Source organism: Dipodomys spectabilis, unplaced genomic scaffold (assembly GCF_019054845.1).
Source record: "Dipodomys spectabilis isolate Male_0828 unplaced genomic scaffold, ASM1905484v1 ptg000181l, whole genome shotgun sequence".
Classification (NCBI taxonomy): domain Eukaryota; kingdom Metazoa; phylum Chordata; class Mammalia; order Rodentia; family Heteromyidae; genus Dipodomys; species Dipodomys spectabilis.
In genome coordinates, this window is record NW_024870858.1 from 591,748 (window position 1) to 735,926 (window position 144,179).

Genomic DNA, 144,179 nt, shown 5'->3' on the forward strand with positions numbered 1-144,179 from the left:
TTGGTTCTATATCTTAGTTATTGTGAATATTGCTGCAATAAATATAGTTGTGCTGGTAGCTTTCCAAAGGCCCTGTTAGTGATCATATAGTTAAATGTCCAAATTAGGATTGCTGAATCATATGAGAGCTCTATGCATAATCTTTTAAGGAACATGTATACTGATTTCAGAATGTTTGAACAAATTTACTCTCTCACAAACAGTGTGGTAGGGTTCCTTTGGAGCCACATCACCAGCCCAAGCATCTGTCGTTACTAGACTATTCATTATAGCCATTCTAATTTGTAAAAAGTGGAATATTAACACTGTTTTGATTTACAGTTCTTTTATGGCCAGAGAAGTTGAGCATATCTTCAAATGTCTATTGACTATTCTCATTTGCTCTTCCCAGAAGTAATTTCGTTTTATCATTAAAGTAATTAAGAAGACCAATTGTGTGACTCCCTGAAAATAAGAAATATACCCATTCAGAGAATTGTTCATATTTATTACTTAATAAATATAAAACTTTTCTGATCGTACTCATCATCTATTTATATATTAAAACTTAGTTTTCCAATGAGAAATATTTCAAATCAACAGAACCTTTTGGAGTGGAGCATCTTTTCCAAAGGAATATGACAAAACAATATTCATATATTTTCTGTGAAAAATAACACACAATCTGTAATCTGGAAATAATTAACAAGGTTAATCATAGGGGTTTCTATGGATACCAGAATTTGTAAATAGCACTTGACTAATTACACTAAAATTCTTTTCTGACAGGTTGTCATTTTGTGGTCTAGACATTCTATTTAAAAAATGTGATCAATAAAAAGAGATTATCACCTCATGTATGATTTTTATGCAAGTATTTAGTCACAGTTCAATCCAAATTATTGCTTGTGTTTAGGAAGGAAGAAGCTAGCTTTTTAGTCATTGTATATTTTCTTTTTCATTTCAAATAATTAAAGGAGTTCCAAATGAAAGCATTATTTCCGTTCCCTGTTCTGACAGTACTTGATTGTGTCCACAAATTTTGGGGCTAATATATTCTCAATCATAATTACTAGGAGAGATACAGATATTTATTTCAGGTCCAAGGTGAGATTTGAATTCAGGCTCTAGGTCAGCATATTTTACTTTGAGCCAGGTATAAGGAAGTATATTGAAGACACTAATCTATTTCCATAAAATGATTAGCTAATTAGAAAAAAATACATCCATGGTTGTGCAGCCTCAAGGACAAAGTAATTATGCCAGTTTTTGACATGTTTTGTTCACTTCAGTTCAATTGTCATAATTCATGTAAAAGGATATATAGGACTTTAAAGATTTGCACTTAGAAGGAAGAAAGGATTGACCAAATTACTTGGTGTATAAACATGACAAAAAAGTATCATCATTGAAGATAGATTTATGCCTGATAGAATGCAAAACTCAAGGAGCTCTATTTACTAAACTAAGTCATTCTAAGAGAAAAGAAAATGCCATGTTACCAAGAAATATTGAATACACCATCAGAGAGATAATACATCTAGCATAGTAAATGACATTATTTTAGGACTTGTGCTACAAATGAAGCTTACCTACAACTTCCTAATTAGACTTGGTTCCATCATAATTAGTATATGCTTATTGGTTTGATTCCATGGGACACATTCATGAATATTTTGAGGACATACAGCTAAATTGACAGAAAGATCAGGTTGATTCTATGCAACCAATGTCTCATACAGAAAAAAAAATATTTGAGCATTTTATATTCTGATGAATGAACCTTGTAGAATATTTCTAGATTATGGATAATAGCATTAAATAATTGAAAATTACCACAAAGTTATCAATAACACACTGTGGCCCAGTAGACCTATAAACCATAAAGATTCATTTACCAGTTTCATGTCATTTAATGAAAATATAACATGGTCTTGCAACTTGGTTAACAGCTAGTAAATATGACTTAACAAGTCCTTATGAAAGATTTAAAATAAAAATATGAGGAAAGTGAGGAAATATTGAGGCTCATATTGCAAGATTTCAACTTCAGTTGCATAGGTAGAAAATATCTTATCAAGTATGTAGTTGCTAATGTAGTTGCTTGCAGTTATAATAAATACAGTAACGTTTAGGACAATTAATTTGTCAAAAGCCAAACCACTAAATTTTAGAGAAATGAAGGAAAATGTATGCTATTTAGAGCTAAGAGAGAAGTGAAGAAAATAAACTAGTACATGTTACAAGACTGAAAATAAACTGAACCTATCATACAAGTGACAATTTAAACCAGTTTCACCAAGGAGAGAAAACACCTTACCCTCTGAAGAAAGAAGACTACATTAAGAAAGTATGTCAACTGCTGTTGTCCCTTGCTTCCAGTGTGCCTTCGCGATGGGGATCTATGTATTCTATTATTTATATAACCATAATTTCTTTTTTTTATTTTGAAAATACCCGACGGAGGGGTTACAATTACATTGGCAAGTTAATGAGTACATTTCTTATCAAGCACTGTTCCGTCCTTTCTTTCCCATTCCCATCCCTTCCAATCTCTGCCCCCATAACCATAATTTCTTTGTCAAGGTGACTCAGTTTATTGAACACCACCCCACATTATGGCATGTGAATGGCTCCCAGAAAGAATTAATTTCGAAAGGGAAAATACCACAGCACCCCCTGACTTTGCCCTTTCAGACTTCCTGAGAATTGTGCTGTGGTTCAGTATAATTGAACTCTGGGTAGAATTCTTACCCTTTTTAACTCACATGTAAAAATATCCTACTGCTTATATTTATTTGCCCTTGCCTACCCATCATCTAGGTTCGATTGGTACACTCATTTCATGTGAACTTTTCATTCTTTTTGATACCAGTGTTTATATAAATTGAAATCATAAATCTGGACATTATATATTAGGTTTCAATCAGGGTGATTCTAGGGCAGTAGAAGAACCTTCCTCAAATGACCTTTCAATATTCACAACTGCCTATTGAAGAAATGCTCTCATATGAAGAAGTCTTTACCACTATCATGTCATTTATCCAAATCCTACCATACCAACAGGCATTACTTCAGAGTTTGTTAAGGAGGTTTACATGGATGAATGTGGAGATATTGAGAGATAATAAAACTTGTGAATTAGTAAGTTTTTCCAGACCCCGTGAGTAAAAGTACATGCTTACAAGAAATTATCTTCTAAAACACAATGTTAGTTCAGAAATATTTTACTGTGTACAAAGGAAAATGTACACAGTAGAAAGTGTGTTTAACCTAATAAAGAAGAGGCAAATGATACCATACTTTTAAAGGTAAATATTTGTTCTTTTAATGCAATCACTAAAAAAGAAAATCACTGGCTTCAAAAACAATCATACTTCCATGAATGAATCCGATTCAATACAAAGGAAGAATTTTCTACATGATTTTTTGCTCTATGGATTTCTGAAAATTTTCATTTCCCTTCCTAACTGATATCTGGGTTTGCTCTTCAGGTGGAAGCAACATGAAAGTTGGAAGGAAAACTTCCATGAAAGTCTTCTCTTTGGAAATGATGCAAAATTACTTCTATGTTACTTAAATACTTCATCATGATTTAAAATTTTCTATTTAGTATTATATTTTCAAAGTAAGAAGAGCCAAGTGTTGGTGGCTGGTGGCGTTTGCGTGTAATCCTAGCTACTCAGGAGGCTGAAATCTGAGGATTGTGATTCAAAGCCAGCCTGAGCAGGAAAGTACATGGAAGACTTATGTCCAAATGACCCCCAAAACCAAATAACTGAGATTGGCCCTGTGACTCAACTGGCAAAGCTCAGGTTTTGACCTGAGGAGGAAAGGGAAAGCATCCAAACCCAGAATACAAACCCTTTGACAGGCATGTTACGAATAAAAATAGCAAGAACAAAGCATTCACCATATTTCTCTGTAACACTGAAAGTCTACAAACCTTGTATTAGGCATAAATGCTTCAACATACTCACTGGCTTATGATGAGAAGCCATTTCTTGACAGCATTATATAGTTATGCCCAGTTAGAGTTCAAAATCAATCAATTCAAAATTTTCCCTCAAAAATTTCCAAAGACACATCACAGATTTGTTTCCCCATGAAGGAGAAGGTGTGAGATCAATGTCCTTTGCCTACATATGCCTAGATTCTTACCAGTTTGCTATATATTATCAAGAGTCTTCCATGAATGACTTACTGACAAAAGATATTTACTATAGCACAAAGAAATCTTTGTGAATATTGAGACTCGCAGATGAACTAGGAAAAACTCTCTCTTCTGAAAATACCAAGTACCTATTACTTAGCAGTCCTAGGTTGCTCAAAGAAAAAAGAAAACTGAGGAAAAGGCTATTTCTAAGTGTAAGTGGACCCATCGAAAAAGGTACATTTGACTGGGAATAATATCTTCCTTATTATTTATTATTTTTGCCGAACATAATAAAATATGAGAAAAATATAGTGATGTTTTATCCCTCATGTAAATTTCCTATCAACTTCTATGGTCCAAACAGAAGAAAAGTTGGGAAAATTTTGTGGGTTGTGTAAATGAAATAATTTTGCAACCTATTTTTCAAACTAGAAGAGGCTAATATATCTCAATAATTTTCATGTGTTATCTAATTTGCAGAAGGGTTCTGTGACTTTTTCACAAGGCCTGTGGCATGGCAAAAAATAGTCTCTTTCATGTATCCCTCAAATATCAACCGATATTTATTAGTTTGGCAGGTAAATATACACATTAGGAAGACACCATACTTTTGGACAGAGAATCTGCCATTTATAAGGCAAGAACACATGTATCATTTCAGAATTCCCGTTATATTTCTGAAATGTTGAAAGAAGATTAAGCTGTAATTTTTGACTATAGTTTATGACACTTCATGAAACCATATCCAATGAAGATAATGTTGTTTTCAAATTGTGTGTAATGTTCCACGCATATTTAATTCACGAAATGTCATTGTATAGCTGATTTTACATTCCTTGTCTACAACATCACTACTCTAAGTAAAATAGTTTTTGTAGGATATTTTACAAATATATACTTTGCAAAAACTACATTAGAGGTCTGGATTCCAATTTAATCAGTAGATTTGAAGTATTTGACCACAGAAAAGGAAGTTTCACAAGTGAGAATCTTGCTCATATTTAGGATAGGTGTGGAAAGCTGAGGGTTTCTAATTTTGGACATTATTTGGTCACCAAGATTTCTCCTATTTTATAATTTCATTCATTGTAAAGAATTCGACATAAATATCTGAATAAAATTATTTCAATATTGACTTATAAATGATGGCTTGGAACCTGGAGACTGAGGAAAACCTGTGTCTTTCGATTGATGTAGGGATGTAAAGAAAAGAGAATTATATCCACATGTCAGTATACATACTACAAACCCATGAACATAATATCATTGTGCAAAACATACTTTCAGAGAGTGTATTTATGAATAGTCTTCTTATTAATAGATTCTTATTATCAATGTGATGCATAGAGGGATTAGTTACATATGAACGTCCTTGAGTACATTTCTGGTTATATGTTCTTACCCACTCTTCATTTCCTCATATTTTTTTCTTCTGCCTCAAATGTCCATCTGCTCCATAAGGTATAAATTTTATTACAAGAGGTTGTTTTGTGAGGATTGCAGTTGCATTGGTTGAATCTTGGTCCTTTGTCTGAGATATTGTTATTCCCTCCCTTCCCTTCCCTAACTTAGATTAGTGTACATGTAATATACCAGAGAAGAAAATCAAATACAGTGACAACCCTGGATATGCCATGGGAAAATAAAGGAAAAACACAAGGAAGAGGTCCATGTAGTATACTTTAAAAAGAAGCAAAAAGGAGATACCTATTGTTTCTATATCTTTGAGTTCTTTTTGCTTAGCCTAATCTTCCCTATATCTATCTATATCTATCTATATATATATATATGTTCACACACACATATATATGTATATATATACACATATATACGTGTGTGTATATATATATAGATATAGATATAGATATAGATATGTATACATATATATTGCGGTATTGTGATCCTTTGCAATGTCTAAATAGAACAAATACCAAGTTTTACAAATAAGGGAAACCTTGGAGTCTATGTTTGTTTGGGTCTGAGGCACTTTATTTCACACGATTTTTTCCAAGTCTTTTCATTTCCTTATCAATTAAATGATGTCATTCCCCCCCACCCCCATGGAAACCTGTAATTCCATTGTGCATTTATCCCACATTTTCTTGATCCATTAATCTACTCTCAAGTATCTGGGGGGTTTCCATATTTTCCTGTGGTATATAATACTGCAATGAACATTACTTTGCATTCTAATATAATGTGGTGGAATTTCAGTGTTGACTTTATATGCATTGATTTTATTGTCAGAGATGTTGATCATTTCTTCATAGGTCCTTTGGCTCTTCTCAGTTCCACATCAGTGAAGTCTCTCTTTATATATTTAGCCTTCTTATAGGGTTATATATTGTTTGGAATTGGGGGATGGAATTTAACTTCTTAAATTTTCATTGTATTTCAGCTCTATGACTCTTTTCTGTTTCATGGTTAGTGAAAGTATTTTTTCCAGTCTGTTGGATTACTATTTACCTGCTTAGCTATATCTTCTATCATGGAGAAGCCATTCAGATTCACAAAGCCCCATTTATTTGAATTACATTCATGCGTCTATAATAACAAAGTATCATCCTGTTTCAAGGAACCATAGAATTCCTCCTATTATTTCCACTAATAAGCTCAGCCTTTCTTCCTTTACCCCCGGGACCTTGATTTATTTGGTATTCATTATGGTACATGGTGATATATAATTATCTATCTTATTTTTAATTGGTGTTTCACCAATTTTGTCAGCACTCTTAATTGAATATTGCTTCTTCACCTGTCTGCACTTTTTCTGTTTATTTTCAGCTGATCTAGGTACCATGGTTTTCCTTATTGTAATAATTGGTATATATCCAGTTTCACCCTGAAAGAGGACTGCAATAGCTTACGGCTGCAATAGTTTAATAGCTATGGATATATGTGCATAGAAGATTAGGCTAAACAAAACTATCTCCAAGATAAACAAAGAAAAGTATTATCCATGTGGGATGTTTTCCTTACAATACTATGAAAAGCTGTTTGTTGTTTTCTTGCTTTCTTCCTTTATTTTCCTATGGTCTCTCCCTTTATAACAATGTATTTGATTTTATTAGCCTGTGGATTGTATACACGTTAATCTAATATTGGCAGGGAACAGGAACAAAATGCCTTGAGACAGAGGACATTGAGTGAACCAATACCACAACATTCCTAACAAGACAATATATAGGAAATTAAATTGACGTCTGAGCGGGGATTTGAGGCAGAAAAATGAGGAATAGTATAACTTGTGACAAAAAAATCAATTCACTGCGTTATATACATAATAATAGTCATTTGGTACATCAACTTAAAAATAAGTTTAAACTATAAAGGAGAGTATTGATACTTACCCTCCTATGCTTTTTAAGTTTACAAATGGATATGTAGGTAAATTGATTTTTCCACCTTACATCCCTACATGATTAGAAAAGAGAGTTTCGATGAGTCTACTTGTTCCCAAACATCCTTTACAAGTTAACATTGATTTGAATCCTGCAGGAAATCCAAAACTATTTGAAATTACCAACTATGATGAACCTCCTGCACTAATATATCCATAATCAGAAAATCTCCTATTTTAACACTATTAATAAATACGAGTAACATTCTCACATCCTTAACTTCCTCACCTGTACCCAAATAATTCAAAACATTTCATTGCTTAGGAATTTTACCAATAATTTTGGATATGTTGGATTTATTTAAAATATGCTTCAAAGTCTATTCCAATTTTCATTAGGATTATTGTGGACCACAGTGCCAAATCAAGTATTAATATGTGGCGGCATTTATATGTGAAGCAAATTACACACAACAGTAAACAAAGATAGAATCATCTAATATAGTTTCCTGAAAGTGTCTTTTGTTACACTTGACAGGTACAGTACACTCTTCTTTCAACATTACAGAATACATACTGAGAAGTTATTAAACGATGCGTATCCTCTTATTCTACAAATATCAGATTCTCAGCAGAAAACTATGCTATCTTCACAAAGTGCATGCTTTCCAAAAATAGTTTTTGATAATATTTTGTTTCTACATACAAAACCTGCTTTTTCCCTGCCAGCAGTGTAGCAAAGAAGTCAGTGTCCTTCGACAGATGAGTTTACACATAAAAACTATTGAGATGGGTGAGAAACTTGCTTAGTCTGAAATATATTTCAGAATCCTTTGTTGAAACAAACCATCAAAATTTGCATGGCCATTCTTTATGGAACAAATAAGTTGATGAAAAATTTGTTAGGAATCCAATATCATTGCACTTTTGTTACACATTTATTACACGCTACAAATATAAGAAGAAATGAAATGGAATATGATATTCACAGGAAGACTAGTACAATGATATATGTAGTGTGATTTGTTCTCTATAAGGAAACATACGCACGTTTCGATTTGATGATTGAAGTTACTATACTCCAAACTTACTGCATGTATATGGAAAAGGACATGATGAATTCCAATAAAGATATAAAACATGAGTTTATTTCTGCATTCAAAGAAAACCATGTATAACCTAATAAAATCAGATAGGGTCATTTGGCAGTAGAAATAAAAAATAAATTCATTTGTTTTAGCCAATGTCACAATGTATTTATTAATGTAAGATATAATTGAAATGATGACAAATACTTTGAACTCATGTTGTGTCGCCTGAATGGTTCCTGTAAAGAAATAAGAGGAAACAATAGTATATATGTGTATATTTTGTGGAATATATCTGGAATTATATTCCTGAATTCTGCCTATGATCAACAAGAAACTTTACTGGTTGTCCAAGAGATAATCAAAAATTAATAATAACTATTGGAAGTAATTTTGAAGAAATTTCATTCCTGCTTCGACTTTCTCCTCAATTGAACATTGCTGATTGTCTACACACCTTCTCACAAATCATTCTTGGACACTCTCACTACATTAAATACATTGAACATTTAAAATCTTACCCTAGTCACTCTATTAATTTAAGGATAATGGCCCAATTATTCAAACCTTAATGCCTTACACAATATTCATGGATATCTATCTATCTATCTGTATCTATATATATATATGTATATATATATAGATACAGATATATATACATATATATATATACCTATATATAGGTATATCTATGTACACATAAATATACACATATAACTATAGCTATACCTATATACAGGTATATAGATATACAGCTATATATATCCAGGAAAATAAAAAAGATATTTTTACGTGGTTATTTAGAAAGAAAAACTATAACGGATTTACTACATGTTATTGTTATTAACTTAAAACAACATACTTTTAATCTCCATTTCAGTTTGTGAATGGATGCATCAAAGCAAGGCACAATGATTGATTATGTCATGAGAGGTATCCTACTAAAGGATACATGCATAATATAATGCATGAAAAAGCCTTGAAAGGATAGGTACAATTAAGAGGAATGTGCCATGGCCCTTTATGTGCATAAGCTCCAACATAAAAACTGCTTATCCATTCTTAAGTGTGGATAAAACAAATGCCATAATGAAGTGACAATTACATTATGAAGTGATATCTAGTCAATATGTTCAGGGATCAGGAAATAAAATTAACATTTAAGATACATGCATGTCACTGTGTATAAACACTGAAATATGGGATTTTGATAGCAACATTGAAAAGATTACCATTAACGTAGGTAGCATTTCTTTGTTAATACTACTTTCACAAATATACATGCCTTGGAGAATTCTGTTCAATAGACACACCAACATTGATAATACATGACTGAGATCAAGCCCAGCATAAGAGGCTTGGATACGAATGGCACCATCATGGTATCAATCCTCCTGACCAAGGAAAAAAAATCTAAGAAATAAAATCCTGAAAAACCTGTGATAAAAAAAAATTATAAAAATTGAATTAAATCAGGAATTTAAGAAAGGCAAAAATTCACCTCAATTTTGAATCGAAAAACATAGTAATGTGCCCTGAGGCACTGTGTGTATGTTGAAAAAGAGTAGGGAAAAATTGTAACATAATTTCAGTTTGTTCACACACACACAAACAATTATTGCCTGTACAAACGGACCGATAACAGAAATACATGATTAGACATACAAAACTGCTCACATAAGTATAATGATAAAGATACGGTTTGCAAAATATTAACCAACTATAAGAAACATATCAGGAAAGAATAGCATGTGTCCTAAATTGTCATAATTATCTAATCAATTCACAAGTTCTCTAGTACCATCCTCTTCTTAGAAGACAGAATATTATGATTCCATAAGTAAAACATATTAGCAAAAGAGAACAGGATTCATATCACCATGAGGTTATATTAAGTGATTTAACAACTTTTGGAATTAGGGAAATATCACATATCACATTACTCTGTAGTTGTCAAAGAGAAAATGCAAGAAGTTCCATATAGGGAGTGAATAACATCTTAAAGGCTCTTACGTGGGCAGAAATAATTGAGACACTTTTTCTAAAGTAAGTATACCATTGAGTATTGTGCGTTGTTGACGAATATTACATTACTTTTGTGTCTATTTTCCCAGTTGTTTTGGTCATTGGCCTAAATCTCAGAAGTTGGTGCAGTCCCTGAGTTCTTCAGCTCAAGGATAATTCTCTACCACTTGACCAACAGGGCTACTTTGAATTTTCAGGTACTTAATTGGCCATGAGGGACTCATAGAGACTCCTGCTAGGCTTCCTTGAAACGGGATCCTCAGATCTCAGCCTCCTGAGTTGGTAGGATTGCAGGTTTCTAAGCCACCCGCATTAGGCTTTTTTTTCTGTTTTTCCTTGGTGTGTTTGTTGTTTAGGACTTTCATCCACACCGCAGTTCTATGATGTATCTATGTTTTTTCTAAAGGATAAGACTCTATAGTGTTGAATTTTGTGGGATTAATTCTAGAAATGAATTTCAGAGAAAAAAACCCCTCCAGTTTATGAATCTGTATGGAGATCCTCATAGGTTAAATCCCTGAGATACTAGGATTACCATCAAGATCATCTGGTCTGGCTCAAGTGGGGTTTCCAAACTCAAAAATCCCATGTACTATTCATTTTCTTCTGCATGGAGGTTGAGAAACTCCCAACCACAAGTATAAACATATAATATTGCTTGAATTTTGTATTGACCTTACACTTTGAGAACAGTATGAGTTTTAGTCTTCCCTATAATCTTCATGAATGAGAAAATTAGCTATAGGATGGAAAGATGAAGTTCCCATTCCCATTAGTCTCCTCAGTAAGCACATTCTTCATTATATAAATGACAAATTCATCACTCACATAGCATTGAAATACTTTTGACAGGAAACAGAGAATTGAATTCAATTTTTCAGTATTTATATTGCTTTTCAGGGACAGTACATGAAGCCCATTGCAGCGACAGGCTAACATAAGTACATCATAATCTGAAGTAGAAAAAGCTTGTGGTTTTCAGCATTGATCTGAAAAGAAAATAATTGAATGAATAATAAATAAATCTAGAATGGTTTGTCTTGCTCAGAAGAGAGTTGAGGGCCAATATTGACAAGCAACACAAGTTTCATGATTACAAATGGTGTAAATTTTTACAAGAAATTCCTAGGAAGTCCAATTTGCTGTTCATTTTTGTTGTATTTGCCATCTTCCTATTTCAGTAAGAGACACTTTTGTTTGGTCATTCCATTAACTAAAAAGTACAATTAATTTTGTGAGCCTAGATGGACAAGTTCATTATTGCAATTAAAATCCTTTGAATAATTTCCTAAGTACTCTAATTCAGATGCAGTAACTTTTGCAGTTGTATATCTTCTTTTGATTTTTCTATCTTCATCTAATTAAATGCATTTCATATTTCATTCAGAAATGTGTAATTTGAAATCTATTATGTATAGCTGGTTAAAAATAAACTGTAAATGCATTTCACTAATAGAGATATTCAAGGATTTATTTCACCAAATATTTCGTTTTTTGTCGGTGTAGGGCTTGAATTCTGGCCTTGGGCACTGTCCCTATTCTCTTCAACGCAAGGCGAGCACTGTATAACTTGATCCATAGCACCACTTCCGCTTCTCTAGTGTTAATTGGAGATCAGAATCTCACAGATATTCCTGCCCAAGCTGTCTTTGAACCGTGATCCTCAGTTCTCAGAGTCCTGAATAGGTAGTATTACAGGCAGGAGCCAATAGCGCCTGGCTTCATCAAATATTTTTATAAAAATGCCATGATAGAATTCAGCCAACTAGTTATATATGCAGTATTTCATTAATCACTTTGAGAATGATGGTACCCATCGCAAGTGTATATATTGATCAATTACCAGGAAAAGATTCTTCAATTCACATTTCACTATTTATGAGATGAGTGAATGTGAAATGATGAAATGGGCATAAACATTTTTATCCAAAATAACAGTGTCATTTATTCCTTCCTAGAATTGAAATTGAGAATAAGAGAATGAGAACATTCAGATAAGATAATTGTAATTTGATATATTTTGAGTGAGAAAGTTTCTTATTTTTTCCTAGTGAAGCCACACCAATAAGAATGTTGCTAGGTCAGAAAGCAATTCCAAACCTCCTTTGTAGTGGGCAAAACATATGGGTATGTAGACCAGAAAGTTGGTTGTTCTTTTATCCTCTTTCTTTACTTTCAATTTTGAAAGATAATAGCATGACATTGGAAAACAGCATTTTCTTTACATGTTAACAGAGGATTTGATTGTGTCCCAAACTAAACTTGGGATAGGATGTTCCAAAGATTTTGACAAAGGGAGAAATACATGCTTGGTTGAGTTGCTAGATTAGAGTGGCACTAACCTTATACAGGGATTTAAAAAAAAAACAGGAAGATTGTCCAATGTAAGAGTGATACAGGAGTTTGTGTTCAGTGCTTGTGCATAGTTTTTCAGTGGGCTAGTCTTCTAAGAATTTGGCCCTACCACCTCTTATATCTTTTTATTTGATAATGGAGGTAAGAGTCTCTGTAACTCTTATGCCCTAGCTGGTGACAAAATCTCTTACTCAGATCTTAAACTCTTGCATTGATACAATATCTTACATGAAGAACAAGTGCTAGGCTCTATAAACGTATTTTATCAAAGTTTAAAAACTTGCATGTATTCGAAAATTTGGCCTCCTTTTACTAAAATATTGAATCCTCATACACAATTGATCAATGTATACAAAGGATAATTGAAAGGATATTTGAATCATACGGGATGTCAGGTCATCATATCTGTCTTCTTCACAAAATATAAAAGCAGAACTATATGTCCTACAGCACTAAAACTTACATTGGATTAAATTAGGAGACATTTAATTTTCTACCCACAATTCAGTTCATCTTCAAATATTGTGAAGTTTTCTATCAAACTAAGAGGAAAAATTTTGTTATCAGTACCCTGTATATAGAAAAGGGACACAATTGAATCTCTTCATATTATCAGTTTATTACCACTGCAAGAATGTTAAAAGGTTCAAGCTGCATTCCAGGTCACATAATAATACTGTGGATTTCTTAAGATATTAATTTAACATTTAAGAATACAAATAATTTACATTTTGGCCGTTAGGTAATAGTGAGTAAAAAGAAGCCACGTCTAGTGGTTGGGAAATATGAAACACACAGTGTGACATAATTACCCATACAAAACATCTTGCCTATGCTCTTCTTGGAATAAAACTCCAGAAATTCACTAGTTGGAATTCAACTGCCATGTTTTCCAATACATACTTCTGAGATTCCAAAAGAAATACAAAAATCTTCCATGACTTTTCTCCCCACATCACTGTCACATCATTTGAATATATTTGGAAAAATTTACCTTAGCAACAATACAGAAATTAATCATGAATAACAGAAGTTTTGTACTGCCAACATTTCTAAGGAAACAAATTTTTCTGTATTTCACCACAGGTATGGCAACTTGCACTATATGATCTTGTGATTTTTATCATAGAGACAATGCATAACCTCTCAGGATCCATAGAATTCCCAAAAAAATACCTCTGGAACAAGCAATATACTTGGGAATATATAAATCTTTACTGTTCTTCCTTTATGATCTATACATTACCTTATGATCCCTCTTGGGAGAATGAAGACAATAAATGTGAGAGTATTACTGTGGAAAATACCTTCTGAAATATTCCCTATTCTCATTAGATAGTTCTTTTTAGTATTATGAAAAAAAAGTGTATTCTAGTTAAAGAATTTCTTATTTTCTCCCACAGTTATCTTCAATACATCTATTGAAGTTCTGCTTTCTTACATTTCAATCTAGAAAGCGTCCATAATTTTCTTGCTTGCTTACATCTCAATCTAGCATATCTAAACTCAGAGGCTGGGAAGGTAGCTCAGTAGAAGAGGGATTAACTAACTTGCATGAGGCTCTGAGTTCTATTCCTCAGCAACCCATGTAAAATTTCGGAAGTGCCAGCAAGGCTCAAGTGGTTCAGCATGAGCTATGAGGTGTCGAGCAGAGAGAGAGCACCAGTCCCAAATTTGAGGACCGAAAAACATACACCACCACCACCACCAGAACAACAGCAACAAGTACTCCTGTCAATATGAAATAAGACCAGTTGAAATAATTTCTCAAAACAAAGATGGAAGGTGTGTATTTCTTTTCGTTGTGACAGGCAGGTAAATGTCAGCATTCCTGTTTGGAGGAAAACTTTCTTAGAGAAAAGATCATTAAGCATTTCAAAATTAGACATCTTAAATGTTGTGATTTTTCCAATGAAAGGAAAAGCAATCATGTAGAACATATTAATCTCTAGACACACTGAATTGAAATACATTGACTTCTCTAATTCACAGGTTAGGGTAATTTATAGAAACTTATAGAAGCATTTTTGGTTGTTTGGAGATTTCAATATTGACATTGGATTTGTGTAATATTCAGTGTAAGTTGCTTTGTTGAAATATCTCATGCATATGAACAAAGTACAGGATTTCACATTAATAAGGATATATCGCATTCATAAGGAGAGGGAAGGGTGGGTTCTCAAATTTCCCTTATTAGTATTACTGAGGAGTTGAAGCACACAATAATGCTCTGGGTAGAAAACACAGACATGTTTTGAGACAATTTTAACAAGACCAACATGGGAGTGAAGAATTAGAAGGCCATGAATTGTCTATAAATGGAAAAACTGACATCTAAGTCTTATAAAGAGCTTGGACACTTAGGTTCTGAGAAAAAGAGAGGAAGTAATGGGAGTGTTTGATGTCTCAAGAGGTTAATCAGACACACCAAAGCAGAGCTGGAACCCTGTCTGAAGTGTATAGAAATGATGGCCATCAGAAGGCTTCTCAGAAGCAATGATCAGGTCTTGTGTGGGAGTGATCATCATTTCTTTGATTGCAAAAATAGAGCTCTTGTAACAATCATGATCTTAGGACTTTCACCCCAACTTTTGCTTCTCTCAATTAAGTCAAACTGGAGGACATTATTCAACTACCTAAATTTAAATGAACTATATTTCATTTCAATTTTAATAAAATTCAGTACATTTGATCCCTAGAAGGTATTCCCTGTTACTGAACAACATGCAACTTAATCCTTACTCACATCCTTCCTGATAAACCACTGGTATTTTCTATTTCTTGCATTGTTTTCCAGTATTCTAGGACATGCAAATGACTTTTGTTAACAACATTTTTCAATATGACTAATAGAGATAAATATAGATACCAGGTTTGAATGAATTAAGCACATTGGCCAGATGAAGAATACTTCAATTGCTTTTCTTCATAGTTGCTGCCTAATGATAACAACAACTACAAATAGTGCACATTGTATGCATTGGAAAATTAGATATAACAAAGCAACTTCCACTGAATTTTACACAAATCCAATGTCAATATTGAAATCTCCAAACACCCAAAAATGCTTCTCTAAGTTTCTATAAATTACCCTAACCTGTGAATTAGAGAAGTCAATGTATTCCAATTCAGTGAGTCATGAAGAAACAGAAAAAAATCACTGAGTTGTATTCTAGACAGTGACCTTCAAAGATTTATGAACATTTAAAATATGTGCTAAGAAAAATTAAGCAAAATGTGCACTCAGGCTTAGTGACAGAATAAGTGATTTAATGAACCTTTGCTTTTGTGTAAATGATAGAGTCAAAAGGAAAGGAAACTACCTGAATATGTCTGAACATGGATTCTCACCAATCAGTTTTCTGAAGTAAGTATCGATTGGCAATCGAAATTCATGATCCCTTAAAAATCTATTATATTTCTCAGGAATTATAATGACTTTCGTTGTCTTGTCCATTAGTTTGTTCCTGGAAAAAAGCCTAGCATAGTGAGAAAATGTTATTTATAATTGTTCTTCTCAGCACATCCAAGATTCTATTTTCCAGACATGAACACTTAGGGAAAAATTTAAAATTGAAACCAAAGATATGTTCCTTTGTGTTGGTCGCTGTCTGGAAGGTAGAAATAATCAATCTCTTTATATAGTCACATATTTCCATTTTAATGTGCCATGTGACAGGTTTCTCCTTTCATTGTTTCCTTAATGCTCCTATAAACTCTACATAATCCAGCAGGTATAGAAAATGCTTAGGACTACTCCTAGTTTCTTCGTGTCTAGGATTTAATGTAAATATTAGTGTTGACTTAAATTCAAGAATTGAACTCTTGAGTTCAAATATTTCTGCAAAATTGCACCCATTATTTTATAAAATTCAACAGGAAAAATACACTTTCTATATATGCACATCATCATAAACAACGTGATTTCAAAATGACCATATCTGGTGGTCAAATTCTGAATTCAAAAGTCTAACTTACATTCAAATTATAGTTCCCAACTTTCTTTCACACGTTAGATCTTCATAAATTTTACTTATTAACCAGTATATCTAGCAGCCTGAATGTTTACAGTGTATTATTCCTTCATGTGCAATACAGGCTAGAAATGAATTATATTTTCAGAAAAAAGATATGTATAACACTGGCATGTATTAGCAATGAAAGACTTTATGGGAAATACACAAGTATTGATGATTTCCCTCATTTGTAAAATCGATTAATTGGAAATGGATTGGGACTTGCTTATGGCACATCAGTACTTTCAAAATGTGCAGGAATAGAGTTCTTAGCATTTATCCTAATTGTAATTAGATGATTGTAATTTGTCTTTGACACAGGGTAGAAAGATCAAAAACATAATTCTAAAATTATCATGAAGACGCATTTTTAAAGAACTATCATTACACTGATCTTAAACCTACATCAAATATTTATGGTTCACTTTGCTGTATGAGAGAATTAGAAAGTTACAGAGCCTTCCTTTATGCCCTTTCTTCTGCATATTTCGTGTATTTGGTTTGTTGGCCCTTACCATTCATTCTTCATCCTTTCATTATTATGAGTGGAAATCTCAAAATATTGGTCATGATAATTTTCATCTGAAATTAAGCATAACAAAGAATATTTGAAGGAAGAGTTTGAACTATTATAAATATCTTTCAATTCAAATTCATGCCTGTTTCTACAGGCATGAATGCATGTAGAATGCATTACCTCAAACTGCTATCAATCAGTCAAGCAATATTTGTGTCCTTTAATCAATTGGTTTTGAATCAAACATATTTAAGTGAAATTTCATGTCTTCAATATTATTCATCCAACAGACAGGAAAGAAATTATATAAAAATACATGAAAATATATCAAAATGAGTGATTTACTATCTTCAAGAGAATTGCATGACGGTTGTATTTGGGCAGGTTATGCCTCAGCAGGATCTACTGAACATGATTCTTGAAGCAAGTTTTAACCCTTCGAGTGTAACTCAAGTGGGAAATTATAAAAGCATGTCCCTTTCTCCTCTAATTTGTATGTGATTGCTCCTTTTTAGAAAATGATCAATAAAAACTGACAATTGTGTACAAATATCTGATAACTCTGTATATGCTAGAGATAGTTTTATCATATAATAACAATTTTTACATTAAAATTATTTGCTGCCTTAAGTACTAAAATGAGAGCAGGATGTAAGAGTCGATATACAGAATATGCCATTGGACATTAGCCAGTGGTACTTCCTAAATGCTAAATCAAACACACTGTGTTAAATAATTTTCACCATTTTTCTTGTGTGAAGGTAGGAGTTGCATTGATTCATGCAGAAACCTGAACAGCAATTAAACTGAAATAAAATTTTAATGTTTACCACTTGTTAATTGATATCTACAATGTCTAGTTGGTGTCAAAAAATTCTTTTCAAATACATTCTAGTTTGAAAAGTGAGGAGAAAAATCATGAAATTACAGGTCTGGAAGAAGATGGTGGATGATCAGCTGGGGATTAACAAGTTCTCGCATAGAAAGTAGGTGAAGGTTTCTGGCGAAAAGTCCAAGTCTACACAGTCACACCAAGTGTGCCATCATAGTAGACAGACATTGTCCAGAAATGAAATATCCAAGTGCTCATATCCAGATTTGAGTAGTTGCAGTGTCGTGGTGGTGGTAGCTCCTACCACTGCCAACATATCAATTGAGAGAGGCCAGGTAAATGGTGCCAGAAGTGACCTAGGATTGGACTCTACACATTGTCATAAAGAACCAACAAGAAGTGAAAATCTTCATCCTACTGACCACAGACAGTAGCCAATTGAGGACAACTCTGAAACCAAGAGAAAGATGTGTGTACCCCCACAACTTCCTAACATCTCACGGAGTAGTGGTGGGAAAATAGACCTGCACGCATCAATGGAGAAGATCTCAATCTTTGATACTGACAAAGACCTGACCGGAGTAGCAAGCACATAACTCAGCTTTTTGCAAGAAGACAATAGGAGCCATTCAACAGGTCAAAGTAACTTCAATTACATGGCTCAGCTTGCCCCAGACAGAGGGAGATCAGCCCATGGAAGAGTGACTTTCTTTACTGGGTAAACAAAGTCAGAGGATGACATTATGCCTTGCAGCATAGGCAACAGATTCGGTAGCAGAATTCATAAAAGAAAGGTAATTGAAACTCAGGAAATAAAAATCCTGAGAATTGCTCCAACCTGGGTTGTGTGAGTGTCTCAGTAGCTAGACCCTTAGGGAAAAGCTACTGACTGTGGAAAGGTCTCATCCCTACCCACAACTTAGCCCCACCAGAGCAACTCCAAGATAGAGGAAACAGGAATCTCCCTCTTTTGTGATGATCAAAGCAGACTTACCTCCTATTGAACATTCTCGAAGGAGGGTCATAAAGTCTCTGAGAAGGCAGAGCTTCTTTGTGTACGCTCAAAGTGATTTAAGAAACCAGTCAAGCCATGAGACTTTCAAACAGAACAGGAAAACAGAGGCTCCAACAAGATACTGGTTCCAAACACAAGGTACACACATTTACCCCGTACACTGAACAAATCCAGTAACTGCTTTCTACCTAATTAAAAAAAAAAGTTTTTTTTTATTCTCATCATTTTTATTTTAGGTGTCTGCTCTAAAAATTATTTCTATATTTTTCTCTTTTGGTCTTTTTGTGTTTTTTTTACAGCACTTAGTTGCTTTTGTATTCATCCACAAGTATATATGCAACTTCTATTATTAGGTCTTATGCTTTATTGTGTTCATCCCTAATTTAGGTATAAATCCCTCAATTCACAAACTCTCATTTAACTTCTTCCATTTTGCTAAGATTACTTTATACTTATATACTTTTTAGCAGTTCCATTTTTATTTATTTTTATTTTTCGTTTCCTTTTTTTCTTTTACTCTTCCTTTCCTTATATGCTTTCTGCTCTCTGAATCCCTCACTCCGTTTCCCTCCCACATTCCTCTAATCTTACTTTCTCACCACAATTCTCCCTACACCTATTAATTTCTGATCTGCTGATTCCTTCTTTTACTTGCTTCTTGACTTAGGTAATTTATTCAGGTTTATTTGTTTGTTTGTTGCTTTTTGTTGAACTATATTGTATGTGTTGAACTAGATTATATGTGTACTTACATTGACTGCATCCAAAAATCTGGGCAACTACAGGTCTATGGTTTATACTTGCCTTAAAATAGTGTACTAGCACCGAATTGATTTTCTTTTCATACCCAGAGTTGAAGAATGAGTCAGAGGAACACAAGAAAACTATCATCAAGGAACTCAACTCCCCTCATGATAATCAGCAACAGGAGTGTAAATGAGTAATCCAGACAAGAGTTCCAAAAATTCTCTACAAACACTACTGGTAAACATGCTGAATGAAAGGAATGAAAGCTTGGACAGGGTCTGAGCATAATCGGCTTACCCATAGATTATTATGGGAATTATGGGAGCAAGATGTCTACCTAAATGTTAATAAATGAATTTCAGATAAATACAAGAATTCTATGAGAAGGATGAGAATAAGGAAAGATTAATAGAGGCATTCCTGGAATCCACAAACAGAAGGCAAGGGAAATCCATAGAGGCCAAAAGGGAATGCTGAATGATATCCAATAGAAGGAAAGGAAGTCCAATGAAACTATAAGAACTGAACTAAGGAATTGGAGAATGAACATTCAAACTCAAATAAAGGAATTTAAAAAAGCTTAAACAATGCTCCAGCAAAAAAATCAAATGACAGAATCTGAACATTTACAAGGAAAGAAAATTAAAAAATAAATTAAAAAAAGGAAAAAGCCTTTTCAGTAGGTTAGCTAATGCAAAAGACCGGATTTCCGGGATTGAAAGAGCCTAGCCATTACAAAGAAACGACAACTATTCAAGACAAACCAGAAAAGTGATACATCTATTTCATATTGAGAAGTCAGCATCAAAAAGTCTTATTTATGGCTTATGTGTGTAAAGAAATGTTTATAAACAGAAGTGAAAGGTCTAGGGACTTTATTTAACAGGACTTTTACAGTGAACTTCCCAAATTTGCTAAAAGATAGGGCCATTCTAATACAAGAAGCTTTTAAAACCACAACTAGAGACTGGCCCAGAACAGGACATCTTCATAGCACATTTTAATATGCACAGGATCAAATGAGACCCAGGAAAGGATCATTAAAGCTGTTACAGAATAAAGATCAATCACTATAAAAGGAAAACAATCAGAATAATTTCAGATTTCTAGCCAGAGTTAATTAAAGCAAGAAGAGTCTGGAATGATATATGGAATGTCCTACAAAAAAAAAAAAAAAAAAAAAAAAAAACAACTGTGAACCAGGAATACTGGATCCAACTAAGTCTCCTTCAAAGAAAGGTCAAATAAACTATCTTCCACTGCAAAGAAACATTCAAACAATATATCTCTACCAATCCAGCCCTACAAACGATAATTGAAATATCCCACATCTAGAAATCCAATAAGAACATGATAAAGGCAATGAAATAGCTTCAAAAGAGAGAATCTAAAAATCATAAGAAGATCCCAGTTGGCACAGGTCAGAAGACAATGAATGATATAACAGGAATTACCAAAAACCTCCCAGTTCTAATTCTCAATATTACTGGACTGAACTGTCCAACTAAGCAACACTGAATGTCTAGTTAGATCAAAAAACAAGATGCTTCTATCTGCTGCCTTCAAGAGACACTCCCTTTCACAAAAACAAACGTATTCAGAAAGTAAAGACTGGAATAAAAAGGACAGAGTTACAATACTAAATAGCAGATAAAATAGATTTCAAATTAAAATAAGCAAGAAGTGACAAAGAATTATTGCAACAACCCTTCAGAGGGATACTACAATTCTTAATATCTCTTAACTAAAAAAAACAAAACAGAGCACCCAAATTCATCTGAAAAACTCTGCTTTCCCTCACGTGTCATACAGATCCAAAGACATTAATTCCTGGAGAATTTAACACATCACAATCCCTACTGGATAGATCATCCCAGCAAAAAGTCAACAGAGATACCTCATATCTACCCAAATGCATAGATCAAATAGACAATACTTATCTACCACATAATTCACCCAGAAGTACCAGAATGCACATTCTTCACAGCAGCACATGGAACATGCTCAATAATAGCCCACATTTTAGGTCACAAAGCAAATTTGTTCAAATTCAGAAACATTGAATTTATGGCCTGCATTCTCTTAGACCACAAGGGAACAAAATTAGAATTCAACACCAAATACCTCCAAAGAAAATACTGTAACACGTGGATGCAGAACAACACACTGTTGAACCACAAATGGGTCATGGTAGAGATAAGAAAGGAAATTCAAATATTCAGGATATTTAACAAAAATGAACACAAAAATCATAAGGTCCTCTGGGTACCTCAAAGGCATTAATCAAAAGCAAGTTTATAGCTGTGAGTTTCTCTATCAACATACAGTAGAGACCTGAAATCAACAATTTAACGAGGCACGTAAAACTTTTTGAAAAAGAGCAACAAGCTATACTCCACTCCACTAGATGGAAAGAAATTATTAAAATTTAATTCGAATTAAATGAATTCAAATCCAAAAATACCCTAGAGAGAATCAAGATAGCAAAGAGTTGGTTCTTTGAAAAAATTAACAAAATTGAGACGGGTAGCAAATCTTATCAGAAACAGAAGAGAATAGAGTCATATAAACAAATTCAAAGATGAAAATGGAAACATCAACACCTAAAGAACCAAGATTCAGAACATTATAAGGAAATACTTCTTATAACTTTATGCTAATAAGTTTGGGAATCTGGAAGAAATGAACACATTTGTACCTAATATTGACCTGACCCAACTCAACAAGTTTATTTAAACCAACATAATCGACTCATAACAAGCATTGAAATAGAAAGAGCAATAACAGTCCTCCCACCCAAGGAAAGCACTCGACCAGATGAATTTGCAATGCCTTCAAAGTAGACCTCCCATGAATACTCCAATTGTTCAATGAAATTTAAAGTGAAAGTTCAGTGCCAAACTCTATGAAACCATCTAAACCCTCATCCCCAAAGTAGGCAAAAACTCATCAAAGAAAGAGAAATATAGAACCATTACTTTGATGTCTATCAGTGACAAATTCCTCAACAAAATTTTGGACAATCGGATTCTACAATTCACCAAAGAATGATACACCACTATCAACAGGATTAATTTCAGGAATGCAAAGCTGGTTCTATATATGCAAAATAATTAATGTAATACATCACAATAACAAGAGAAAAGATAAGAACAACTGGATTATGTCAATGGATGCAGAAAAGCATTTGACACAGTCCAACACTTCTTTATGATGAATTTCTGGAAAAACTATGAATTCATTGACCATTCCTCAATATAATAAAGCCTGTGTATGATTACCTACAGTGATGATTATACTTAATAGCAAAAAGATAATCATTTCCTGTACACTCAGAAATGAGAGAAGGATGTCCTCCCCTTCTCTTTAATTACAAGGCATAGAAAGATGCAAATATAAAAAGGATCTATGCAGGGAAAAATGAGGAAACACTCTCATTCTTTACAGATGACATGATCTTGTATTTAAAGAATTCTCAAGTATCTACTCAGAAATTACTTGAGCTGATCAGAAATTTTGGTAAAGTAGCCGAATTCAAAATTATCCCTCAAAAGCAATGAACTTTCCATATTCAAACAATTAGAAGAGTCCAGCTGAAATCAAGGTATAAAAACTCCTTTTGAGTAGCCCCATAAAAATAAAGTCCCTAGGTATTGATTTAAATGAAGAAGTGAAGGACCTCTACGATGAAAACTGTAAAAACTGAAAAAAAAATTAAACAGAAGTAAGGAAGTGGAAAAAAGCCTCCCATGCCCCAGGTTGGTGAAAGTTCATGTGAAATAATACACTCAAAGGCTAGCTACAAGTTAAATGCAATACTGTCAATGTTCCAACGTCACTTCATTCTTCAATGAAATAGAAGAACCAACCCAAAAATTCATATGGAATAATAAAAGACTCTGAATACAAAAACACTCCTAGCCTGTTAAGGGATGTGAAGGGTAAACCAAAGGAAGAGGCTGCAATGCTTGGTAAGAAATGTACGCATTATCCTGCCCATGTAATTGTAACCAACCCCAAAATGCATATGGAATAATAAAAGTCTCTGAATAGCAAAAACATTCCTTAGAAGAAACAACAGTGCTAGAGGAATAATAACACCAAATTTCAAACTTTACCACAATGCCATAGTAATGAAAACAGCGTGGTACTGGCACAAGAACCAACCTCAGGCAAATACAATAGACCTAAAGGCCCAGAATTGAACTCACAGATCTATAGTCAACTAAATTTCCCTAAGGGAGAAAAAAATAGAATGGAAGAAAGACAGTCTCTTCTGTAAATGATGCTGACAAAGTTGATTAATAACCTGTAGAAAGCTAAAGATAGATGCCCATATATCACCCTGTAATAGAAACAACTGCAAACGGTCAAAGACCTCGAAGTCGAAGCAAACACTCTGAAAATATTGGAGTAAGAACTAGGAGAAACTCTAGGTCTCATTGGCACAGGCCGAAATGTTTTTTAATAAAAGCCCAGTAACTCAAAACTTCAAAGGATGTTTGGACATGAAACTACAGAGCTTCTGCAACGCCAAGGACATAGAAAGACCAATAGAAAGCCCCCTAACTGGAAGATCTTCACTAGCTATACAACTGACCGGGGTCTAAAAGCCAGGCATCGGTGACTCAGCCTTTAATCCTAGCTACTTAGGAGGCTGTGATTTTAGGATCACAGCTCAAAGCCAACCTGGACAGGAAAGTCTGTGAGATTCTCATCTCAAAAAACAATATAAAAATCGGCAGTGGCCCTTTGGCTCATGTAGCCCACCTTGAGCCGAAAATAGTAGAGATAGAGTCCAAGCTCAGAGATTAAGCCTCTTGAAGACAAATGAAAAATACAGAAATAAATGAAATATATTAGCATTCAAAAAATTAAAACCCCAACAGAAGATACTCAAAGAAACAATTGCCCACTAAATAAGTGGAGTAACGTCTGAAAGAGAAGAATCTCTTAAACAGAAATAAGAATGTGCAATAGATAGAGGAATAAATGCTCAACTTCTCTAACTATAAAAGAAATACAAATCAAGACAAAATTAAGAATCCACCTCATCCTACATAGACTTTCTTTTTTTTATTGTAAAAATACTGTACATAGGGGTTACAATTACATGGGGAAGATAGTGAGTATATTTCTTATCAAGCATTGTAGCCTCCTCCTTTTTTTATCCTTCCCATCCCTTCCCATCTTCCCTCCCGGCCCACCCAATCCTCCCCCCGCCCCAAGTTGTCTATAACCAAGAAATGTATGGAACCTTCCTCAATACAGTAAAGGGTGTATATGAAAAAACTATAGCCAGCATTATACTCAATGGTGAAAAATTAAAGCCATTCCATCTTAACTCAGTAATGGGACAAGGATACCCAACCTCGACACAGCTGTTCAATGTAGTATTAGAATGCCTAGCTACAGCAATAACGCAATATACAAACATAAAGCAATCCAAATAGGGAAAGAAGAATTAAATCTCTCCCTCTTTGCAGATGAGATGATCTTGTATTTAAAGAATCCCATGGACTCAGCTCCCAAATTACTCAATTTGATTCAAAACTTTGACAAAGTATCAGGGTATAAAATGAAGCCTCAAAAATCAATGGCTTAGAAAAGCCGACAATGAGAAAAGAGTGATTGAAATTAGGAAAGCAACTCCATTCCTAATAGCCTCACAAAAATTAAAATACCTAGGAATAAACTTAACTAAAGAAGTGAAGGACCTCTATGATGAAAACTTTAAAAACGTGAAAAAAGATATCAAAACATAACTTAGAAATTGGAGAAAACTCCCATGCTCCTGGGTTGGAAAGATTAACATCGTGAAAATGGCAATACTTCCCAAGGCTATCTACAAATTCATTGTGATCCTATCAATATTCCAACCTCATTTTTCAAGGATATAGAAGAGGCAATACAAAACTTCACATGAAAAAAAAAAAAGACCCCGAATAGCAAAAGAGTTCCTTAACAGAAAGAACAGTGCTGGAGGAATATCACTATCAAATTTCAAACTCTAATATAAAGTCATAGAAATCGATACAGCTAGGTATTGGCACAAGAACAAACCTTGGGACCAATGGAATAGAACACAAACATGAACCTACAAACTTATACAGACATGAACCTACAAACTTATAGCCATCTAATCTTCAACAAGGGAGCTAAAAGAATAGAATCGAAGAAAGACAACCTCTTCAGTAAATGGTGCTGGCAAAATGGGTTAACTACTTGTAGAAAACTAAAGCTAGAACTTTATATATCACCCTGCACCAGAATCAACTCCAAATGGATCAGAGACCTCAGGGTCAAAGCAGTCACTCTGAAAACATTACAGGATGGAATAGAAGAAACGCTAGGTCTCCTTGACACAGGCTGAAATTTTCTTAATAGAGACCCAGAAATACAACAAATCAAACAAAGTTTGGACAAATGCGATTGCATGAAATTGCATGGGATTGCAAGATCAATAGAAAGCCCACGGATTGGGAGAAGATCTTCACTAGCCATTCAACAGATAAGGGTCTCATATCTAAAGTATAATGGAACTTAAAAAAAAAAATAAATCCCCCCAAAACAAACCTTCAAAAAACAACTGCCCAATAAAAACGTGGGCTAAAGACATAAAGAGAAAATTCTCTGAAGAGGAAAGAAGGATGGCAAGTAGACACATGAAGATATGCTCAACCTCTCTAGCCATAAATGAAATGCAAAACAAAACAACATTGAGATACCACCTTACATCAATTAGAATGGCTATAATCAAGAACTCAAATAACAACAGATGCTGGAGGGAATGTGGCCAGAAGGGAACCTTACTATATTTTTGGTGGGAGTGTAAACTTGTTCAACCATTTTGGAAAGCTATATGGAGGTTTTTCAAAAGACTCCACATATAGCTCCCCTATGATCCAGCAATCCCACTTTTGGGCCTTTATCCAAATGATCACAAACAAGACCATACTAAAGCTACTAACACAACTATGTTTATTGCAGCATTATTTACCATAGCTAATATATGGAACCAACCAGATGCCCCTCAGTAGATGAATGGATCAAAAAAATGTAATATATATACACAATGGAATTTTATGCTTCCATCAGAATAATGCCATTTCCCCTTTTGTTAGGAAATGGAAAGTCATTAAAAAATTTTATTAAGTGAAATAAGCCAGGCCCAAAGAAAACATAGGTCCCTAGATATTATAGAGAAAGAACATACAACCATCCAAGACAAGGCCAAGAAATATGATAGATCTATCCAACACTTGGAAGACTCCATCAGAAGGCCTAATCTAAGGATAATGTGTGTAGGGGAGCACCTAGAAACAGAAATTAATGGTCTGGGAAATTGGTTTAACAGGATCCTAGCAGAGAACTTTCCAAATATGCAAAAAGATAGGCCTATTCAGATACAAGAAGCTTTTAGAACTCCAAAATAGACCAGACCAGAATAGGGTATCCCTCCATCACATTATAATCCACACAGGATCAACTCAGACCAAGGAAAAGATCCTTAAGCTGTAAAGGAAAAAGATTAATCACCTATAAAGGGAAACCAGTTAGAATCACCTCAGATTTCTCAGCAGAGACAATCAAAGCAAGAAGAGCCTGGAATGATATATGCCATGCCCTAAAAACAAACAACTATCAACCAAGAATACTGTACCCAGCTTAACTCTCCTTCATAACTGAAGACCAAATAAAAACCTTCCAAAGCTAAGAAAAAATGAAACAATACATCTCCACCAAACCAGTCCTACAAAAGATTCTTAGAGATATCCTACACATGGAAAACCAACAAGACCACAATAAAGGCCAAGAAACCAACCAAAATGAAAATCCAAGAACCATAGGAAGAACAAAATTTTCGCATCCCCCAAGAAGGTGGATAACATGACAGGAACGCCCAAATACTGCTCAGTCCTATTTCTTAACGTTAACGAATTTAATTCTCCAATTAAGAGACATAGACTGTCTAGTACTATTAAAAAACAAGACCCTTCTATCTGCTGCCTGCAGGAGTCACATCTTGCCCATAAAAACAAACACATTTTCAATGTTCAAAGCTGGAACAAAATCTGCCAAGCAAAAGGCCCGCATAAACAGGCGGGAGTTGCAATCCTAATATCAGATAAAATAGACTTCAAATTAAAATTTGTGAGAAGAGATAAAGAAGGTTGCCACATAGTAATTAAGGGATCTCTCCTTCAGGAGGATATTACAATTCTAAATATCTATTCGCCAGACAATGGAGCACCCAAATTTATCCAAGAAACACTACTTTCCCTCAAATCCCACATAGATCCAAAGACATTAATTGTTTGGGATTTTAACACACTACTCTCCCCACTAGATAGATCAACTCGGCAAAAACGCAGTAGAGAAACCACAGGTCTCAACCGCTGCATAGATCAACTAGATTTAACAGACATCTACCGAACATTTCACCCAGCAGCATCAGAATACACGTTTTTCTCAGCAGCACATGGAACATTTTCTAAAATAGACCACATTTTAGGCCACAAAGCAAACTTGTCTAAATTCAGAAACATTGAAGTCATACCTTGCATTCTCTCTGACCACAAGGGAATAAAATTAGACCTCAACACCAAAAGCCACCAAAAAGTCTGGTAAAACTTGGAGGCTGAACAACACACTGCTTAATCACGAGTGGGTCATGGAAGAGATTGCAAAGGAAATTCAATTGTTCATGCTATTCAACAAAAATGAACACACAAATTACCAGCTCCTCTGGGACACAGCAAAGGCAGTACTCAGAGGTAAGTTTATAGCTCTGAACTCCTACATCAACAAATTGGAGAGATCTGAAACCGACTCTTTAATGACACATCCAAACCTCCTTGAAAAAGAGCAGAAAGATAAAACCCAATCCAGTAGACGGAAAGAACTAATTAAAATTAAATCAGAATTAAATTAATTAGAATCCAAAAAAACTATAGAAAGAAGCAACAAAACAAAGAGTTGGTTCTTCAAAAAAATTAACAAAATTGACAGACCCTTAGCAAATATTATCAGAAAAAGAAGAGAACACAGCCAAATAATTAAACTCAGAGATGAGAATGGAAACATCACCACAGAAACAACCAAAATTCAGAACATTATAAGGGAATACTTCTCAAAACATTATGCTAATAAGTTTGAGAACTTGACAGAAATATATCTTTTCCTAGCAAATATTGACATGCCAAAACTAAACCAAGATGAGTTAAACCATTTTGAAAGGGCCCATATCAAGCATTCAAATAGAAACAGCAATAAGAGACTTCCCAACAAAGAAAAGTCCAGGACCAGATCGTTTTACAGCGGAATTTTACAATGCCTTCAAAGCAGAACTCACACCAATACTCCTCCAAGTCTTCAATGAAATTGAAAGAGAAAGTACACTACTGAACATATTCTATGAAGCCATCATAACCCTCATCCCAAAACCAGGCAGGGACTCATCAAAGAAAGAGAACTATAGACCCATTTCTTTGATGAACATTTATGCATATCTTCTTAACAAAATTTTGGCCAATAGACTTCAACAATTCATCTAAAAAAACATACACCACGATCAAACAGGATTCATTTCAGGGATGCAAAACTGGTTCAATATACGCAAATCAATTAATATTATTCATCACATCAACAGGAGCAAGGATAAGAACCACATGGTTATCTCAATAGATGCAGAAAGAGCATTCAACAAGATCCAACACCCATTTATGATGAAGGTTTTGGAAAAATTAGGAATCCATGGAACATTCCTAAATACAATGAAGGCTGTATATGACAAACCTACAGCCAGCATTATACTCAATGGTGAAAAACTAAAGCCATTTCCTCTTAACTCAGGAAAAGACAAGGATGTCCACCGTCTTCACTTCTCTTCAACCTAGTATTAGAATGCCTAGCTACAGCAATAAGACAAGATGCAGACATAAAAGGGATCCAAATCGAGAAAGAAGAAATAAAACTCTCCCTCTTTGCAGATGACATGATTTTGTATTTAAAGAATCCCATAGACTCCATTCCCAAATTACTCAAGCTGATTCAAAGTAGCAGGGTATAAAATTAACCCTAAAAATCAAAGGCTTTTCTGTATGCCAACAATGAGAAAAGTGGGGCAGAAATTATGAAAGCAACTCCATTTGTAATAGCCCCACAGAAAATGAAATACTTAGGAATTAACTTAACCAAAGATGATGAAAACTTTAAAATCTTGAAAAAGGAAATCAAAACATAACTTAGAAAATGGGAAAAACTCCCATGCTCCTGGATTGGAAAGATTAACGTTGTGAAAATGGCAATATTTCCCAAGACTCTCTACGAATTCAAGGCAATACCTATCAATATCCCAACCTCGTTTTTCAGGGAAATAGAAGAGGCAATCCAAAAATTCATATGGAACGATAAAAGACCCCGAATAGCAAAAACACTCCTCAACGGAAAGAACACTGCTGGAGGAATATCAATACCAAATTTCAAATTGTACTCTAAAGCTGTAGTAATCAAAACAGCTTGGTAATGGCACAAGAACAGACCTCAGGACCAATGGAATAGAATTGAAACCCCAGAAATGAATCTACAGACCTATAGCTAGAAAAATAGAAAGTAAGAATGACAGACTTTTCACTAAATGGTGCTGGCAAAATTGGTTAACTACTTGTAGAAAAGTAAAGCTAGATCCTAATATATCACCCTACACCAGAATCAACTCCAAATGGATCAAAGACCTCGGAGTCAAAGCAGACATTCTGAAAACATTTAAAGATGGAATAGGAGAAACCTTAGGTCTCCTTGGCTCAGGCCGAAATTTTCTTAATAGAGACCCGGAAACACAACAAATCAAAGAAAGTTTGGACAAATGGGATTGCATGAAGTTGCAGAGCTTCTGCATGGCAAAGGACATAGCTAGCAAAGTCCATAGAAAGCACATGGATTGGGAGAAGATCTTCACTAGCCATACAACGGACAAGGGTCTCATATCTAAAATATACCTGGAACTCAAAAAATTAAATACCCCAACAACAAATTCTTAAAGAAACAACTGCCCAATAAATAAGTGGGCTAATGACTTAAAGAGAAACTTCTCTGAAGGAGAAAGAAGGATGGCCAATAGACACATGAAGAAACCCTCAACCTTCCTGGCCATAAAAGAAATGCAAATCAAAACAACATTGAGAAACCACCTCACCCCACTTAGAATAGCAAAAATCAAGGACTCTAATAACAACAGATGCTGGAGGGGATGTGAACATAAGGAAACCTTACTTCATTGTTGGTGGGAGTGTAAACTTGTTAACCACTTTGGAAAGCAGTATGGAGTTTCCTCAAAAGACTCCACTTAGAGCTCCTCTATGACTGAGCAATCTCACTTTTGGGCATTTACCCAAATGTTTACAAACAAGACCACACTAAAACTACCAGCACAACTATGTTTATTGCAGCATTATTTACCATAGCTAAGATATGGAACCAACCCAGCTGCCCCTCAGTAGATGTATAGATCAAGAAAATGTGGTATATATACACAATGGAATTCTATGCCTCCATCAGAAAGAATGACATTGCCCCATTTGTTAGGAAATCGAATGCCTTGGAAAAAATTATATTAAATGAAGTAAGCCAAGCCCAAAGAAACATAGGTCCCATGGTTTCCCTTATGTATATGTATATGTATGAGTCAAGCAGATAAGGTCAGACAATGTGATGTTAGGAAAATAAGCCCTTTAGATATGTATTTAAATGTTTTTTTTTCTTTCATGCATTTGTTTCTAACGCATTTATAAGATTATTTCTTTGTTGCTTGTATGTCCCTCCCCCACTGTATAACCCATGCTTTCACTATATTTTTTTTGTTTCAGCTATTCAAGATCCTTTTTAATTCCATATCAAATTTAGAATCAGAATTCCAACTTCCATACAAAGCATGGTGAGATTTTGAAAGGGAAGGGAATATTAATATTTCTGTAGATCTAATCTGTGGGTATTAACTATGTTAAAAATATCAAATCTTGAGTATTTATTTTTTTAAAAAAGTTATCTTTAAGTCTTAGCCCACTTATTTATTGGGCAGTTGTTTCTTTTTTTAATTTTTTTAATTTAATTTAATTTTTTTGTGAACATACTATATTTGATGTCGGTATAATTTGTTGAGGAGAAGGGAAAAAAAAGTCGTTTAAGGATACAGGTGGATCCATTGCAACAATGAGAAGTACAAGTTGTCATGTCGAAAACGAATTTTACAACTTTGGTATGGGGGGAGGAATGGGAGGGGGCAGGGGGAGATTGGGAAGGGATGTGAAGGGTAAACAAAGGAGGAGGCTGCAATGCTTGATAAGAAATGTACTCGTTATCTTGCCCATGTAATTGTAACCCCTCTGTACAGTAGGTTAACAACAAAAATAAAAAAATTAAAATTAAAAAAATAAAAATAAAAAACACACAAAGATAAAAGAAAATGAGTTATACTCAAGTCTTCAAGAATAATAGAATAAGTAACGGAATATCCTGTTTTAGGTATCTCATACTAAAAATCACTGTTCTTATAAAATACATGAAATTCAGTTTTCCTCTGTAATGACTTGGTACTCAAACCTCAGAAATACATGACCCATAATTAAGAATTCTGTATAATCAAAAAACGTATGAATCTACATTTGTAATGTCAAAATTTTAGATTAAAAAGAAGATAAAATCACATAACTGAAGTAGACAATACTTAAAGTTAATGAAAAATTGCTTCATTCAGTCTGACAGAGACTATTGATTTTAGCCTACATGAGAAATTTAATTAATGATTGAGAATTTCTATTTGTCCAAAGAGTCTGTCATCTAAAACCTTTTAGTATATTTTTTTTCCTAAAAATGAAGACTATTTCTTTCCCACATGGAAGATTCTTGCTTCATAACTAAATAAATATCTAAATGTTAATGTGTTATATTTTTAAATAAATTTTATATTGTGAAAAAACTGTACAGAGTGGTTACAATCACATGAGCATGGTAATGAGTACATTTCTTATCAAACATAGTTGTCTCCTTCTTTGTTATATTTTGTCTCTAGAATTCAAATAACAAGAAATTTACGGTATTCTTAGATGTATTATATCTGTGCTGAATAAGGGTGTCTCTACTCTGGATGCTCAAAGCCAGCCTTGGCAAGAAAGTTGATATTTCCAATTAATCTCTCTCTCTCTCTCTCTCTCTCTCTCTCTCTCTCTCTCTCTCTCTCTCTCACACACACACACACACACACACACATACACACACTCACACACACACACACACACACACAGGCAAAAGTGGAGTTGTGTCTGAAATGTTAGACCACTATCTTTATGTGAAAAAACTAAGGGACCGGTATCTTTTAGATATGAGACCCTTGTCTGTTGTATGGCTAGTGAAGATCTTCCCCGAATTCGTGTACTTTCTATTGATCTTGCTACCTATGTTCTTTGCCATGGAGAAGCTCTGCAATTTCATGCAATCCCATTTGTCTAACATTTCTTTGATTTGTTGTGTTTCTGAGTCTCTATTAAGATAATTTCGGCCTGTGCCAAGGAGACCTAGGGTTTCTCCTATTCCATCCTATAGTGTTTTCAGAGTGTGCTTTGACTCCAAGGTCTTTGATCCATTTGGAGTCTACATACATACATACATACATACATATATATATATGTACACACACACACACACACACACATATATAATTTCATTGATCCTTTTTTACATTGAGAGTCATCTAGGCTGATTCCACATGTTGGCTATGGCAAATAGTGTAACAATGAACATGATTGTGCTGGTAGTTTCAGTGTGTCTTTGTTTCTGCTTTATGGGATAGCCCTTGAGTGGAATTCTTGTCTGTATTCATTTTTTTTTAGCAAATTCCATAATGTGGTCTGAACTCATTGAACAAGATTACATTCCCATCAAGAGTGTAATAGATTTTCCTTGAAGCCAAATCCCTATCAGTATCTGCCATTGTTAGTTTTCTTCATATGGACATTATAACTGGTGTGAGATGAATCTCAGTGTTCTTTTGACTTGCATTTATTTTATGGAGAGAGATGTGTCTATTGATCATTCTAACTTCTTCTTCTAAGGACTCTCTCTTTAAGTCTTTAGCCCATTTATTAATTGGTTTCTTGTTTATTTGAGTGTTTATTTTTGTTGGGTTTAATTTTTTGATCTCTAAATATAGGTTAGTGTGAAACCCCTGTCGGATGCTTAGCAAGTAAAAACCTTCTTCCATTCTGTTCTCTTTCTGTATATCTTGCTAACTTTTTCCTTTGCCATGAAGAAACTCTTCAGTTTGATGCAATTCTATTTATCCAGAAAGAATGATACCGCACCATTCTTAAGGAAATGGAAAGACTTTGAAAAATATTATATTATTTGAAGAACGCCAGACTCAAAGAAATATAGTTTGCATTATTCCTCTCATTTGTTGTATTAGACAGTGCCTATAATTCTACAAGTAATAATACTGGGATGGGGAAAGAAATTATTACACTTGGACATGATAAATTATATAGGATTATAAACTTTTACACAGGGAGATCAAAGAAGAATAACCTTGGAGAGGATCAGAAGGGCTCAATAGGTAAATGAATATGATCATATAAAATAATGCTCATCAAAATGATCTCCAAGAAATGGAAATGGGGGGGGTTTATTTTGTTTTTTCCTCTTCTACTGTTGGTTTTTTTATTAAGTTTCTGAACCTTTTGTCTTATATGTAAGTTTGGAAAGGACAAGTGTGAACACAGAAACAGTGAGACAAAGTGCAACTCACTAGATGGTACATTGAAAATGAACTATACAACTATTGGGGGAGAAAGGTTGGGAGAGAAAATGGGGAGAACATAAGGGAAGAGGTGACACTCTTCAAAAAAGAAATGTACTTATTAACTGACAGGTAATTGGAACCCTTCTGTACATCACCTTTATAAATTTAAAATGGACCTCATAAACATGCCAGAGCAGCTATACTAATCTTAGATAAAATAGATTTTAAATCAAATTGGATTAAATATAAAAAGAGACAAAGAAGGCCATTATATATTGATAAAGAAAAATGTTCAACAGGGGGATATAACAATGAAAAATATCAATATCGTAGACTTGGGGAAGACGGTGGAGCTTTTACAGGTAGCCCAATTTTGGGTCCCTTACCCAAAGAAGATCTAGGGGCACAGCCACACCTTACCTCAAAAGATCCACAGCAAGCAAACTCTAAATACATTAAGACTTTTTTCTACTACAAGAGGACTATCCCAGCAGGCAAATAGGGAAAGGGAAAAGTGAAAGAGTGAATGGGAACCTGTGGAGCAGCTGCACCATGCGGTTCAGAGGAGCACCCAGAAACAGAGGAAGGTACACAACACTAGACCCACAGAACATTAGGAGGGAATCTGGTGAAGAACTGGGAGCTGCCAAAGGTTCTCCCCCAACATATGTCTCCTCGTCCAGTGGGGCTACAGCAAAGGAGCAAACTCAACAATATTGCTATTAAAATTGCCAGAAATTGGCACCACAGGGTAAGACCCCAAAGTCAGCCCATGACTTCAGTGCTAGCGGGATCCCCGTGATCTCCCACCGAGCACACAAAAGGCTACCAAGAAACAACAGACATAGCCAAATTATCCCTTAAGCTCTATGGGCCATCTGCCAAGCACTCTGCTGGGACCTGTTCCCTCCCCACTGCTACCAAGCACAGACCCAAGGCTCTCACAGCCATGGCACCACCAAGCTGCTACAGGTATCTGCACAGATGCTCTACCAGCCAAAAGCAACCACCCCCAAGGCTGTCCACCACCAGCTGGCCATCTCCTACCACCTCTGTTTCAGATGAGCATGGCATTCTGCAGCCCACACTACCCTGTTGTACCAACTTCCACCTCCCCAGTGCCAGGATTCCCCATGCTGCCACAGAGGAGACTCTTCAGCATCTGCAGAGCCAACCCTCCAACTGTACATGATAACACCCAGACCCTCTGACTGAGAACCTGCCAACTCCAACTCACCCTGCACAGCACAGGCTCCTTGGTCCAGTACACCACAAGCTACAGACCTCATGAGTAAACCAACTGGGCCCAGTCCCTTGAGGCCAAATCCCCGTGGAATCCCAAAGCCCTCAGATCCAAGCCCTCTTCCAAAAGTGAGGGGTCATGCAGAATATGGACATAAACTCTATTCCTAAGGCTATGCTGGCTACCTTGAAAAGCCTGGGAACACAGTTTCAGGCCTATGACAGCAGTTTACAATTCTGAAAGATCCACAACTACATCACACCAGGCCTGAGACTGGGCTATAGAAAGAACGCCACCCCCCCATCAAAAATTTCCCCATCAAAAGGCCCTCTGCTCCCAATCAAGCCACAAGGAAAATGGACCACAGAAAAGCATACAAAGTTCTATCAGGAATCTATCAGGACTATGAGGAGAATAAAGCTCCCCCAAAGAACTCGAAAAAAACTATTCTTCAGTTTTTTTCATTCTTGTTTTTGTTTTGTTAGTTTCTGTTTGATCGGGTGTTGTTTTAATTTCTATTACTTACATGTATTACTTACATGTATTCTGATTTTAATTTGCTTTTCTACATAAGGCTTCTATTTATCATTAGTTTTTTCTCCCACTTTCCAGTGTCTTAATTTGTAAAGTTTTTCTCCTCTTCTTTATTTTCCTCTCACTCTCCCTCTTTCCTTTCTCTCCACATGATACTACTACTTCATTTGAGCTACACAGCCTAGATCTATATGCAAAGTAAGGCCTCCTTCCATGTGTGTAAACAATAATTACAGGAGTTAACATAGATTAATAGATTTTCCAAAAATATCTGAATCATCTTTCTCCAATTTGGGAAAGTCTACCAAATACACTTACATATAAATTGTTTTTTTACCTACATCTACATCTCTAAGCTACTCCCTATATAAAATTTCTTAGAATTTTTTTCCACCTCTTACACTCAGTAATAAGATTTATTCTCCTCCTACTACATATACCCCTCCCTTAAGCTGTTCCTACCCCTCTATTATCATTATACCCAAGTTCTCTTCTGAACGTAAATTTATATCTCTCTAATCCTAACCCTTCACTTCTCCATCTGCGCCAGCCCTTTGGTCCCTAACAGTTTATAGCTGACCCAACTTACAGTTGGTTTTGTATGTGACCTCAGAATTAGTTCCATTTGACTATTTTGAGTACAAGTGGCCCATCTTATCAATGCTAAGAAGCAGATTACTTATCAGCCAAACCCAGGTTATTTTAAAACTTAAAACAAAACTGTACAAAATCAACCCCGAAGCCACAGTATCCCTCTCCAAGCAAAGAAAAAGAAAGCGATATAGGAAAATGCCTACACATAACCTTGAAACACCACACTGGGTTGGCTCCAGTACAAAAAAGCAAACAAACAACAACACCATCTCCACATAAACAAGTGACAGAGCAGTTCCAGAAAGACCTAGAGGATCATGCTTAAAAAAGATTAAAAAGCATGATTGGTAAACCTGCTGAATGAAAGTTTGGACACCCTACATAGGGTTATGAGAGAACACAATGAGGCCAACCAGAAACTAATAGATGACTTCATGGCCTCCACAAATAAAATGATAAAGAACTCCAGCAGAGGAGAAAAAAGCCAAAAAAAAGTTAGGAACACAGAGTAAGGAGGGGAAAGAAAAGTCTGATATCCAATTCCAGGAGGTAAGGCAATCTATTCAAGACTTAAAAGAAAACATTAATAAGGAGCTGGCCACCATCAAGAAAGACCAGCAAGAAGCAAAGGTGATAGACACCGAAGTAAAAAGCCTTCAACGTAGAATGGAGGAGGCTAAAGAAAGAATATTGGAGGCTGAAGACATTTTGACTCCCTACAGAAAGAGCACACAACTATTCATAACAAAACTTAGAAGCATGACAGATCACTGAAAGAAATACAGCATATATAAAGAAAGCCAAATGTGAGAATAATAGGTATGCAAGTGGGCCTGGAGACTGAAGCCAATAGATAAGGAAATATATTCAATAGAAACCTAGCACAGATCTTCCCAAACATACAAAAGGACAGGCCTATCCAGACACAAGATCCATTTAGAACCCAAAATAGACGAGACCCCAACTGCCATATTATAATCTGTACAGGCTCAATAGCCACTACATAAATAATTCTTAAAGCTGTCAGGGAGAAGAGAACAATCACATATAAATGTAACACAATCAGAATTACCTCATACTCTCCGCAGACACTATGAAAAAATGGATGGCCTTGAATGCTATATCCTTAAGTTAAATAACTACCAGCTAAGCTCTCATTCATAGCAGGACAAATAAAAACCTACCACAGGAAGGAAAATCTGAAGCAATATATCTCTAACAAACCAGCTCTCCAAAAATCCTCAACAAAGTTCAACATATAAGGAAACCAACAAGAACAACATGAAGCAGTCCAGAAACATAGAAATACACAACCACACCAAGAACAGCCAAGGCACAGTTTACCCGCGAAATATCAAAAAATCGTAGGGGCAGAAAAATATCTCTCAGTCCTCACCTTTAATATTAATGGACTTACCTCTCCAATTAAGTGACATAGGTTGTCCAGATGGATCAAAATGCAAGATCATTCTGTCTGCTGTCTTCAGTAGACACACCTTACCCACAAAAAATATTCTGAAATTGGAAGTATAGAATAAAATATATCCAGCAAGTGGCACCCATAAAGAGGTAGAAGTTGCAATCCTTATATCAGAAAACATAGACTTCAAATTAAAATAACTGAGAACAGATAAAGAAGGTCACTACACTAAGGGAACACTCTTTCAGGAAGATATTATGATTCTAAACATCTATTCGCCAAATAAGAGAGCACAAAATTTATCCAAGACACAGTACTTTCCCTCACATCTCACGTAGATACAACAACATTAATGGTGTGTGACTTTAACACACCGATATTCCCACTAGATAGATCAACCTGGCAAAAACTCAACGATAAACTTAGACCATAAACTCTGCATATATCAAATAGACTTAATGGACTTCTACCTAATGTTTCACCCAACATGATCAGATTAGACCTTCTTCTCAGCAACACATGCTCCAAAACAGACCACATTCTAGGCCACAATGCAAATCTTTCCAAATTCAGAGATGTCAAAATTATACCCTGCATTCCCTCAGATCACAAAGGAATTAAGTTAGAACTCTACACCAAAAGTCACCAAAGGAAACCCTGTAATACTTGGAGGATGAACAACACCCTGTTGGACCACCAGTGGGTCATGGAAGAGATTAGAAAAGAAATTCAAATGTTCATGATATTCAACAAAAGTGTTTACATAAATTACCAGCTCATCTGGGACACAGCAAAGGCAATAATGAGGCAAGTGTATAGCTCTGAGTTCCTACATCAAGGAATTGGAAAGATCTGAAACTAACAATTTAATGAGACATCTGACCCTCCTTCAAAATGAGAAGCAAGGAGAACCACAGTCCATTAAATGGAAACAAATAAAATTAAATCCGAATTAAATGAATTAGAATGTAAAAAACTATAGAAAGAATTAATAAAACAAAGAGTTGGTTCTTCGAAAGAAAACAATAAACACAACATACCCTTAACAGACCCTTATGAGATGAAAAGAGAACATTACAAATTCCAGATTGCTTCCTTCTCCCTTGCTGCTGGGAATGCTTTGAAGAACAGTTTTGCAGTCTGTAGTTAGAACTCCAAGGCTGGCACCTGGCCTCTCTTCAGTGGACTTTCAGAGCTGTAAGTGAAAAAGATCTTATGCTGCAGTAAGGATATTAACCATGCTTCCAGAAACTTCTGTTCATTGTCAACAGCCGTACATAATGAAAGAATCACTGAAATTGGTGTCCTTTGATGAGGTGGCTGTGGACTTCAGCTTGGAGGAATGGCAAGACCTGGATATTTCTCAGAGGACCCTGGATAGAGAATTAATGCTAGAGACCTACAGAAACCTCGTGTCCTTAGGTCACTGTGTTCCTATACCTAAATTGTATGTCAAGATAGGGCAAGGTGCAGAAACATGGATAGGAAAAGGCTCAGTCAAGAATTTCACACATGTCCAGCAAATGGAGGATGTGATTAAGATGTTCCAGGAAGGTCCAGATGAACATCTGTGTGAAGTAGCAGTCACAAATAGTAACACAGTGGAAGAAAGAGTGAGATTGATAACAACGTTTAACGAGCTCAACTCAAAGCTTGAGCTGATGAAGAATAATGGGAACACTTTAGGGATGAGAATTGAGGAGTTCATTGAGTGTTAGGAAATGCTTCTCTATAGTGAGCCTGATGAGATGCATGCTGCATATACTCCTGGTGTGTCTCCTGTAATTGAACAATCCTTCAGATATTCTGAGTATTTTAGCCAAAATCATGCAAGTCCAAATGAGCTGCAATATTTTGAATTTGGTGGAGAAGGTAAGGTATTAAACTTAGAGACTATATACTTTAGACATAATTGGGTCTGTATGGGAGAGTCCTCCCATCTCATAGTGAATATAGAGAAGACTATGATAAGTCTACTCTCCTTGACCTAGAGATACTTCAAGGAGTCAGCAAAACATCTGAATGTACGATATGTGGAAAAACATTCTACTTAAGACCTGTAGTCACTACAGAAAAAAAACTGTACAAAGGAAAGAATCCTTGTAATGTAATGAATGTGAGAAGTCTTTCAATAAGGAAATACATATTAGGAAACCTGAGAGGAAATCTCCAAGGAAGTTCGATGAGTATAAGCAATGTACAAAATCTATCTCTCAGAAGTCAGTTGTTTTTCCACCCTCAAACACCCATAATGTTAAACCCTTTGTATATGAGAAATGAAGGAAATTTTCGACCCAGAAGTCAGGACTCAGCAGGCAGCAGAAAATACCCAAGGATGACAGACCTCATGAATGCAACAAATATGGAAAGTCTTTCATACAGAAGTCATGCCTCACTTTGCTTCAGAGAACACACACAGGAGGGAAAATTTATGAATGCAACACATGTGGAAATTCTTTTGCCCCGAAGACACATCTTACTGTCCATCAGAGATCACACATAGGAGAGAAACCTTATGAATGTCAGACATGTGAAAAGTCCTTCATCCAGAAGACAAACGTCCAGAGAAACACAAGAATTCACACAGGTGGAGGGGAAGGGAGGGGTGGAGGATTGGGTGGGGGGGAAGGAGGCTGGGAAAGGATGTGAAGGGTTAACAAAGGAGGAGCCTCCAATGCTTGATAAGAAATGTACGCATTATCTTGCCCATGTAATTGTAACCACTCTGTACAGTATGTTCACAAAAAATTAAAATTAAAAAAAAGAATTCACACAGGTGAGAAATCTTTTGATTGTAACACATGTGAAAAGAGTTTCAGATGGAAGTCAGAGCTCACTTTGCATGAGAGATATCACAGTGGAGAGAAACCTTATGAATGCAACACCATATTACTTGAAGCCTGGCAATTCTAACCAAATTAACAAAGCATGTTTAAAAGAGGCATTTTTATATTTTCATCTTGAAGCTTTACAACTATTTGTAAATACTGAATCGCTGTTTCATGGTAATAGTTTAGTTTCTTCAATACACCTGTCTATATCTTGCGGAAAGTAAATTAAGACTGCAAAGTGCCTAAAATCAGACCTCATCTAGCACCTAAAATCAATATCTGTATCTTAAACAGTAACTATGTTTGGGTATACCTTAGCCCCAAAATTTGGGAACATAATGAAATACTGCTACAATAGGCAATGAAAATGCATTTTTCATCTGGATCTCATGCACCTGGGTGAGAAGAAAATAAACAAACAAAAAAATGACTAACAAGTTTAATATTCTCAATAAACTTCTTCTTTCCTAACAATCACCACCTTTTTGGAATGAATGCTGATTCTCTAATTAAAAAAAAAATCTATGTGGGGTGATGATCACTAAAACCAGAAGATTTTAAAGGCAATGAGTATTCTTGGTTGAACAATTTCTATTTTCATGAGGGAATATCTACATATTCCTACATTTTAAACTCTTTACACTTTTCAAATTTACCCATCAACTCAATGATAATATCCAAGTAAATATGGAAATATTTTTCTGGATTTCTCTGCTCAATCCTCTTATCCAAATAGAATCAATGAAATATTGTTCATATATTTTTGAAAAATATTACTGTGTATTTATAATAAATGTCTATGCTTTACTATATAAAAGATAAAAGAATTGTATTGAATGAGAACTATTAACATGAACATGAGTACCTTACAGGAGTATAGTATTTTAAATTTTGAAATGTGATAAAAAAAATTCAAAGGGGAACTATATCATAGAAACCCTGGGGACTTGTTGAGGAACACAATGTCTGAAGATTACTCTTCATTTTCTCCTTTGGCAATTATCAACTTTTCATGGATTAATAATTTGAATAGAGCGCATAATTATTTGAGTATATTTGCCAGTGTCATTTTCTAATTTCATGTACCTTTAGATCAATCCATGAATAGCCAGGTTATTTATTTCCAAACTAGAGAAATACATATGACATTATTTTATTTTAAGAAAAAAAACCATGTAAGTAGGCCTTAATTGAATTCCTTTGTCAAAATGCCTCCATTTGAAAACTTTACCCATAATTTAACCTGATTTTTATTGACTCAAATGTAATTTAAATAACTGTATGCTGAATGGAATCATAAGAATCATTTTTTATTTTCTCTATCCAATTTGCTATGAATATATATGATTTTATAGGTAATTATGTAGATAATTATACTTTAATAGTTGTTGAAGATACAAACACCTGCAGATATTTCTGACTTGGTTAAATTCATATATGCACTTTGCAAAAATATTTACTATGTTAGGAATTGTTAAGAAAATCATCAAAATGCATTCATGATTGCTTTATTGTAAACAATATTCCATTTATTTTATTGTTTTGCCTGTGAAGAGGATGCTTCATTTTCTGTAATACATGTTACATTATAAAATACTAAATTAGGATATGTGATAACAATGGAATTTCACATATTCCATACAGAGAGATGCACAGTAGCTATAGTATAATAATTTTATTTTTTTTTAATTTTTATTTTTTTATTGTGAAAATACTGTACAGAGGGGTTACAATTACATGGGCAAGATAATGAGTACATTTTTTATTAAGCATTGTAGTCTCCTCCTTTGTTTCCCCTTCCCATTCCTTCCCATCCTGCCCCCGTCCCTCAACACAATCCTCCCTGTTATACGCCCTCCCCCCCACCAAAGTTTTAAAGTTCATTTTTAGACATAACGACTTATACATCTCATTGTTGCAATGGATCCACCTGTATCCCTATTTAAACGATTTGTTTTTTCCCTTACACCCCACAAATTATACTGACATCAAATACAGTGAAAGCAGGGTTTATACTGTGGGAGAGGGACATACACAGCAACAAATAAATAATCTTATAAATGTGTTACAAACAATCGCATGAAAGAAAAAAAAACAACATTGGAATACATATCTTAGGGTTCATTTCCCTAACATCACCTTATCTGATCTTTTCTGCTTGACTCAGACATATACTAGATATTGCAAATAAGGGAAAGCATGGAACCTATGTTTCTTTGGGACTGGCTTACTTCACTTAATATAATTTTTTCCTGGTCTTTCCATTTCCTAACAACTGGGGCAATGCCATTCTCCCTGATTTAGGCATAGAATTCCATTGTGTATACATACCACATTTTCTTGATCCAATCATCTACTGAGGGATATTTGGGTTGCTTCCATATCTTAGCTATAGGAAATAGTGCTGCAATTAACATAGTCGTGCTGGTAGCTTTAGTGTGGCCTTGTTTGTAAACATTTGGGTAAATGCGCAAAAGTGGGACTGTTGGGTCATAGGGGAGCTCTACGTGAAGTGTTTTGAGGAACCTCCATACTACTTTTCAAAGTGGTTGAACAAGTTTACATTCCCACCTACAATGAAGTAAGGTTCCTTTCTGTCCACATCCCCTCCAGCATCTGTTGTTATTAGAGTTGTTATTAGAGTTCTTGATTATATCCATTCTAACTGGGGTGAGGTGGTATCTCAATGTTATTTTGATTTGCATTTCTTTTATGGCTAGGAGGTTGAGCATTTCTTCATGTGTCTATTGGTCATCCTTTATTCTTCTTCAGAGAAGTTTCTCTTTAATTCATTAGCACACTTATTTATTGGGTAGTTGTTTCTTTGAGTATTTGTTGTTGGAGGATTTAATTTTTTGAGTTACAAGTATATTATAGATATGAGAGCCTTGTCTGTGGTATGGCTAGTGAAGATCTTCTCCCAATCTGTGGGCTTTCTATTGATCTTGCTAGCTATGTCCTTTGCCATGCAGAAGCTCTGCAACTTCATGCAATCCCATTTGTCCAACCTTTCTTTTATTTGTTGTGTTTCTGAGACTCCATTAAGAAAATTTCGGTCAGTGCCAAGAGACCTATGGTTTCTCCTATTCCATCCAGTAAAGTTTTCAATGTATGCTTTGACTCCGAGGTCTTTGATCCATTTGGAGTTGATTCTGGTGCAGGGTGATATATAATGATGTAGCTTTAGTTTTCTACAAGGAGTTAACCAATTTTGCCAGACCATTTACTGAAGAGGCTGTCTTTCTTCCATTCTATTTTTTTAGCCCCCTTATCAAAGATTAGATGGCTATAGGTCTGTAGGTTCATTTCTGGGTTTTCAATTCTATTCCATTGGTCCTGAGGTCAGTTCTTGTGCCAGTAATAAGCTATTTTGATTACTATGGCTTTGTAGTAGAGTTTGAAATTTGGTATTGATATTCCTCCACCAGTGTTCTTTCTGTTGAGGAGTGTTTTTGCTATTCGGGGTCTTTTATTGTTCTATATGAATTTTTGGATTTCCTCTTCTATTTCCTAGAAAAATGACGTTGGAATATTGATAGATACCACAATGAATTTGTAGATAGCTTTGGGATGTATTGCCATTTTCACGATATTAATCTTTCCAATTCAGGAGCATGGGAGTTTTTCCCATTTTCTAAGTTCTGTTTTGATTTCCTTCTTCAAGTTATTACAGTTTTCATCATAGACGTCCTTCACATCTTTGGTTAAGTTAATTCCTAAGTATTTCATTTTCTGGAGGGCTATTACAAATGGAGTTGCTTTCATAATTTCTGCCCCACTTTTTTCATTGTTGGCATACAGAAAAGCCTTTGATTGTTAAGGTTAATTTTATACCCTGCTACTTTGCCAAAGTTTTGAATCAGCATAAGTAATTTGGGACTGGAGTCTATGGGATTTTTTAAATGCAAGATCATGTCATCTTCAAAGAGGGAGAGTTTTACTTCTTTCACTATTTGGATCCCCTTTATGTCTGCATCTTGTCTTTTTGCTGTAACTAGGCATTCTAATACTAGGTTGTAGAGAAGTGAAGAGGGTGGACATGCTTGTCTTTTCCTGAGTTAAGAGGAAATGGCTTTAGTTTTTCACCATTAAGTATAATGCTGGCTGTAGGTTTGTCATATACAGCTTTATTGTATAGAGGAATGTTCCATGGATTCCTAATTTTTCCAAAACCATGATCATAAATGTGTGTTGGATCTTGTCGAATGCTTTTCCTTCATCTATTGAGATAATCATGTGGTTCTTATCCTTGCTCCTGTTGTTGTGATGAATAATATTAATTGATTTTCGTATATTGAATCTCCTTTGAATCCCTGAAATGAATCCTGTTTGATTATGGTGTATGATTTTTTGGATGAATTGTTGAAGACGATTGGCCAAAATTTTGTTGAGAAGTTTTGCATCAATGTTCATCAAAGAAATGGGTCTATATTTCTCTTTTTTAGATGAGTCCCTGCGTGGTTTTGGGATGAGGGTTATGCTGGCTTCATAGAATATGTTCGGTAGTGCACTTTCTCTTTGAATTTCATTGAAGAGTTGGAGGAGTATTGGTGTGAGGTCTGCTTTGAAGGCCTTGTAGAATTCTGCTGTAAAACCATCTGGTCCTGGACTTTTCTTAGCTTGGAGGTCTCTTATTGCTGTTTCTATTTCAATGCTTGATATGGGCCTGTTAAGATGGTTTCACTCATCTTGGCTTAGTTTTGGCATGTCAATATTTGCTAGAAAAAGGTCTATTTCTGTCAAGTTCTCAAACTTATTAGCATAAAGTTTTGAGAAGTATTCTCTTAAAATGTTCTGAATCTTGGTTGTTTCCGTGGTGATGTTTCCATTCTCATCTCTGAGTTTATTTATTTGGCTGGGTTCTCTTCTTTTTCTGACAAGATTTGCTACGGGTCTGTCAAATTTTTAATTTTTTCGAAGAATCAGCTCTTGTTTTTGTTGATTTTTTCTATAGTTTTTTTGGATTCTAATTCATTTAATTCTGATTTAATTTTAATTATTTCTTTCCATCTACTGGATTGAGGTTTATCTTACTGCTTTTTTTCAAGGAGGTTTGGATGTCTCATTAAATTGTTGGGTCAGATATTTCCAATTTGTTGATATAGGAACTCAGAGCTATAAACTTGCCTCTAAGTACTGCCTTTGTCCTATTTTGAAAATGACCTTCACCACTTCCGTTTGGGGAATAGTTGGGGAGTTGGGGAAGGAAGCAATAGTAGGAGAAAAACAAAGGAGGAGGCAATAGTGCTCAATAAAAATGTAGTAATTACCTTACTCATGTAAATGTCTCTCCTTTGTATAGTATTTTTACAGAATTCATGCTAATGATAAGCACAGCACTTTTGATGTACACTGTAATTATTTGTTTTTCGATTTTGGCCAGAGATATTAAATTTTTCCACATGCATCTATTTGTCATTTTTATTTCATACCCATAATAATCTCTTGGATAATTTAGGTGGTTGTTTCTTAATGAATTTTTTTAAGATTTTTTTTTTATTTTAAAAATACTGTACAGAGTGGTTTCAGTTACATGAGGAAGTTAATGAATACATTTCCTATCAAGCATTGTTCCCTCCTGCTGTGTTTTTCCCCTACCATTCCTTCCTCCCAAATCCACAAGTAAACACCTCCCTCTCCAGCCTAAACTGTACAAATTATTTTTCAACAGTCTTGTACATCTCATTCATACAATGGGCCAGCTTTTTTTTCCTTTCCCTTCCCAAGTTGGAGCAGATGCAGGGCACTGACATCAAATACAGTGAAAACATGGATAATAATGTGGGCAGGACCATGAAAAGCAACAAAAAAATCACATGTTACCTGATCAATGTGTTAGAAACACCAGTAAGTAAGAAAAAAACCACTTGTGTCCCTATCTTGGAGTTCATTTCACTTAACATCATTTATCTTGTCAAATATACATAGATTTTGAACTTTTTTACTTGCCCCAGACATGTACTATTTATTGCAAATAAAGGAAACCATAGGACCTATGTTTCTTTGGCCTGGCTTACTTCACTTAATATAATTTTTTCCTTGCCTTTCCATTTCCTAACAAATGTTTTCTGATGGAGGCATAGAATTCCAGTATTTGTGTGTGTGTGTGTGTGTGTGTGTGTGTGTGTGTGTGTGTACCACATTTTTCTGATCCATTCATCTACTAAGGGGGATCTGTGTTGATTTCATTTCTTATCTATGGTAAATAATGCTGCTTTAAACGAAGTTGTTCTGGTAGGATTAGTATGGTCTTGTTTGTGATCATGTGCTGGGTCATAGGGCAACTCTACTTGTAGTTTTAGGATCCTCCATACTGCTTTCAAAAGTGGTTAGACAAGTTTATACTACCACTTACAATATAGTAGAATTTCCTTTTGCCACAACCCTTCCAACATTTGTTGTTATTAAAGTACTTGATTATAGCAATTCCAATTGGGATGACCTGGAATCTCAATGCTGTTTGAATTTCTTTTATGGCTATAGAGGTTGAACATTTCTTCATATGTGTACTGGTCATTGTTATTTCCTCTTCCGAGAAATGTCTCTTGTGTCTTTAGCCGATTTATTTATCAGGCAGTTTCTCTCTGAGGATTTGTGAATTTGTTATTGAGGAAATTTAATTTTGTGAGCTCTGTCAACCTTGCATGTTGTATAGTTAGAGTTCAATAGATTGTCTCCTAAATCGTGGGTTTATTACACATATTTCTCTTGCTACCTCTGAATATTGCCATGCAAAATTCTCCAGTTGAACACAATCCCTTATTTTCAGCCCTCCTTTGATTCGTTGTGACTGGATTGTTATGTAGTAAATTTGACCTGAATTACTCAGTTCAATATGTCATCCCCAAATCCATACTATCATATTTCATGATACATGAACCTACTTTGAGGCCTTTGTTTCATTTAGACTTGGCTCCAACTTAAATTGAAATATAAAGTTCTACTTTAAATTATTCATACATGTATACCTGTTTTTTTTTTAATTTTATTTTATTTTATTTGAGAACATACTGTACAGAGGGGATACAATTACATGGGCAGGATAATGCATACATTTCTTAACAAGCCTTGCAGCCTCCTCCTTTGTTTACCCTTCACCTCTCTTCCCAGCCTCACCCCTCCCCCCCACCCAATCATACTCCGCCTCCCCACCCACACCGACATTGTAAAGCTGGTTTTGACATGACATTTTGTATTTCTCATTGTTGCAACAGGTCCACCTGAATTCTTAAACGACTTGTTGTCCCCATCTCCTCCACATGTTATACTGAAATAAAATATAGTGAAAGCGGGGGTTACACTGTGGGGGAGGGACATACAAAGGAACAAAGAAATAACCTTATAAATGCGTTAGAATCACATGCATGAAAGAAACAAAAACATTAAAATACATATTTAAGGGTTCGTTTTCCTAACATCACATTATCTGACCTTTTCCGATTGACTCATACCTATACTAGATATTGCAAATAAGGGAAACCATGGGACCTATGTTAATTTGGGCCTGGCTTACTTCACTTAATATAATTTTTTCCAAGCCTTTCCATTTCATAACAAATGGGGAAATATCATTCTTTCTGATGGAGGCATAGAATTCCATTGTGTATATATACCACATTTTCTTGATCCATTCATTTACTGAGGGACATCTGGGTTGGTTCCATATCTTAGCTATGGTAAATAATGCTGCAATAAACATTGTTGTGCTGGTAGCTTTCGTGTGGTCTTTTTTGTAAACATTAGGGTAAATGCCCAAAATTGGGATTGCTGGGTCATAGGGGAGTTCTATGTGAAGTCTTTTGAGGAACCTCCATACTGCTTTCCAAAGTGGTTGAACAAGTTTACATTTCCACCAACAATGAAGTAAGGTTCCTTTCTGTCCACATCCCCTCCAGCATCTGTTGTTGTTAGAGTTCTTGATTTTTGCTGTTCTAACTGGAGTGAGGTGATATCTCAATGTTGTTTTGATTTGCATTTCTTTTATGGCTAGGGATGTTGAATATTTCTTCATGTGTCTATTGGCCATCGTTCTTTCTTCTTCAGAGAAGCTTCTCTTTAAGTCTTTCACCCACTTATTTATTGGGCAGTTGTTTCTTTGAGGATTTGTTGTTGGGTGGTTTAATTTTTTGAGTTCCAAGTATATTTTAGATATGAGACCCTTGTCCGTTGTATGGCTAGTAAAGATCTTCTGCCAATCCATGGGCTTTCTATTGATCTTGCTAGCTATGCCATTTGCCCTGCAGAAGCTCTGCAACCTTATGCAATCCCATTTGTCCAACCTTTCTTTGATTTGTTGTGTTTCCGGGTCTCTATTCAGAAAATTTTGGCCTGAGCCAAGGAGACCTAGGGTTTCTCCTATTCCATCCTGTAATGTTTTCAGAATGTCTGCTTTGAGTTCAAGGTCTTTGATCCATTTGGAGTTGATTCTGTTGCAGGGTGATATATGAGGATCTAGCTTTAGTTTTCTACATGTAGTTAACCAATTTTGCCAGCACCATTTACTGAAGAGGTTGTCTTTCTTCCATTCTATTGTTTTAGCTCCCTTATCGAAGATTAGATGCCTATAGGTCTGTAGGTTCATTGCTGGGTTTTCAATTCTATTCCACTGGTCCTGAGGTCTGTTCTTATGCCAATACCAAGCTGTTTTGATTACTATGGCTTTATAGTTTGAAATTTGGTATTGATATTCCTCCAGCAGTGTTCTTTCCGTTGAGGAGTGTTTTTGCTATTCGGGGTTTTTTATTGTTCCATATGAATTTTTGGATTGCCTCTTCTATTTCCTTGAAGAATAAGGGTGGAATTTTGATAGGTATTGCGTTGAATTTGTAGATAGCCTTGTGAAGTATTCTCATTTTCACGATGTTAATCTTTCCAATCCAGGACCATGGGAGGTTTTGCCATTTTTTAAGTTCTGTGTTGATTTCCTTTTTCAAGATTTTAAAGTTTTCATCATAGAGGTTCTTCACTTCTTTAGTTAAGTTAATTGCTAGGTATTTTATTTTTTGTGGGGCTATTACAAATGGAGTTGCTTTCCTAATTTCAGCCACACTTTTCTCATTGTTGGCATACAGAAAAGCCATTGATTTTTGGGGGTTAATTTTATAACCTGCTACTTTGCCAAAGTTTTGAATCAGCTTGAGTAATTTGGGAGTGGAGTCTATGGGATTCTTTAAATACAAGATGATGTCATCTGCAAAGAGGGAGAGTTTTATTTCTTCTTTCCCTATTTGGATCCCCTTTATGTCTGTATCTTGTCTTATTGCTGTAGCTAGGCATTCTAATACTAGATTGAAGAGAAGTGGAGAGATTGGGCATCCTTGTCTTTTTCCTGAGTTAAGAGCAAATGGCTTTAGTTTTTCACCATTGAGTATAATGCTGGCTGTAGGTTTGTCATATACAGCCTTTATTGTATTGAGGAATATTCCATGGATTCCTAATTTTTTTAAAACCTTCATCATGAAGGGGTGTTGGATCTTGTCGAATGCTTTTTCTGCGTCTATTGAGATAACCATATGGTTCTTATTCTTACTCCTGTTGATGTGATGAATAATGTTAATTGATTTGCGTATATTGAACCTGAAATGAATCCTATTTGATCGTGTTGTATGATTTTTTGGATGAATTGTTGAAGTCGGTTGGCCAAAATTTTGTTGAGAAGTTTTGCATCAATGTTCATCAAAGAAATGGGTCTATAGTTCTCTTTCTTTGATGAGTCCCTGCCTGGTTTTGGGATTAGGGTTATAATGGCTTCATAGAATGTGTTCGGTAGTGAGCTTTCTCTTTCAATTTCATTGAAGAGTTGGAGGAGAATTGGTGTGAGCTCTGCTTTGAAGGCCTTGTAAAATTCCGCTGTAAAACCATATGATCCTGGTCTTTTCTTAGCTGGGAGGTCTCTTTTTGCTGTTTCTATTTCAATGCTTGATATGGGCCTATTAAGATAGTTTAACTGATCTTGGTTTAGTTTTGGCATGTCAATATTTGCTAGGAAGAGGTCCATTTCTGTCGAGTTCTCAAAATTATCAGCATAAAGTTCTGAGAAGTATTCCCTTGTAATGTTCTGAATCTTGGTTGTTTCCGTGGTGATGTTTCCATTCTCATCTCTGAGTTTATTAATTTGTGTGTGTTCTTTTCTTTTCTGATAAGATTTGCTAAGGGTCTGTCAATTTTGTGAATTTTTTCGAAGAAACAAGTCTTTGTTTTGTTGATTCTTTCTATAGTTTTTTTGGATTCTAACTCAATCAATTCTGATTGAATTTTGATTATTTGTTTCCGTCTACTGGATTGGGGTTTATCTTGCTGCTCTTTTTCAAGGAGGCTTGGATGTGTCATTAAATTGTTAGTTTCAGATCTCTCCAATTTTTTGATGTAGGACCTCAGAGCTATAAATTTGCCTCTGAGTACTGCCTTTGCTGTGTCCCAGAGGAGCTGGTAATTTGTGTGTTCATTTTTGTTGAATAGCATGAACATTTGAATTTCCTTTCTAATCTCTTCCATGACCCACTCATGATTCAGCAGTGTGTTGTTCAGCCTCCATGTGATACCGGACTTTCTTTGGTGGCTTTTGGTGTTGAGTTCTAATTTTATTCCCTTGTGGTCCGAGAGAATGCAAGGTATAACTTCAATGTTTCTGAATTTAGACAAGTTTTCTTTGTGGCCTAAAATGTGGTCTATTTTAGAAAACGTTCCATGTGCTGCTGAGAAAAACGTGTATTCTGATGCTGCTGGGTGAAATGTTCGGTAGATATCTGTTAAGTCTAGTTGATCTATGCAGCTGTTTAGACCTGCAGGTTCTCTCTTGAGTTTTTGCTGAGTTGTTCTATCTAGTGGGGAGAGTGTTGTGTTTAAATCCCCAACAATTAATGTCTTTGGATATATATGGGATTTGAGGGAAAGTCGTGTTTCTTTGATAAGTTTGGGTGCTCCATTGTTTGGCGAATAGATATTTAGAATTGTAATATCCTCCTCAAGGAGAGATCCTTTAATTAGTATGTAGCGACCTTCTTTATCTCTTCTCACGAATTTTAATTTGAAGTCTATTTTATCTGATATTAGGATTGCAACTCCCGTCTGTTTATGGGGGCCTTTTGCTTGGTAGATTTTGTTCCAGCCTTTAACATTAAAAATGTGTTTGTTTTTACTGGCAAGATGTGACTCTTGCAGGCAGTAGATAGAAGGGTCTTGTTTTTTTAATCCAACTAGACAGTCTATGTCGCTTAATTTGAGAGTTCAGACCGTTAACGTTAAGAGATAGGACTGAGAGGTATTTGGGAGTTCCTGCCATGTTATCTACCTTCTTGGGGGCTGCGAAAACTGGTTTCTTCCTATGGTTCTTGGATTCTCAGTTTGGGTGCAGTTTCTTGGCTTTATTGCGGTCTTGTTGGTTTTCTATGTGTAGGACATCTTTAAGAATCTTTTGTAGGGCTGGTTTGGTGGAGATGTATTGTTTCAATTTTTCTTTGCTCTGGAAGGTTTTTATTTGGCCTTCAGTTATGAAGGAGAATTTAGCTGGGTACAGTATTCTTGGTTGATAGTTGTTTGTTTTTAGGTCATGGCACACATCATTCCAGGCTCTTCTTGCTTTGATTGTCTCTGCTGAGAAATCTGAGGTGATTCTAATTGGTTTCCCTTTATAGGTGATTACCCTTTTCTCCTTGACAGCTTTAAGGATCTTTTCCTTGGTCTGAGTTGATCCTGTGTGGATTATAATGTGACGGTGGGATGTCCTATTCTGGTCTGGTCTATTTGGGGTTCTAAAGGCTTCTTGTATCTGAATAGGCCTATCTTTTTGCATGTTTGGGAAGTTCTCTGCTAGTATCCTGTTAAACAAATTTCCTAGACCATTAACTTCTGTTTCTAGGTGCTCCTCTACATCCATTATCCTTTGATTAGGCCTTCTAATGGTGTCTTCCAGGTTTTGGATAGATCTGTCATAATTCTTGGACTTGTCTTGGATGGTTGTATGTTCTTTCTCTATAATATCTAGGCTGTCTTCAATCCCTGAGATTCGATCTTCTGCATGGTCTAACCTGCTGTCAAGACTCTCTACTTTGTTTTTTATCTCTTTTCCTTCTAATTGGTCAGCTTTGATGGCTTCAAGTTCTTTGTTGAAGCTCTGTTTTAGGTCTTGTATGAATTTCTTTACTTCCTTAATTTGGTGTTCAGTGTTTGTCCTCAAATCACTTAGTTGATTGGTTATGGTTTCTTTGGACTCCCATTCCTTTTGTTGGGTTCCATTCAACATTCCCTTTGTGGTCTCTCTGACTTCCTTCAGCATTTTGTTAATGGATTCCACGAATGCCTTTAGTGATCTTTGTGTGTTCTCTACCTGGTCCCTCAATTCCTGTATTACTCTTTGATTAGCTTCCTCCCATTCATGGGATTCCTGCAGTTCTCTTTGAGTGTTCTCAGCCTGCTCACGCCATTCCTCCCTTTCTCTTTGAGTATTCTCAAGTTGTTCACGCAAATCCTGTATCAGTTTTTGAGTAGCTTCCTCACGCTTATGATATTCCTGTATAAACTTCTGGGATGCCTCCTCTCTCTCCCTTTCACGCTCATACAGAGTCCTTTGTACGTTGTCAAACTTCTCAGTTATCATGTTTGCCAGCAGTGTTTGTAGAGCTATTTGGGAACTCTCCTCTGGATTATTCATTATCTGTTCTAACCCCTGATTATCAAGATTGGGAATTGAGATACCAGAATTTGCCATTTTTCTTGTGTTTTTCCGGCTTACTCTGCCCATTTGAGATGAAGATAGCACCAGTTTTGTGCTAGAACACTATCTTAAGGCAACCATCAACCAAAGTTTGCATTTGTACAGTCAATAGTCTACAGATACAATCTAGTTCAGTCCTTTTTATCATTTTGACGATTGTCATTTTTAATTCCAGTTTAATTATAAGCACTTTGGTCCATGTATTCCCATGGTGAATTTATTTCCTCTTTCAGGTCTATTTAGTTCAAACCAGAGAAGTTGAGGAGATAGAAACAAAGATCATTCTAAGAGTTATTTTGATGACTTGTCAGTAAACTTCATTATGTTTTGCTATTACATATAGTAAGCGAACATTCTACAGAAGAACTGTGGCCTTCCAAATCATGCAGTCATTTCTTTTGCCATCACTCTCTGAACGGTGCTGCAATTGTCCAATTGATAATTGATACATTAACTAATTGACAGATTTTTCTAAATTCACCATAGAGGAATTTCAAATTTGTTTGGTACTAGAAATAGCTGGGATATATGCTGAAATATTACAAAACAAGATATACATATTTCTCCTTTGTAAAGGGTCTAGTTACTTCCATGAAGCATTACAATTAGAAGGTTTCTGCAAATTGAAATAGAGTTACATTATCAACATTTTAACTTCTATGAATTCAAAATACACTCAATGTTTTCGATGAAAATTCTCTGTAATTAACCCTAATATAATTCTCGCAATTTCTCAATCAATCATGGGAAGAAAGAAAGATATAAACAGAATGGTGGCCTCAAACTGACAACTTCTCCCACCTAGGAGTACACATTCCCAATAAGGTTTCAGATTTTATTGGCTACTTTTCAATCTGTAACAGTTTTTCTCTTCTTGATGAAGGAGTTACATATTCTAGTCATAAAATTTAGGTTCAATGTATTAGATGTGGTTCTAGAGTTTCATGAACCTATACAAAGAATTTTTATATACATCAATAGGTGATATTATTTTTCTTTATTATTACATTTTAATATTACTTCAAAATAAGGCACTTCAGACAATGATCTGCATTAATAACTCTAAAGAACGTTCACATTATTTCACATGAAAAAATATGGTTAATATAACCGAGTACTGATCAATACACATTCAAGGATATAACTCCAAGATAAAAATTATAATGAACAATAAAATGATATGTAGGTATTGAGAGCATACCTCGATGGATGCATAGTTGAAAAAAAGAATATATTTATATATTAGTTCTTGAAGTAAATTAAGTCTTTACTGGCAAGAAGAGTGACATATATGCAGTGTGAAATATGTTAATAATAATATATGCTTGCCAAATTTCATCCAGCTATTGCCATTTATATGTTGCCAGAATTGAAGACATGGTTTTTCTTTTTTCCCTTCTATTCCAGCCACAATAGAGAATTTGAGGATTTCAAGTATCATCCAGGGTACTTAAAACTTGAGGCCCAATTATTCTGTGTCACAGTTGGTTGGCAAGTTTCATGAAAAGACCAGTATTCCGATTTTCTGTCTCCACACACACTTTAGGATTCTAAACCATACTAATCAAGCTTATTTTTATTCTTTGCTGTGACAAATGCTATAACATAAATGTAAATTTTCCTCCTCTGAATTTATTTCTATACAAAAAGTGGAAAAGAATAATGGGGTGTTACGTGTGCATAGCAATAAATAATCCAAGGAAAGGTGTAATATCTGCAAGGAGAATCGTGGAAAATACAGAAAATTCAAACAAGGCACACATCTCCTTAAAATAGCAGAGTTTCCATGAAATTCATTGAATAAAAGAGTAGTGACCATAATGTACACCTAGTCAGATTGTTTTATGTTTCAGTTGACTGAAGTGCAAGTTGATCTGAGATTTCTGAGGTCATGAAAAGGAAATGGCCAGTCTTTTCCCTATCACATTGAAAAAGACAAAACACAAGGGACATAGTCAAAAGGCTACAAATGATTCTAAACCAGGCAATGAGGATGTTTTCTTCCTTCTTCTGGGAGGATCCTGCTTTACTTTAGGTGATATCAATGAAAATGTATCATTTGCACACCTTCCAAATACTATTTCTGAAGGTCATTTGGTTCTTGGTTGTATCTACCTTAACAAAGAATGATATTATTCTTCTATTTCCACTTTCCCATGTGTGTTTTGATGGCAGTTTCTAAAAATTGCAGGTTTTGTCCTATATGTACAGCAACACCACAATGCTTCTGTTTCTATCAGTTTAGAAAATTGCCTTCTCAAACTCGTATAAATGGACATGTTACTAATATTCATGTTATAGTTTTGAAAACAAGATGTTCATATGTCTTCTCTTGTGAAATTCATTCACTTCACTTGCATCTTAAGAAGTTTGTAACCATTTAAAAGAATATTCCAAAGACAGCTCTTGATTGTCAATATTCCCAAATTTTACTTTTTCCTTCATTGAAGAATCTGCTTTAAGATATTCTTGTGTGTTTAACGCCGGTGTCTCATGCCTGTAATTCTAGCTAATAAGGAGGCTGAGATCTGAGGATCCCGGTACAAAGCGAGCTTGAGTAGGAAAGTCCCTGAGGCTTTTATCTCCAATATACCACTCAGAAAAAAGGGAATTGGTGCAGTGGCTCAAGTGGTAGAGAGATAATCTTAACAGAAGAACTGAAGGACAGCATTCACGCCCAGACTTGAAGCCCATGACATACCAAAAAAAGAAGCCTTGTGTAAAAATTTGTAGCTGAGTCCTGGTGGTCACGCCTCCAATCCTAGCTATTCAGGTGGATGGTGGGTTAAAGCCACTATGGCAGGAGAGTCTTATTTCGAATGAAATACCAGATCACAGGAAGCATCACATTCAAAACAATAGATTGTTGCACTTGAGTAAAAAGACCTTAGAGATGTGGAAGGGTCCTGAGGTCAAGTGCAATGATCTATACAAGCCTATCTGTTATGTATCAGAATGTTCCATTTGCAAGAAAAGGAAATTTCAAAAAATGACTTTATTGCTAATGACTAATACACATCAATAAACATTTTACGAATAGTTTCACACAATTTGAATATAATTGTGAATTGTTTTCTTCTTTCATTTGTTATCAAGAAAAGTTCCAAAAATATGACCAATACATTCTAGGCCTGCCAAGTTATCAGGACTAACTGCTACTATATATCTTTATTTGACACCTATATTGAGTACTTCCCTCTGTCTTGCTCTTAGTCATCAGTCATTTAGAGAAAACCCAGAGGATGGGATGTTAGCATTACATCAGAACTTCGCATCACTTTCCCTTCATATTATTTTGTTAATTTTTTGAAAACATCTTAAATCAAAAGCTGTTATATCATATAACTCCATGTCACATTCTTTTTTCTTTCTTCCTTTGTTTTGTTGGATAGGGGGTATTGAACTCTGGGCTTGGTTGCTGTCCTTGCACTCTTCAGCTCAAAGCAAGTGCTTTATCACTTAAGCCACAATGCCACTTGTGGATTTTTACTGGTTTGTTGGAGATATGTGTCTCACAGAATGTCCTGTCAGGACTGGCTTTGGACCTTGATTCTCAGATCTCAGCCTCCTTAGTAGCTAGGATTACAAGCATGAGCCACCAGCATCTAGTTCCATGTCACATTTTAAGATATAGGATTTACATATTTTTAAAATATAATTAATTCTACATCATTCTATATCTTTCTTTATACGTACATACTGTGACTATGATTGTTTTACAAACAGTGCACACTTCTTAAGGGAAAAAACTAATTCTCTGTTTAAACACAGGGGCACCATTATTCATGACAGGCCGTTTTCAGTTATATTCAAGTTTTTTTTATCATATCACTTGACAATTTTTTGTAAGTTGATATATGTCTTGAATCAATTAATTGTAATCTACTCATCATAGAATATAATCTCCTCATCGCACTGTGATTTGGAAGACTTTTTTTTTTGTCAGTTGTAGTCTCAGCATTGTCCCTCACCTTTTCAAGTCAAGTCTAGTCCTCTCCTACTTCACTCACAGTACCACTTCTATATTTTTCTGCTTATGTGGGGCTGAGCAATCCAGATTACAGAATGTATGTTAGTCTTTTGCACAGAAAATATATAAATGAAGCGTTGTTACCAGTGAATAGTATTCTCCAATTCATGTATAGTTTTTTAGTACCAAATAAATAACAAAATCTAATATTCTCCAGAAATTTTAAAAGTATATATATGCTCCAAACACAGGAATGTACCATGACAACGGAACGAGAACTTTTAAGAAAACTTTTAGACAAGAATCGAATACTGCCAGAGTTTTGAGAGAATGATTCTATCATAGGTAATCACTGAGTAAAATTATTAAAGTAGTATGAACTCTTAAGTTTGCAGTAGTTACTCCTATTGAAGAAGGACCTACAAAGAGAAAGAACACATGCTGAATATTTTAAGAATGTGATTTGTCACCTCATTGAACCCACCAATATGTAAAATTATACAATGTGTTGATATGGTAAAATTCATAAATTTTAAGAAATATTCCACAGCATATTAAAACTATTGGCAAGTTACACCTACACACACACACACACAAGCTTACACACACACACACACACACACACACACGACCCCGAAAAATGTTGTCCATGTGATTCATGCCTGGACAAGAGCCTAACACAGAATCAGAAAATGTAAACAGAAATAATTGTTCTGCTCAGCAAAAACAAACTCATTTTTGTGACCTGCCCACTTATGGGAATGCATAGAAATTTATAGAAAATGATTTACTTCTTGGTTTGTGTTGGCCTATGTCTGTAAGAGCAGAATTACTCAATCTCTTTATGTTCTCACATTTTTCCATTTTAATATGCCATGTGATAGTTTTCTCCTTTGTTGATTCCTTGATCCTTCCACAGCCTCTACACCATCTAATAAGAATAGAAAATCCTTAGGGTTATCCATAGACTCTGGGCCTAGGCCTTGAATTCAGGTCTTGGAAATGAATTCCTTGTCTGAGCTTTGAACTTGGCACCTAGGACTTCAATTTTCTGCCTGGCTTTGAATTTAGTATTACGACTTGAAGTTTCAGCATGGGACTTGAACTCAGGGTCTGAACCTTGTACTCAGCCTGGGACTTGAATGGTCAGCCTTAGCCTTTAACTCAGGACCAGATTCTTGAACTTTTGACCTGGTCCTTGAACTCATGGGCCAAGATATGAACTCAGCACTTTTGAATTAAATTGCAGCATGAGCATTGAACTTGATATTTGGCCTTAAACTATCATCCTGGGTCTTGAATTTGAGCCTGGAATTTAAAGTCAATACCCTGACATTTAATTTGGGGCCAGGGCCTTAAAATTGGGACCTCAAATTTGAATTTGAGCTTGGGAGTTGAACTAAGGCTTGAGTCTGGTACTCACAAATTGGGCCTTGAATTCACAACCTGGGACTTGAACTGGGGTCCTAGACCTTGTACTCAGTGTTGGACCTTGAATTCACAGGGTTCAATTTTGAAATGAGGCCAGGGATGTTAACACAGCCTGGGACATGAAGTTTGCCTGGAAGTTGTTCTTCAAATTTGGGAATTGAACTCAAACTAGGGGCTGGGATTGGCATGCTGAGTCTTGAACTCACAAACTGGGATTTGAACTTGTCCCTGGACCTTGACCTTAGTGTCTAGACCTTGAACTTACAGTGTGTAAGTTGAACATGGAGCCAGGGATATTAAAAGGCTGGGGACATGAACTTGGACTGGGGTTTGAACTCAGGATCTGGGAATTAACCTCAGGATTCAGGCTTAAATGCAGAGCCTGTAACTGGAACTCACAGCCTAAGGCTTGAACTCATGGAGTGATATGTGAAATGTTGCCCTGGACTTTGAAATCTGAACATGGTGTTTGAATTCACAGCCTGGGCTTTGAATTCACAACCAGGTCCTGAACTGAGTGCCTAGAACATGAAGTTGGAGCATGGGAAAAGAACTCATATAAGGGTCTAAAACTTTGGGCACGGGTCTTGAACTCACAAACTGGGCCTTGAATTCAAACCTTGGGCCTTGAACTCACAGCCTGTGACTTAAATGACTGGCCTGGACCTTCAACACACTTCCTGGACTTACCCTTATTTCCTGGTTCTTGGTCTGTGTCCGTGGACTTTGAACTCGACAAGAAGTGGGTACTGAGATTTCATTTTGGGGTCTAGACTTTGAACTCATAGTCTGGGCCTAAATCTCATGGTCTGAGCCTTGAACTGAAAGCCTGGGATTTGATATCTGGGCCTGGGCGTTGAATTCAATATAATGCCCTTCAATTTGTAACAGGGGTGATAAACTGTGTGTTTCAGCCTTGAATTGGCACCTGGAACTCGAACTCATAGTCTGGGCCTGAAGCACTGGGCCTGAGTCTTGAACTCACAGAATGCTCCTTGAACTCACAGCTTGGAACTTCATCCCAAAATGTTGAACTACAGGAGGTAGGGGGGTCCTGGGACTCCAACATGGGGACTACGACTTAAACTCACAGCATGGACCTTAAACTTGCACATGGGTTTTCAAGCCATGCCTGGGAATTTCATTGCACCCTGATTCTTCAACTTGGGGCCTGGGCCTTGAACTTTCATCTTCACAATGGAATTGGGTCATAGGTCTTGAACTTAGGGCCTGGGACTTGAATTTGCAGCTTCTATTTTGAAGTCCTGGCCTGGGCTTTGAACTGTCAGACTGAGAATTGAATTTGGGGCCTCAAACTTGACCTCTCAGCATAGGGCTTCAATTCAGGGCTTGAGCCTTGAACTCAGTGCCTAGGAGTTTAACTGTTGGTCTGAGCATTGAATTATCACCCTGAGACTTTAATTCCGAGCTTAGGAATGGAACTCTTGTCTTTGGCATTAAACTCAGGACCTGGGCCCTTAACTCATGACCTGGAATTCAAACAGTGGGACATGTACGTTCAACTCAAGGACTGGCCCTTGAAATCAGGACCTGTGACGTGAATTCTTAGCCTAGAATTTACTCATGATCTGCTACTTGAAATCTGGACCTGGGATTTGAATTGCTGGGATTCGAACTCATTGCCTGTGACTTGAATTCATGACTTAAGCCTTAAACTCAGTACCTAGGCCTTAAGCTGTGTTCCTTGGACCTGAATTTATAATCTCATCCGAACATGTTGGACTTGAGAATTCAACTCCTGGACTGTGCCTAAAACACACAACCTGGGCCTTGAATTCATGGACTGGTACTTGAACTGAGGCCCTAGATCTTGAAGTCAGTGGGAAAGGGGGCACTGAGACTTCAAATTGGGGATGGGGCTTTTAGCTGATTAGCTGGACCTTAAACTCATGGGCCCTGGTATCAACTTCTGGGCCTGGAACTCAATGTTTGGGATTTAAATTCAGGGTCTGGGTATTGAACTTGTGTCCTGAACCTTTAGCTTGGTGCTTGGACCTTGAATTCAAAGCCTCGAACTTAAACTCAGAAACTGAGCCATTAACTCTCAGTCTGGCATTTTTACATGGGCCCTGGACCTAGAATTCAGGGCCTGTGATTTAAACTCAGGGCTTGGAATTTGCTCTCAAAACCTCGGCCTCGAACTGCTCTTTAGTCCTTGAACTGTTTTCCTGGAAATTGAAATAATAGCTCGGCCTGAAACTCTGGGCCTTTAGTCACAGCCTAGGCCTTGAACTCAGCATGGGGCATGAACTCATGGGCTGGTAGTTTAACTGGGGCAGAGGATCTTGTAATAAGGGACTAAGGGTTGAAATCATAGTCTGGGCCTTGATCTCAGGGCCTGCAACTTGATGTGTAGATCTGGCATTTTAACTCTTCAGTCCTTAGGTTCTTAGCTTGGGTAGGCCTGCTCAGGCATAAGCGTCCTCTATACTGTGGGCTTCTGGCATTGTGCTTGCTTATCCTGGGATCCTTTGTTCTGCCAATGCTCTTTATCCGGCTACTTCACTTGCAGCATCAGTATTGAGGGCTCTAAGTAGAGTGTATGTGCACCCTGAAATGCTTGGGTTTGTTAGTACGAGTGAACCTGATGACTTGTAAGATACTCTGGATGCACATTCATGCCCTTTAATCATGTGCTCTTTTGCTATGACACATTAACACAGTTCATCACAAAGAAGCAAATCAATTATTTGTATGTGTGTGTGTACAACTTGGAAGGTCACAATGCAACAAAAATACCTGATTACACATATAAATCTGTTCACATATATATAATGATAGATTATTGTTGAGTAAATCTTTGAGACAAATCAGCAAGTAACATGGACCCCTATATTGCCACAGATTTTCTCAAGTTCTCTAGTACCATCCACTTTTGAGAAGCCAGAAAAAAAATATGTGTTGTGAGAACATGAGAAAATATAAAGACCAAACTAAAGTTTTCTGTTTCCTCTTATTTCTTTATAGGAACCATTCAGGCGACACAACATGAGTTCAAAGTATTTGTCATCATTTCAATTATATCTTAAATTAATAAATATATTGTGACACTGGCTAAACCAAATGAATTTATTTTTATTTCTACTGCCAATTGACCCTATCTGATTTTATTAGGTTATACATGGTTTTCTTTGAATGCAGAAATAGACTCACGTTTTATATCTTTATTGGAATTCACTATGTCCTTTTCCATATACATGTAGTAAGTTTGGAGTATAGAAACCTCAATAATCAAATGGAAATGTGCATATGTTTCCCTATAGATAACAAATCACACTACATAAATCATTGTACTAGTCTTCCTGTGAATATCATATTCCATTTCATTTCTTCTTATACTGGTAGAGTATAATAAATGTGTCACAATAGTGTAATGATATTGGATTCGTAACAAATTTTTCATCAACTTATTTGTTCCATAAAGTATGGCCATGCAAATTTTGATGGTTTGTTTCAATCAAGGATTCTGAAATATATTTCATACTAAGCAAGTTTCTCACTCATCTCAATAATTTTCATTTGTAACCTCATCTGTCGAAAGACACTGATTTCTTTGCTACACTGCTGGCAGGGAAATAACAGGTTTTGTATGTAGAAACAAAATATTATCAAAAAGTATTTTTGGAAAACATGCACTTTGTGAAGACAGCATAGTTTTCTGCTGAGAATCTGATATTTGTAGAGTAAGAGGATATGCATCGTTTAATAACTTCTCAGTATGTAATCTGTAATGTTGAAAGAAGAGGGTACTGTAACTGTCAAATGTAACAAAAGACACTTTCAGGAAACTATATTAGGTGATTCTATCTTTGTTTAATGTTGTGTGAAATTTGCCTCACATATAAATTCCCCCACATATTAATAGTTGATTTGGCACTGTGGTCCACAATAATCCTAATGAAAATTGGAATAGATTTTTGAAGCATATTTTACATAAATTCAACATATCCAAAATTATTGGTAGAATTCCTAAGCAATCAAATGTTTTGAATTATTTGGGTACATGTGAGGAAGTTAAGGATGTGAGAATATTACTCATACTTATTAATAGTGTTAAAATAGGAGAGTTTCTGATTATGGACATATTAGTGCAGCATGTTCATCGTAGTTGGTAATTTCAAATAGTTTTGGATTTCCTGCAGGATTTAAATTAATATTAACTTGTAAAGGACGTTTGGGAACAAGTAGACTCATGGAAATCCTCTTTTCTAATCATGTAGGGATGTAAGTTGTAAAAAGCTACCTACATATCCATTTGTGAACTTATAAAACATAGGATAAGGGTAAATATCAATACTCTCCTTTTTAGTTTAATCTTATTTTAAGTTGATGTAACAAATGATTATTATTATGTATATAACGCAGTGAGTTGAATTTTTTTGTCACAAGTTATAATATTCCTCATTTTTCTGCCTCAAATCCCTGCTCAGACGTCAATTTCATTTCCTATATATTGTCTTGTGAGGAAAGTTGTATCATTGGTTCACTCAATGTCCTCTGTCTCAAGATATTTTGTTCCTGTTCCCTGCCAAAATTTGATTAACGTGTGTACAATCCACAGGCTAACGAAATCAAATACTTTGACATAAAGGGAGAGACCATAGGAAAATAAAGGAAAAAGTCAAGAAAACAACAAACAGCTTTTCATAGTATTGTAAGGAATACATCCAACATTGATAATACTTTTCTTTCTATATCTTGGAGATCGTTTTGCTTAGCATAGTCATCTATGCACATATATCCATAGCTATTAAACTATTGCAACGTTAAGCTATTGCAGTCCTCTTCCAAGGTGAAACCTGATATATACCAATTATTACAATAAGGAAAACCATGGTACCTACATTTGAAATGACACTTCTAGAGGAAAATTTATACGACATCCCTAGATCAGCTGAAAATAAACAGAAAAAGGGCAGAAATGTGAAGAAGCAATATTCAATTAACAATACTGACAAAATTGGAGAAACACCAATTAAAAATAAGATAGGTAATTATATATCACCATATACCATAATCAATACCAAATAAATCAAGGTCGTGGGGGTCAAGGAAGATAGGTTGAGATTATTAGTGGAAATAATAGGAGGAATATTATGGTTCCTTGAAACAGGATGATACTTTGTTATTATAGACGCATGAATGCAAGTCAACTAAATGGGGTTTTGTGAATCTGCATAGCTTCTGCATGATGAAAGACATAGCTAAGCAGGTAAATAGAAATCCAAAAGACTGGAAAAACTATTTTCACTAACCATGAAACAGAAAAGGGTCATAGAGCAGAAATACAATAAAAATTTAAAAAGTTAAATCCCATCCCCCAATTCCAAACATTATACCGCCCTATAAGAAGGCTAAATATTTAAAGAGAGACTTCACTGATGTTGAACTGAGAAGGGCCAAAGGACCTATGAAGAAATAATCAACATCTCTGACAATAAAATCATTGCATATAAAGTCAACATTGAAATTCCACCACATCCTATTAGAATGCAAAGTAATGTTCATTGCAGCATTATATACCACGGGAAAATATGGAAACACCCCCAGATACTTGACAGTAGATTAATGGATCAAAAAAATGTGCGATGAATGCACAATGGAATTATAAGTTTCCATAGGGGGAAATGACATCATTTAATTGGTAAGGAAATGAAAAGACTTGGAAAAAATCATGTGAAATAAAGTAGCTCAGACCCAAACAAACATAGGCTCCATGGTTTCCCTTATTTGTAAAACTTGGTATTTGTTCTATTTAGACATTGCAAAGGATCACAATACCGTTATACGTGTGTGTGTGTGTGTGTGTGTGTGTGTGTGTGTGTGTGTGTTTGTGCATATATATATGTGTGTGTGTATATATATATATACATATATATATATATATATATATATATGGAAGATTAGGCTAAGCAAAAAGAATTCAGAGATATAGAAACAATGGGTATCTCCTTGTTGATTCTTTTCAAAGTATACTATGTGAAGCTCTTCCTTGTGTTTTTCCTTTATTTTCCCATGGCGTATCTAGGGTTGTCACTGTATTTGCTTTTCTTATCTGGTATATTACATGTACATTAATCTAAGTTAGGGAAGGGAAGGGAAAAACAATATCTCAGACAAAGCACTAAGATTCAACCAATGCAACTGCAATCCTCACAAAACAACCTCTAGTAATAAACTTTATACCTTGTGGAAAGGGATGGAGATTTGAGGCAGAAGGAAAAACTATGAGGAAATGAGTAGTGGGTAAGAACATATGACCAGAAATGTACTCACGGCCTTTCATATGTAACTAATCCCTCTATGCATCACATTGATAATAAGATTCTATTAATAAGAAGAATATTCATAAATACACTCTCTGAAATTATGTTTTTCACAACGATAGTATGTTTTTGGGTTTGTAGTACCTATACTGAACTGTGGATATAATTCTCTTTTCTTTACATTCCTACATCTGAAGAAAGACACAGGTTTTCCTCAGTCTCCAGGTTCCAAGCCATCATTTATAAATCGATGTTGAAATCATTTTTTCAGATATTTATGTCGAATTCTTCACAATGAATGAAAGTATAAAATAGGAGAAATCTTGGTGCCTAAATATGTCCAAAATTAGAAATCCTCAGCTTTCCACACCTATCCTAAATATGAGCAAGATTCTCACTTGTGAAACTTCCTTTTCTGTGGTCAAATACTTCAACTCTTCTGATTAAATTGGAATCCAGACCTCTAATGTACTTTTTGCAAAGTATAGTTTTGTAAAATATCCTGCAAAACTATTTTATTTAGAGTAGGAATGTTGTAGACGAGGAATGTAAAATCAGCTAAACAATGACATTTCGTGACTTAAATATGCGTGGCAAATTACAAACAAGTTGAAAACAACATTAGTTTCATTGGATATGGTTTCATGAAGTGTCATAAATTATAGTCAAAAATTACAGCTTAATCTTCTTTGAACATTTCAGAAATCTAACAGGAAATTCTGAAATGATGTACGTGTTCAAAATATAGTGTCTAACTAATGTGTACATTTACCTCCCAAAAATATAGTGTCTAACTAATATGTACATTTACCTCCCAAACTAATAAATATTGGCTGATATTTGAGGGATACATGAAAGAGACTATTTTTTGCCATGCCACAGGCCTTGTGAAAAAGTCACAGAACTCTAGTGCAAATTAGATAACACATGAAAAATATTGAGATATATTAGCCTCTTCTAGTTTGAAAAATACGTTGCAAAATTATTTGATTTACAAAACCAATGAAATTTTCCTATTCTTCTGTTTGGATCATAGAAGTTGATAGGAAATTTATACGAGGGATAAAACATCACTATATTTTTCTCATATTTTATTATGTTCTGCAGAAATAATAAATAATAAGGAAGATATTATTCTCAGGCAAATATACCTTTTTCGATGGGTCCACTTACACTTAAGAAATAGCCTTTTACTCAGTATTCTTTTTTCTTTGTGCAACCTAGGCCTGCTAAGTAATGGGTACTTAGTATTTTCAGAAGAGAGATTTTCCTAGTCCATCTGCGAGTCTCAATATTCACAAAGATTTCTTTGTGCTATAGTAAATATCTTTTGTCAGTAAGTCATTCATGGAAGTCTCTTGATAATATATAGCAAACTGGTAAGTATCTAGGTATATGTAGACAAAGGACATTGATCTCACACATTCTCCTTCATAGGGAAAAAATTCTGAAGGAAATCTGAAGGAAATTTTTGAATTGATTGATTTTGAACTCTAACTTGGCATAACTATATAATGCTGTCAAGAAATGGCTTCTCATCATAAGCCAGTGAGTATGTTGAAGCATTTATGCCTAATACAAGGTTTGTAGACTTTCAATGTTACAGAGACATATGGTGAACGCTTTGTTCTTGCTATTTTTATTAATAACATGCCTCTCATAGGGTTTATATTCTGGGTTTGGAGGCTGTACCTTTCCTCTTCAGGTCAAAGCCTGAATTTTGCCAGTTGATTCACATGGGACTTTCAGTTATTTAGTTTTGGGGGTCATTTGGACATAAGACTCCTATGTACTTTCCTGCTCAGGCTGGCTTTGAATCACAATCCTCAGATCTCAGCCTCCTGAATACCTAGATTTACAGGCAAACCCCACCAGCCACCAACACATGGCTCTTCTTACTTTGAAAATATAATACCAAATAGAAAAGTTAAAATCATGCTGAAGTATTTAAATAACATTGAAGTAATTTTGCATCATTTCCAAAGAGAAGATTTTCATGGAAGTTTTCCTTCCAACTTTCATGTTCCTTCCACCTGAAGAGCAAACCCAGATATCAGTTAGGAAGGGAAATGAAAATTTTCAGAAATCCATAGAGCAAAAAATCATGTAGAAAATTCTTCCTTTGTGTTGAAACGAATTCATTCATGGAAGTAAGATTGTTTCTGAAGCCAGTGATTTTCTTTTTTAACGATTGCATTAAAAGAACAGATTTAACTCTACAAGTATGGTTTCATTTGCCTCTTTTTTAATAAGGTTAGACACACTTTTTACTGTGTACAGTTTCCTTTGTACACAGTAAAATATTTCTGAACTAATGTTCTGTTTTTGAGGATAATTTCTTTTAAGCATGTACTTTTACTCAAGTGGTCTGGAAAAACTTACTAATGCACAAGTTTTACTATCTCTGAATATCTCCACATTCATCCATCAAACCCTCCTTAACAAACTCTGAAGTAATGCCTGTTGATATGGTAAGATTTGGATAAATGACATGATAGTGGTAAAGACTTCTTCATATGAGAGGATTTCTTCAATAGGCAGTCGTGAATATTGAAAGGTCACTTGAGGAAGGTTCTTCTATTGCCCTAGAATCACCCTGATTGAAACCTAATATATAATGTCCAGATTTATGATTTCAATTTATATGAACACTGGTATCAAAAAGAATGAAAATTCACATGAAACGTGTGTACCAATCGAGCCTAGATGATGGGTAGGCAAGGGCAAATAAATATAAGCACTAGAATATTTTTATATGTGAGTTAAAAAGGGTAAGGATTCTACCCAGAATTCAATTCTACTGAACCACAGCACAATTCTCAGGAAGTCTGAAAGGGCAAAGATAGGGTGTGCTGTGGTATCTTTGCTTTTGAAATTAGTTCTTTCTGTGAGCAATTCACATGCCATAATGTGGGGTGGTGTTCAATAAACTGAGTCACCTTGACAAAGAAATTATGGTTATGGGGGCAGAGATTGGAAGGGATGGGAATGAGAAAGAAAGGACGGAACAGTGCTTGATAAGAAATGTACTCATTAACTTGCCAATGTAATTGTAACCCCTCCGTCTGGTACTTTCAAAATAAAAAAAAGAAATTATGGTTATATAAATAATAGAATACATAGGTCCCCATCCCGAAGGCACACTGAAAACAGCAGTTGACATACCTTCTTAATGTAGGCTTCTTTCTTCAGAGGGTAAGGTGTTTGCTCTCCTTGTTGAAACTGGTTTATATTGTCACATATATGATAGGTTCTGTTTATTTTCAACTTTGTAGCATGTACTAGTATATTTTCTTCACTTCACTCTTAGCTCTAAATAACATACATTTTCCTTCGTTTCTCTAAATTTTAGTGGTTTGGTTTTGACAAATTAATTGTCCTAAATTTTACTGTATTTATTATAACTCCAAACAACTACATAAGCATCTACATACTTGTTAAGATATTTTCTGCCTATGCAACTGAAGTTGAAATCTTGCAAAATGAGCCTCAATATTACCTCCCAAATTTTAGAAAATCTTCCACAGCCTGTTGCCCCACTCAACACGCATTCCCCCACCACTTCAAAGAAATGTCGTGCAAAGCAAAATTGCTGACAAGTTGTTTATTGTGTTAATGTGTTTATATTCAATCATTTCTTTCTTTTGTGGGGTGTGGGGTCCAGTCGTGGGGCCTGAACTCTGGCCCTGTGCCCTGTCCTTCAGCTCTTCAGCCCAAGGCTAGTGGTTGAAAATTTGAGCCGCAGGGATAACTCTGGCTTTTTTCTTTTTGTTTATGTGGTTCTGAAGAATCGAACCCAGAGACTTAGGCATGCAAGGCAAGCACTCTACGACTGTTCCAACTTCCCAGCCCCCTATATTCAAACCTATCTATGTGTCAGTTTCTTCATGTAATTCTCTTATGCATATTTCTGAAGCATTTGATTGGACATGGTGCAATCTTCTTTCTACTTATGCCTCCTTGGTTGTAAAAACAAAATTTTTGTTACATTAATTTGGGAAGCAAGAATGTTCCCGTTATTTTAATGTGATCAACCCAAACGTACATATATGCAATTTGGCACCTTGCCAAAAAGTTTAAAGTAAATAATTATTTGCATGACTTCTTCCTATACTCCTCACTTCTTATCATGCAATTAGAATAACTAATAATTTCTCTAACACATAGAGAGCTTACACATATTGATATTCCCTTTCACCAGAGTTCTGAAGATACAGGTAAGTTAAAAACAATTTTTAACAAGAGCCATTCTTTAGAAACTCCTAATGTTTCACTGTCCAATTGCAATACTAACATCGACAGATATTAATATATTTATGAAAATAAAACTAATTCTACACCGTTCTATATCTCTCCCTACTATCACTATGTGTGCAACGTTAATACTTTAAAAATTTGCATGTTTCACATATATAATGATTAAACATAGGGGCATCGTTATGCATGACACATGTGTTTTTATAATGTTAAAGAGTATGGATCATATCACTTCAAAATTTTTTGAATATTGCTATAATTCTTGATGAAGTCATCTTAGTATTCTCATCCAAGTACACAGATAGCTTCACAGTATGATGTGCTAGAGCTTAGGAAATGAGCAAATGAGTACAGTAGTCACATAAAATCATGAATAAAGTACTTCCAAAGGTAGTAAAGTTGTATTGTGTTTCTTCATCACATCCTGATTTTTGAAAGTCTGTAAATCCTGAGAATACACTCGGATTTATCAATGTGATATATTTCCAAAAGTTTTGTAAAACTCTGTGAAGGCTAGTGTGTTCACCATGATACTAGTATGAAAAGTTAGACCTAAAACATTGAACTTATGCAATGACTAGTGTGGAAATAATATTGTATGACAAATAAAAACGGGGGATCCTGTGTAACAGCAGTACTCACAAGAAAATGTGTTGCATAGGAACTGTACAACATTAGGGGTTCATGGGAAAGAGAGAGAAAAATGATAAAGGGGGGTAACAATTTCAAGAAGTATTGGACTCATTACTTGTGTAACTATACCCTAACTTAGGTCACTAGGACAATAAAATTTAAATAAAAAAGAAAAAATCGATGTAAATAATAGAACTGATGGAAAACTAGTGTTACATATCACATCTTCCCACTTTGATACAGATGATTATAGCTATATATATATATATATATCAGTTCTTAGAATTCTAATTTTGCAATTAGCTTCTTTTTGCATATACAAAATGAACAGAGGAAAAAAGAATTTTAGGCTAATTAAACAACTTATTTTTAGAATTGTTGTATCTATAACAATCTCTATGAATATCCTTATCAGTTATTTCCTGATTACAGAAGTTATGGTAAGGTCTTTTACACATATAAACATATGGTTTTGTTAACAGTGAATAGTATTCTTCCATTTACGTATTATTCTTTAGTACTAAATTACCCAAATTAAAAAATTTGAAGTTGGACAGAAATTTCATATGAATACGTATGCTCCACTCTCAATACACACTGATAATGGAACGAGAACTTTCAATGCAAGTTTTAAACATGAATAAACTGCCCGGGTTTTGACAGAATTATTCTATCACAGGTGATCACTGAGTAAATGGTGAAAGTTGTATGATCGCTTTAGATTTCAGTAATTACTCGGAGTAAAATACGAGCTACAAATAGAACACATATCAAATATTTTAATAAGGTGATTTATGAAAACCTCTATTGAACCTAGCAATATATATATTTATAATACGTGGTGAAATTCATAAATTTTAGAAAACATTTTACAGCCCAAAACAACTATGGGCAAGTTCAACTTCCACCCACACACAAAACCAAAAAAAATGGTATATAAATTCAAGTTCCTGAGAAGTTCTTTAGCCAAGTATGAATCACGATTTTAACACTATATAACAGTTACTTTCTTTGATTTTATTGTCAATTGAATGAATTATAAATCCCGAAATGAACATAAAGATTTATAGCCATCTTATCTTCAATAAGGAAGCTAAAAATAGAATAGAAGAAAGACAGCTTCTTCAGTAAATGGTGCAGGCAAAATTAGTTAACTACTTGTAGAAAATTAAAGCTAGATTCTTATGCATCACCCTGCATCAGAATCAACTCCAAATGGATTAAAGACCTCAGAGTCAAAGCAGACAGTCTGAAAACATTACAGAATGGAATAGGAGAGACCCTACGTCTTCTTGGAATAGGCCAAAATTTTCTTAATAGAGACCCAGAAATGCAACAAATCAAAGAAAGTTGGACAAATGGGATTGCATGAAATTGCAGAGCTTCTGCATGGCAAAAGACATAGCTAGCAAGATAAATAGAAAGCCCACGGATTCGGAGAAGATCTTCACTAGCCATAAAACAAACAACGGTCTCATATCTAAAATAAACTTGCAATCCAAAAAATTAAAACCCTCCAAAAACAAAATCTTCAAAGAAACAATTGTGCAATAAATAAGTGGTCTAAAAACTTACAGAGAAATTTCTCTGAAGAGGAAAGAAGGATGGCCAATAGACACATGAAGAAATACTCAACCTCTCTAGCCATAAAAGAAATGCAAATCAAAACAACCAGTTAGAATGGCTAAAATCAAGAACTCTAAGAACAATAGCAGCTGGAGGGGATTTGGAGAGAAGGGAACTTTACTGCATTGTAGATGGGATTGTAAACTTGTTCAACCACTTTGGAAAGCAGTATGGAGTTTCCTCAAAAGACACCTAGAGCTCTCCTATGATGCAGCAATCCCACTTTTGGATATTTACCCAAATGTCCACAAACAAGACCACACTAAATCTACCAGCACAACTATGTTCATCGCAGCTTTATTTAACAGAGCTAAGATATGGAACCAACCCTGATGCCCCTCAGTAGATGACTGAATCAAGAAAATGTGCTGCATATACACAATGGAATTCTAATGACTTTTATGCGATTGCTCCATTCGTTAGGAAATGGAAAGATTTGGAAAAAAATGCTTTTATGTCTTCATTTATTTTATAGATTATATATTGATTTATTTTGGGAAAACCAAGTAAATATTTCATATGTACCTAAATTAAGGGGGACATATTATATTGATCTCTTTTTAACCTGGAAGCTATTGATTAGGTTTGTTTGTTTTTTATACTCTAATTAGGAACAATGATCTGCTGTCAGTTATTTTCTTCCCCTCCTCCTCCTTTGCCCTGACATGTACATAATTTTAATTTAAAGAGACATAGTTGAGCTTTCATTTCTAAATTCTTCAATATTATATGAACTTTATCCTTCTAGCAGCCTCCTATATCTTTCTCAAGTGAATATTTTATCACTTCAATTTTTATCCTATATTATATTGGATATCTTCTTGTGTAATTCAGTGCAATGTATAGATTTGAATCATTCAGATATCTCAATGCTTCTACCACCACATAATCCTATCTTACTTAGAAATCATGTTTTTAGAATGTCTGTGAAATTGGCATCTGTCATTTTTGTAGGTTCCTAAGTGATATTTTCACGTAACCATCTTTAAAACTCATCTGCTTCTCAATGGATGAATCAAGAAAATGTGGTATATATATTCACAGTGTAATTCTATGCTTGTATCAGAAAGAATGATATTGCAACATTCATAAGGAAATGGAAAGACATGGAAAAATCTTATTGAATAAAACAAGCAAGACAAAGCAACAGATTGCATGGTTTTCCTCATTTCTATTCATTAGGAAATGTCTAAGAGAGTCTAGCAGATGAGCAGAATGGCTCTATACCTATGTATATATGATGCAATAAGATGATGCTGAGCAAAATAAACTCCAAGATAGGTTAACCGAGGCTTTTTTTCTTTGCAGTTGTTTTTGGTGTAATATGTGATTGTATGTGTGTGTATGTGTGTGTGTGTGTGTGTGTGTGTGTGTGTGTGTATGTGTGTGTGTGTGTGTGTGTGTTCCCCCCTTGCTTTATCCTCTGCTGTATTTGATTTTGGTACACTGTGTATGGTATATACATTGATCTTAATTAGAGAAGGGAAGAAGAACAACAAAATCGTGAAAAAAGAAAAAAGGGGAAGCAATGAAATAACAATATTCAGAAGACAATATGTTGGAAATTTACTGTAGAAATTGAGAAGGGTCTTAGAGTGAAGGAAAAGTGTGAAAAATGAGGATTGGGGTGACAAGTTTAAAAAGTTATGTATTCACAAACTTTCTTACTGTAACCCCTCTGTACATCACCTTGACAATAAAATTAAAGTTAAAAAATTAAGTACATAAAATATAATTTCACTCTATTGGTTTAGTAAATATTATTCTAAGTTTATTACCTATTAAACATTAACACTATTTGTCATCTAATTTGAATTAATCACCCCTTCTTTATCAGAGGCTCATTAACTTGAATTGTATCAAACTATGCAATATTTTCACATTTGACATTATTTTGAAAAAAAAGGGTTATTTTAGTATTGTCTCATTGTTAACCAGAAAACAGTTTAATTCTTTGGAAATTCATAACTTTAAAAAGTAGATATGTTGTTAAGAGGTCAGAATATAAGTTTTCTTCAAATTCCTTTGACTACTAACTACTTATTTTCAAATTCTCCACATTACATAACAGAGAGATTCAAAACATCACCTGTTTGCATGTTATGTAATTCTGCAATAGATGCTGTTTCCCATCAGGTGTTACATTTTGAAAATTCGATGGAAAAATAGGCAGATTCTGGTGGAGGATATAACTCTGAAACATCTGTAATAATTCCTCAACAGTAAGTACTTGTTGATTAGAATAAGCTATTATTTATCTTTTTTTAATTGTGAAAATAACATACATAGGAGTTACAATTACTTGGGAAAAATAACGAGTACATTTCTTATCCAACATTGTTGCCTCCTCCTATGTTTCTCCTTCCCATCCCTTCCCATTTACACCCCTCCCCCCCCCCCAGCCACACAACTCGGTCATCCCCCCCACCAAAGATGTAGAGTTCGTTTTTGGAAATAAGAACTTGTATATTTCATTGTTGCAATAGGTCCACCAGTATCCCTACGTAAACAAATTGTTTTTTCCCTTCCCATACACAAATTATGCCAACGTCAAATAAAGTGAAAGCAGGGGTTATACAATGGGGGAGGGACATACAAAGCAACAAAGAAATCATCATAAAAACATGTTAGAGACAATTGGATGAAAGTAAAAAGTTTGAATACTTATTTTGCGGTTCATTTCGCTAACATCATCTTATCTGACTTTTTTTGCTTTACTCAGATATACACTGGTTATTGCAAATAAGGAAAACCGTGAGACCTATGTTTCTTTGGGCCTGGCTCACTTCTCTTAACATAAATTTTCCAAGTCTTTCCATGTCCTAAAAAATGGGGGTAATGCCATTCTTTCTGATGGAGGCATAGAATTCCATTGTGTGTGTGTGTGTGTGTATATATATATATATATATATATATATATATATATATATATATCTCATATTTATATGATATATATATATCATATTCTCTTGATCCATTCAGCTACTGAGGGGCATCTGGGTTGGTTCCATATCTTAGCTATGGTATATAATGATACAATAAACATAGTTGTGCTGGAAGTTTTAGTATGATTTGTTTGTGATCATTTGGGTAAATGCCCACAAGTGGGATTGCTGGTTCATAGGGGAGCTCTATGTGGAGATTTTTGAGGAACCTCCTTACTATTTTCCAAAGTGTTTGAACAAGTTTACACTCCCACCAACAATGCATTATGGTTTCTTTCTGTCCACATCCCCACTAGTATCTGTTGTTATTACATTTCTTAATTATAATCATTCTTACTGGGGTGAGGTGATACCTCAATGTTGTTTTGATTAGAATTTCTTTTATAGTTAGAGAGGTGAGCATTTCTTCATATGTCTATTGGCCATCATTCTTTCCTCTTCAGAGAAGTTTCTCTTTCAGTCTTTAGACCGCTTATTTATTGGGCAGTTGTTTGAGGATTTGTTATTGGGCGGTTTAATTTCTTGAGTTACAGGTATATTTTAGATATAAGATCCTTGCCGGTTGTATGGCTAGTGAAAGAATAAGCTATTATTCCTATGAAAATCAATCCCAAGCTTTTATGCCATAATGTCATCTTAGTTCATCAATTTCCAACTTGTAAGCTGCACCTTTAAATTCCTTAAATCACATCATTACTAGCTTATCACTGTTGTTAAAAAATTCTGCACCTCTGCTAATGTAATAACCTTCCAATTATGGAAAGAATACTGCACTAACTTTGCTGCATCATTTTTCCCCTGTGGTATTCTTGAGATGAGAACAATTGCAAAGTATTATTTATATTTATAGTTTTAAATATCTTAGATATTCTGGGGACTAAGATCTGAAGATTATGGTTCAAAGACCACCCAGGAAGAAAATTTTCTGAGACTCTTATCTGCAATAATTGCTCAGAAAAAGCTAGACCAAAGTGGCACTGCTATTCCACTGGTAGATCATTAGAATTGAGCAAAAAAAGACTTAAGGACACGTCCAGGCTGAGCTCAAGCCTTAGGACCAAACAAAACACAAAAACAAAAATAAAAACAAACCCCATAGCTAGCATTTTTCTTACTGTATATAGAGTCACATAATTAAGGAAATTTCTTCCTGTGTTACATATTGGCAGAAGAACCACGATTTCACACAAATATCCCTTCAAAACATGTTTTAAAAAACCCTGAAATATTACTCTTATTCTAAATTTATAAATTAATATCCATGTGTTAGAAACTGTCTACATTCTTCACATTATCAATTCTTACATGAACTATTTAAATTATCTATTTAACTAAGTTCTAATTTCTCCTCTCTTGAAAGAGAGCATGCCAGAATCATTTTTGAATTTATAAATTAAATCTGCTACTTAAAAAGAAATTTGTAGTTTCCTATATAATACCCAATTACAAACAAAACCAAAATGTTTATTTAAATCTATATTCTACTTTAGGAAGGTCTATAAAGTCCAACATTAGATGAACTTTGCTATTTCTCTGGCTTCAGCTTCTGTAATCCATCATTTATTTAAATACAACAGAAGGGTGCTTAGGTTTTCCCAATTTGTTTGGTAACCATGAGCGATATTACATCTACAAATATTCGCTAATGAAGAGAGCAGTTAAAACACAAATGAGGATTACATATGAATTGCATTTCAATTGGAAATTTGACTTCCAAAAACATAATGACAAAATTAACCCAAACTTCCAACTCTGTATCCCTTTCTTGTTTTTTGGTTTATTTTATTGAGACAAAATTATACTACCTTTTCCAGGGAAGGTATCACTATGTAATTCCAATCTCTAATCTCCTGTCTCAGTTTAACTGCTAGAATTCTAGGCTTGTATTACATTGCCCTGCCATAGTATGTTGGTTTATTTAATCTAGGTACAGAGTAGCAATTCTGAACTTCTCCTATGATCTTATCCACTAGAATGACTATTCAGGCTGTATGTATTATTTTCAAAGATGTTCTAACATTGGACACAGCATATGAATATTTTCAGAGGCACTGGCAGTGGTCTCTGATTGATTCCTCTATGGATCTGATACCTTTAATAACCATTACTCGAATTTCTAACTATCTCTGCTCCCTACCTATGTAATATTCTCCAACTTTTTGGAGGACAGTTCACATGAGGACTTTCTAGTATTAAAAATCATCAATTGATTCCAGTCTTACTCAGGACATATTTTCTACTGTTTTCTAACATTTCTACACATTCTGAGTTGTATCATTTGTGTATATGTGTTTTGCACATATAAGTTCCTCTCTGTGTTTGTGTAGGTTTGTATTACGTAAGCAAAAGCCTCAAGCTCTTATTAAGCAATCTTGCTCATGACTAGTATTCCATCACTTGACTCATTCTTCCAAAGCAGCTTTGGACTGGTTAATTATAGGTAGTGTCTCAAAGACTGTTCTGCCAACGCTACCTGCAAACTGCATTTCCCATCCCTCTTTACAGACTTAGGTTTAATTTTTCCAGGAGTATCAATTTTTAAACTGTGAGTGTGAAGTGTAAGTTGTAGCCCCTGATTTTAAACCCCAGAATTCATACAAATAAAGATGTTCATATACATTGAAATATCCTGAATATGTACTGTTCAAAATGAGATCTTAAACCCAGTGTCATTGGCTCATGCTTGTAATCCTATCTAAGCAAAAGACTGAGTTTTGAGAATTGGAGTTCAAAGCCATCTCAGAGAGAAAGGTCCTTGAGACTTGTTTTTTTTTTTGTTTGTTTGTTTTTCATTTTTGTTTTCCCTTGGTCTGTTGTGGGGCTAGAACTCTGGGCTTGGGCACTGCCACTCAGCTCTTCAGTTTGAGGCATCACTCTACCACTTGAGCCTCAGTGCTACTTCCGGTTTTCTAAGTGGTTTATTGGAGATAAGAGTTTCACACACTTACCTGCCCGGACCAGCTTTGGACCGTTATCCTCACTTCTTAGCCTCCTACGAAGCTAGGATTGGAGGCATGAGCAACCAGTGCCCAACTCCATGAGATTCCTACCTCCAATTAATCACAAGAAACCTGGAAGTAGCACTGTGGCTCAAATGGTAGGACTTTCACCTTGAGCTGCAGAGCTGAGGGACAACATCTGAGCCCAGACTTCAGGACCCAGAACCAATAAAAGAAAGGAAAAGGAAAGGAAAGGAAAGGAAAATGGTCTTTGCCACCAACTCATTGCGAGTATAATCCCTGCTTTCTCAATATGGACTTTTTTTCCAGTTAAGTCCATGCTTTTATATCTGACTTCCTTTGGAACCAGAATTATTGTTCCTTCCTATTTTTTTTTTACCAATTTGTGTGATTAGCAACCATGATTTAGAGCCAGGAGATGAAAGAGGGTGGCTTCATCCTTCATATACCACTTAGTAATGCTTTCTCTATACCACTCCCATAGATGAACATAATGGCCTTGGTGTTTATATTTCAATTTTGTCTTATTTATAGAGTCTTCTATAAGGTATTGAACCCTTATACTTAATGACAGTACTTCTTTTTCTTTTATTCCTTTTGTTCCCCTACCGTTAACTCATGTACACTTAGGAAATAATGTACAACACACACACACTCTCTCTCACACACACACACACAATTTTCTGAGAAAATTCTTCCTACTTAAAATTGGCCTTAATTTACGGAGCACTTACAAAATTTGAACTCAATGTACTCCTGGTTAATGTTTTATAAGCCATTTAAATTTCATATTTTCTCTTTACTAACTTGTCTCTGAAACACATGTTATCTCATGTCCAAATATATCCTTGTGCTATTTCAGTGAAGCAAGAAAATATTCATTGTATATTAATACCTTTAAAAGAGCAGCACCATAGATTCTTATTGGAAATATCTGGAAGGAACTGTTACTGGAAGTGGAAATTAATCAAGGAGAGGAACTGAACACAGAGGATGACAAAGTTCAAGGTAATTTGTGCTCTACTTTTTACTGTACACGGAAAGAATCGAAGGCTTAAAGGATACTTTGTTCTTGACTTGTTCGAGTGTGTTCATTACTCATCTAAAACTTCTCTGTAAATTTCTAGTTGAGAGTATTACAAAAGGAAACTTTCCACAATTTGAAGGCCGACATCGAAAAAAGGAAATAACTTTGCTTTCAAAGTGTTCTACTGCAGAGAAACAAAAACATGGAGGTTTTAAAGTGCCTTTTGGGTGGATATTTCACTTCTGAAATTATTATCTTGTGGCAGGAATCAGTTATTAATTCCTATAGTCTGGCCTTGGGTTCTCCATAGCAACAAGGATTCCAAAAATGCAGGATTCAGTGAATATAATTAGCAAAATGAGACTCTTCTCAGACTGGTGCTGCTTTAAGAAGGGTCACAAAGGTATATCTGGTGGGTTTCTTGTTTTTGTTTTTGTTTCATTGTTTAGTTTGTGCTGGTTCTGAAGCTTAAATTCAGACTCTGGACCCTGTCCCGGAACAGTTGATTTCTCTGTCCACCTGCCCCCAAAGCTAGTACTCTACTGCTTGAGCCACAACTCCACTTAAGGTTTTTGGTTTTAATTACAAGTATGAGTTTGACAGGATTTCCATCCTGGGTTGGCTGTGAAATGAGATAATAACTAAGACAAGTGACACCAATTGTTTCAAAAGTTCTGTTTTGAACTGAGAAATATTGGTAGAAATTTATTATAAAACTAATATTTGACAATTTTTGAAAGAGAATATGTCCAGCAAAGAAGCCATAGCTTTAACTCAGCAAAAGTAGGTGCAGTAAATTATTTTTTTTACCTCTTTGGAAGATTACTATTGACATCATAGCTTCTCTTGGGGATACCCAAAGTCATATTTTCTTCTTTAAATTTTTGGTCTTGGGGCTTGAACTCTGGTCCTTGGCATTATCCCTCAAATCTTCAGCTCAAGATGATTGCTCTATCACTTTATGTACCTCACTGCTTCCAGTTTTCTAGTGCTTATTTAATTGAAGATAAGATTCTCATGGACTTTCCTTCCCAGGGGGACTTTAAACCTCCATCCTCTGGTCTCACTCTCCTGATTAGCTAGGATTATAGACATGAGTAACTGGCTCCCAGCTCATATTTGCATTTGTGTGCACTTAATGACACTATGTAGACAAATCATGGAAATTTGAATGAAATAATGACATTGCATCTATTCAGAATAATTGAAATAGCAATAAATATGTCCTCTTTTTGGTGTTACCTTAATGACTGATTAGCCATGGGACCCTTACATTATCATCCTCTGCCTACAAGATAGGTGGACTTTATATCAGAAAATGTTCATAGACAAATAGAGAAAGACTGAGATTTTTAGAAAGCAAAAGAGATCGGGTATGAAAAATCAACATAGAAGGAGATATAACTTGGTACACAGAGGTTAAGCACTAGCATAAGAGATTTAGATTGCTAAATGCAATGAAGAATAAGCCTAGATAAATAAGACTAATTCTTCAATATCCAAAAATGGCTCCATGGAACAGTTTCTGGTATACCTTATTTAATATCAATTATTCCTTCCATCTGGAATTATGTCATAACTAGTAACTACCCTCTGCGTTTTTGATGCTGTGTCTGACCAAAAAGATTTCTAAATCTCACTGCGATTAACCTTTTCATTGTAATTAGAAGTGACCACTCAAAAACCTGGAATCTTTGGATTTCTAGGATTAATCTTCACCTATTATCTAAGCATATTCCTGGCATTAATTGCCATGACCTAATGAACAATACTTTTTTTAAAAACAGTATCCTAATATAGGTAAGCACATGAATTAGGGACTCTTGTCAGTTATCAGTATGGATGGAGCAATTATATATTCCAAGTATGAGTCCTTATTTTGGATTTACGAATTCAATGACCTTTTTCTGCCAGTCCTGGAGTTTGAATTCAAGGCTTTTTTCCCCCTCAAGTCTAGCAATCTACCACTTGAGCCACAGCACCACTTCCAGTGTTTCTTTTTCTGTATATGTGGTACTGAGGAATTGAACTCAGGGTTCCATGCATGCTAGGCAATCACTGTACCATGAAGCCACATTTCCAGAGCCCTAAGTGACTTTCTTAAGATTGTATTACATTTTCGTTCCATTACACGGTATCATAATTTTGGCCAGGTGCTAAAAAGGAAGTAGTAAACAATACTAAGTCCAGTAAGGCTGACATTCATGTCACATCACTAAGAAAGTACAGTTAAAACCTGCAGGACTCATAGAATTGTTGCATGTAGCATTATTATGTAAAACAGCATAAACAGGCAGCTCCAACATCCATACCATACCATTCTGCTTCCACCTTCAAGGTCAAGGGCCAAATACCTAAGCTTTTTTTTTTTTTTTTTTTTTTTGGTCGGCTGTGCGGCTTGAACTCTGGGCCTGGGCGCTGTCCCTCAGCTCTTCAGCTCAAGGCGAGCACTCTATCACTTGAGCTACAGCGCCACTTCCGGGTTTCTGGTGGTTTTATTGGAGATAGGAGTCTCACGGTCTCTCCTGCCTGGGCTGGCTTTGAACCAAGATCCTCAGATCTCAGCCTCCTGAGTAGCTAGGATTACAGGCGTGAGCCACCAGCGCCCGGCTAGCTTTTTTTTTTTTTTTTTTTTTTTTTTGGTTAAGAGTGTTTTCTAGGAAGGAAGGAGAAAGAGGTGGGAGGCAAAAGTGGAAAAATATGTGTATTTGCTTACTCTCCACTTATTTCGCATTTTAAAAAGTGCTACTGTTTAACTCCCATTTTTATCTAATTGACTATGCTCTCTGCACAAGATGCAGATAAATGTAGAAATTTATTCTTGTGAATAGTCACATATAGTTGACAAAATATATTTATATGAAAAGATAGTACATTACAAAATATAAAGTTCTTCTAGTATTGAAAAGATTTCTCCAGTTTTCTTTAAGATTTTTATGAACTCAGTATCACAATATGCTCTACTTCCTGTAACATCCAAGGCATGAAAACATGATTTGAAAGTCTAATAGTTTTATAAACAAAGGTACATAATAGCTTCCTTCCTGCAGAGACATGTGATGGAAAGTATTCTGGATTGTACTATAATACACTTCTTTATTCTTTTTTTTCTCAAGTGTGACATATCTGTGCAAATAACTGCATGACCTACATCAGCTTCCTGTAAGTGAGATTTCCCTCTAATCTGGAATGTCAAGATAGGTCATGTGACTTACTTCAGCTTACAAATTTGAACCAGAACAAGAGCTGAAAAACTATTTCTAGAGGAAGATTTTTATCCCACTGTCTGTTCCTAATGGATGATTTTTTCCCCATATCTATAAAAGTAGCATATTTTGTGGCTCAAATGGTAGAGTGCTAGCCTTGAGCTGAAGAGCTGAGGGGCAGCTCCCAGGCTCAGAGTTCAGGCCCACGACGGGACCCAAAGTAATAAAAATAAATAAATAAATAAATAAAAGTAGCATATTTCCAGAGGGAATCTTCAAACAAATTATATTCTGGAAGACTAAAGCATGTGAAATATTGGCAAAACTCAAATGCAGCCTCATATAACACAGCGAAACTAAGCTAATAGTAGAACATATATTAAGATGTTAGTTTCTTACCATCCTTTTATACCATCATAAGAATTGACTATAGGACACCAGAATTTAACAAATTCTAAACAAGAAGTAAAAAATATAGATGAAATTTCCTGCTTGATGCTATTACATTTTTTCTCTATTTGCTTTCGCTAAGCTTTTTAAAAGGAATAATTAGGAATTTTTTGTTTGCTTTTGAGAATTCTGAAATAATGTTGCAATAACATTGTGTGTTGAGAGGCTAAATTTTATCAGAATCTAAACATAATGAAAAATAGATAATTTTAAGATAAATAGCTTGTAGGTATATTTTGAACGTGACATAAACAAAGAGACACTTTTTTCTTTTCCTCTCCATACTGATTCAACTTCAATAACCAGTTCAAATAATTCAAAAAATTATGTTTCTTTCAGAAATAGATTAGGTACAAGAAAGGTAGAAAAAGAGAACAAGTATTGGGTGATGCATTCTTTAAAAGTAACAGTCAAATAAATATAAATCATATTACCAAAATAGCAGTCGAATGCTCTTGAAAAGAGAAACTTTTTAAACAGAATGTATAAAAAGTGACAGTGCCAGAATTGTTTCAGGAGCTGCTCTCTGGGATTTAATGTTACCAGGAGATGACAATGTTTTAATCAGTATTACTTTCAGGGAATAATTTTAATTTTTTTAGTTAGATTTCATTGAAGAAATACCCTGTTCAAATCTAATGAAAGTATATCATGACACAGTAGAAAGAATGCTACACATTCATTGTGGTAGGCAGAAAAATACCTTCCCAAAACATCTATTGTCCCCAAATATGTAATCCCTCAAACGTAGATTTGGGTTATCAGTAAAATAATCACCTTTCCTTATCCAAGGAATGCAAATTTGAATAATTATCACATGGAGAAACTATACTCAAATAGGTACTTAAATGTCCCAGATTTAGTTGGAAAGGGCAAAGATTGGGGCCTAACCATCAGAAAGGTGTAAAGATGGTACATTTGAAAATAAAGGAAAAGACAACAAAAGGAAAACACAACAACCATATTGTGAAATTTCTGGAAAGTGGAACAGAAAGTAAATGCCTTGTAAAGTTCGTTTTTCAACATTACTACTTGTACATGCCATTGTTGCAATCGGTCCACCTGTATCCCTAGTTAAATGATTTGTTTTTGCCCTTTCCCTCCACAAATTATACCAATATCAACTACAAATTTGATGTTGGGCTTAGGACCGAGTGTGGGGACGTAGGGAGATATGGGAAGGAATTGGAAGGGGAAACAAAGAGGAGGCAACAATGCTTCATAAGAAATCTACTTGTTATCTCCTCTGTATGGTATTCTCACAATTAAAAAAAAAAAGGAAAAAAAGTAAATGCCTTTTCCCCTAGAAATATCTGAAAATACTTCAGCTCTGCTTATGGCTAGATTTTAATCTAGTGACACTGCTTTTAGATATCTGTCCATTAGAACTGTAAAATTATAAATATGGATAATGCAATCCATTAACCTTGAAGAAATTTGTTACAGCAGTTTCACTTTAGTAAACTAAACTCAACTACACAGTTTCCTGATGCAACTACAGGGACACCACATATCCTAGTTACTGAAAATAAGTAAAACTTGTCACCAGTTTTGTACACATGTATGATGTACATACTAAGGGCTTTGCATTAATGAAGTCTTGAAATTCTGAAGAATATCTAAATAAGCAGTTCCCTATCTTTATTTTCACGTTTGGGGATCACTAAGTACCAAAGAGTAGGGTATGATTGTGGAAATGAAATCTGTCTCCTGATATTATATGTCATTTTGAGTAACAGTTCCTAAAATAATAAAAAGAAAAAAAGGTAAAACCAAAACAAAAATTCAATTTTTTATCCTTCCCGCCATTCCAAAAGAAATGAGAGAATCCAGTAAAGATACAACAATTCCAAGATGTTATTAGATATTATAGGATCACCAGATGGAGAAAAGTAAGATACCAAAAATGGGCCCCCTGAAACAATGGGAAACAAAATCTACACCTACAGACTGATACTGCTGGAACATATTTTCCAGTATGCTGTCTTTTAGTTTTTAGGTTTTTTCACAACAAAACTTTCCTTCCTAAGGAAATGACTCTTTATTAATATGCAACTATATCATATCCATTAGTTGCTTTAAGTAACATTGCATTTTTAGGAAACTACTCAAAAAACGTGTCTTTTGGCTGCATTGAAATATCTATTCTTAACTATAATCACTTTATTTTGATATAAAATTAATATAATTATTTTATTCACTGAAGTCTGCAAATTAAGGTATAAAGTATGAATGTAAAGTGAAAGAAATTCATGGTCCAATACTTGTTTTAAGAAAACAAATATACCCTTTGTTTTCAATTATATTTCCGTGGGAATGTGAAACATTAATTGATTTAACAGATAAAATTGATAACAGTTACATTATAACAAGTGGATTCAAACTTATTTTTGAAAATTAAATACTTAACACAAATATAATTCCACATTCTCCTACTACATAATTTAAAGGACAGTAACTCAAAGCTTGATGTTAGTGGCCTCTTGTGTAGAATCCTAGAAAATCAGGAGAATAAGATCTGAAGGTTTTGGTTCAATGTCAGCCTAAACAGACAAAAATTTGAAAACATCTCCAATTATCCCGCAAGAAGAAGAATGTGAGGATATGGCTCAAAGAATAGTGTCATCATTCATTAGCAAAAAAAAAATCTAAGGAGACCATGAAACACTGAGTTTAAGCCCCACAAATGTGGCTCAGTGGTAGAGCACTTGCCTTGCATGCATGAGGCCCTGGGTTCGATTTCTCAGCACCACATAAGCAGAAAGAAAAAGAAAAAAGGCAGAAGTGGCGATGTGGTTAAAGGGGTAGAGCTCTAGCCTTGAGCTGAAGAGTTGAGGGACATGGCTCAGGCCCAGTTCACGCCCCACGATTGGACCTCCCCCCTCAAGAGAAGTACTATGAACATCAGTAATGAATCCAAAATAGTAGAAAAGCTCATGAGAAATGTTTTGTAAATATATAGAAGATAACTTATTTCGCAAAATTTTCATTCATCGGAGGGAAAAGTCAAAGTTTCATTTGTACAATTTCATTGTACTGGTCTGTGTTGAAACCTGGCTATTAGGTTACACAGGAATGAGTAAATTGGATTAGCTGACATTGCAGAGTTTGCCTGTGACAATGCACCATCCCATACTGCAAAAATCTAAAATCGTGCTTCTTAATTTAAATGAAACATTATGTTAGAGACTGTTCAGTCCACATAATCAGAGGTCATTTTCAGCCTTCAGACCAGTGCTTTTTTTGATAAACATGCTTGATTTACTGCCCTTCCCTTGTGTAACTATACCTTCCTTAGCTGGCACCTAGCAAGGCTTTGAGCTTCACCCCCTGCCTTAATCTCTCCTTTCTCGTACTTCAAATCATTTCACATGTTATCCATGTCTTACCATCAGTTATTTTCTTACTAATCCCCGCCGGAAAACTCTTATGTTCATGTAAACCCACTATAAATATCCTAGTTATAAAAGCAAGTGAAGGTTGAGCATTGGCCAAGGCTATCATGTGTAGGTTTTCTCCCTAGTAAATCTGTGCTACATAATCACTTTTTTTTTCTCCATGGCTTCAGAGTATAAACACTGATTGATTTGGTTTGATGTAATCCCATTTATCCAGAATTACTTTGAGATTTGTGATTTGGATTTTTGGAAGTTTTGACATGTTAGGGGAAGCCCTCGTGCTTCCCCTAACAATTCCTGCAATCGTGTCAAGGCTGAACTTAAGGTCTTTGATCCATTTGGGATTTTCTGGTGCAGGGGGATGTTTAAGGTTCTAACACCAGTTTTCTGCATAAAGCCAATTTCACCAACACAATTTCTGACGAGGCTGTTTCATTCATCCTGTGTTTTAGGCTCCCTTTTCAAAGATTATATGCATTACAGATGTGAATACATTTCTGGGTCTTCAGTTCTGTTTTATTGGTAGAATTCTGTTCTTCCATCAGAAAGAATGACATTACCCCATTCCTAAGGAAATGGAAAGACTTGAAAAAATATTAACTTAATAAGCCATAGCCAAAGAAATGTATACTTCATGGTTTTCCTAATTTGTATAAGGAAATAATACTACAGTTAAAGGAGTCATGGCTGAGGGTTTGTGAATTGAATAATTGATATCTGAATTAAACATGCATACACAATTAAGGAATGGTCTTATATAAGATGTATGTTTACTTGGGAATGAATAGAACAGCAATTATGTAAAGCCAAAAAAACAAAAAGTACCAATAGGAAATAAAGTAAAAAGAATTCAAAAGTTCAATAACAATGATGAAAAAACCTGAAAGCAATTTAATTATAAAAAATCACATAAATCTTTTTGGGGAGATTTTTGTGTCTCTAAGAGGACAGACCTGGTTTAGGATGTCACAATGTGTTTCTGATATAACAATGGCAATGTGCTGTCACAATGGGTTTGTCATACCACAGTGATGATGCAGTGACAATGTCTGTGAGGTCACAATGTATTTGTAGTATAAATAAGTATATGAATTCACATAGGGATCATGATGTCTTAAAATACATGTGTTGCCACAACTGTGATGAAGTCCTATGAAGATTGTGATGTCACGATGTGATACAATGATCATGAAATCTGGCAGTGTAATGTCAGTGTGGTCATGACACCTCAGTGGATTTCTGATATCACATAGGCAGCATGTCATTAAAGTTATGAGGAGAGACAGGTTTGTGATGTCACAATGTGTTAGTTGTAACATATTTGCACTGTGATATCATAATAGTTGTGATGTCACACTGCATTTCTGATATCAAAACACATGCCACATTTGAAATAGAATGAAATCACAGAATAGGCATGCCCAATATGTCATTGCCATCATAATGACACTGTGATGTGAGAATGCAATGATGTCACTGTAGTTTTTTCATGTCCCAATGAGCTGATTTTGTCATAACAAAAATGTGATGTTATACTGGTGATGAAGACACAAATGGGTTGTGATGTTACCATGGCATTACATGACATCTCAATTATCAGTAGATTACAAAGAGGATAATGATAAAGATAGGGATTGTGATGTCACAAAGGCAATGTGTTTTTTCAAAGAAGCTAAGAGTTCATAGTATGTTAGCAATGTCACAATGTGATTGTGAAAGAACAATGGCAATGTGATTTCACAATGTGTTTGAAATATTACAGTGCTGATGTAATGGGGATATCAAAAAGAAATTGTGATGTGACAATGATTAAGGAGACACAATGTGTTTCTGTTATCAACCCACATGGAAATGTGAAATGGAATAGTATCACAGAATATGCATTCACAATGTGCCTATCACATCCCAACAAAAATATGATGTGATAATGCTATGACAATAATTCAGTGATGTCACAATAACCTGTTGATAGCATATTAAGAATTTGATATCACTCTGGAGATGATGTCACAAAGGGTTTCTGATGTTACCTTTTAAAATGTGATCTTAAGCCTGGTCAAAATGAAGATATGGATACACAGACCATGAAGTCACAAAGACCATGTGTTTTTTCAAAAGTGCTAGGAGGTCAAAATAAGTTTGGTGTGTCACAATGTGATCATGATTTCACAATGTCAGTGTGATTTCACAGTGGGTTTGTGAATGACAGTGAGCTCACATTGGGTTAGTGATGTCTCCATGAGTTTGTAATGTCACAATATTTCCAATATCAATATCAAGCAATGTTATAACTGAAACACTATAAGGCGTAAAACAGATAATCTGAATATGAGCTGACAAAGGTCCTAAGATATCACAGTGATGGCTTCTCAAGGAAGCACCAGATGACCTCCAGAGGAGGTGGGAGATGACATGACACATAAATTCTCTAGGAGGACCCCGATCGCTTCTCAAGGAAGCCCAAATGACCTCTCGATGAGGTCCCAGATATCATCTCAAGGAAGCCACAAATTATTTCCAGAAAGGTCTGCAAACCAGGCTCTCATGCTTACCAAGACTCAACACTAAAGGATTTCTAAATGAGTCTCAACTTTGTTGGTCTTTGGGAAACAAACACTGAAGGGAGACTTTCAGTTCTGAGGTCTGAGAAATTCACCTAAGAGGGGTTTCCTTGAATCCAAGCCCACGGCCATCTCACTGGAGCCTCCAAAAATAATAACCTCTAAAGCACAAAACAGTGCATAGAGGCACATTTAAGAAAATAAACAAATTTATTTACACAAAAAAGGGCCTGAGAATGCCTGATTGTGTGCTGGATATCCAGAGACAAAATCAGCCTTGACCAACAAACCTCTGACCTTCAATGGGCAGCCCCAACCTTTCTTTATTGGTCTGCAAATCACCACCCCCCACAATTATGATCTCCAAATCTCCATACTTCAAAAGCAAGGCTTTTTACTTTTCTCTTCCTCCCTCCTTCTCTACTGACTTGTCCTTACTTCCAAGGTCTTTATGTTTTTCCTATCTACCACTTCCTTCTTCTCTTTAGGACTTTCCACATTCCACAGGATTGCCCTTCGGCCCCAGTGGCCAGTTGCCAATTTTGCCCTACGGCTTTCCTTCAATTCCTCTCCTCTCAGGTCTTTCCCCTCCTGCTGTCTCCCCATGTCCTTATTTCCAGGTATTTCCCCGCATTTACTCCTATTCAGTTGCTCAGAACACATAGTCTGTACCCCTACCCACCACCAACCAGTCTCCTTTCTAAGATATTTCAATGGTCACTTCCCAAACTGCCCATTGCCCAATCACTACTTGATTGCTAAACATGTGGAGCTTGATATCCCACCCCCTCCAGCAGAATGCCCATCTGCCTGTAGCAACATATCTTGCCCCCTCCAGACAGCTAGAGGAAAGGGTTATGATGAGTTTCAGTGTCTGCAGGATTTAGATACTCCCTTGTTTATCATGGTGGCCTCGTTTTGGACATGTCATTGTGAAATTACAAACTTGTCACTAGTTGTGACTAACCCATTAACACCTCACCAAAACTGACCTCATAAACCCATTTTGAAATCACATGGGCTTTGTGATACCACGACTAAATTGAGACACTACGACTAAATTGTGACACTCCAAACTTTATATGACCTCAGCAACATTGAAAAGAACACACGTACTCTGTGATATCTTAGTAACTTTGTTTATACATATATTCATGGTGCACTAAGGACATGCCATTGTAATATCACAAAACTTTTGGGACATCATTATCAGTGCCAAATAGCATTGTCATTATGACATCTTCAACTCATTGTGACATCGTCAAACTCTAATGAGATCATACCATTATGACATGTAGCTGTCATTGTGAGCTCATAGACTAATTGTGAATACCTATCTGTAATTTCATTCTGTTTTAAATATAATGCATATTGGTTGATATTAGAAACCCATTGTGACCTCATAACCATTGTAATATCAAAATCTCTTTGTGACATTACAAGCCATTGTGATATCACTAACACACTGTGATGTCATAAACCTATCCTGTCCCCATATCTTTTTTGTCATGGTTCCATTAGAATATCTTAGGCCTTCGTGAGCTCATACTCTGTTTTCAGGGTCATAAGATTCCTGATATGATACGTGATTTCAGAAATCCACTGTAACATCATTCCCACTGTGACTCCACACTATCAGACATCATCACTGTGCCACCTAGTGCATCACACACTTGTTAGGATTTCATCACATTTGTAACAAAACATGTTTTTAGAGACATCAGAGTCCATTTTTGAACCCATATACTAATTGTGAATTAATGAAAATTGAGATCCAGAATGCTATTGTGACATCTACACATTTTTACATCACAAACCTATTTTAACTTCATCACCATTAGGGCAAAACCAACTCATTGTGACATAAAAACATTATTATAAAATGATATTTTGACAACTTGCCATCATGATATCAATGTCCCTTTGTGATTTCATGAATTATGACCATATAATCTTTTAGAAAATTCGCCATTGGGACTTCAAGGTCCTTTTGTGAACTTGTATCCTCACAGCAATTGAATGTGGACATGTAATTGTGATATTTCAGAGTTATTTGTGACATCACAAACCCATTATGACATCACATTGCTGTTATGACATCATGATCCCATTGTGATACCCTAAACCTATTATGACCTATTAGCACATGTAAATACACAAATATCCTTTGTGACATCACAGTCTCTTTGCATATCCTTAGTCTAAATGTAAACTATTGAAATGAGATTATACATTCCATTGTAAGATCACCTTTCCTTCGTGACAACACCATTTTGAAATCATATTTTCATTTTTACACCATCAACTCATTGTTACATCACTAAACTAAAATGACATCATACATTAGGAATTCCTATTCTGTGAGTTCATTCAATTTCAAATGTGGCATGTGTGTTGAAATGAGAAACCCATTATGCTTTCATAACCATTGTGAAATTATAATGCTTTGTGACATCATTTTTCCATTATGATATCACTGTGATATAATAAACCTGCCCTGTCCTCATAATTTAGTGACATGCTGCCATTGTGATTTCTTATGCCATTTTTGAACTCATGCTCTGTTTTTGACCTTGTCATATGTTTGGTATAATGTGATGTGAAGTCCACAATGACATTATGACAAATGTGATATCCCATTGCCAGACATTATGACCATATTGTCACATTATGACATCACAAACCAGTTAGGATTTCCTCCCAATTGATATACACCATCCCATTGTGACATCACCAACTCATTGTGATCTCCCAAAATTACTGTGACAGTAGCACCATTATGGATCACCCATAGTGACATCAAAACTTTTCTATGACATGATATTGTGACATCACATTTCCATTAGGATATTATTGTCCTAATTTGTTTTCACAATTCTATTTTGACTTCATAACATTTTACAAAATTCATGGTCCTTGGACTTCAAGCTCTTTCTATGAACTAGTATCCTAATTGTGAAACATTCTCAAATGATATAGGACATGAGATGATCATATTCCAAACTCATGGTGACATCACTCTCACATCGTGACCTCATTACCATTGTGACATTACAAAGCCACTATGATATCACATTGCCATTGTGATATCACTATCTCGTTGTGATATCCCAAACCTAGTTTTACCTCTTAGCACCTTCGACACAACTCAGAGACTTTGTGAAATCACAGTCCCTTTGTGTACCATATCCTGATGTGATCCTAGGACAATTTATATCATACATGCCTTTTAACATCCCATATACTTTGGGTCATCACCAGTGTGACATCACATTGTCATTATGAAACTATCAGCTTACAGTGATATCATCAAACTATAATGAATTCATAGCATCTTGATATCACATTATCATATTGATACCCATAATTCAGGCTTTACCTCTAAGAATCCACTTCTTCAAATTAACCATGTGAGGTAACTTGCATAAACAGTATCTCCATGAGTTCAAGCTTTCCAGCATTTACCTGTTGGGAAATTTCTACATACATTACATATGATTGTATGGCTGAGGACCAACTGTTTTAGGCATTTGCCTGGGACAATTTACAAAATGCCTGATAACCAGATATAAACAGACAGAAGGCTTGAGCCTATAACCATTTTACAGAAATTTAGTGTCCACACTTGCACACTTGATATCATTTTTCCTCCTTCTTTCAATCGTAATGTTTAGTAGCTGTAGACACTCCACTGTGTTTAGAGTGGTCTCCCGAGCTACCTGATAATCTCAGTTGTTTCTCTGTACCTCAGGGATCTCTATTTTCTTTAACTCCTGTTTAGTACTCTGACCTCAGTCTGGAACTTGGAATCCTCTTCCCTTTTATCCTCCTCCTTTTCTTTGAAGCTAGCTTTCATGATTCCAATCTCCATGTCAAAGTCCTCCTTATCCTGCAAGTGTTCTTCCAGGAGCACACAATTCCTTCCACTCTCCAACTGCTGCTCCTTCTCACAACACCTCTAACTGGTCTTCAACTCCTTCTTTAAATTTGAAATGGTGCTATTAAGAGGGTTTTTTTTTTCCACCTACCCCAATTACATTGAGACCTGCTACTTCTGCATTATATTTTTGGTGAGATGTCAAAAGTCTCTTTGGCCTTTTCCTCTAATAGCTTCTATTTCTTTTTCCTTTAGTGTATTTTGTGACAGACCTTTTAACTGTTTAACTGTTCTGTTTTTCTGCCTAATGCTCTTTCCCTTTCCTGGGCATTACCCATCAAAGCCTGCCTGTCCTTTAACACTTTCTGAAGAATAACAACCTCTTTCTTGATTCTGATATTTTGCTGTTCAGTTTTCAGTTTTCTTCTTCTATGACATGGCACCTCTAGTCAGCCCCATCAGCTGCTCTTTCTATTCTTTCTTTGTTGAATTTCTGCTCACATGCTTCATAGCTTATAATTACTATGCACTTCATCCTAATACATTGTTGCATCATGTCCAGCTCCTTTCTCTGGGCCTTGATTTCCATGGAGAGTGTCAGGATATTCTCCTGCCCTACTTTGTAGTCAGCAAGGATGGCAGCATTACATCATGTGCCTTCTTCAGCCTCTTATATTTGTTCCTAAAGTTGGGAAAGCTATATCAACAGAAATGTCTAACCACAATCTGTACAGTCCCTGCATTCTTTGGAACACGTTCTTTGGCTTATCCGCTGGCCTCCAGAGAAAAACTCCACCCACTCTTTCTTTCCTGGAGAGGTGGTCTGGGTTTAAAAGGCATCTTGCTCCTAAATTTGAGCCCATTTGGAAAGAAACTAACTTGGTGTGGCTAATTACATCATCGACTATTAATGCTGCAGGGAAACAGCACTGGATCCATCATTCTCAAGTGGAACAATATCCAGAGAAAGCTGTACGATGTACTGTTCAGAGAAACTCAAAGAATCCATTCGGGAAAGATTTATCAAGTGTTAGTTAGTGTGTTATTATGGTTTACTCCTTATTATATGTTATAATTGTATTTTAAATCTGTTGAGGACAGGGGTGAGAAGGGAAAGTTTAGGATTTGTTCCAGAAGGAATCCATTATTTGATTGTACATGAAAACCAGTGGAGATATATTAACCAGTGGTGCACTAATAGTCACCACGGCCCAATAATCAGGGTAGCCCCTGGCTTGATATGCTGGAGTGGACAAGGCTTTCCACCAAATGGGACAGAGCATGCTGCTGGAGGGGATAGTGTGTCAAGCCCGATACAGTGAGCTGTCACGTAGTGACTGGGCAGTGTGCAGTTTGAGATGGTTTAAAATTGTACGGCAGGAGAGCCATTGATGTGACAGAGGGTTACAACTTATCTATAGGCTGTGTGTTCAGAACAATAGACCAGGAGAGAAAGAAGAGACAGTCCTGGAGGGAAGATAGTGGTGAGACAGTACAATGGGAACGCCCTGGGAGGAGTCAGAGTTGAGAGAGAGTAGGAGAGGAAGCATGACAATTGGGCACCCAGATACAGCAAGTCATTCCTGTGGAGGGTGGAGGGGATTGAAGAGAAGGAAGTGGTGTAAGGGGAAAGGAGAAGAACCTGGAAGATAGGAGAGGTTTGTAGAAAAGTTCGGAGGAAGGGAAAAGAATAAAACCTTGCCCTTTGAAGTTTGGAGCTTTGGAGCTTTTAATTTGGGTGTCTCCTGTTTTGCAGACCAATTAATAAAAGGCAGGGATGCCCATTGTTAGTCTGAGGTGGTCGCGGCTGCTCATGTCTCTGTGTATCTAGTCCAGTACAAGGTAGCTGCAGGTCCTTTTCAATTGTAAATAAATTTGTTTGTTATCTTAATTGTGTCTCGAAGGATTGTCTTGATTTTATGGGTCATACCATACAAGTTCATATGGAGCTTAAAATCCCAAAGCCTATGAATTTTCTAAAATATTATAAAGTCATAATGTTTGTGAAAACCCAATGGAACAGAAATATCACAATGGCAATATGGTATGTCATGATTATGTAATATTGTCACAATTATTTGTCGATGACATAATGTTGACGATGTCAGAAGAATTTTGTGATGTCCCTATGGGTTGTCTAACTGCCAATGATTATATGAGTTCAGAAAGTGATTGTGAGGTCTCCAAAGGCATGTGTTGGCAGGAATGTGATGAATTCCTAACAAGCTTATGGTAGTCAAAATGTGACAAAGTTGTCATAACCTCTGACAATGTTATGTTACAATTTTCATGAAGTCATAGTGTTTTTATAATATAACATGTCATAAATATTACGTGCTTGAAAACAGAATATGACCTCACAAAGGGCAGCATTTCAAAAGTTATGATGAGGGGACATGCTAGTGATGTCATACTGGTGATGAGGTCACTATAGGTTTCTGATGTTGCAATGCAAGGTGAGTTGTCCTTTATCCACAATGAGGATATAAGTAAATAAAGGGATTTTGATGTCACAAAGGAGGCCTTGCGTTTTCTTCAATGATTCTGAGAGGTCATATCAGGTTGGGATGTCTCAATGTGATAATCATGTTATAACAGCAATGTGATGTCACAATGTTTTTGTGATGTCACAGTGGTTATGACATCAGCAATAGGATAATGATGTCACCACACTTGTAATATTTTAATCATAGGTCTGATTTCAATTGCTACTGTTTTACAATGAGGATCTGCTTTCAAGGAAGGAGTCAGTTTTCTAACGTGATGGAGTTAAAATAGGTTTGTGAAAACAAAATGGGACAATGATATCACAAAGAAAATGTGATGTCACCATACCATGACATAATGTTTTGATGTCATAAATAGTTGTTAATGCCATAATTGTGATGAGGTCACAGCAGGTTTCTGAGGTCACAATTGGATGTTGAAATCAAAATGTCATGGTGGATCTCTATTGTCATTTATTCTAAATAAATACATAAGTTCAAAAAGGGATTGGGATATCTCCAGATGCAGGTCTCAACACAAATGTGATAAAGTTCAAAGAGATTTATGATGTTGCCATGTGACGCAATGTTTATAACATCTGGCATTGTGATGTTACAGCAGTCATGTTGTCACAGTGGTTTTCTGTGACATGTCATACATGAAATATTAGGAAGTCAAAAACAGATAATGATCTCACATATGGTCTAAGATATCACAAAGGAAACATTTTACCAAAATTATGAGAACAGGAGTTTGTGATGTCCCAATGGATTATTGATACCACAATGGTTATGCAGTCACAATGGGTTTCTGATAACAAAACACATGTCACATTTGAAATAAGAGGATTTCATATGATACACCTCCATATTGCATGTATTATGTAACAATGCATATGTAATATCATAATACTATTATTATGTAGTATTGTGAGGCCAAAATGAGCTGATGGTGTCATACCAGGAATGTGATGTCCAAATAGTGATGATGTAACAAGGGGTTTGTGATATTACCATGGCATATCTGATTTCAATTGTCACTAGTTCACAATGATAATATGGGTAGAAAAAGGGATTGGGATGTCACAATGGACTTGTGTTTATTCCAAGGAGCTAAGAAATATTCATATGCTAAGAAGTAATCATGACATGATATTGTGACATCACATTGTCACAGTGATATTACTGTCCCATGGGATTTTCACAAACCTATAATTGTCACAATGTGATCATGATTTCAAAATGGCAATGTAACATCATAATGGGTTTGTTACATGAGCGGGGTGATTAGGTCAAATTGTGTTTGGGATTAAAAAAGTGAGATTGAAATAACACAAGTACTTCTTCAATTTTATTTGCTCCTACTACAGGAGTACAGGAGTTCAAGGAAAGAGATGGGAGTCCCCAAGGCCAGGAATTTTCTAAAATATTATGAGAACATACTAGGTTTGTAAAAGCACAATGGGCAGTTATATCATAATGGCTATGTGATGTAAAAATATGATGTAATAATATTTTAATGTCACAATTAGTTGGTGTTGCCACAAGCATGTTGAAATCACAATACATTTGTGAAGCCACAATTGGTTAGTGATGTCAAATGGAATGCCAAAACTCAATTGTCATTAATGCAAAACTGTTCACAAAAGGCCTGTGATGTCTCCAAAGTCATGGGTTGTAAGCAAAGTTATGAAGTCCTAACTTATTTCATTATATACTTCATTGTAAAGATACTGTCCAAAGAGATTTATTCTATTTATTTATTTATTTTTACTGTGAAAATTCTGTACACAGGATTTATAATTACATGGGCAAGGTAATTAGTACCTTTCTTATCAAGCATTGCTGCTTCCTCTTTGTTTCAACTTCGCATCCCTTCCCACTTCTCATCCCCATTCTCTGTCTCCACTCTCCTGCCTCGCTTACCTTTTCTCCACCCCCACCCTCACCCCCACTCTTGGCCAAAGTTAAAGTTCATTTTCTACATAAAATCTTGCACATCTCATTGCAATGCTATTTAAATCCTTTTTAAACATTTTTTTTCTTCCTCCTCCACAAAGTATACCAACAACAAATACTATGAAAACAGGGATGATGTCATGGGGGAGGGACATTCAGAGCAAAAAAAAAAATCATCTTAGAAATGTTTTAGAAACAATCACAAAAAAGAGAAAAAAACATTTGAGTCCTTACCTTGCACTTCATTTGACCTAACATCACCTTATTTGACCGTTTCTGATTGTCTTAGAAATATACTAGTTATTACACATAAGGGAAACCATGGGATCTATGTTTTTGGTCCTGGCTTACTTTACTTTAAATAATTTATTCTAGCTCTTTCTATTTCCTAATAAATTGGGCATTGACATTCTTTCCAGACCCCCAAAAACAATAAACAAAAGATGTTTCAGTTACATGAGTAAAATAATGAGTACACTGACTATTAAGAATTATTAGTATAATATATAATATATACATATAAACCTGTATATTATATATGTTATATGTATATAAACCTATATAATAAATGTTATATATATAAATATATATACCTACATATATATAGGTATATACATGTATGTACCTTTACAATAAGTATTTTATAGGTATATATGTAATATGTTATATAGAATTCATAAATATGTAATGTAAAACATGAAATATATAGTATATATAACATGTATATATAGATATATACATAATATTAATACATATAATATGTATATATACATATATTACATAAGTCATATATAATATATAGATGTATATACAGATAATATTTCTGTATATATGTTAATATAAAGGAATATATACAGAGATATACCTGTAAAATTCAGGTATATACAAGCAGATATGTATATATAGGTACATATATTATATACAAATATACAGAATATATTACATGTTATATATTAAATATAATATATATTATATAAATATATGAAATATTTTTATTTAATATATATACCTACAAATACATAACATACATATTATATATAATATATATACTTATATATTATAAGTATACATCCATACATATACCTACATAATATATTACATATATTATATATTACATTATTATGTATTATGTATATTAACATCTATAAATATGTATATGTATATGAATGATAGTATGTTTATTATGTTTTATATAATATAGTTGATATATTTTATGTTATAATGTTAGTTATAATGATATAATATATACTACATATTGTATATATAAATATATGTATATATATGAATATTGTATATATTATATATACAAATATATAGAAATATATTATATACACTTATATAATACATACACAATGTATACAGTGTATGAATATATACACATATCTAATATATAAATAATGTATTTAATATACATATATATGAATCTATATACGTAAATATACATATACACATATATATGAATATATTATAAACATGTATATATATATACATGCTTATACATTTGAAATAGATATTCAATAAATTATATTCTCCCTCTCTCTATATCTGTCTATCTATCACTTTTTTTATCAGTTCATCTACTGAGCTTTTGGGGGTGAATAATACTGTGATAAACATAATTATGCTGATAGCTGTTTTATGGCCTTGTTTGTGATCATTTGTGCCAATGGCAAAACATGGAATTGCTGGATGATGCATGAACTCTATGCATTGTCCTTTGGGTAGCTTCCATACTCCTATCAAAGGTGGTTGAACAAGTTAATACTCCCACCAAAAATGAACTAGGGTATACATTTGACCACATCCATTCCATCTTTTATTAGATTTCTTGATCATACTCATTTTAACTGAGGTGATGTGGAATCTCAATGTTGTGTTGAGTTACATGTCTTTTGTGGCTAGAGAAGTTGAACATTTCTTCATGGTCTGTTGGCCATTCTTATTTCCTCTTCAGAGAAGTCTCTCTTGAAGTCTTTTTAAATAAGTTCTTGTTTTTATTATAAGAATACTGTATATATCTTAGCTATGGTAAATAATGCTGCAGTAAACCTAGTTGTGCTGGTAGATTTAGTATTGTCTTGATTGTCATCATTTTGGTAAATGCCCAAAAGTGGGATTGCTGGGTCATAGAGTTCTACATGGAGTCTTTTGAGTAACCTCCATACTGTATTCCAAAGGAGATGCTCCTCAGTAGATGAATGGATCAAGAAAATGTGGTATATATATACAATGGAATTCAATACCTCCATTAGAAAAAATGACCTCCATCAGAAAAGCTGACATTGTCCGATTTGCTAGGAAATGCAAAGACTTGGAAAAAATTATATTAAGTGCAGTAAGCCAGGCCCCCAAAAAATAGGTCCCATTGTTTCCCATATTTGTAGTACCTAGTATATCTGAAACAAGCAGAAACGTTAAGACAAGTTGATGTTAGGCGAAATGAACCTCAAGATAAGGACCTAATTTTTTTTTCTTGCTTGCTATTGTTTCTAACATATTTTATAGATAATTCTTGGTTGTTTTGTTGTCCCTTGCAGACGGTATCACCCATGTTTTCACTGTATTTGATGTTAGTATAATTTGTGGAGGGGAAGGGAAAAACAAAATGTTTAAATTGGAATACACGTGGACCCATTGCAACAACGAGATGTACAAGATATTATGTCGAAAAACGAACTTTTCAACTTTGTCAGGGGGGGTATGCGGAGTGAATGGGTATTGTGGGAGGAAATGGGAAAGGATAGTAAGGGGAAACAAGAAGAATGCAACAATGATTAAATAGAAATGCACTCATTTCATTGCCAATGTAATTGAAACCCCTCTGTACGGTACTTTCACAATAAAAAAAGAATGCTGTACAGAGGGGTAACAGTTACCTGAGCAAGGTAATCAGTACATTTCCTATCAAGCATTGCCTCTTCCTTTGTTTTTCCCCTACCATCCCTTCGCCTCCACAACTACATTCTCCCCCCCTCCCCACACCACACACATATTGTAAAGTTCCTTTTGCAACAAAGTGTCTTGTAGATGTCATTGTTACAATGGGCAACCTGTATCCCTATATAAACTTTTTTTTTCTCTTTCTCTCCCCAAATTAGAGAAGTGTATATACAAGATGCAGGGCACCGACATTATATACAGTGAAAACAGAGGTTATACTATAGGGGAGGAACATACAAAGCAAAAAAAAAAAAAAAGAAACAAGTTATTTGCTATAACTAGTATATGTCTGGGCAAGCAGAAAAAGTCAAATGCTATGTACATATTGACCAGATAAGATGATGTTAAGTTAAATCAACACCAAGGTAGCGAAACAAGTGGTTTTTTCTTTCTTGCTATTGTTTCTCTGAAAGTCTTTAACCCATTTATTAGTGGGGAGGCTGTTTCTTTGAGAATTTGTTGGTGTTGGGTTCAATTTGGTGAGTTCTATTTTACGTAAGAGACCCTTGTCGGTTGGATGGGTAATGAAGATTTGTTCCCAATCTCTGGGATTTCCTTTGATCTTGGTAGCTATGTACTTTCCCCTGCAGAAGCATGCTGTTGCACGAAATCCCTTTTGTCCAACCTTTTCTTTGAGTTTTTGTGTTTCTGGGGCTTTCTTCAGAAAAATTTGTCCATTGTCAAGAACCCTAGAATAACTCCTATTCCTTCCTCTAATGTTTCCATGTGTCTGCTTTCATAGTGAAGTCTTTGATCCATTTGGAGTTGATTCTGGTACAGGGTGATGTATAAGAATTTAGGTTCAGTTTTTTTGTTTACTATTTTTGGAAAGCAGCATTTACAGAAGAGACTGTCTTTCATCTATTCTATTGTTTTAGCTCCCTAATATAAGTTTAGGCAGCTACAGGTCTGTGGGTTCATTTCTGGGTCTTTCAGTTCAATTCCATTGTACCTCTGGTCTATTCTTGTGCCAGGAAAAAGCTGCTTTGATTATTATAGCGTTGTATTGGAATTTTAAATTTTGTATGGATATTCTCCCAGCACTGTTCTTTCTGCGAAAGATTGCTTTTGATATTCAGTGTTGCATGTGAATTTGGGGGGTTGCTTCTTCTATTTCATTGATGAATGAGGGTGAAATGTTGATAGGTATTGCATTAAATTTGTAGATAGACCTTGGCAGAATTGTCAAATTATTGGTTTTCAAATCTCTCCAATTTGTTGGCATATGGATTCAGCTATAAACTTGCATAAGAGTACTGCCTTTGCTGTGTCCCAGAGGAGCTGGTAATTTGTGTGTTGATTTTTGTTAAATATCATGATCATTTGAATGTCCATTCTAATGTGTTCCATGACCCACTGGTGGTTCAACAAGGTGTTGTTCAGCCTCCATGTGTTACAGGATTTTCTTGGGTGGCTTTTGGTGATGAATTCTGCTTTTATTCCCTTCTGGTTTAAGAGAATGCAGGGGATAATTTCAATGTCTCTGAATTTGGACAAATTTTCTTTAATATTAATTTTTATTTTTTTGTGAACATACAGTACAGAGGGGTTACAATTACATGGGCAAGATAATGAGTACATTTCTTATCAAGCACTGCAGCCTCCTCATTTGTTTACACTTCACATCCCTTTCCTGCCTCCCACCGCCCACCCACCAATCTCCGTCCCTACCCCCCTCCCCGCACACCAAAGTTGTAAAGTTCGTTTTCGACATGACAACTTGTACTTCTCATAATTGCAACGGGTCCACTTGTATCCTTAAACGACTTGTTTTTCCCCATCTCCTCCACAAATTATGCTGACATTAAATATAGTGAAAGCAAGGATTATACTGTGGGGGAGGGACATACAAAGCAACAAAGTAATAATCATATAAATGCGTTAGAAACAAATGCATGAAAGAAAAAAAAACATTTAAATACATATCTAAGGGTTCATTTTCCTAACATCACATTATCTGACCTTTTCTATTTGACTCATACATATACTAGATATTGCAAATAAGGGAAACTATGGGACCTATATTTCTTTGGGATGGCTTACTTCACTTAATATAATTTTTTTCTAAACCTTTCCATTTCCTAACAAATGGGGAAATGTCATTCTTTCTGATAGAGGCATAGAATTCCATTGTGTATATATACCACAATTTCTTGATCCATTCATCTACTGAGGGGCATCTGGGTTGGTTCCATATCTTAGCTATGGTAAATAATGCTGCAATAAAAATAGATGTACTGGTAGCTTTAGTGTGGTCTTGTTTGTGACATTTGGGTAAATGCCCAAAAGTGGGATTGCTGGGTCATAGGAGAGCTCAATGTGAAGTCTTTTCAGGAACCTCCATACTGCTTTCCAAAGTAGTTGAACATGTTTTCACTCCCACAAACAACGAAGAAAGGTTCCCTTCTGTCCACATCCCCTACAGCATCTGTTGTTGTTAGAGTTCTTGATTATAGCCATTCTAACTGGGGTGAGGTGGTATCTCAATGTTACTTTGATTTGCATTTCTTTTATGGCTAGGGAGGTTGAGCATTTCTTCAAGTGTCTATTGGCCATAATTCATTCTTATTCAGAGAAGTTTCTCTTCAAGTCTTTAGCCCACATATATACTGGACAGTTGTTTCTTTGAGGATTTGTTGTTGGAGGATTTAATTTTTTGAGTTCCAAGTATATTTTAGATATGAGTCCCTCGTCCATTTTATGATTAGTGAAGATCTTCTCCCTATCCGTGGGCTTTCTATTGATCTTGCTAGCTATGTCCTTTGCCATGCAGAAGCTCTGCAACTTCATGCAATCCCATTTGTCCAACCTTTATTTGATTTGTTGTGTTCCCGAGTCTCTGTTAAGCAAATTTCGCCCTGAGCCAAGGAGACCTAGGTTTTCTCCTATTCCATCCTGTAATGTTTTCAGAGTGTCTGCTTTGACTCCGAGGTCTTGATGCATTTGGAGTTGATTCTGTTACAGGGTGATATATAAGGATCTAAATTTAGTTTTCTACAAGTAGTTAACCAATTTTGCCAGCAACATTTACTAAAGAGGCTGTCTTTCTTTCATTCTATTATTTTAGCTCCCTTATCGAAGATTAAATGGCTATAGGTCTGTAGGTTCATTACTGGGTTTTCAATTTTATTCCATTGGTCCTGAGATCTGTTCTTATGCCAGTACCAAGCTGTTTTGAATACTATGGCTTTATAGTAGAGTTTGAAATTTGGTATTGATATTCCTCCAGCAGTGTTCTTTCCGTGGAGGAATGTTTTTGCTATTCGGGGTCTTTTGTTGTTCCATATGAATTTTTGGATTGCCTCTTCCATTTCCTTGAAGAATGAGGTTGGAATTTTGATAGGTATTGTGTTTAATTTGTAGATAGCCTTGAGAAGTATTGCCATTTTCACGATGTTAATCTTTCCAATCCAGGAGCATGGGAGGTTTTGCCATTTTTTAAGTTCTGTGTTGATTTCCTTTTTCAAGATTTTAAAGTATTCATCATAGAAGTCCTTCACTTCTTTGGTTAATTTAATTCTTAGGTATTTTACTTTTTGAGGGGCTATTACAAATGGAGATACTTTCCTAATTTCAGCCACACTTTTCTCATTGTTGGCATACAGAAAAGCCATTGATTTTTGGGGGTTAATATTATACCCTGCTACTTTGCCAAAATTTTGAATCAGCTTGAGTAATTTGGGAGTGGAGTCTATGGGATTCTTTAAATACAAGATCATGTCATCTGCAAAAAGGGAAAGTGTTATTTCTTCTTTCCCTATTTGGATCCCCTTTATGTTTGCATCTTGTCTTATTGCTGTAGCTATGCATTCTAATACTAGATTGAAGCGAACTGGAGAGAGTGGACATACTAAACCAAGATGAGTTAAACCAGCTTAACTGGCCCATATCAAGCATTGAAATAGAAACAGCAATGAGACCACTCAGCTAAGAAAAGTCCAGGAACAGATGGTTTTACAGTGGAATTCTACAAGTCTTTCAAAGCAGAGCTCACACCAATACTCCTCCAACTCTTCAATGAAATTGAAAGGGAAAGCTCGCTACCGAACACACTCTATGAAGCCATCATAACCCTCATCCCAAAACCAGACAGGGACTCATCAAAGAAAGAGAACTATAGACCCATTTCTTTTTTTTTTTTAATTTTAATTTAATTTTATTTGTGAACATACTGTACAGAGGAGTTACAGTTACATGGGCAGGATAATGTGTACATTTCTTACCAGGCATTGCAGCCTCCTCCTTTGTTTACCCTTCACATCCCTTCCCAGCCTCCCCCCTCCCCACCAATCCCAATCCTTCTCCTTCCTCCCCCCCCCAGCTCCCCCCTCCCACACACACACCAACGTTGTAAAGTTCGTTTTGGACATGACAACTTGTACTTCTCATTGTTGCAACAGGTCCACCTGTATCCTTAAACAACTGGTTTTTCCCCATCTCCTCCACAAGTTATACTGACATCAAATATAGTGAAAGCAAGGGTTATACTGTGGGGGAGGGACATACAAAGCAACAAAGAGATAATCTTATAAATGTGTTAGAAACACATGCATGAAAGAAAAAAACATTAAAATACACATTTCTTTGATAAATATTCATGCAAAACTTGTCAACAAAATTTTGGCCAATCGACTTCAACATATTCATCCAAAAAATCATACACCACAATCAAACAGGATTCATTTCAGGGATTCAAAGCTGGTTCAATATATGCAAATCAATTAATATTATTCATTATATCAACAGGAGCAAAGATAAGAACCACATGGGTATCTAAATAGATCCAGAAAAACCATTCGACAAGATCCAATACCCCTTTATTATGAAGATTTTGGAAAAATTAGGAATCCATGGAACATTCCTCAATACAATAAAGGCTGTATATGACAAAACTACAGCCAGCCATATACTTAATTTTGACAAATTTTCTTTGTGACCTAAAATACGATCTATTTTGGAGAATGTTCCATGAGCTACTGAGAAGTATATGTATTCAGATGCTGATGGGTGTTATATTCTGTACATATCTGTCTGTTAAATGTAGTTGATCTATGCAGTTCTTTATATCTGAGTTTTCTCTCTTCAATTTTGCTGTGTTGTTGTATCCAGCTAGGATAGTGGTGATTTAAAGTCCCCAACAATTAATGTCTTTCAATCTGTAAGAGATTTTAGGGCAAGTATTGTTCCTTGGATTAAGTTGGGTTCTCTGTTTTTTGGTGAACAGAATATTTAAAAATGTAATACACTTCTGAAGGAGAGATACCTTAATGAATATGTAATGATATTCTTTATCTATTCTTGCTAATTTTAACTTGAAGTCCATTGTACCAGACATTTGGATTTCAACTCCCACCTTTTCATGGTGGCTGTTCGCTTGCTAAACTTTATTCCAGCCTTCCATTTTCACAAGACTTTTGTTTTTGTGGACAAGGTATGTTTCTTGAAGTCAGATTTTTTTATCCAAGTAGACATTCTATGTCCCTTAATTGGAGAGTTGATTCCATTTAAAACTGAGAATTAGGATTGAGGTGTTTGGTAACTGCTGCCATGTTATCCATCTTGTTTCGGGCTGTGCCCACTGGATTCTTCCTATGATCTTTAGACTCTCTGTTCGGGGGCTACTTCTTGTCTTTTATTGTGCTCTTGCTAGTTTTCTATGTGTAGGATATATTTACATGTCTTTTATAATGCTATTTGGTGGAGATATGTGGTTTCAGTGTTTGTTTTTTCTGAAAGATTTTTATTTGTCCTGATGTAATGAAGGAGAATTTAACTGAGTGGAGTATTCTTAGTTGATAGTTGTTTGTCTTTAGGATGGGGCATGCATCATTCCAGGTCCTTTTTTTGGGGGGGTGTCCAGTTGAGGGGCCTGAACTCTGGGCCTGGGCGCTGTCCCTCAGCTTTTCAGCTCAAGGCTAGCGCTCTACTACTTGAGCCACAGAGCCACTTCCAGCTTTTTTTCTTTTTGCTTATGGGGTGCTGAGGAATCAAACCCAGGGCCTGAGCCACCTGCCCAGCCCATTCCAGACCCTTTTACTTTAATTGACTCTGGTGAATATTCTGAAATTATTCTGATGGTTTCCCTTTATAGGTGATTAAATTTTCTCCCGGAAAGCTTTAATCAGCCTTTCCTTTCTCTCAATTGATCCTGTGTGGTTACAATGTAACAGTGGGATGTTCTATTCTTGTCTGTTCTATCGGGTGTTCTAAAGACTTCTTGTGTCTGAATGGACCTACCATTTTGCATGTTTGGGAAGTTCTCTGCTAGGATCCTGTTAAATACATGTCCTAGAAGTTTCACTTCTCTTAGCCTTCCTCTACAACCATTAGCCTTAAATTAGGCCTTTTGGTGGTCTCTTCTAACTATTGAATAGATCTATCATATTTCTTAGATTTGTACTTTTTTTATAGTGTCAAGGCTGTCTTCAGAGACTGGATCCCCTGCACAGACTTAGCTACTCTCAAGGCTTTCTATTTTGTTCTTATTTCCTTTCCTTCTAATTGGTCAGATTTGATGGCTTCAGATTCTCAGTTGGAGCTTTTTTTTACGTCTTGTATGGACTTCTTTACCTTCTTAATATGGTTTTCAGTATGTATTCTAAAATCTCTTGATTGGTTATAAGTTAATTGGACAAACTTTCCTTTCATTGGGCTTCACCCAGCATTTCCTTTGTAGCCTCTGGGGATTGCCCAAGCATTCTGTTTATGGATTCCATTAATGCATCTATTAATCAATTTTTTTCTCATCTTGTTCATGCAATTCCTCAATTACTCTTTGATCAGCTTCTCAGGCTTATTAATTCCTGTATTAATCTTTCGTTGGCCTCATTATGCTCTTGCATTTCCCTGTCACCACTTTCACACAGAGTCTTTTGCAGGCTTTCAAACTTTTCATTCAACATATGTACCAGTAGTGTTTGTAGAGGATTTTGGGAACTCTCCTACGGATTACTTTATTTATTTATTATATTATTTTTATTGTGAAAATTCTATACAGAGGGTTTACAATTACATAAGCAATTAATGAGTATATTTCTTATCAATCATTATTGCCTCCTCCTTTGTTTCATCTTCCCATATCTTCCCATCCCACCACCACTTCTGCACTAATGTTGTAAAGCTCGTTTTTCGACATTAGGTCTCGTACATCTCATTGTTGTAATGGGTCCATCTCTATCGCTGTTTAAACAATTGGTTTTTCCCTTCCCCTGCACAAATACAATGAAAACTGGTGTTATTCCTTGGGGGGGAGGCATGCAAATCAACAAAAAAATCAAAAATATGTTAGAAAAATTATTTGAGAGCTTGTCTTGTAAATTTGTTCAACCAATTTGGAAAGTAGTATTGGAGGTTCCTCAAAAGACTCCATATAGACCGCTCCTTGACCCAGCAATCCCACTTTTGGGCATTTACCTGAACAATCACAAACAAGACCAAGAGCATATTAAAGCTACCAGCACAACTATTTTTATTACAGCCTTATTTATGATAACTAAGATATGGAACCACCTCAGATGCCCCTAATAGATGAATGGATCAAGAAAATGTGGTATATAGACACAAAGGATTTCTGTGTCTCCCTCAGAAAGAATGCCATTGTTCCATTTGTTAGGAAATATAAGAACTTGAAAAAAATTATATTAAGTGAAGCAAGCCAGCCTCAAAGAAAAATAGGTCTCATGGTTTTCCTTATTTGCAATAAGTAGTATATGTCTGAAAGAAGCAGAAGCAGTCAGACAAGTTTGTGTTAGGCGAAATGAACCCCAAGATAAGGACTCCCACTCATTGTTAGTGGGAGTAGAGGTAACTGGCCATACCATTTTTCTTGTCTTTCTCCACCATATTTTGCCAATTTTTTTTCTATCAATCATCACATTTTTTCATTTTATTTTATTTTATTTTATTGTGAACATACTGTACAGAGGGGTTACAGTTACATGGGCAGGATAATGTGTACATTTCTTATCAAGCATTGCAGCCTCCTCCTTTGTTTACCCTTCACATCCCTTCCTAGCCTCTTCGCTCACCCCCCACCCAATCCTTCCCCCGCACCAAAGTTGTAAAGCTCGTTTTCGACATGACAACTTGTACTTTTCATTGTTGCAACAGGTCCACCTGTATCCTTAAACGACTCGTTTTTCCCCATCTCCTCCACAAGTTTTACTGACATCAAATGTACTGAAAGCAAGGGTATACTGTTGGGGAGGGACATACAAAGCAACAAAGAAATAATCTTATAAATGCGTTAGAAACAAATGCATGAAAGAAAAAAACCAATAAAATACATACCTAAGTGTTCATTTTCCTAACATCACATTATCTGACTTTTTCCGCTTGACTCATACATACACTAGATATTGCAAATAAGGGAAACCATGGGACCTATGTTTCTTTGGGCCTGGCTTACTTCAGTTAATATAATTTTTTTCCATCTTTCCATTTCCTAACAAACGGGGCAATGCCATTCTTTTTGATGGAGGCATAAAATTCCATTGTGTATATATATCACATTTTCTTGATCCATTCATCTACTGAGGGGCATCTGGGTTGGTTCTAGATCTTAGCTATCGTAAATAATGCTGCAATAAACATAGTTGTGTTGGTAGCTTTAATATGGTCTTGGTCTTGTTTGTAAACATTTGGGTAAATGCCCAAAAGTGGGATTGCTGGGTCATATGGGAGCTCTTGCTAGCACACTGTTTTAGAAAATCATCAACCTAAGCTCTCTGTAGTTGCACAAATTGTTTAACACAGTCAAAATAACTACATATACAGTCCAGTTCATTAGATACAATCTACAACAAACAACTAGAGATACATAGACTAAGAAAATCAAAGAAGAAGACAGAAGTCCAGAAGTTCGTAAGTTCAGGGAGAATTGTGAGGAGAAAATAAAATTAGAGGTATATGGGAATGGACAAGGAGAGAGATAACATAATACCTAAATGTTGAGAGAGTTAATGGATAGAAGGAAAGGAGAAGGGAGATACAGAAAAAGGAAAAAAAGAAACGTTTTTAAATGAAACACTTAAAAATGTATAAAGGAATAATACAACTAAGTGAGTTAATGATGAGTGTTTGTGAATTAAGTAATCAATACATTAATTAGTATGTGCATAATTAAGAATAAGGTCAAATAATTGAATATGGATATATATCAGAAGATGTATTGAACAGCTATTAAATATAGCAAAGGAAGCACAAAAGTACCAAGAGAAAAAAGTAAAAACAATATAATAACTAAAATAAAAATGATGAAAAATTAGAAAACAATTTTTTTTTAAAATTCTAAAATCAGATAGACAGGGGCTGGGAAGATGGCTCAGTATTAGAGAGCTTGTCTTGCATGCCTGAGGCCCTGGGTTCGATTCCTCAGCACCACATGAGCAAAAAAAAAACCCAGAAGTGGTGCAGTGGCTCAAGTGGTAGAGCACTAGCCTTGAGCTAAGAGCTGAGGGACATTGCCCAGGCCCAGAGTTCAGGCCCCACGACCAGACCCCTAAAAAAACAACAACAACAACAAAAAAAAAACAGATAGACAAAAGTGTTCTTCCGTTTTTTGTTTCTGTTTTTTTTTTTTTTTCCAGGCAGATCTTCTATCTCCCCTGAGATCTTAACCAGTATATTGGTGCACTGGTTTGCTTATAGTGTTTGATTTTCCTGTGGCTTCATTGGTTTCTTAAATCAGTATGTTTCAGCAGGCAGAACAATGATCTTCCTTACTAGAGATTTTATAACACCTTCCCAGGTTAATTCCATGTGATGGTGATTTCCTTTGAGTATCACAAAACTGAGAGGTGGCTGTTTCTTCTAGCTTGGAGTTGCTCTGATGGGGCTAGGCTTAGGATAATGTTGAGGCCTGTCAGAATGTGTAGCTTTTCCCTGAGGGGCTAGCTCCTGAGACACTCATATACCCAGTCTGGAGCCATTGTCAGGATTTATATTTACTGAGTTTCCAATTTTTTTCTTTTACTCTCAGGCAGTTAGGACTGCTGAATGTGCTACATTGTAGTGGGGTAGCCTCTTACTCAGTGATGAAAGTCAGTCATCTACGGGCAGAGATTCCTCTGCCTGGAAAGTAAAACTTTCTCCTTGCCTGGATCTGAGCCTGGCCTGTCAGGTTCCTTTGATCTGTTAAATGCCTCATACTGGTTTCTTCAAAGGTCTTAGTATGGGGTGTTCTGCCATGTCTTTGTCAGTATCAAGGAGAGAGTTCTCCTCTTGTGGTTGGGGAGTATCTACTTTCCCACTCTTGCTCTGTGGAAATGATTAAGGAAGTCTTGCTTGTGTGGTACTCATGCCTTTCCATGGGTTTCCAGGGCATATATGGTCTGCAAATGTCTGTGGTGAGCAGGATGAAGATGTTTGCTCCTTGTCAGCTTTTGCTGGTGGTGACTATAATCTGCTCACACACCACTTCTGGTAACTGTGTTCTGGTCTGTATTTGTTGATGAGGTGGCAATGGTAGCAGCTGCTGTAGCTACTGCTAAGGACAATTTTGAGAGCTCAAGTCTGTCTCCATAACCAAGTTGCATGTATTTTTCCAATCTGACCAAGCTCTCTTTACTATTATGGCAAATCATGTCAGTCTAAAATCTTGGACTTTGCACTGGAACAATAAAACTGGTTTCTATGAGATATGTTGATTAGAACTATTAGGACCGCTAAGCACTTTTAAAAAACAGATGTGCTTTGTGACACACTAGTCTCTAGTATACCCATATATTCCTTGGGAATTACAGACAATTGAGATTCAACCTGCCATTGTAACATCAAAACCTTCTGTGAAACCAACTGTGTCACATGGTCCTTACAATAGCATCAGATCATTGTGATATCACAAAACTTCCAATCATATCCTACCCTATGACATCACATTGCATTGTGACATCATAGACACATTGTAAATACTTATTCTGCAATGTCATCCTATTTCAAATGTGGCATGTGTGTTATCAGAAACCCATTGTGAACTAATCACAATTGTGACATCACATTGCCATAATGATATCAGTAACCCACTGTGCCATCAAAAACCTGTCTTCTCCACAAACTTTCTTTGCCATGTGGCAAATTTTAGGTTAATAATTTGTTTTCAAGTTGTGAGCTAATTATTTGTTTTCAAAAATAATATTTCAGATATGACATGTTATAAAAGACATCTTTTGTGATATCAAGGCCACTCTGACATCACACTGCCAGATGTCATGACCATTCTGTCACATAGTGAAATCAGAAACCTGCTAGCACTTCATCACATTTTTCATAATACATACTTTAGAGACATCACAGTTCTTTTGTGAACTCATATATTCATTATGAGTTATTGAAAATTGTGATGCTGTATATCATTTTGCTATCCATACCTCTTTCTGACATCTCAAACCTACTGAAGTCTCATCACAGTAGGCATAAACAGCTAATGATGAGTTCAAAACATTATTATGACCTGTTATTTCGAGGACATTTTCAATGTGATATCAATATCACTGTCCCATAGTGTTTTCAGAACACTTTAATTGCTGTAAGGGAAATCATCCCAGAAGCCTCATTTTGAAACATAGTATATTGTAATATTTATAAAAGATTTTACACATTGCAGGTAGCCAATTGTTACAAAGACCTACAGCAAGCAAATAAAAGTAACACAGCTAGGAAACATGGTAAAGAGAAAAAAAATCCCAAAAACCATGCAACAACGGTATGGATAGCTTAATTGGGCTGCAGTGATGACCGAAGCAGAGCCAGGAGAGAGGACACAGGACATGATCAGTGAAACAATTGGCATGACATAATGATGTCTAAGCTGGTTCAGACATAAGTAGGTCGGTGCAGAGGTCAGATCATCAGGAAATTCCTAATCCAAGCAAATTCAGTTACCTATCAGCCAAGTACCACACCTGTCTCCAGGGATATGGTCATGCACATTACCTTGGAGTTAGGTGATAGGCAGGGGGTTTTCTTACCCCAGCATGAAAGCAAGATGCTAGATCCCACAACCAACCATGTGGCCAATAAGGTGATGGCCAGAACTGACCTCCATACTTCATGACCTCATTACATTTTAGATATCAAGCTCCTTCCTTGAATATTGTGAACATTGAATTCATTGTGAACTAGTAGCATCTGAAGTGGGACATATCATTGTGATAGTACAAGCTCATTGTCACATCCCTAATCCATTGGGTCCTCATCAGCACTGTGATATCTAATTGCTGATGTGATATCATGATCATATTGTGACTTGAAGTTCCTTTTGAGAACTACATGTTGGAGCTTTGCAGAATTTGCCTGTGGCAACTTTCTATATATAAGTTTGTCCGGCAGCGGCCCCAGTGGTTTTCAAGATAGTTTTGGCAGTGGCTGGTGGAAAATTACCAGCATGTCAAATAACCAGATACAAACAGAATGTTTGAGCATGTAATTCTTTTCACAAGATCAGTATCCACATTTACACACTTGTTACCATTCTTTTTTGCTCCATTCTTTAATCTTAACAAGTAGTAGCTCTAGAAACACCACTGATTTTAGAGTGGTCTCCTGAGCTACCTGATCATCTCAGTTGTTTCCCTGCACCTACGTGTTCTCTAGTTTGTTTAATTCCTTTTTATTATTCTGAACCTGTTTGGAGGTTGGAGACTTCTTCCATTTATCCTCCTCCTTTTCACTCTTTAAAGCTTGTTTTTATGATCCCAATCTCCTTTTTAAATTCCTCCTGACCTTGCAAATGTTCTGCCAGAGTCACAGGAAAGTTCCTTTGACTGTTCAACTGGTGCTCTTTCAGCATTACCTTTGCTTGCTCTTCATCTCCTCCGTTCAATTCTCAGTGGTGCTATTGAGCGGGTTTTTTTCACTTCCATCTGTTTCATTGGGACGTGCTACATTTTTTTTTTATAATATTTTTATTTCAATTTTTTTGTGAACATACTGCACAGAGCGGTTACAATTACATGGGCAAGATAATGAGTACATTTCTTATCAAGCATTGAATGTTCCTCCTTTGTTTACCCATCACATCCCTTCCCAGCCTCTCCCTGCCCCCTACCCAATTGTAACCCCCCCCCCCCCCCGGACCAAAGTTGTAAACTTCGTTTTCGACATGACAACCTGTACTTCTCATGGGACATGTTATTTCTGCATTACATTTATGGTGAGGATCTTGTCATTGTCTTTGTGTTTTCTTCTAGTAGCTCCTCTTTCTTGTTATACACTTCCTTGTATTTTTATGACAAGCCTTTCAACTGTTTAACTGTTGTTTTTTTGTGCCTAATGCTGTTTTTCAGGGTATTCCCCATCAAAATATGTATGTCCTTGACTCTTTCTAAAGAGTAACAATCCGTATTTTGACCCATTTATTATACTGATTACTATTCTTAGCCTCTTCTTCAATGGCACAGGAATTTTGGGCCTATTCTTTTAACTGACCTTTCAGTTCTTCCTCTAGTGCTTTGAATTTTTGCTCATACCCTTCAAAGGTAAAAGCTGAATGCACTCTTTTATCATGACCAGCTCCTTTTACCTGGCCTTGATTTCATGTACAGTGTCAGGATCTTCTCCCTGCCTTGCTTGTAGTCAGCAAGGATGGAAGCATTGGTGTCCTTGTCCTTCTCAGCCTGTGACCTCTGGGTTGACCTTTGCACCAGGCACACCTTGTCTGATGTACTTGGATTTCATTTAATTCTGCAGTTTTCTCAGTTTCATTTTGTGAATTTTTGTTCTTATTTTTGACTCTCACAATTTTATGATTTATGTCTTCAAATCTTTTCTTCATATCTGATAATTCTTTCTTTTCTCCACTGTGCTGTTTAATTCACTTTTTACCTATTTGTGGGTTTTGATTGGCCTGTATTTGAGATTTAGAATATTTTGCAGCCTGTGTTTTCAAAATGTGTAAAAATTTTCATCACCACATTTTTTCTTCAGTGGGCTGATTTTTATGTTTAGCATAATTGGATTTCCCGAGCTCATTTGCCTTGTTCTCAGGAGAGAAACTGTGATTACAGTTTCCCAGTGGCAATCTGCTTACTCAACATGTCATTTCTAATCCTTCTCTTCCTTGAAAATTCCTTTTTCCCTTGATGTTTACTTCCAGTAAGCACACAGATCTAGTCCTAGAGGTTCCCTATGGATATTTGCAAATGAATTAAACTGTCTTCACCACGAGTCTCTTGATCCCTGTCCTGGTGCTGCTATGTGAAACCCCTTCTTAGACTGTTTTTTCTTCCACTGTATAACTGTTATGTAACACCTGTTGGGCAATTGCTACCAACTCAGATAGTACCTTTCCTCAAATCCTTTTAAATTGGAAGGTTTTTTCCTAACATCTGGACTGACGGTATAGTGAAAGCCATATTTCGGGCTCTTCAATTATCCTGGACCTCAGGATCTATTGGCATCTAGTTCCTATAGGCCTCTTGGAGGCTTTCTAGAAAAGCATTAGGGGATTCATTGGGGTACTATAGTCTCATTCATCTTAATTAAAATAGTTGGCTTCCTAGCCACTGCCCTTACCCTGCTAACAGGCTTGCAATATTGCTAAGCACATCTTTACCTTGATCGCTGTTCTACTCCCAGCTTGGTTGAGTCTGGGGAAAGACTTACTCCAATGACAAGACCACCTTCAAGCCATTGTGCCGGATTCACTCCCTTCCTCCCAAGTGGAAAGCAGCTGTATAAGTTGCCCTAAGTCATCCCAGGTGGGCTGATGTAAAGAGATGAGGCCCTGAGCTTTTTCAGAAACGGACGGATCTTGCTATTTCCCCTTTTACATGACACTAATTGTAAAGGGAACATGTATTAGAAAGTTGATTTGCCCACCATTCTCCAAAGTGCTTGTTGTGTACCACCTCAGGCTGGTTCAAGAAACTAATTCTATTTTGGAGGGACTGAACATCAGAGATGCTGATGGCACAGATTAGGAGGACATGTCTTCTTCTGGGGGATCCTGTAACACCAGAAGAAGATATTTCAGTTACAGGAACTTTAACATATTGTTCTCCCATCCTGGAAAAAAAAAGGAGTAAGCAAAGGTGTATACAGGAAACAGAACTATCAACAAACACAAATAGCCATAAACCCTAAACCCACATGTGCCATAACTCTCAGTGATGCCCTCTTGAGGAGGTATGAGATGCCCTCTGGAGGAGATACCATAAGGGCTACTCATGAGAGCCTAGATGACCTCTGGAGAAGGTCCCAGATGTCCTTTCAAGGAGGCTACAAAAGACCACTCAAGGAGGTCTCAGATGGCTTTAAAGGACCTTCCAGGTGACCTCTTGAAATCTCCAGTTGACCTCCAGAGGAGGTTCCAGATGGACTCATGATGAAGTTCCAATTAATGTACTGAGTACATCTGAGATGACTTGTTGAGAAGGCCTAACATGACCCCTGGAAGAGGTCCCAGATGCCTTCTCACTTAAGTGCCAGGATGACCAGTGGAGGAATTCCCAATTGTCCTCTTCAGGGACCCCAAATGACCTCCAGAGGAATTCTCAGGTAAACTATAGGAGAGGCCCCAAATAGCTTCTCGAAGAAGATCCAAATTTCCACTGGAGTCAGTCCCAGATGTCCTACAAATAAAACCCAAGACAGGAGGAAGACCTAGATGAGGACCTCGAGGAGGGCTAAGATAACCTCCAGATTAGGTCACAGATGGCTTCTAAAGGAAGCCGAAAATGAACTCTCAAGAAGGTCCCAGATGGCCTCTTGAGATTACCCAAAATATCCTTCAGAGGAGGTCCAAATGGCCTCTTGAGAATGCCACAGATGAGCTCCAGAAGAGGTTTCAAATCAGGCTGACAAGTTTGCCGAGACTCTCACTCCTACATGGTTCTGAAATAACTCGTTTTGTGTTTTTTGGTGTGTTTGTTTGTTTGTTTGTTTGTTTTTTGGCTGGTCATGGGGTTCTGAACTCTGGGCCTGGGCCCTGTCCCTCAGCTCATCTGCTCAAGGCTAGATCTCTACCACTTGAGCCACAGTGTGACTTCTAGCTTTTTCTGCTTATGTGGTTTTGAGGAATGGAACCCAGCGCCTCAGGTATGCAAGGCAAGCACTCTACCACTGAGTACCTTCCTAGCCCTGAAATGACTCTTATCCCTGTTGGTCCACAGGAAACAACAACTCTAGGGAGGCTTTCACCCCTGAGGGATGAGAAACTCACATACAAGGAGGTTTTCCCAGGGCCAAGGCCCAGTTCCATCCATATGGATTATCTCAATGAGGCCTCCAAAATTTAAGTCATGTAAAGCATGAAATAATCCATCAAGATACGATTAAGATAATAAAATTATTTACACTACAAAGGGTCCTGTTTTTATCTTGTCCTGGGCTGGATATTCAGGCCAAGAGCAGCATAGAACACCAAACCTCAGATATCCAATGGGCAGCAATGCCCTTTGTTAATTCATCTGCAAACCACCAATACCAAAATTATGATCTCCAAAGCTCCAAACTTCAAAAGACAAGGTTTTTCTATTCCGTTCCTCATTCCTTTACAGATCTGTCCTTTCTTCCAGGTCTTTCCCTATTCATCTTCCACCAATTCCTACTTCTTTTTAGGTCTCTCTACTTTCCACAGGAATGTGCCCCATAGATGAGTTGCCATCATTACCATCCTGCTCTCACTCAACTTCCTCTCTTGTCAGGTCTTGCCCTCCTGCTATCCTTCTTCTATCCAGTTATTTCCACTCTTTCTCTCCCCTTCCTTTGCTATGAACACTGCCTCTATAAGGACTGTACACCTCCAGCACTCCAACAAATCTCTTGCCTAAGTTTTCAATTGTCACTTCCAAACTATACAATGCCCAATCACTTCTTGACATATCTCCGTGAGTTACATGACAGCTCAACCCCTTCAGAAGCATAAACCACCCTCTCAAATAGGCCAGGTTTGGGGAAAGATGATGATTAGGTCCCACAAATGATTGGGGCCCAGGTGCTTATTCCAGCATCCTCATTGATAACAAGTATCAATTGAAATTGGTATTATAAACACATTATGACAGCACCAAACAATTGTGACCTCATCATCAATATGACATCACTCATGCATTTAGCCACGATCACATTGTGACATCACAAACCTATTATGACCTGTTACAATCATTGAAAAAACACATGGTCTTTGTGACATAACAGTCCCTTTGTGTACCGCTATCCTCATTGTGTACTATGACAATTTTGATCAGACATGCCATTGTATCATCACAAAGCCTTTCTGAGTTTATCACCAGTGTAACATCACATTGCGCATTGTGACATCACCAACCTACCATGTCACCATAGCATTATTACTTCACATTGTCATTGAGATGTCATAGGCAGATTGTGAATGCATATTCTCTGATTTCATTCTACTTCAAATGTGGACTCTGGGTTGATAGCAGAAACCCTAATGATGCAGTAACCAGTGTGACAGCATATCATATTTGGTATATAACTCCCATTGTGTTTTCAAAAAACTAATATAACTTCATTACGTTTTTCAAAATCATGGCCTTTGTGACTTCAAGCTACTTCTGTGAAGCCCTATCCTTATTTCTAAGACCAATTTAAATGGAATATGTAATCAATATTACTAATATTATGAAATCACCTCATTACATCTGTGACAGCACAGTCCTATAGTGACATGGCATTGCTGTTGTGACATCAAAATCAAATTGTGACATCTCAAACCTATTTTGGCATCTGAGCACCTTTGAAAAAACACATCATTTTTGTGATACCACAGTCCCATTGTTATCCATATTTTCATTGTGAACTAATGACTACTTCAACAGATAGGCCAGTATAATACCACAAACCATTATGACACCATAATTGTCATTTTGACACTATCACCTTATTTTGATATCACAAAAGTACAATGACATTAACTATTACAGCATCATATAGCCAATGTGACATGATAGACACATTGTGATTGCCTATGTTGTGATTTTTTTCTTTCAAATGAGGCATGTGGTTGATATCAGAAACCCAGTTTGACTTCATAACCATTGTGACATGACAATCCCTTTGTGACCTCACATTACCATTGTGATATCATTAACCCATTATGACATCACAAATTGGTCCTGTCCTATTAATTTTTGTGGCATGTTGCCATTATGACATCTTAGATTCTAGGTAAGTTCATAATCTGTTTTTCACATGATAATATTTCAGGAATGTATGGTATCAGATATCCACTCTGACATCATGGCCACTTTGACATCACACAGCTAGATGTCATTGACCACATTGTTACATTTGACATCACAAGCATGTCAACTATTGTGACAACACATACCTTTGGAGACATCACAGTCCTTTGAGAACTCATAATCATTGAAATTTAATCACAATTGAGATCAACCATGCTATTGTGACATCATCAACCATTGTGATATTAGAAATCTATTGTGAGCTCCTCAACACTATGGTATAACCAACTAATTTTTACATCAAACATAATTATGGAAGTGGGTACCAAGATGATGCCAAAACAGTAGGGAAACACCACAGCTCTCTCCAAACAAATAGAATTCCAAGGCTCAATTTCCCCAAAAGACCCATGACTGAAAAGATGACCACGCAGATAAAAAGAGGTGCAATAAAAAGTAAAGGAAAAAAAATACAATGGGAAAAACACGAAGACCCTTTCCCAACCATTGATGTTCTTGTAAATCTGTGCCAAACCAGAGCCCAGCCCAGAGCCCCCAGAACCACAGTAGGCTATCTGAAGAATGCCCACGAAGAACATACCCAAAGTGCTGATGCCAGAATCAGTGTTTGTTAAAAGAGGCACCTCAGAGCTTGGGACCTTCACAAAGAGCTTTCACCAACCCCTCATTGGTAGAGCAACCTTGCATAATCCTACCAAACTCCCCACGCCTCACAACAGTGGTGGGAAGCCAAGAACTACAAGGGTCCATCCAAGGAAGGCCAGTGCAGGAGGCTCCCAGGTGCCTGTGCTGATATGGACATTGCAAATTGAGACACAATCATCGGAGCTCAGAACGTGCAGAAAGATCCTATTGGACACCTCTCTGGCAAAGTGGTTCAATGCCAACCTGCCAAAACTCCTGGGCCCCCATAACCACAGTGACCCATAGGAAGCCAATGCAAAAACACCCATGGAGCTTATCAGGACCGCATAAACAGAGTCAGAGATGGTGTAAAACACAGGCCCTGAGCCACCACCATCACCCAGCCCAACCCACAGTCATCTCAATACAATGCTAACACTGGTAGCAACCTGCAATCTACAGTGCACAGAGACAATGATCTGTGCCAGGACCATTCCACAGCTCTCAACCAGTTCTAGCTAAGCACCCCAACAGGAACAGACTTACCCCTTTCCAAGAAAAACGAGTGCTGGCAGTAACCTCCAGAGCTTGACCCATATCCTTCCCCCTACAATGTGGACTACAGGTTCCATTAAAACTGTGCAAGGACCCCATCAGCCTTTGGAGCACATCTAGCCCACCTGGCTTGAAAAAAAGCAACCCATTAAGGGAGCTTAAACGCTCAAGCTGGGAAGACCACCAACGGGCCACAGGAGCCAGCAGCAGAAGAAATCCAAACTGTGTACCCTGCGTGGGAAGCCCAGCAGCACAGGTCTCACCTAAGCCCAAAGAGTGTGTCCCAGGATGGTGACAGAAAGACAGGACCAGGCAGAGGATGGGTGAGTGAGCTACATAAATGATCTCTCCTGTTTGAAGTCAGAGGCTGAGCACAGGATTCAGAAGAGGCTGGAAAGAAAGGAACAGCAGCCCTCAGGAACCAACCAATGACAGCGAAAGATCTGTGTGTGTGCAGGGATCCCAACACCGGAGCCTGGCTTCTGTATCCCAGACTGGTTATTTAACAACTCAGGCCACCAGCACCTAATTATAGTCAGAAATGGGCTGGAAAGATGGCTCAGTGGTAACGTGCATGTCTTGCATTCATGAGGACATGGTTCAATTCCTCACCATCACATAAGCAGAAAAAACCAGATGTGGAAATGTGGCTCAAGTGGTAGAGTGCTATCCTTGATATGAAGATCTGAGGGACAACACCAAGGCCCATAGTTTAGGCCCTAAAACAGACAAAAGAAAAGAAGCACATGATTATCTCCATTGATATGGAAAAGTCTTTTAATAAAATACAAATTTATTCATGTTAAAGGCTCTGAAGAGAATAGTAGAGGAATTTTCTTAAAACTCGGTAAGCCATATATGAGAGAGCAAAAGCCAATATTATACATAAAGGGGAGGTACTACAACAAATTCTCCTAAAATTAAGAACAAGGCAAATATGCCCACTCTAACCACTCCTCTTCAATACAGTCCTGGAATGCTTAGCCAGAGTAATAAGGCAAGAGAAAGACTTTAAAGGGATCTGCATTGGGAAGGAAGAAGTTAAACTATCGTTTTTTGCAGATGAAATGATATTATACCTCAATGATCCTAATAACTCCACCCCAAAACAGTTTATAAACCACTTTGGCAAAGTAGCAGAATACAAATATCCACAAAAATCCGTTCTCTCTAACGGACACCAACAACAAATAAGCTGAAAATAAAATCAAGGAAATAACACCATTCACACAATGACCTCAAAAAATAATACATTTTGGAATTAACCTAACCAAAGATGGAAAGGATGTATTTAAAGAAAAGCATAAAAACATAAAGATATCAGGACACCAGGAAAGGTTGCCAAAACAATTCCAGAAAAAAAATAGGAAGGGTTCTCTATTCTGGACTTCAAACTCTACTATAGAGCCATAATAACAAAGACAACTTGGTAATTCATAAAAGAAAAAAAATGATATAGTTTAGATCCATGCTTACAATCATCTGATATTTGACAACTCAAAATCGATAAAAACCCATAACATCAATCACGAAAATCTGAATCTACTGAAGCACAGACTGAGAGAGACACTTGAATGCATAGGCACAGGCAGGAACTTCTTTAGCAGAGTTCCAGGATCACAACAAATTGGGGCGAGACTCAACAAATGGGACTACTTTAAAACAAAATGATTCTGCACAGCTAAAGACATAGCAACCAAACTAGAAAGAACCAATTGGGAAAAATATTTACCAGCAATATATCAGACCAAGGCCTACAGTATATACACAAATCTCTCCCAAACCTAATGAACCAATTACTAAATGGCCAAAGGAACTAAAAAGAGACTTCTCAGAAGAGATAAAAATGGCAAAGAAGCACATGAGGAAATGCTATTCATCCGTGTAAATGCACGGAAATGCACATAAAAACAATCCTGAGATCTCATCTTATTCTATTCAGCATGATCTGCTTCCTAAGGTCAGACAAAAACAAAGGCTGGAGGGAGTCATTGACAAATGCACAGAAAGGAACTCTATTGCATTGCTGCTGGGAATGGGCACTAACACAACCACTTTGGAAAGCAGTCAGGAGGTACCTCAGAAAACTAATCAAAGACCTTCCCAATGACCCAGCCATACCACACCTAGGCATCTATGCTGAACAATAGGAACCAGATACAAGTACACATGCACTTCCATGTTTATTGCAGCACTGCTCACAATGGTCAAGATATGCAAACAACCCAGATGCCATACTGGATGTTCCTAATGGATAAATAGATCCAAAAATGGTGGTACCAATATACAATGGAATATTATGCAGCCATTAGAAAGGACAAAATAATGGCATTTGCAGGGATATGGATGGAACTAGAAAAATAATTTTGAGTGAGGTAAGCCAAAAGAGACAAATGGAAAACTATCTCCTTGATATGCGGATATTAAATACAACATGTAAAGAGATACAACAAAGTAAACAGGACTCGACAAACAAAGAACTTCCAGTCACCTTGTTTCATTACAAAATAACCCAAAGCTACTGACCACATTGAAAGTATATATGCACACATCTGAGGGAAACTAAAAGAGGACACAGAATCAGAGATAGATAAAGGAAAACAAACCAGAAGGAGACATCAGCTGCATTGGACATTAATGAAAATGAACTAAGCCACTCAAGGACAGTGATGGGAGGGATGGAATGAGGGAGCTAGAGGGAAAAGCTGATAGTAAGCAAAAGGAAAGAAATATACATATCACTTGTTATAGAAGAAATAGCTTTATTCTCTAAGCTGATCTAATTCCCAAATTATGGACCACAATTTGCTTCATGAGTGTTAGAATGTGCTTGAGAATTTAACTATCACTATCTCACAATTCTATGAAATTTGTGAAATTTAGGTCAATCACAATAAATATTTTAAAGAAAATTATATACATGATATGGTGGCATCACATGGCCATAGTGATAACACTGTCCCATTGTGTTTTCCCAAATGTGGGATTATCTCATAATATTTTAGAAAATTCATGGTCTTTGGGATTCCAGTCTCTTCCTGTGAACTTATATCCTCAGTGTAAACTAGTCGCAATAGAACTTGGACATGTTATTGTGGTATTGCAAACTTGTACTGACATTACAAACCCATTGTGGCCTCATTACCATTGTGACATCAAAAACCTATTATGCTATCACCATCACATTGTACCATCCCAAACCTGCTATGACCTATTAGCATATTTGACAATACACTTGGCTTTTCTGACATCACAGAAATTTTGTTTACCCATATCTTTTTTTTTCTGGTCATGGGGTTTGAACTCTGGGCCTGCGTGCTATCCTTGAGATTTTCAGCTCAATGCAAGTGCTCTACCACTTGAGCTACAGCACCAATTCCACATTTGTTGTGGCTGATTGGAGATAAGAGACTCATGGACTTTGCTGCCCAGGCTGGCTTTGAGCCGAGATCCCCAGATCTTAGCCTCCTGAGTAGCTAGGATTACAGGTGTAAACCAATAGCACCAAACTCATTCCCATACCTTATTGTGACCAAGTGACACTGCAGATCAGATATGCTATTGTAACATAACAAATTCTTTTCAACATCGTCCAAAGTGTGATATCCTATTGTCCTTATGGCAGCATCAACTCATTGTGATATCACAAATCTGCAATGGCATCATAGCATTATGATAACACATTGTCATTGTGAAGTCATAGACACTTTCTGAATGCCTATTCTGTGGTTTCATTCTATTTCAATAAGGCATGTAGGTTCATATTAGAAACCCATTGCAACCTCATAACAATTGTGAAATCACATTGCCATTTTGATATAAACACACTGTGCTATCACAAACCTGTCCTCTCCTCATAACCTTTGTGATATGCTGCCATTGTGATATATTAGGCCCTTTGTGAGCTCATAATCTGTTTTTGAACTCATCATATTTCACATATAATATCTGACATAAGAAATACACTGTGATCTCATGACCACTGTGACATCACCTTTTCAAACACCATGACCATATTTTCACATTGTTACATCAGAAACCTGTTTGGAATCTTCATGCTTGTTATAACTTATGCCTTCAGAGACAACACAGTCTCTTTGTGAACTCATCTACTCATTATGGATTAATGAAAATTGAAATCTAAAATATCATTTTGATATTTTCAATCCATTGCGATATTGTAAACTTATTGTGACCCTATCAGCAGAATGGCATCAACAACCACATGTGTCATCAAAATATTATTATGATTTGATATAGTGACATCATATTGCCATTATGATATCATTGTTCCATTGGGTTTTCACAAACCTAATATGATCAGAAATCATTTGAGAGAATTCATGGCCTTTGGGACTTCAAACTCCTTCTGTGAACTTGTATACTCATTGTGAGCTAGTAGCACTTCTCATTGGATATGTCATGTGATATTACAAACACGTGACATCACTAACCAGTTTTGACCTCATCACATCTGTGACATCACAAAACCATTGTGACATCCCCCACTGATTATGGTCACATTAGCCCCTTTGAAAAAACACATGACCTCTGTGACATCACAGTCCATTTGTGTACCAATATTCTCATGAACTAAGAGTAGGACGTTTGTGATGTCACAGTGTGTTAGTGATATTACAGTGGCAATATTGGGTCACAAATGCATTGTGATGTAACAATGCTTGTGAGGACACAGGCCACATTTGAAATAGAATAAAATGATGGAATACACATTCTCAATGTCTCTATGATATTACAATGGCATGACATTGTGTTGTCACACTGGTGTTTATATCACAAAGATTTTGTGATATTGAATGGCCTATCTGCTATCAAGTGTCATTTGTTCACAATGAGGATATGGGTACACAACGGGACTGTAAGCTCAAAAGGGCCATATTTTTTCAAAAGTATTATGAGCTCATAATAGCTTTGGAATATCATGATGTTATCATGATGTCTCAATGGCAATGTGATGACACAATGAATTTTTCATGTCACCGGTGATGAGATCACAGAGTTTATGATGTCACAATTATGTAATATCACAATCATATGTCCAATATCAATTAATATTCATTCATAGTGATTTAAAATTTCACAGAAGGACCTTCAATTCCTATAGGCTATGAACTTTTCTAGGTTTCTGAAAACACAGTGGCAAAGTGAAATCACAATTCGATTTCAAAGTATCATGTCATAATAATGTTGTGATGTCACAATTTGTTGGTGATGCCACAATGGTGATGAAGTCACAATAGGTTTGTGATGTCACAGTGGCATGCCGGATCTCAATTATCATTAACTCAGAATGAGTTATAAGTTCACAGTGGGATTGTGATGTCTTCAAAGGCATGTGTTTTCATAAATTTCTGCATTCCTAACAAGTTTGTGATGTTACCATGTGACACATTGGTCATGACATCTGCCAGTCTGATGGCACCATGGTCCTTATGTTCAACTGAATTTCTTATACAGTAAGTCATACTTGAAAAATTATGATTTTGAAAAGAGATTCTGAGCTCACACAGGGCCTTAGATATCACAAAAGCAGCATTTCCCAAACGTACAGGATAAGTTTATGATGTTACAGGGTGGTAGCGATATGAGGTAATGTAACAATGTGATTGTAATGTAATAATGGTTATGAAGTCATAATTTGTTTCTGATATCACATTTAAAATAGAGTGCAATCCCATAAAAGAATTCACAATGTGATATCATAATGCTATGATGATATTGTCATTTTCTGATGTCACAGTGAACTGTGGTACTATAGAACCAATGTGATGTCACAATGCTGCTGATGTCCCAAAGGGTTTTTGATGTTACAATGGTAATGAGTACACATGCTTTTCAGATTTAAAATGCATACCAGCTTTTAAATAGAATAGAATCACAAAATGTGCACTCACAATGCATCTATGATGTCATAATTACAATGTTATGCTATAAGGGTATGTTGTCATTGTAGTTTTGTGATGTCACAATGAGCTGATGTCATAACAACAATGTGATATCACACTGGGGAAATTGGCAAAAAACTGTGTTATTCAATGACATGTCTAATCTCAGCTGTCCATTCACAATGATATGGGCTCACAAAGTGACTGCGGTGTTACAAAGGCCATGTGATATTTCAAAGGTGCTAAGAGTATATAGTAGGTTTTGAGTGTCACAATGTGATCATGATGTGTCAATGGAAATATGATATCACAATGGGTTTGTGATGTCACAGTGGTACTGAAGTCATAATGGGTGTGTGGTGTTACAAGGAGCTTGCAATAGCACAGCCATGGGCCCAATTTCAATTGCTAGTATTTCACATTGAGGATAGAGGTTCACAAAAGGAACGTGACTCCCCAGTCCATGAATTATCTAAAATGTTATGAGGTTGCAATAAGTTTATGAAAACATAAAGTAACAGTGATATTACCAGGGCAACATAATGCCACAATATCATATCCTAATAATGTTTTGATGTCAAAATTAGTTGGTGATACCATACTGGTGATGAGATCACAATAGGGTTGTGATCTGATAATAGATTGGTGATATTACAGTTGCATGCCAGATTTCAAATATCATTTATTCACAATGAGAGAATGTGTTCAAAAAGGGAGTGTGATGGTTGCAAATGCATGTATTGTCACAGATGTGATGAACTCCTAACAGGCTTGTGATGTCACATGAGTGCAAATTTTCATAATGTCTGGAAGTGTGATGCCAGAGTGGTCATGTTGTCACAGTGCATTTATAATATCACATGCTTCATCTGAAATATGAGCTCAGAAGGGACCTTAGATATCAGAATGCATCATATCCTAATATTTATGACAGGACACTTTGGATATCAAAGTGGGTTAGAAATACCACACTAGCAATGTGACATCTGATATGAACCCACATGGCATATTTGAAATATATTGAAATAACAGGATAGGCCTTTCAGAATGTGTCAATGATGTCACAATAATAATTTGATGTCATAATATTTTGATGTCATTGCAGATTGGTGATGTCATAGTGATCTGATGGTGTCATAATGACAATGTTCTGTCACACTGGTGACAAAGTCACAAGGTGTTTATGATGTTAAAATGTCATGTCTGATCTCAATTGTCATTAGTTACAATGAGGATATAGTCCACAAAGGGACTGTGATGTCACAAAGACCATGATATTTAAAAATAGGTCTGGGATGTCACAATGTGATCATGATGTCAAAACGGCAATGTGAAGTCTCATTATCTTTGTGCAATCACAGAGTGATAAGGAAACAATAGGTTAGTGATGGGACAACGAGTTTGTATTATCATGGTAATGTCCAATTTCAATTGCTACTAATTCACAGTGAGGATAGATGTTCACAGAGAGAGCTTTAAAGGTCAGGAATTTTCTTAAGCATTATGAGGTCATACTAGGTTTGTGAAAACACTATAAAGCAGTGCTAACACAATGGCAATGTGATTTCACAATATCTTGTCATAATAATGTAATGGTGTCACAAATATTTGATGATTCCATCATGATGAGGAGGTGACAAAAGGTTTATGATGTCCCAATGCGTTTGTGATGTCACATTGTGACACAATGGTTACAATGTCTAGCAGTGATATCACCATAGTCTTGCTATCCCAATGTTTTTCTTTTATCACATGTTATATCTGAAATACTATGAGGTTTAAAACAAATTATGAGCTCACAAAGGACCTGAAGTATTGCAATGATTATATTTCACAAAATTTATTAGGACATAATGATTTGTACATCTCATTGTTGCAATGGGTCCACCTGTATCCCAATTTAAACAATTTGGTTTTTTTCCCTTCCCCTCCACAAATTATTCTGACATCAAATACAGTGAAAGCAGGGGTTATACCATTGGGGAGGGACATACAAAGCAACAAAGAAATCATCTATATATACGTTAGAAACAATCACATGAGAGGAAAAAAAATATTTGATTACTTATCTTGGGGTTCATTTCATCTAACATCAACTTATCCGAACTTTTCTGCTTGTCTTAGACATATACTAGTTATTGCAAATAAGGGAAAACATGGAACTTGGTCAGGGTGGGGTGGGGCAACATAAAGGGTAGTATGGGGATGGCAGGAGATGGAAAGGGATAGGAAAAGGAAAAAAGGAGGAGGCAACAATATTTGTTAAGAAATGTACTTATCATCTTGCCCATGCAATGTAACCCCTCTGTATGATATTTTCATAATAAAAAAATACAAAATAAATAAATTTATGATGAGAGGTTTGTGATTATTTATATCTCTATGGCAAGGTGATGTCACACAGGAATTGTAATGTCAGAGTGGGCTGATAGTGTCATAACAGAAATGTGATATCACACTGGAGATTAGATAACAAATAGACTCTGATGTTCCAGTAGCATGTCTGACCTCAATTGTCATTAGGATGAGGATTATGTACACAAAGTCACTGTGATGCCATATTTGTTTTGAGGTCAGAATGGGTTTCTTATATCAACCCACATGCAACATGTGCAGTAGAATGTAATCACAGAATAGGCATTATTTGAAGAAGCTTGGAATTATGAAATTGAGCATGAGATTAAAGAGGAGGATAAAACAGAAGATGTCTCCAAGCTTAAGACTGAGGTTCAGAGTAGTAACCATGACTTAAAGAAACTAGAGACCCTGAAGTTCAGGACAAAACCAAACTGATCACGTAGCAGGGGCAACCACTCTAAAAGCAGTGGGGTCTCTAGAGCTGCTGGTCATTAAGATTAAAGGAAGAAGACAAAAGAGTGGTAATGAGTGCAAATGTTAGAGACTAAACTTGTGAAAAATGGATACAGGCTCAAGCCTTCTGACTGTTTATACCCGGATATTTTGGAGCTCTGGTAAAATTGCCCTGGACCACTGCCTAAATCTGTGTTTAAAACCAGTGGGGCCTCAGCCTGACAAGCCTATGTAATGTATGTAGAAAATTGCCAATAGGTAAATACTGGAAATCTGGAATAGGTGGAGAAACCTCTTATGGAAGGATCCTCACCTGATGAATTTTGGGAAGTGGACTTCACAGAGTTAAAGCATGGAGAACAGAGGTATAAGTATCTTTTAGTTTTAGTGGGCACTTTTTCAGGCTGGTCTAAGGCACTCCACACAAAAACCAAAAACACTCAGGTAACAGCTATAAAATTACTCAATGAAATACATCCTCTATTTGGTTTACTATTAGCAATGGCCCACCATACATGGCCCAATTATTCAATTATTAGCTCACGTACTAGGAATAAATTGGAAGTTGCATTGTAGTTATTGATCTCAGAGTTCATGGCAGATAGAGAGAATGAATATGACCTTAAAAAAACTTAATTACAGAGACTGGCCATGACTGGCTAAGCCTCCACCCTATTGCTCTCTTTCAAAAACGATACACACCTTATGTTAAAGGATTCACTCCTTTCAAAATAATTTATTATAGAACACCCTCTTTGGTTCCTAAACTTGGTAAATTATATTAACAAAAATGTTTAACCACAATCTTATACAGTCCCTGAAGGCTTTGCAACATGTTCTTGGAGGTGTCTCTCCTTTGGTAGCTGAGGCCCACTGGCCTCCTGAGAAAAACTCCACCAATTCAATTTTGTCTGCACAGCTGGTGTGCGTAAAAAGGCAACATGCTTCTGAACTGGAAACCAAGTGGCAAGGACCTTACTTAGTGTCCTAACTATTAATGTTGCAGGAAAACAGCTTTGAGTCCATCACTCTCAAATGGAAGCAACAGTGGAACAGTATCCAGGGAAGGCTGCAAGATGGAATGTTCAGACACACTCAGAGGATCTGTTAAAGATAAGAATTACCAAGTGTTAATTGGTGTTAACTAGTGTCTTTCTATTGTTTACTCCTTGTTATATGTGAAATTTCATTTCAAGCCCGTCCGATATAGGGATGAGAAAGGCATGTTCAGCGTTTGGTCAAGAAGGGATAAAGGACTTTATTGGATATGAAAATCATTGGTGAATATAATAACAAGCAGGGGCTCTATAATTAACATGACCCCATGGCCATGGACAGCATGGGGCAAGCCACTGAAAGGGACTGGACATGCTGCTGTAGGGGTTGAGGTATCATGCCCCACATGTGAGTTGTCAAAACGTGATTGAGCAATGGAAGTTTGGGACATGATGGTTGAAAACTGTTAGGCAGAAGACCCTTTGAAGTGATGGAGGGGTACAATCTATATATAACCTGCATATTCAAGAGCAACAAAAGGGGAAAGAAAGAGGGGAAACACCTAGAAGGAATTGGAGAGACAGGAGAAGGGTAAAAAAAGAGAGGAATTTGAGGGAGAACAGGAGGGCAAAGATGTCAACTGGCTACCAGGATAAAACAGGATAGGCCTGTGAAGAACGGAGAGGCCTGAAGAGAAGAAGGAAGTAGTGAGGGAAAAACCTGGAAAGAAGGACAGGTCTATAGAAAAGGACAGAGAAAGGGAAATGTACAAAGCCTTGCCCTTGGAAGTTCATAAATTTTGGGATGGTGGTTTGCAGACAACAAAGCTTGAGGCCATCCATGGCAGCTCTGAAGTTTGGTGGTCAGTGCAGCTCTTGGCTCACTCTGGGTATCCAGCCCAGAACAAGCTATTTGAAGGACCCTTTCTAGTAAATAATTTTGTTTATTGTCTTAAATAAGTCTCAATGGATTGTCTTCTGCTTCATAGGTCATAATTATACATGTTTACAGAAGGAGCTAGAAGTCCCAAAGGCCATCAATTATCTAAAATGTCATGAGCTCATGATAGATTTGTGAAAAACCAATGGGACAGTGATATCATAATGGCAATGTGATGCCACAATAACCATTTCATAATAATGTTTGGTTGTAAGAATTAGTTGGGGTTGTCATAAGGGTGCTGAGGTCACAATATTTTTGTGATGTCACAATCGGTTGTCGATGTCAGAGTGGTATGTCAGACCTCCACCTTTAACTCCTCATGAGGATATGAGTTCAGAAAAAGATTTTGAGGTCTCCATAGTCATGTGTTCGCACATATGTGAAGTCCTAAAAGTTTTGTGATGTCACAATGTGACACAATGGTCATGATATCTTGAGTGTGAGGTCACAATTATAAGTTCACAGTATATTTCCACAGCACATATCAAACCTAAAATATGAGATCTAAAACAGATTATAAGCATGACACATATGTTTTGAGGACAGGAATGGTTTTCAATGTCACAGCAGGTTTAGTGATATCACAATGGCAATGTGATGTCACAATATCATATCATAGTGATTTGGTGTCAAAATTAGTTGATAAGGCCATTCCGGTTGATGAGGTCTCAATAGGTCTGTGATGCCACAATACATTGGAGATATTACAATGGCATGCCAGATCTCAATTTTCCTTGACTCACAATGAAAAATTTCTGTCATTTCAATACCTTTGTGACATAACATTACTATTGTGATATCATCTACACATTGTGACATCACAATCCTGTCCTGTCCTCATAACATTTGTAGCATGCTGCCATTGTGATAACTTAGGGCTTTTAAAAACTCATAATGTGTTTTTGGTCTCATAAGATTTCAGATATGTGATATCAGAAATGACTGTGACATCATGACCACTGTAACATCACACTACCAGACATCATGACCATTGTGTTTTGTTGTGATTACAATTCTTTTAAGACTTTATCACATTTGTGAGAACACATGACTTTTGATACATCACAGTCCTTATTTGAACTCATATACTCACAGTGAATTAATGATATTTGTGGTCTGGCAGACCATTTTGCCATCACCAACGCATCTCAAACCTATTACCTCCTCACAAGAATGGCATCACCAATTAATTGTGACAGCAAAACTCTATTATGAACTATTATTCTGACATCACATTGCCATTGTGCTATCACTGTTCCATTGTTTTCTTTTTCACAAACCTAATATGTTCTGATAACTTTTTAGAAACCCATTTTGACCTCATTATCTTTGTAACATCTCATACACTTCATGACATCCTCCAGTGTGACATCATATACTCATGACACCATAATCTCATTGTGACATCACTGAACTACATCACAACATTATGACATCACATTTCCACGGTGACATCATAGTCACCTTGTAAGTGTCTACTCCATTATTTCATTCTATTTAAAATGTGGCATGTATGTGGATATCAGAAACCTAAAGACAATTCATAACCATTGAGATATCACATTGCCATTTGATATCACTAAAACATTGTGATATCACAAACTTGTCCTGTCCACATAACTTTTGTGACCTGCTGCCATTGTGATATCTTAGGCCATTTAGAGCTCATACTCTGGATATGTGATTGCGATATTACAATCTGGTTTGACAACACTAACACAATGTGACCTCATCACCACTGTGACAACACAAATCCATTTTGAAATCACATTGCAATTCCAACTTCACCATCACATTGTCTCATTCCAAACCTCTAATGGCCTATCAGCACATGTGAAAAAACACGAGGTCTTTGTAACATCACATTTTGTATACCTATGTCCTTTTTTGTGAAGTAATGACAATTGAGATAAAACAAATACCATTGTTACATCAAAAACCCTCTTTGATGTCATTACCAATATGACATCACATTGTCATTTTGACATTATCAGTTTTTTGTGACATCACAAAACTGCAATGACACAAGAGCATTAATGCCATCACTTTGTTAATTTTCTCATCATAGTTCCATTTTGAATGAGTATACTGTGATTTAATTCTATTTCAAATGTGGCAAGTGTGTTGCTCTCAGAAAACATTGTGTCATAATTGCCACTGTAACATCACAATTCATATGTGATATCATATTTCCATTGTGATATAAATAATCCAGTGTGAAATCTCAAATTATTCTGTTCCCATAAACTTTTGTCACATACTGCCATTGAGATATCTTACTCCCTTTGTTAGTTCATAATGTGTTTTTAAACTCATATTTCAGGTATGATTGTGATATCAGAAATATGATGTGGAATCATGATCACACTGCCAGATGTCATGCTAATTGTATCACATTGTGACATCACAAACCTGATAGGACTTAATCAATTTTGTTATAAAACATGACTTTGGAGAAAAAAAAACACTTCCATTGAGACCTCTTGTACTTATGAGCTATTGACAATTGAGATCTGGCCTGCTATGGTGACCTCATCAACTAATCATGATATCAAAACATTATTAATGACATGACGTTGTGACATCACAATGCCATAGTGATACCATTGTCTCTGTGTTTTCAAAAACCTCTTATTACCTCCTAATATTTTAGATAATTCATAGCATTTAAGACAAGTTCCATCTGTGAACTGCTATCATCATTGTGAAGTACCAGCAATTGAAATTGGACTTGTACTTGTGATATAACAACACATTGTGACAATACAAATCCATTGTGACCTCATCACCGCTATTACATCAAAAACCCATTGAGACATCACATTGCCATTATGACATCATGAAATCATGTGATATCCCAAATCTATTATGACCTCTTAGAAACTCTGAAAAAAATACAGTCCTTTTTGTACCCATATCCTCATTGTGAGCTAATGAACATAGACATCAGATCTGCCATTTTAACATCATATGCCATTTCTGATATCGTTTCCAGTGTTGCATCACATTGTAGTCATGACACCATCAAAGCAGTGTGACATCACAAAACTAAAATAACACAACAGCATTATGACATCACATTGCCATTGTGACTTTGAGGACACAATCTGAAAGCCTATTTGCTGTTTCATTCTATTTCAGATGTGGTATGTGAGTTCATATCAGAAACCCACTGGGATCTAATAACCATAAGGACATGAAATACCTTTGTGACATCATAATTGCCATTGTGATATGACTAAACCCATTCAGCTATCCTCATAAGTATTGTGACATTCCTGCTCTTCTGATAACTTAGTCCCTTTGTGAATTCATAATCTCTTTCTGACTTCATATTTCAGGTATGATATGTGATATAAAAAATCCACTGTAACTTCATAACCATTGTGACATCACATTGCCCTAGTGACATCACTTTGATAAAATAACATCCAAAACCTATTTTAGCCTCTTAGCCCTTTTGAAACAAATATAGCCTTTCTGACATTACAACCTCTTTGTGTACAAATACCATCATTGTGTAGTAATGACAACTCAGATTACATATTTCCATTGTAACCTCACAAAACTTTTGTGACATAATCACCAGTGTAACATCCCATTGTCATTAAGCTTATTATGACATCACAAAACTACAATGACCTCATAGCATTATGAAATCACATTGTCATTGTGAAATCATAGACACATTGTGAGTTCCTATTCTATGATTTCATTCTATTTACATTGAAGCATTGAGTTGATATCAGTAATCCATGGTGACCATTAACTATTGTGACATTATAAAGGCCTTGTGACATCAAACTTACATAGTGATATCACTAACTCACTGTGTCATCACAAACCCATCCGGTCTTGATAAATTTTGTGACATAATGCTACCGTGATATCTTGTACCCCTTGTGGGCTCATAATCTGTTTTCAACTTCATAATATTCCACATATGACATGTAACAAGAGAAATCCATTTTCACTTTGTAAACATTGTGGTATCACAGTGCCTTTGGGGACATCACAGTCCCTTTGTGAATGCATACATTCAGAGAGAGTTAATGACAATTGATATCCACCATGCCATTGTTGTATCAACAAGCCATTGTGACATCACAAACCTATTGTCACCTCATCACCAGTATGATATCTCTAAGTCAATGTGACATCATAAATATTATTCTGACATGATATTGTGAAATCACACTGCAATTGTGATACCACTGTTCCATTGGGTTTTCACAAATGTAATATGACCTCATAACAATTTGGAACATGTATGGACTTTGGGACATCAAGCTGTTTGTTGAACTTGTAAACTTATAACCCATAAAGGACAAGACATTCCATTGAGATATATTTATGATAATAAACAAAATTATTTATACTAGAAAGGGGGCTATATCTTCCTTGTTCAAGGCTGGATACCAAGAGCCAACAGCAGTTTCGACTACTAAACCTCAGGCAACCAATGGGCAGCCCAGCACTTTGTTAAATGGTCTGTAAATCAACAACCCTAAAATTATGTTCTCCAAAGTTCCAAAGTTCAAAGGGGAAGGCTTTGTCCTTTTCCCTTCCTCTCTCCTTCTCTACAATCTGCCCTTTCTTTCAGGTCTTTATCTTTTTCCCTTCCACCACTTCTTCCTTCTCTTCAGGCCTCTTCAATCTCCAAAGGCCTACTCTGCACGGCCCCAGTGGCCAGTTTCTGACCTTCCATTCCTGCTCTCCCTGAATTTCCTCTCTTCCCAGGTTTCCCCTCTGCTGTCTCACCACTTCTTTCCTTCCAGGATTTTCTCCTTTCTCTCCTCTTCCATGGCTCTGAACAGACAGCTTATATATCCTCTGTATCCCTCCCCCACTCCAAAGGGTCTACTGCCTCATAGTTTTCAACCATCATTTCCAATACTGTCCACTGTTCAGTACCTTCTTGAAAGATGCCTTCCAGCAGCATGACACACCTCATTCAGCACCATGCACCCTATCCACTCCAGCAGACTGGACGTGGGAACACACTGATTAGCAGACCTGCTGATTTTTGGAGCCCCCTGGTTATTATATCCTCCATTAATTTATATGTCTAATCAAATCCTTGATTCCTTCTGGAACTAATCCTAAACCTTGCTTCTCTCCCCCCACCCATACTATAGAATTAGTACACAAATTCATACACAAATTAATACACCAAATTATCAGAAAATGAGAAAAATATAGAAATATACTACTTAAAACAAATTAACAATTGGTAGTTGTATCCTCAATAGATCGTCTGACTGTCTGAACAGTCCATCCTGCAGCCTTCTTTGGGGATTGGTCCATTGACTGTGTCACCCTGCCTGAAAAAGTGAACATTATTACTAACAGTAATACTAACATAATACTAACAGTAATACCCATACTTTCCCTCATTGAAGTCCAATTCCAAAAATTCACAGAATGAGGTTTCTCTCATAAGTGTAAGTGCCCTCTCCAGATGTTTCAGCATTCCAGCATTTACTTCATGGAAATTTTCTATATATGTTATATAAGATAGTAAGGCCAAGACCCCAGGGGTTTTCAAGAAAGATTTAGGCAGTGGCCCAGGACAATTTACAAGAGCCCCAAATAATCAGATATATACAAGCAAAAGGCTTAAGCCTGTAAACAATTTTCTGAAATTCACTCTCCACGTTTGCACATTGTTTTTGCTTCTTCCATTAATTTTAATGACTAGTAGCTCTAGACACCCCACTGCTTTTACAGTGCTCTCCTGAACTACCAAATCAGCTTAGTTGTTTTCATGAACTTCAGGGACTTTAGATTCTAAGTTCTCAAAGGTACTAATGGGAGGGTTTTTTTTTATTTTCACCTCCAACTGTTTTATTGGGACATTCTGTCTCTGCATTACATTTATGGTGAGAATCTCAAAAGTTTGGTTTGAATTTTCTTCTAGTAGCTTCTCTTTCTTATTTTTCACTTCATTGTATTTTTGTGGCAGATTTTTAAACTATTTGTTTAGCTCTTGTGTTTTTTTGCCTAATGCTCTTTCCCTTTCCCAGGAATATCCTATGAAAGTAACATCTCTTGAGCCTGATATATTTCTGTTTACTTTTCTTGGTCTCCTCTTCAATGCAAGGCACTTTGTGCCTGTTTCACTAATTCCTCTTTTAGTTCTTTCTCTGTTGCTTTGAATTTCAGCTCACACTTTCTTCAATGTTCATAATCAGCATGTACTGAAGCCTAAAACCTTCTTATAACATGTCCAGCTCTTTTTTCTGGGCCTTAATTTCTGCATCCTGCACCAGAATCTCCTCATGGCCAAGCTTCTAGTCAGCAAGGATGGCAGTGTTGGACTCTTGTCTCTCCTTCAGGTCTGACCTGTGGTCTCCATATGTGCCTCATTCCCACACTGGCAGATATACTTGAATTTTAGTTGATTCTGAGTGTTTTTCTTGGTTCATTTTTGATACGTTATTCTGTTTGACTCTCACAAGTTACTGAGTTATGACTTCAAAACTATTCTTTACGGGTTTGGGAAGGTGGCTCAGTGGTAGAGCGCTTGCCTTGCATGCCTTGAGGCCCTGGGTTCGATTCCTCAGCACCACATAAGCAAAAAGAAAAAAGCCGGAAGTGGCGCTGTGGCTCAAGTGGTAGAGTGCTAGCCTTGAGCTGAAGAGCTGAGGGAAAGCACCCAGGCCCAGAGTTCAGGCCCCATGACCGGACCAAAAAAAAGAAAAACAAAACAAAACATAACTATTCTTTACATAAAAAAAAAAATGTCTCTTACATATTCTGTTCAATGCAGTATTAAGCTCTTGGTCTTTTTTTTTTTTTTTCTGTTACATATTGGAGATTCAGAGTCTTCTTAAGCCTGTGTTTTCAGGTATGTGTGTGAATATTTTTCTTCACCACATTTGTTTTTAAGTACAGCGGGCTGAATTTTAAGTTGAACATAGTTGGATTTCAGAGCCCCGAGCTCCTTTCCATGATTCTTAAGAGATCTGAATGCACTTTCCAGGTGGCTAACATTCTTACATCACCTGTCATTTTCTATCTTTCCCCTCCTTTGGAATTTCCTTTTCCAATGTCTGTTTTGCTACCAATAAGCACACTAACGTAGCCCTATATGTTCCCTACTGCCATTTGCAAATAAATTATACTGTCTTTGCTGATGGTTTTTTGATCCATATCCAGGTGCTGCTAACATAACTCCAACCCATTTCTTAGGCTGTTTTTTCTCCCAGGTTATCTCTGATATCAAATACCTGCTGGGCAAATTCTACAACCTCAGATAAAACCTTTCCCTCAAAACTTTCTAGCTTTTGAAGCTTTCTCCCAATAGGTGGGCCTGACTGTGAAAAGAAGTTTATATTTAAGGCTCTTCGATTCTCAGGGACCTCAGCATCTTTAGGCATATAGTTCCTATATGTCTCTAGGAACCATTCCAAAAAAGGAATCGGGGACTCACGGGGAGCTGTACAGTCTCACTTACCTTAGTTAAATGAGAAATGGGTTGGCTTGCTAGCTGCTGCTGCTATTCCTACTAACAGAGTCTGGCAATAATTGTAACTGGCTCCTTACTTCGATCACTGTTGTAGTCATAGCCTGGGCAATTCTGGGGAAAGACTTGCTCCAGACTGGGCCTTTTGTCAGGGAACTATCTCATCCAAGGGTCCCTTTCAAGGCACTGCTCTGGATTTTCTCCCTTTCCTCCCATGTGTACAGCATATGTAAATGTTGCTAACACCAGGGGAAATGATCTTCATTCAAGAGAACTATAAGATATTTTTCTCCCATCCTCTAAAAAAGGAGTAAACAGATAGAACTATCAACAATCACAAATAAACCAATAGTCACAAACACTTAACACACATGTCCAACATTTATCAAAGATGCACACTCAAGGAACTGCCAGATGACCTCTGGAGGAAGTCCCAGATAGCCTCTTGAAGAGGACACAGATGGACTCTCAAAAAGGTACCAGACGGCTTCTCGTGGAAGCCCCAAATGACCTTGAGATGAGGCCCCAGATGACCTTTGTGGTAGGTCCCAGATGAACCTCTTGAGAGAGTCCCAGGTTACCAGCAGAGAAGGTCCCAGATGGCTTCTTAGGGAAGTCCTCAATGACCTCTGGAGGTAAGCCAGTTGACTCCAGGAGTAATTCCCAAATAGTCTCTCAAGGAGGCCCCATATGACCTCCAGAATAGATCCCAGATAGCTTTTGGAGGAGGACCCAGATAACTTCTCAAGGACTACTGGATGAGTTTTCATTGAAGCTCCAGATGAGCTCTGGAGGCGATCACAAATGGTCCCTCAGGAAAGTAAGAGATGATCTCCACTGGCAATCCCAGATAGATTCTCAAGGAAGCGCCATATGACCCCTGAGGGAGGTCCCAACTGGTTTCTTCAGAGGTACCAGATGACTTCCCAAAGAGGTCTCAGATGGCTACTCAAGGAAGTCCCAGATGACCTCTTAAGGAAGTCTCCTATGGTTGCTCTGAGATCACATCCAAAGAGGTTCAAGATTCCTTTTCAAGGAAGACCTGGATGACTTCTGAAGTATTTCTCAGATGAGAAAGCCCTAGATGACATCTTGAGGGGGTACATATGGCTTCCAAAGGTAATCCCAGATGACTTCCAAAAGGAACCCTCCAAATATGCTGGAAAGCTTGCCCAGACTTAACCCTAGAGAGTTCTAAATAACTCTTGTCTTTGTTGGTCCTCAGCAAACAAACACTCGAAGGAGGCTCTAACCCTTGAGGGCTGAGACCCTCACCTATGAGGAAAGTAGCCTGCAAATACCTTTCCCTAGGCTGGATGCCCAGATCCAAGCGTAGCCTCGACCATCAAACTTCAGACCACCAAAGTGCAGCCCCACACTTTGTTAATTGTTCTGCAAACCACCAACTTCAAAATTTATTATCTCTAAAGCTCCAAACTTCAAAAGGGAAGGCTTTTTTTCCATTTTCATTTCTCCATCCTTCTGCATAACCTTTCCTTCCTTCAAGAACTTTCTCTTTTTCTTTCCACTACTTCCTTCTTCTCTTCAGGGCACTTCACTCTCCACTAGCCTACCCTGATGGAGTCCGGTGGCCAGTTGCCATCCTTACTTTCCTTTAATTTTCCTCTCCTCCATGTCTTTCCTCCCTGCTGTCTCATCACATCCTTCTTTCCAGGTCATTCCTCTCTTTCTCTCCCCTTCTTTGCTCCAAACATTCTGCCTATGTATAGAGGGGACCCCTCGCTCTCACACTCCAATGACCCCTAACAATTTTCAACTATTACATCCCAAAGTACATACTTCCCAAAGATTTCTTGACAGTACATTATGTGGTGCTTCTCACCCCACTCCCAATAGGAGCAAACACACCATATTTTAATGGCATTTGCCCCTCCTCCAGCTGGAGAACAGATATGCTATTGTAACATCACAAAACCTTTGGGACCTCATCAATACTGTGACTTCACATTGTTGTTATGACATCATCAGCTTATAGTGACATCCCAAACAACAATGGCAACATAGCATTATGAAATCATATTGTCATTGTGATTTCATAGACACAATGATAATGTCTATTCTGTGATATCATTCTATGTCAAATGTGGCAGGTGGATTGATATCAGAAATGAATTGACACCAAATAATCATTGTGACATCATGATCACTTTGTTAGATCACATTGCCATTGTGATATCACTTACCCACTCTGATATCACATACTTCTCATCATCATATGGTTTGTGATATGCTGCCATTGTGATATCTTGGGCCCATTGTAAGCTCATAATCTGTTTTCCACCTCATAATATTTAAGGTAAAAAATGTGATATCAGAAATCCACTATTAAACCATAACCAATGTGACATCAGACTATCAGAGGTCATGACCATTTTGTCACTTTGTTACATCACAAAGCTATGAGGAGTTCATCACATTTGTGGCAACATGGAACTTTGGAGAAATCAAAGTCCCTTTGTGTGCTCATATACTCATTGTAAGTTAATAATACTTGAGACCCCCCCACATGCACTTGTGACATCACCAACCAAATTGAGATAACTCTATCCTATTGACCTCATCACCAGTATGGCATCACCAAATAATTATGACATCAAAACATTATTATTATGTGATATTCTGCATCACATTGCCATAGTGATGTCACTGCACATTTATGTTTTCACAGACCTATAATTATCTCATAATATTTTCCAGAATTGTTGGACTTTGGGTGTTCAAGCTCTTTCTGTGAACTTGTATTCTCATTTTGAAATAATAACAATTGAAACTGACCATTCCATTATTGCAATCTTTTTGTGACATCTCAAAACCATTGTCACCATATCTTCATTGTGACATCACAAAATGATTGTGATGTCAAATGCTACAGTGATATCACAATCACTTTTTGACACCCCAAAACTATTATGACCTCTTAGATTCTTTGAAAACACATGGCCTTGGTGACATTACAGTCCCTATATTTACCCGTATACTCATTGTGGACTATTGACAATTGTTTTGAAACAGTCCAGTATAACATCACAAGCACTAGGTGACATCATCACCAGAATGTCATCACATTCTTATTGTGATACCATCAGCTCATTGTTACATCACAAAGTATAATGGCATCATAGAATCATGACATCTCATTGCCATTGGGATATCATAGACACACTGTGAATGCATATTCTATTATTTCATAGTATTTTATATGTTATATAGATTATCAGAAACCCAGTGTGACCTCATAACTATTGGGACATCAAAATGAGGTTGTGACATCACATTGCCAATGTGAAAACCATAACCCACGGTGACAACAAAAACCTGTCCCATACTTAGTTCACGATGAGAATATGGGTACACAAAGGGACTATGATATCACAGAGGCCATTTGGATTTCAAAGACGTTGAGGTGTTAATTGATTTGGGATATCAAAAGGTGATCATGGTGTCACAATGGCAATGTGATTTCACAATGGGTTGGTGATGCCACAGCACTGATGGGTCACAATGGTTTTATGATTTCACAATGAGTTTGTAATATCACAAAATGTATGTCCTATTTCAATCGCTACTAGTTTAAATGAGGTAACAATTTAAACAAATGTGCATGAAGTCACAAAGGCCATGAATTGTTTGTGATGTCACAATAGGACACATGGTCATGATATCTGACAGTTATGGCATAATGATCATGATGTCACATGTCATACCTGAAATATATTCACATATCATTCGTGAAATGTTATATTCAAAAACAGAGTATGAACTAAAAAGGTAGCCCAATGACTTCATGTGAGGAGGACAGGAGAGATTTATGATGTCACACTGGGTAATTTTTCAAGGGCAATGTGATTTAACAAAGGGATTATGGTGTCATAATGAGTTTCTGATCAAAACTCATGCCACATTTGAAATAGAATGAAATAAAAAAATAGGCATTCAGAATGTGTCTATATGTCACAATCACAATATGATTTAATAATGCTTTGATGTCATAGATTTTTGTATCACAACGTGCTGATGGTATAATGACAATATGATATCATGCTGGTGATGATTTCCCAAAGGGTTTGTGATGTTTCAGAGGCATATCTGATCTCAACTGTCATTAGTTCACAATGAGGATATGGGTAAACTAAAGGACTGTTTGCCACAAAGGCAATGTGGCATTTCATAATAGGTGTGAGATGTCACAATGTGGTCGTGATGTCACAACAGAAATGTGATGTTGCAATGGGTTTGTGATAATGAGTTCAAGATGGACTTATGATTTCATGAGTTTGTAATATGAAAACCACATGTCCAATTTCAGTTCTCCTAGTAAACAATGAAGACAGAGGTGCACATGTCCCAAAGGCCATGAATTTTCTAAAATGTAAGGAGGGTATAATAGGTGTGTGAAAATGGAATAGGACAGTGATATCACATTGGCAATGTGATGGGAAAATATGTCATAATATTGTTTGTTGGGCTGGGGAAGTGGCTCAGTGGTAGAATGCTTGCCTTGCATGCATGAGGCCCTGGGTTTGATTCTTCATCACCACATAAACAGAAAAAAATAGAAGTGGCTCTGTGGCTCAAGTGGTAGAGTGCTAACCATGAGCTGAAGAGCTCAGGGACAGTATCCAGGCATAGAGTTCAAGTCCTATGACTGACCATAAAAAACACTGTCATCACAAATACCTAGTGATTCCATACTAGTGTTGAGCTCACAATAGGTATAGAAATAAAAATGGGTTGGCCAGGTCACAATGACATGCCAGACCTCAGTTGTGATTAATTCAAAATGAGTAAATGAGTTCAAAAAGAGACTATGTTGTGAAGACTCTGGATCTTTGATAGAGGGGAAGAATAATGAATGCACTGGACTCAGGATTATCTGAGGATGGTGTTTATGTATGTGGAAAGCTTTTGGAATACGGGGCTAGAGAGGGAACATTTTCTTTCTCCCTATCTCAAAGCACATGTCACAGACTCCTGGAAGCTGTGGAAGTAGCTCTTCTACATACTTAAGCATAGAACAGCAGCTAGTCAAGCGTTTTCCTGAGTATGAGCAAGTGGATTGAGCTTGCTCTAAAATAGTTTAGATAAAAATATACAAAGGCATTGTCTCATAGTTTAAGCAAAATTTTATCTGTTGAAATTCTTTGTGTGAATGTATCCTGACTAAATCTTGGCAAAGATAATGCTTGCTTGTCTTTAAATACCCATAAGGAATAAAGCACAGCATGCAGTGGTAATTGCTGTTTGCACTCTGCATCTTCTGTGTCCTAGTGATTTCCCGACCCTTACGCAGGGACCCCAACAACTTAGACGATGACAATTACTGACTGAACAGGGACCTTGCAGTGTTGAATTCAGGAAGGGATATTCAGGTAAGTATTTTTAATTACAGGGTGATGGGACAAGTTTGGTACTTACATATGCTAAAACATTTACTTGCTGCCTATGGTGTAACTATTTCTTCTTCTGACATAGAAAGGTGTATTAATATATTGGGGAATGGAATCCTTGATTCCCTGAGGAAGGGACATTAGATGTTGAGAACTGGAAACGAGTAAAGCATAATGTAGAAAGAGCTGTTCAAGAAGGGGAAAGGATTCCTATTAGATTTTGGTTCATTTGGGTTATTTTACACACCCTTCTTAAAGCTTTAAATGAGGAAAGATTAATAGCCGACTTAAAGAAATAGGCCGCCCCTTCTATTGTAGATTTACAATTGAACGTTGAGATTAAGGATCCAATAGATAAGGATGCATCGCAATTAATGGAGAAAAAAACAAGAGGAAAAAAGGCCGAAAAAGAACAAATGAAAGCCTAAATAGAATGTCAGAGCAAATTGAGTTGATTTTATCAAGATTACAGCATATCGAGTTAGAAATTAGCAGACTGAAAGGAGAATCTTAGAAAGTGAAAGTAAAACAGCTTTTGGCTCCTCTGCTTGTTTATGCAATTTTTCCGGATTCACTCCCTCACAAAACAAAGGGCTCAGACAGTGAGTCCGATGATGAAATGCCTATTATTTCTTATTCTGTAATTCAACCACCCCCTATAAATGTTATAGCTCAACCAGCCAGATATGAGTGTGTGCTGTCGATGATATTGGTAAACTTAAGAAAGCAGTGATTTTGTATGGTCTTCAGTCTCATTAAGTTAAGAAATTGCTTGATGGGTTTGCCAAACATTACAATAATTTTCCTGGCAAGGTTTGTAAGATGCTTTGTAGAGCCTTGCTTAAGGAGCCTCAATACCTACAATGGAAAATGTGGTTTACTTTGTTATGTACAGAAAGGGCTAGACAAAATGCACAGAACAATACTCCACGTCTGCAGGTTATAACCTTTCCCATGTTGAGTGGAACAGAACAACAGAACAATATACAGATGCTCATATGCAAATGAACTCTCCTGAAGAGATCCCTGAGCAGTTACCAGACATAGATACTGAGGCATGGGAGAGGATTAGGCTAGTAGGAGAGCATTAT